The sequence below is a fragment of the Lepus europaeus genome, chromosome 9 (genome assembly GCF_033115175.1).
Source record: "Lepus europaeus isolate LE1 chromosome 9, mLepTim1.pri, whole genome shotgun sequence".
Taxonomy (NCBI): Eukaryota; Metazoa; Chordata; class Mammalia; order Lagomorpha; family Leporidae; genus Lepus; species Lepus europaeus.
Genome location: NC_084835.1, coordinates 95,275,506 through 95,402,409, shown reverse-complemented (window position 1 = coordinate 95,402,409; position 126,904 = coordinate 95,275,506). Strand labels below are relative to the sequence as shown.

General features: G+C 41.6%; 1 protein-coding gene across 10 annotated transcripts; it reads left to right on the top strand.

The window, feature by feature from the left end:
• The first annotated feature begins 18,349 nt into the window (after window positions 1–18,349).
• Window positions 18,350–125,262, top strand: PIAS2 (protein inhibitor of activated STAT 2). 10 transcript variants are annotated; one of them, XM_062201617.1, is made up of 15 exons: window positions 18,350–18,494; window positions 40,249–40,357; window positions 54,394–54,868; window positions 64,238–64,322; window positions 71,899–71,949; window positions 72,098–72,188; window positions 81,130–81,264; window positions 83,353–83,458; window positions 84,067–84,140; window positions 93,651–93,811; window positions 100,051–100,184; window positions 102,272–102,443; window positions 109,318–109,454; window positions 114,090–114,127; window positions 116,874–119,043. In XM_062201617.1, the coding sequence occupies exons 3-15, from the start codon at window positions 54,397–54,399 to the stop codon at window positions 117,054–117,056; spliced, it is 1,839 nt and encodes a 612-aa protein (XP_062057601.1). In that variant the 5' UTR covers window positions 18,350–18,494; window positions 40,249–40,357; window positions 54,394–54,396; the 3' UTR covers window positions 117,057–119,043. The 10 variants fall into 10 exon arrangements, 9 of the variants coding, with proteins under 9 accessions (XP_062057601.1, XP_062057599.1, XP_062057606.1 ...); XR_009866823.1 differs by lacking the exon at window positions 40,249–40,357 and adding an exon at window positions 111,307–111,480 and having other exon boundaries at window positions 18,352–18,494; window positions 116,877–116,907; XM_062201619.1 differs by lacking the exon at window positions 18,350–18,494 and adding an exon at window positions 19,050–19,352.
• The last annotated feature ends 1,642 nt before the right edge of the window (window positions 125,263–126,904 follow it).

Genomic DNA, 126,904 nt, shown 5'->3' with positions numbered 1-126,904 from the left:
GTTCTTGATTTCGGTGCTGTTCAGGTCATTGTGACCCAGTGCCTGTGTTCCCAAGACTGTGTTGTTACATCTCATGCCCGCCGCCCCTCCATTAGGGTTAGGACTTGGAAGTTCCCGCCTGCCTTTGTCTCCGCGTGTTTCAGACTGGAAGAATCTGCTGCGGACATTCGACTTTCAGGGGCTTTCTGGGATGCAAAGCACGATCACGCTTTCCCTCGCCCTCCGAGAGCCTTCACGCTACACCTACTCTCACGAGACGTGGACAAACAGGGACCTCAGGTTTTCCTCTGCTCCCTTTTCCTCGAGTCTTAACCAGTCTATGCCTTCAGCGACTTTCCCTCCCGTCCCTCTTGCTGTGTGAATCCTATTCGAGACCACCCCCTCATCTTCATTTGCCTTCTCATTCTCCCCACTGGGATACAAAAATATGGAAGACTCTGCTATCTAAACAAAAAGGTTCTCCCGATCGTCTGGAGTGAACCACCCCTCTCCCGTTCACTGCAGGCTTTCTAAAAGGACCAGTTATCCTCTTCACTTCCCACGCCCTTACCCCCTTGTGTTCTTGCCACAGTTGTCAATAACTTCCTATTTAGGAAATCCAACGATAGATTACTTTCCACTCCTTTTTTTAAAGATTTATTTATTGAAAGGTAGAGTTACAGAGAGACCTAGTAAGAGAGGGAGAGAGAGAGAGAGAGAGAGAGAGAGAGAGAGAGAGAGACGGAGAGACAGAGAGAGAAGAGAGGTCTTCCATCTACTGGTTCACTCTCCAGATGGCCGCAATGGCCAGAGCTGTGCCAATCCAAAGCCAAGAGCCAGGAGCTTCTTCTGGGTCTTCCACATGGGTGCAGAGATCCAAGGACTTGGGCCATCTTCTACTGCTTTCCCAGGCTATAGCAGAGAGCTGGATGGGAAGTGGAGCAGGCAGGACTCGAACCAGCATCCAAATGGGATACCGGCACTGGCACTACAGGCAGCCACTTTACCTGCTATGCCACAGCGCCAGCCCCTCCACTCTATCTTATACAAACTTAGCATTATTTGGAATTGTTTACCACTTTTGTTCAAAATGATAGCTGTAGTTTATCAAATATCTAAGCACCAGAAAATGGACTATGTGATTTACAAGCATATGAAATGACATTAAGCTTCACTTAACTGTACCTTACAGATAAAGTTTTTTACAAATTGAAGGTTTGTAGCAGCCTTGTGTCCACTTAGTCTACTAGCACCATTTTTCCAACAACTTGTGTTCAGTTCAGTTCTCTGGGTCACATGTTGGCAATACTCTCAGTGCTATTTCATTGTTATTAAAATTATTATGATTATTATGATCACTGATCTTCGATGTTATCATTGTAATTGGGACACCTTGAGCTGCACCCATATAAGATGGTGAACTTAATTTTTAAATGTGTGGTCACATCCTGTCTCTCTCCCTGTTCTCAGGCTTCCCTAGTCCCTGAGACACAAAAATATTGAAATTATTACAATTGATAGCCGCTAAGTGTCCAAGTGAAAGAGTCCCATGTCTCTCACTTTAAATCAAAATCTAGAAATGATTCATGTTGGTGAGGAAGGCATGTCAAAAGGCAAGGCAGGCCAAACTCTTGGCCTCTTGCACCAGTTGGCCAAGTTGTGCATGGAAAGGAAAAGTTCCTGAAGGGAATTAAAGTGCTATTCCTGGGAACATACAAATGTTAAGAACATGAAACAGCACTATTTCTGATACAGAGAAAGCTTTATTAGTCTGAGCTACGATATTGCCTTAAGCCAAAACCTAATACAGAACAAAGCCCTAACCCTCTTCAATTCTATGTGAAGGAGAGAGAGGTGAGGAAGCTGGAAAAGAGAAATTCGAGACAGAGAGAAAGGTCTTCCTTTTTGCCATTGGTTCACCCTCCAATGGCCGCTGCAGCTGGCACATTGTGCTGATCCGAAGCCAGGAGCCAGGTGCTTCTCCTGGTCTCCCATGAGGGTGCAGGGCCCAAGCACTTGGGCCATCCTGCACTGCCTTCCCGGGCCATAGCAGAGAGCTGGCCTGGAAGAGGGGCAACCAGGACAGAATCCGGCGCCCCAACCGGGACTAGAACCCGGTGTGCCGGCGCCGCAAGGTGGAGGATTAGCCTGTTAAGCCACAGCGCCAGCCAGGAGCTGTCTCTTTAACATAACGTAAAGTGCGAGGTGAAGTGCTGATGTAGACGCTGCAGCGTTACTCAGAAGATGTAGCTAAGATAATTGAGGAAGGTGGCTCCTGGCTCCGCTAAACAACAGATTGTCAGTGTAGATAAAGCCACCCTACCTTGGAAGAGGATGCCAGTGCGGCCTTTCATACCGAGAGTGGGGAAGTCAACTTCTGGCATCAAAGCCAGAGAGGACAGGCTGATTGTTTCGTTAGGGGTCAATGCAGAGGTGACTGAATTGAAGCCAATGCTCCTCTACCACTGTGAAAACCCTGGGGCCCACATCTACTCTGCCTGTGTTCTGTAAGTGGAACAACACAGCTCGGATGGCACATCTGCTTACAGCACGGTTTCCAGAATATTCTAAGCACACCGTGGGGACCCACTGCTCAGAAAAAGATTCCTTTCAAAATATTACTGCTCACGGACAGTGCATCTGGTCACCCAAGAGATGTACAAGCTTAATGCTGTTTTCCTGCCTGCAAACATAAGATCTGTTCGGAGACCTGGGTCGAGGAATAATGTTGACTTTCCAGTCTTGTTATTTAAAAGATCTATTTCAGGGGCTGATGCTGTGGCGTAGTAGGTTAAACCTCCACCTGTGGCCCTGGCATCCCATATGGGCTCCAATTCATGTCTTGGCTGCTCCTTTTTGTTCCAGCTCTTTGTTAATGGCCTGGGAAAGCAGTGGAAGATGGCCTGAGTGCTTGGGACCCTGCTCCCACATGGGAGACCTGGAAAAAGCTCCTGGCTCCTGGTTTCTGGCTTCGAATCTGCCCAGTTCCGGCTGTTGTGGACATTTGGGGATTGAAGCAGTAGATGGAAGACCCTTCTCTCTGTCTCTCCCCCTCTCTGTAACTCTGCCTCTCAGATAAATAAATAACTAAATGTTAAAAAATAAGAAAAACCAAATCTATTTCCTAATCTATAGCTTCCACAGATAATAATTTCTCTGATGGTTCTGGGCAAAGTAAATTGAAAACCTTCTTGGGGCCAGTGCTGTGGCACAGCGGGTTAATGCCCTGACCTGAAGTACTGGCATCCCATATGGGTGCTGGTTTGAGACCAGCAGCTCCACTTCCAATCCAGCTCTCTGCTATGGCCTGGGAAAGCAGTAGAAGATGGCCCAAGTCCTTGGGCCCCTGCACCCTAGTTGGAGACCTGGAAGAAGCTCCTGGCTCCTGGCTTTGGATTGGTGCAGTTCCAGCCATTACCGCCAGTTGGGGAGTGAGTCATCAGATGGAAGACCCCTCTCTCTCTGCCTCACCTCTCTCTGTGTAACTCTGACTTTCAAATAAATAAATAATAAATTTATATATAAAAAAGGAAATCTGGAAAGGAATCACCATTCTAGGTGCCAGTAAATGTATTTGTGATTCTTAGCAGGGAGATCAAATTACCAACTGGAAGATGTATTTGGAAGAAGTTGACTGCAACCCTCATGGATGAATTTGAGGGGCTCAGGACCTCAGTGGAGGAGGGACTGCACATGTTGTGGAAGTAGCAAGAGAAACAGAAGTGGAGCCTGAAGATGTGACCGAATTGCTGCAACCCCATGAGAAACTTTAATGGATGAGCAGTTGCTACTTATGGATGAGTAAAGTGGTTTCTCAAGATGGTATCTACTCCTGGTGAAGATGCTGCAAATGTTGAAGTGACAACAAAGGATTCTGTTACATAGGTTCAGTGGATAAGCATCAGCGGGGCTGAGAGGATCGACTCCACTTTTGAAAGAAGTTCTTTGACAAACAACATCACCTGCTACAGAGAAATCTTTCGTGAAAGGAGGATTCACTCAATGTGGCATGCTTCACTGTTGTCTTCTTTTAAGAATTGTCCCAGCCACGTGAACCTTCCACCAGCAAACAGATTACAGCTCACCAAAGGCTCAGATGATCATTAGCATTTATAGCAATAAAGCATATTAAACTTAGAATTTAGGAGCCAGCGCTTTGAGCTGTCATCTGCAATGCTGGTATTCCATGTTGGAGTGCCAGTTCAAGTCCTGGCTGTTTTGCTTCCAGTCCAGCTCCCTGTTGATGTGCCTGGGAGGGCAGCAGAGTGTTGAGTCCCTGCCTGCCATTCACATGGGAGATACAGATAGAGTTCCTGGCTCCTGGCTTTAACCTGACCTAGCTCTGGTCATTGAAACCATTTGGGAAGTGAACTAGCAAATGGAAGATTCTTTCTCCTTCTCTTTCTGTGTCACTCTACCTTTCAAATAAATAAGTAAAAATTTTTTTAAAAAATTGTTATATAGACTGGTTTCTTAGACATAATGCCATTGTATACTTAATACAGTAGTATTAGTCTAGCCTATTAAAGCATAAGGAACAGGCATCTGGCCTAGCATTTAAGCTACTGGTTGGGAAACTACTGCCTCCCATGTCAGACTACTGATTCAAGTCCTGGCTCTGCTCGAGATTCCAGCTTCCTGCCAAGGTGCACCCTGGAAGGCAGTAGGTGACTTAAGTAGTTGGATCCTTGTCACCCACACAAGAGACATGGATTGTACTGCTGGTTCCTGGCTTTGGCCTGGCCCAGCCCTGGCCAATGCGGGCATTTGGGGAGTGAACCAGCAGATGGGAGCTCTTGTCGTCTGTTTCTTTCTGTGTCTCTCTGCCTCTCAAAAAGAAACAAGAGGTTAACATAACCTTTATAGGTATTAGGAAACCTCCCCCAAAATGCATGTGAATAGCATTATTACAGTATTATTCTTATTACTCTGTTCTGGAATTGAATTTGCAGTATCTCAGGGTTGCCTGGGCATCTTTAAAGTGCTGAAAGAAAAAAATATCAAGTTGGAATTCTACATCCAGTGAAAATACACATAAAGAATTAAGGGGATTTTGAGAGGATGACTGCTGGAAGCTGGTGTCAGGAGACCCTAGAAGAAGTTTTGTCCCAAAGGGAGGGACTCTCAGAAGCACTCACTTGGTCCTGGAGTTGCTCCCAGAATTCCTCTCCTTGGAGTAGAAATCAGAGCACACGGCTACCTACAAAATCCTTCTGTGGAGTCCCAGAGACCCCAAACGCCTCATCGAAATGTGCAAGTCCCCTCTCACCCTCACGTGGCCCTGACTTTAGAGAAAGCGAAAGCAGATGCGTGTGTTCTTTGCTGAAAGACAGCAACTTGGTTGTCTCACTGAACATCGCTTAGGCTAGGAGAGGGTTTTTTAGCTTCGTGACTTGTCATTTGGGTTCAGATAATTCTGTTGTGTATCTGCAGGGCTGCCCTGTGCATTATAGGATGTTTCCCTGGCTAGATGCCAGTAGCACCCCCAAACTGTAACAACCAAGAATATCTCCAGGTATTGCCAAATAACTGGGGCACTAACTTGCTCCTGCATTAGAACCTTAGATGTTGGGGGGTCTAAAATAATGTGTGTGTGTGTGTTTTGTTTTGTTTGTTTTTTTTTTTTTTTTGACAGAGTTAGAGAGAGAGAACAGAGAGAAAGGTCTTCCTTTTCTGTTGGGTCATCCCCCAAATGGCCGCCACGGCCGGCACGCTATGGCTGGCACTGCACCAATCTGAAGCCCGGAGCCAGGTGCCTCCTCTTGGTCTCCCATGCGGGTGCAGGGCCCAAGCACTTGGGCTATCCTCCACTGCCTTCCCGGGCCATAGCAGAGAGCTGGACTGGAAGAGGAGCAACTGGGACAGAATCTGGTGCCCCAACCGGGACTAGAACCCAGGGTGCCGGCACCGCAGGCGGAGGATTAGCCAAATGAGCAGCGGCGCTGGCCTAAAATATTGGTTTTAATATATCAATTTGTTGCTTTTAAACTATTAATATCCAAAGGGAAAATAAGAATTCCCGGCTTTCTTTTCTCCCCTTTTATAAAGCACTCATTAAAATCTCTTTTTTTAATCTAAATAATAACCAAAGTAACAAAACTAGGTCTGATAAGCACATTGATGCTATGTGTTTCTCAGTGCACATTGTTATTTTTTTAAAGTATTGAAAAACACAGTCCAACTTCAGTTAGAGAAAATGAGTTCTGCACTTGCCCTCTCAGGTATCACAAGGATATTTTACAAGGTGAATTCTGAGGATTTTTGAATCATAGCTTTTTGTTCTCCTATGTTTCTCTGCTCTATTGCCTCCCCCAGGAAGCCACCTTGGAATTCCAAATTCGAAACCTCATTTATGTCCAACTACCTTCAGCAGAGCTTGTCTAGGCATGGAAGAATGAGAGGGCGTTTTCAGGAATGACAAACTTTGTGACACTCAACTTTAGGCCATCTCTGAATATATGTTATTAAAGCTTCATTTTTAAAAAGTGTGGAGCTGGCACTGTGGTGCAGTGGGTTAATGCCCTAGCCTGAAGCGCTGGCATCCCATATGGGCACCAGTTTGAGACCCAGCTGCTCCACTTCCTGTCCAGCTCTCTGCTATGGCCTGGGAAAGCAGTGGAAGATGGCCCAAGTCCTTGGGCCCCTGTACCCTCATAGGAGACCCAGAGGAAGCTCCTGGCTCCTGGCTTCAGATTGGCACATCTCCAGCCATTGCGGCTGTCTGGAGAGTGAACCATCAGATGGAGGACCTTTCTCTCTCTCTGCCTCTCCTCTCTCTGTGTAACTCTGACTTTCAAATAAATAAATAAATAAATGTTTAAAATTAATTAATTAATTAATTAAAAGTGCTTAAAAATTTAGCCTGTTCTTTACAAACTGCCAACTGTGTCAATGGGAGGAGAGAATATTTTAATCATACTGACATTCTGTGTTTGATCTATCTTTCTGCCACTAATTATTGAAATGTAAAAATAAAATGTTTCTCCGGATCTTATCCACAGATCGAAATCTGGATTTTTTTTTCCTTCACATCACCGTCACTCTCTTTTTCCATTGTGCTTTTTTTTTTTTTTTTTGAGGGTTTATTTTATTTATTTGAAAGTCAGTTACAGAGGAGTGGGGAAAGGTCTTCCATTCGTGGCTTCACTCCCCAAATTGCCACAACGGCAAGGACTGGGCCAGGCTGAAGCCGGGAATCAGGAGCTGCTTCTGTGTCTCCCATGTAAGTACAGGGGCCCAAGGACTGAGCCATCTTCCACTCACTGCTTTCCTGCATGCATTAGCAGGACGCTAGATCAGAAGCAAGCAGAGCAGCCAGCATCCGGGACTCCAACCTGTGTCCATATGGGAGGCCGGCTCTGCAGGCAGTGGCTGTACTCACTATGCCACAACCCCAGCCCCCACTGTGCCATTTTCTAATTTACCCTGTCTTCCCAATTTCCTCTCCCCCCTAGTCCCCATGTTGCCTTTTCAGCAGCCACATGGAGTGATCCAAGCTGCTCTCGAGAATCACACAGGCCAGGGTTGAAATCTTGCCCCATCACTTACTGTTCTGTGATTCTAGGAGAGGTGTTGTACCTGTCCAAGCCTTGTTTCTTCATCTGTGAAATGGGAGCAGTAAAGCCCTGCCATCATGTTGCAAGGATGACACGAGACAGTGAGTGGGAGGGATGCCTTAGTCAGGTGCCCTTGATTAAGATAATGCTTGCATTTTGTTTCTAGAATGAACTTAAAAAAAAAAAAAAGAAACCCAACTATATGAATTTTAAAACTGAAGGGGATATAATTTGCTGGAAGAATAGTGTGGTATCTGCTGTCAGTAAGCCTAGGAAACAGCAACAAGATTCAGAAAGGGCAGTGACCAGAGCAGCCTCAGGGACCTCAGCAGCTGCTCCCGTCACTCAGAAGTGCCCTACTATTAGCATGACTCATCTTCGAACTTCTTTAGCTTGCACATCACTGGGCTCAAACTTGCTGAAAAAGAATGTTTGCTCCCGCTGACTAACAGATGGATTTTTCTGTCCGTGTTGTTTCCAAATGGCCTCAGCTGGGGATAGGGTGTAAGATCTCATGATACAAACAGTTTTGCAGGGCCTCTGAGGAGAGCGAGGCTGGCCTGAACCCCAGAGTGGATGTAGTTGTAACGCTTGCATATGCCTGGCACGCAGTTAGTCACTGCTGTGGATAGAGGACCCTGTTAATTGTCAGCCTTCACATTTGGTTACACTGCCTTTAGCACTGAAATGGCACCTCCCCTTTTTGGAATCAGAATAAAGGCTTCATCTATTCATTAATTTAGAACATATTTATTTCATCCTTGATATGAGTCAAAGTTCTTGGCGGTGGAAATGCAGTAGATAACAAAGTCCTTGCCCTCGTGGAATGAATATTCTAGTGGGGTCTGCAGATAGTAGGAATCACTGGACTCATAATCTGTGAATTAATATCATTTGAGGTTGTGAGAAGTTCCATAAAGAAAATAAACAGGGTTGGCCAGAGCCATGGCTTAACAGGCTAATCCTCCGCCTTGCGGCGCCGGCACACCGGGTTCTAGTCCTGGTTGGGGTGCCGGATTCTATCCCGGTTGCCCCTCTTCCAGGCCAGCTCTCTGCCACGGCCCAGGAGTGCAGTGGAGGATGGCCCAAGTGCTTGGGCCCTGCACCCGCATGGGAGACCAGGAGAAGCACCTGGCTCCTGGCTTCGGATCAGCGAGATGTGCCGGCCGCAGCGGCCATTTGAGGGTGAACCAATGGCAAAAAGGAAGACCTTTCTCTCTGTCTCTCTCTCTCTCTCACTATCCACTCTGCCTCTCAAAAAAAATAAATAAATAAATAAATAAAAATAAAAAAATAAACAAAAAAAGAAAAGAAAACAGGGCCTGGCAATGTGGCATATGGGTAAAGCCGCTGCCTGCAGTGCCAGCATCCCATATGGGCACTGGTTCAAGTCCCAGCTGCCCCACTTCCAATCCAGCTCTCTGCTACTGCTTGGGAAAGCAGTAGAAGATGGCCCAAGTCCTTGGTCCCCTGCACCCATGTGGGAGATCCCGAAGAAGCTCCTGGCTCCTGGCTTCAGATCAGCTCAGCTCCAGCCGCTGTGGCCCTTTGAGCAATGAACCAGCAAATGGAAGACCTTTCTCTCTGTCTTTCCCTTTCTCTGTCTGTGGCTCTACCTCTGAAATAAATAAATAACATCTTCTAAAAAATAAAACAGTTTGAGCCTGTAAATAGTGATCACAAAGGAAGAAGGATGGTGAAACTAAGTGAACAATAGCTAAAGGCAGGAGATAAAACCAGGTCCCGTGAACAGTGATAAGGATCTTGATAATTATTTTTAGAGTGATGTAAACCCACGGAAAGGTTGTGAGTCAGGGGACAGTGAGATCTGCTCTATATTAACAAAGGATAATGCTGGCTGCTATACTGAGAACGATTGTAGTGGAACAAGATGGAAAGGAAGGAGATTAAGGTAGTCCTCCAGGGTCAAAGATGGCTGTAGCATGAAAATACTGAATAATGATGAGATTTAGGATATATATTATGAAATGTTTTAAGCATAGAAGGGCACAGAATAATGTCTGTCAAATCCAAATATTTGTTCATATTTGCTTTAGTTTTTTTTTTTTAAGAAAGACAACTTTTAAAAAATATTTATTTATTTATTGAAAGGCAGAGTTACAAAGAGGCAGAGGCAGAGAGAGAAAGGGGGGGTCTTCTATCTATAGGTTTACTCCCCAGATGGCCACAATGGCCAGAGGTGGGCCGGTCCGAAGCCAGGAGCCAGGAGCTTCTTCTGGGTCTCCCACATGGGTGCAGGGGCCCAAGGACCTGGGCCATCTTGTACAGCTTTCCCAGGCCACAGCAGAGAGCTGGATCAGAAGTGGAGCCTCCAGGACTCGAACCGGTGCCCATATGGGATGCTGGCACTGCAGGCGGTGGCTTTGCTGGTTTTGCCACAGCACCAGTCCTGAAAGACAACTTTTTAAAATCTAGTGGAAGGTCCCAGACTAGCCCTTACAGATCCTATTCTCTGCCCCTCAGATGTACCTGTGGTCCTGGTTTTGATATTCATTCATTCACTTGAATTTAAAAATATATCTATTTATTTATTAACTTGAGAGGCAGAGTTACAGAGAGAGGAAAATAGAAAGAGAGGTCTTCCATCCAGTGGTTCACTCCCAAATGACCGCAATGGCCAGAGCTGGGTCAATCTGAAGCCAGGAGCCAGGAGCTTCTGGGTCTTTTATGTGGGTGCAGGGGCCCAAGGAGTTGTGCTATTTTCTACTGCTTCCACAAGCTATAGTATAGCAGAGTTGGATCGGAAGAGGAGCACCCGGGACTAGAACCGGAGCCCCTATGGAATGCTGGTGCTGCAGGAGGAGGATTAACCTACTGCACCACAGCGCCAGCCCCCCGTTTCCATTATTTTTGAGATTGTCTTTTTATTATATGTAGCTTCAGCTTATTCACTTTTTTCTGATTCTGCTTGTGGCTTCAGCCTGGCCCAGCCCAGGCAGTTGCAGCCATTTGGAGACTGAACCAGCAGAAGGAAGATCTCTCTATATATCTCCCTCTCTGTAACTCTGCCTTTCCAATAAATAATAAATAAATAAATCATTTAAAAAAGTTTCTCTGGGTTAATACTTCCTAACCTTTTTCCTAACATACATACAGATAAATAAAATCTCTGTGGCACATTAGTAAATTGGAGGGAATTTAGGAATATCTACATGAGGATTGTTGAAAAAAAGATAGTTACTTTTCCCTTAGCATAATTATGATAAGAAAAATGAAATACTAAAGTATTGAGGAAAATATAAAATAATAAGTTTGCATAAAAATGCCAAACAAAACAAGTCAGAAATTGTAATGAAAAGCTTGAGTTGTTCTATGAATAGATTTAACACTTGAAATGTCTGTGCTTCCTGATCAAATCATTTTAATAGTAGTGTCTTCAAATTCTTGACAGAAATAATTGACAAGAAATTTTGTTTCAACCAATATTTAAAACTTATAAAACCATTTTTATAACTGTTCAATAGTTGAAACTATATTTAAACAATCTAACATTCCTTTTCAATCATTGGCAAACATAACTCTGAAATTTTTTTTATTGAAGATTTATTTATTTATTTGAAAAAGTTACACAGAGAGAGCAGGAAAGGCAGAGAGAGAGAGAGAGAGAGAGAGAGAGAGAGAGAGGTCTTCATCCTCTGCCAGTTCACTCCCCAATTGGCTGCAGTGGCCAGAGCTGTGCCGATCCAAAGCCAGGAACTAGGAGCTTCCTCCAGGTCTTCCACGTGGGTGCAGGGGTCCAAGGACTTGGGCCATCTTTTACTGCTTTCCCAGGCCATCAGCAGGGAGCTGGATTGGAAGGGGAGAAGCCAGGACAGGCCACCCATAAGGGATGCTGGCACTGCAGGCAGAAGCTTAACCTTCTATGCCACAATGCCGGTTCCTATAATATACTATTAAAAAAAAAAAAAAAGATTTATCTGGAAGATAGAGTGACAGAGAGATAGAGACAGAAAAAAGAGTGATCTTCCATCCACGGTTGATTCCCCAAATGCCTGCTCCACACTGAAGTCAGGCTGCCAGGAACTCCATTTGGATCTCTATGTGGGTGGCAAGAACTCAAGTGCTTGGGCCATCACCCACTGCTTTGTAAGAGCATTTGCAGGAAGGAAGATCAGGAGTGTGGTGTAGCCATAACTTGAACTCGGCATTCCGATGTAGGGTAGAGGCATCCCAAGTAGTAGCTTAATACACTGTACCATAATGCCCACTCATTAAACCTATATATTGAGTTCTTAAACCTATGAATTCTAGAGTTATTCTTTTTTTTTTTTTTTTTTCCCCAAGCTTCTGTGAGCATGCTTTCAATTGCAGGTTTGTTTGGCTCTGATTGTTCTGGTCTGTTTCGATTATTTCTCAGTCATAGTGTTTATTGTCATGGTTGATCTGGTAATTTTTGACTATGTACTGGTCATTAGTTGAAAAAAGTATTTCTAGGATATTTTGAGATTTTGGCCGGTATCTTCCTCTGGAGAGGATTTTTGTTTGTTTCTGCATGGTGCTTATGGAATGTCATTCTAAGACCCGTTTATTCAACAGTCAAGGTCTGAGATATGTTTACTGTAAAACTAGATTGCAATTTGTGGAAGTGCAATTTGTAGAAGTGAGACCTTATGAGGTCTCATATTAAATATATTGTGGTTTTGTTAGACCTTCAACTTCTGTAGGCTCTAAAAGTAGACTTCTTTTTCTCTTACTGTGTAGTCTTCCAAAATTCACAGTCGACTTTTTATTTTGCTTTTGCATTGCAAACTCTTTCAGGAAAAATGCTGGCTTACTTCCCTAGAATATTGTTATTTAAGTTTGGCTGGATAATTCCTTACATTAGGTACTGCTTCTGTTTAAAAAAAAAAAAAAGTTTTGAGTTGTCCTCCTGTGGTGAGTAGAATCAAATTGCTATATTGTAAAATACATATTCTACTATGAAATCTCCCTTGTATTTTTGGGGTTAAATTTTGTTTTATAAGTGAGGTAAGAAAATGGAACTTTGTCTGGCTTAGGCATCAAGGCTACCATAGCCTTGCAAAATAACCAGAAAATGTTCTGCTTTTCCACATTCTCTTCAGAGAAGTTGTTCCTATTTCTTGTATGTCCTCATATTTGTTAGAGTGAAACTATTTATTCTTTTCTATAAAATTTCCCCAGTAGCTATATAATTTTGACAGTCTCCTAAATGTTTTTATTTTGCCTTTTTCCTTGAAAAAAACTTGCTACACATGTATTCAGTTTTTTCTAAGGGAAATATTTTAACTTTGTTAGTATCTATTGTATTGATTTTCCATTTTATTACTTCCCTTTTGCTATCTTTTTTTCATTCTGTTTTTCTGTGTGTGTTTTTCTTATTCACTGCAATGTGTTTCCCTCTAAAAGTAGATTTACATTCATCCTATCAAAGCAGTTTATGAAAACTGAAACTACGTCCTAAATGGATCCTGAAAATTTCTAGGTTCCAGAATCTAGGTCATTAACTCAGAGTAAATCAATACATTTTAGCACTGGTAAATTAAATTATGGGAATAGAAGAGATTTGCAAATGGCTGCTTTAGAGATTTTTTTTTTTTTTTTAAGATTTATCTACTCATTTGAAAGGCAAAGTTAGAGAGAGGCAGAGGTAGAGAGAGAGAGAGAGATCTTTCATCTGCTGGTTCGTTCCCCAAAAGGCCACAACGGCCAGAGCTGGGCGGATCTGAAGCTAGAAGCCTGGAGCTTCCTCTGGATCCCCCACCTGGGTGCAGGAGCCCAAGTACTTGGATTTTCTTCTGTTGCTTTCCCAGGCACATTAGCAGGGAGCGCGATCAGAAGTGGAGTGGCTAGGACTTGAACTACTGCACACATGGGATGCTGGCAGGCACTGCAGTGGTGACTCCACCTATTATGCCAAGCACTGACCCCCTAGAGGTTTGTCAGGCCGGGTCTTTGGGAACATTTGGGGAGTGAATCAGAGGATGGAAGATATCTGTCTCTCCTCACTTCTCTGTGTGACTCTGACTTTAAAATATATAAATACATTTAAGGAAGGAAGGAGGGAATGAAGGAAGGAAGTTATACACCACATTGCTAGTCAGAGTCTGGTAAGTTGGATGACTATTCAGTGGTTTTGTGAAAAGATAAACATATTATTAGGGCCAGTGTTGTGGCATAGCAGGTAAAGTGGCCACCTGCAGTGCTGGCATCCCATATGGGCACCGGTTTGACTCCTGACTGCTCCACTTCTGATCCAGCTCTCTGCTATGGCCTGGGAAAGCAGAAGATGGCCAGAGTCCTTGGAGCCCTGCATCCATGTGGGAGAGCCAGAAGAAGCTCCTGGCTCCTGGCTTCCGATCGGCTTAGCTCAGGCCAATGTGGCCAACTGGGGAGTGAACCAGTAGACATTAGACCTCTCTCTATCTCTGTGTGTAACTCTGACTTTCAAGTAAATAAATAAATCTTAAAAAAAAAAAAGAAATAAAATCATATGCCTATCAAATGCCTTATTTATTTACAATAATCAAAATTCAGTTGTCACTCAACAAAAGGATAAATTGGGGTTCTATTCATACAATGGAATATTTCCCATCAATAAAAAGGGATGAACTGATACTTGCAACATGTCAACCACAAATATATTATGTTGAATGAAAAAAATCAATGCACACTGTATGCTCCCACTTACCTGAAATATTTAAATATGAAAAACTAACCTGGGTCAACAGTTTTCCACTGCTTTCAAAATGACACGCTTTGGCCAGTGCCTCGGCTCAATAGGCTAATCCTCCGCCTTGTGGCGCCGGCACACCGGGTTCTAGTCCTGATCGGGGCGCCGGATTCTGTCCCAGTTGCCCCTCTTCCAGGCCAGCTCTCTGCTGTGGCCCGGGAAGGCAGTGGAGGATGGCCCAAGTGCTTGGGCCCTGCACCCACATGGGAGACCAGGAGAAGCACCTGGCTCCTGGCTTCGGATCGGCGTAGCTCTGGCCGTAGTGGCCATTTGGGGGGTGAACCAATGGAAGGAAGACCTTTCTCTCTGCCTCTCTCTCTGTCTATATGTCAAATAAATAAATAAAAATAAATGAAATAAACATATGGCTCAGGAGCTGGTACGTTGATGTAGCAGGTTAAGCCACCGCCTGCAGCGCTGAGTATCCCACATGGGCACCGGTTCAGGTCCTGGCTGCTCCACTTCAAATCCAGCTCCCTGCAGATGAGCCTGGGAAAGCAGCAGCAGAGGGCCCAAAGTGCTTGGGTCCCTGCACCCGCATGGGAGACCCGGAAGAAACTCCTGGTTCCTGGCTTTGGATGCGACCAGCTCCAGCTGATTTGGCCATTTGGGGAGTGAACCAGTGGATGGACAATCTCTCTCTGTAACTCATCTTTCAAATAAATAAATAAATTTTTTTTAAAAAAAGAAAAATATCTGGGAAGTTTGCACTTGGTACTAGGAAGAGAAGTAGGCAGTGGAAAGGAAAAGAAGATGTTAAAATAACATTAAGGTTTGATAGACTCAGGATGGGAACTATTAAGACAGGTGATTATAATTAAACTCAATATTCAATGCACAGTTCATCTAAGTTGAATATTCCTTTCTAAAGTTTCTAGGATATATCAAATGGCTCTTGCTAGTTGTTTTTTTTTTTTTAAGATTTTATTTATTTAAAAGGCGGAGTTACAGAGAGGCAGAGAGAAGTCTTCCATCTGCTGATTCACTCCCCAGATGGCCACAATGGCCAGAGCTAGGCCCCTCCGAAGCCAGGAGCCAGGAGCCTCTTCCAGGTCTCCCATGTGGGTGCAGGGGCCCAAGGACTTGGGCCACCTTTTGCTGCTTTCCTAGGCCATAAAAGAGAGCTGGATCAGAGGTGGATCAGCCGGGACTTGAACCGGTGGCTGGATGGGATGCCAGCACTTCAGGTGGAGGCTCTACCCACTATGCTGCAGTGCCGATCCCCTTAGTACTTCTTAAATGAATGCTTATTAGTATTATTTTTTAGTGTATGTTCATCAGCTCTTTAGGCACAAAGAGTTTACCATCTTTCACTCTGTAAGTGCATAAAGTACACCCATATATCTCATTTCCTTTGATTCTCAACACCCTGAGAGTAGGTATAATCATTTGTCTTATAGGTTAGAAAAACTAGATTGTGGCATAGCAGGTTAAGCTGCCATTTGTTTCCAGCATCCCATGTGGGCACTGGTTGGTGTCCTGGTAGTTCCATCTCTGATCCAGCTCCTTGCTAATGCTCCTGGGAAAGCAGTGGAAGATGGCTTAAGTCCTTGGGCCCCTGAACTCACGTGGGAGACCCCAGAAGAGGCTCCAGGATCCTGACTGGCCCAGCTCCAGCCATTGTGGTCATTTGAGGAGAGAACCAGTGGAGGAAGATTTCTCTCTCTCTGCCTCTGCCTCTCTGTAACGCTGCCTTTCTTTTCTTTTTCAAAAAGATTTTATTTATTTGAAAGGCAGCGTTACAGAGAGGTAGAAACAGAGAGGTCTTCCATCTGCTGGTTCACTCCCTAGATGGCCGCAACGGCTGGAGCTACGCCAATCCAGGTGCCAAAGCCAGGAGCCAGGATCTTCTTCTGGGTCTCCCATGTGGGTACAGGGGCCCAAGGACTTGGGCCATCTTCTACTGTTATCCCAGGCCACAGCAGAGAGCTAGATCAGAAGAGGAGTAGCCGGGACAAGAACCGGTGCCCATATGAGATGCCGTTACTTCAGGCCAGGGCTTTAACCTGCTGCACCACAGCACCGGCCCCAATGCTGCCTTTCAAATAAAATAATAATAAAAAACCTTGACAAGTACATAGGTAGGGTGAATGTCAAGGCCAATTCTGGTTTTGCCATTTTACAAACAGCCAGCACTAATTGGATTCACTTGTCTGGTTTTGAGTTAACTGCTGCCTAGGAGGACATAATAGTTCTCTTTGGCTTAAGCCATTCTGGGACAGCACCTAGAACTCAGCAGTCAAACCTCCCCAACTCAGCCAGTAGCTGCTACACATTGAGAAAGGGGCAGAAAGGATGCTGAAGTCACTACAATGAACACTGCAACAGAGCCTTGTGCTTAACAGTTTTGTTCACGTTGGTCCCTCTTAATTTCCTTGGCAGCAGGGCTATGTTTGTTTTCTTTGCATCTTTCTATTCCTCTAAAGCTCCTAGCCTAGTGGCATTAATTTAATGTCTGTTAAACAATGATAAAACTGTAGATGTAAGTCAAAGCTTAAGGAGAATAAACTAAGAGCAAGAATAAGGCAAGCTAAGGTAACAAAGTTAAAGTAGAATTCCAATTGCCTTTACACACCTTCATTCAGTCCTTCATTCATTAAACAATGATTTGTCAGACGTTTACCAATCATTACAGCCTAACGGGTTTAGATTTTAAGATACAGATTTTGAGCAATACTTTTATTATGTATAATAATCACATAAACACCTACATAATTAACATGAAGGCATGAAGGAAAAGTTCAGAGTCCTGTGAGCACTCATAACAGGTGTCAATAGGCAAAATTACAAGTTAAGATATCTTAATTAGCTTTTCTTCAGGATTTTCAGGCAGAGTTTCTCTGGTGGGTTCAACAACTGTGGATTGCAACTGGGTCAGACACCACCCCTGGGCAAAAAAACACAAGTGTTATAGAGAGACATCCTAACTCAGTTTGTGACCTGTGATTCACTGCAGCTCGGAAGACCCAGCTAGTTTATGCAAACATAAACTAAGCAAAGACTCAAAGTAAGGAGGCCCTCCGGCATACACGTAGCTTAACACAGGATCGGAGCCCAAATGGGGGATGTGGGTGAAATCAAGTTTTTAGAAAGAAGTGACAATCGGATGTAGAAGATGAACAGGAGTTAGAGAAGCTAAGAAAAAGAGTGGGAATTACTCTCGGCCGCAGGACCGACTTTTAGCTGCCTGAAAACTTGGTGGGAGGTGGAGGGGAGGTTTACTGGATGCAGGCCCTGGAAGATGTGCAGCCAGCGGGCTCCGAGGGGGGTGTGGGTGGAGGCAGCAGGTAGGAGCGGATGAGACAGGGCCTTGTACATCACACGGTCTTAAAAGTCCTTTCGTGGGCGAGTGCGCGGCCTCTTCAAGGAATCGGAGCCGGGGGCCAGCTGGACTCAGCATCTTCTCTCATCCTTCATCAGCACATTAGGGTGCCACTCTGCCTTGGCATCTCCTTCTTCGCCGGGTCTCACATTTCCCTGACCCCTCCACTTTTTATCAAGGCCCTTCTTCACTTCTTCCCCAGCGCCACCAACCCCCTGCCCGCAAGGCTGCAGTCCCTGACATTCCGGCGCCCTTCAACGTCCTCAGCAATCAGCCAGGTGAGCCCTCGGACATTAGCAACTGCGAGGTCTCACCCAGGCCGCGCCAACGCCCATATTTAAACTGCTCCGCCACAACTAGCCTGGGGGACGGTTTATTTGCAGCCGCTGCTCCGTCCCCAGCCACCGTGTGCAGGGCGCCGCGTGAGTCTTCCCGAAGGTTCCCGTCACGAGTGGCGGCCACCTCCTCAGGTCGGGCCCTCCGCCAGGTCCGCCGGGAACGCTGCGACCTCCACGGCGCTTCGGGCAGCGGGCACGGACCCCCGCGAGGGGCGGGGAAGGGGCGATGCGGCGCCGAGCAGGCCCGGGACCGGACGCCGGAAGCGTGCGGGGAGCCGGCTGGCGCGGGAGCCGGCGGGCGGAAGGCGCGGGCGGAAGGCGGCCTCGCGGGTGGGCAGGGGGCGCCGCGAGGGGCGGGGCGGCGGCGCGCCGGGGGCGGGGCTCCCGCGCCGGTCACGTGAGGGGCCCGGCGGTAGCGGCGGCGGCGGCCGCGGCGTCTTCAGCGGCGCCCAGTGCAGGATGGTGCTGGAGGCGGCGGCGGCCGTGGTGGCTGCGGCGTCGTTGGCGGTAGCGGGAGGGGGTGCGGTGGCGGCAGTGGCGGCGGAGCCCGCGGGTGGTATAAAATGGCGGATTTCGAGGAGTTGAGGGTAAGCAGGGCCGCGGGAGTGGAGAGTGGAGGCCGCGGGGGAGGGGTTGGGGAGGGAGGCGGGGAAGCCGCGGCGTCGCCGGCCGCCGCCTTCTTGTTTCGCCGGGGCCGGTTGGCGGCGCCCCGAGCCCGGCCCGCGTGAGGGCGGGCGCCGAGTGCGCGCGGGAGGGGAGCGAGCCGGCGGCGGACGCGGGGGCGGCGGCCTGGGCCGCGGGCGGGCGGGCGGGTGGTCGCTCGAGGGCCGGCCGCTGCGGGCCGGCTCTCCGCACACCTGGCGCGGGGGCGCGTGGGGTTCGACTTGCCCGCCCCGCCTGAGGGCCGAGGTGGTGAGCGGCGTGTGATTTTCCACCCTGGCCTGGGGCGGGCTGGGGGGTGGGGGGTGCGTGTGCGTGGCGATCCCGAAGTCTACTTGGCGGACGCCTGTTTGGCGAGACGTGAAGTTGCGTTTCGGGAATTTTTCTCTTCCTTCCCTGATGGCTGATGCTACCGTGTGGTCAGGTGTGCCAGGGGACGGGGCCCCTTCCTCCCTCCGCTGCTTCCCCCCGTCGTCGGGAGAAGCGAGGGCCGTTGGCCACCCTGCCTTCAGCAACCGGCCTCGAACCTTGGTGTTTCCTTAGTGCCGTGGAAAGAAAACTGCAAAGTCCGAGGTGTCATGAGGTTTTTCCGTGCACTCTTTCTGCTCTTGAAGAGAAAAAAAAATCTTGTCGTCTTAGCCTTGGAACAAGGTCATAACTTTACTGTTGCTACCGTGATTGAATAGAAGAGATTTAAGTTGAGGTGCCATGGGGGAGAACGGACAAGACCCCCACCCCCGCCGAGACTGATCACCTTCGGAGACTCCGCACCTGAAACAGACCAGGTGTGATCCATGAGCCCGCTTTATTTTGTATGGATCACTGAATTACTAGCGACATAAATAGGAAATTTAGAGTCAGAAATGCCGATTTTTAAAAAAAAAAATTTCAAAGTAAGAGAGAGTGGTGAACGTGGAACTAGCGGCAAGCAGTTTGTGTAACAGACGAATGTGCTAGGTTGGTTTGGTCAGATAAGGAGGAGCAGGGATCCTGTAGAAGATTGAGTTGGAGGTAGGGTAAGGTTGTTGGTTGGTTGGTAGCTGATGGAGAGGACCAGAGGGAAAGAGGTGTGTTTTCCACTAAAGGAGCTTGTTGCAGGTTGCACAGTGTAACTGCTGTTTTCTGCTTTTAAAAGAATTGTTTATTTTCCAGGAAGAGAAAGGTATGCTTATACATGTTACACCCCATACTAATTTATACAGAGAGCCATGGTAGACAGGGTAAAGGTGTTGATGTTTAAGGCTAAGGGCTTTAGTAGCTCAGGTCCAGCTGTAGAGCTGTTAACACCTGTGGAGCTTTTGAAACAACCAGGCCAGACACCTTGTGCCTTGGGTTTAGGATGGGTTGAGAAGACTGAACGTTGAAGTTCAATTTGTTTTTACCTGCAGCATAGTCTTAATTTTTGTTGCGGTAAAAGATGTAACTCTTCCGGGTCTTTTGTTGAGGAAAACTTTTCCAAATGTGTTTTAGGCTTTTCTAACTGTTGTCAGTCAAAACTGAACATGAAGTGAAGAACTAACTTACTGGTACATATCTGGCAGAAGGGGCAGTCGGTGCTGAGGTTCAAGTGGGACCAGAAACTGCAAAGTAGTGCAAACCAGAGAAATGGTTTTTTGTTTTGTTGTTGTTGTTGTTGTTTTCTCTTTCTGCCTCCCTCTTCCATTTTGGTTTGTGGATTACCTTCATCGAATGTTTGTAAATCAGCTGTGTTTGCTTCTCCTTGAACTTGATAGAAGACACACGACTCCCCTACAGTTCACATTAGGTGACCTGCCTAATTGAGAAGTTTTCAGAGGAGATGCTAGAAGGGTTATCTACTCCTTGCCTTAGTTGCTCAGTGCAGGCCTATGTTACTTGCATTTTTTAAAATATGAGCTGTACCCTGCTCCCCCAATACAAATGGTGGTGGTGATGATGATATATGTCCATTATAATACAGTGCTTATTACATGCCTAATTTGGTTTGAGCACATCATACATACGTTCTTACAATTCTATGAAGAAATTGAGGCACTGAGATATTATGGATTGAGCAGAATTTAACTTCCCAACTCACCAATATATTTACTCCCCAAAGTCTTAACGCTTATGTTTAATGGGTTAATGTTAATGGTTGAACTTGATGTGTAGAATGTGGACCCAGTAGGGGGTCTTTAGGTCTCTTGAAGGTTGCTTTTTTTTTTTGACAGGCAGAGTTAGGCAGTGAGAGACAGAAAGGTCTTCCTTCCGTTGGTTCACCCCCCCAAAATGGCTGCTATGGCCTGTGCACTGCGCCAATCCAAAGCAAGGAGCCAGATGCCCCCTCTTGGTCTCCCATGCAGGTGCAGGGCCGAAGCACTTGGACCATCCTCCACTGCCTTCCCAGGCCACAGCAGAGAGCTGGACTGGAAGAGGAGCAACCGGGACTAGAACCCGGAGTACCAGCATCACAGGTGGAGGATTAGCCTAGTGAGCTGCGGCGCTGGCCTGAAGGTTGATTTTTTTTTTTTTTTTTTTTTTTTTTTTTTTACAGGCAGAGTGGATAGTGAGAGAGAGAGAGAAAGGTCTTCCTTTTTGCCGTTGGTTCACCCTCCAGTGGCTGCTGAGGCCGGCGCATCTCGCTGATGCGAAGCCAGGAGCCAGGTGCTTCTCCTGGTCTCCCATGTGGGTGCAGGGCCCAAGCACTTGGGCCTTCCTCCACTGCCTTCCTGGGCCATAGCAGAGAGCTGGCCTGGAAGAGGGGCAACCGGGCGCCCCAACTGGAACTAGAACCTGGTGTGCTGGTGCCGCAAGGCAGAGGATTAGCCTGTTAAGCCACGGCGCCGGCCCTGAAGGTTGATTTCTATAAGCCAAGTTCTGCCTAGCCTTTTCTTTGCTTCCTGACTACCCTGGGAACCTCCCTCTGCGTGTGTTCTTTGTTGCCATCCTCCAGTCTCACCAGATGCCTAAACTAACACTGCTGCCTGATCTTGAACTGGGAACCTCCAAAACTGTAAGCTGAACTTAACCTTCTTTCCTAAGTAGCTTCTCAGTTATTTTAGTTTAAGTTAGGAAGAGCAGACTGCTACAGAGGATTAAGTAACCTTATTTAGACCATACAATTTTTTTTAAAAGATTTATTTATTTATTTGAAAGGCAGAGTTTGGCAGAGAGAGAGAGAGAGAGAGAGAGAGAGAGAGAGAGAGAGGTCTTCCATCCTCTGGTTCACTCCGCAGAGAGCCGCAACAGCCGGAGCTGTGCCAATCAGGAGCCAGGAGCCTCTTCCGGGTCTCGCACAGAGGTGCAGGGGCCAAGGGCTTGGGCCATCTTCTGCTTTCCCAGGCCATAGCAGAGCGCTGGATTGGAAGAAGAGCAGCCAGGACTAGAACCGGTGCCCATTTGGGATGCTGGCACTTCAGGCCAGGGCGTTAACTCACTGTGCCACAGCACCGGCCAGACCATACAATTTGAGACTGAAAAAAAACCTGGGATTTTTAACTTCAGACTGGTAACTTTAGAGTCTGCTTTTCAGAGCCCAAGCTGTGTTGTTTTGTTTGGATACTTTCAGGTCTAGCTCTGGCCTTTAGCCTAAAATTTGTAGACTTAGTTAAATGATAACACTTTTTTTTTTTTTTTTAAGATTTATGTATTGTATTTGAAAGTCAGAGTTATACAGAAAGAAAAGAGAGAGAGAGAGAGTGTGAGTGTCAGTCTTCCATCTGCTGGTTCACTCCCCAATTGGCTGCAACGGCCAGAGCTGTGCTCATCCGAAGCCAGGAGCTTCTTCCCGGTCTCCCACGAGGGTGCAGGGGCCCAAGGACTTGGGCCATCTTTTGCTGCTTTCCCAGGCCAAAAAAAGCAGAGAGCTGGATCTGAAGTGGAGCAGCCAGGACAGGAACTGGCACCCTTATAGGATGCTGGCACTATAGGCAGCGGTTTTACCCACTATGCCACCGCGCTGGCCCCGATAACACCCTTCTTAGGTGACTAATAGTGGAAGGGAAATGGAGAAACTCACTAAAGATTGATTAGAAAGGAAGAAGATGGGAAGAAACATCCAGGACTCAAATGATGGTCCTTGGTTAAGGATATATTCTGATGGTCAGAGTGGTAGTTGAGTTACTGGACCACGGTGTTTCTTGGGTAACTTTTTGGCAGTGGAGGAAATGGGCAGCCGACCTGGATGCCACACTTGTTGCTGCTGATAATGCCACTGGGAGGCTTTCCCTCACCCTCTAGAGCCCTTCTTTTGAGCAGGTCACATCTGGCTGGTGCTGACTCTGTGCCCAAGATCAGAAATTTGGGCAGAGGTCATCCTCTTTGGTATAGTGCCTTTTGCTTTTTATGCTCTTTTTTTATGGACAGGCAGAATGGATAGTGAGAGAGAAAGGTCTTCCTTTGCCATTGGTTCACCCTCCAACGGCCGCCGAGGCTGGCGCGCTGTGGCCGGCGCACCGCGCTGATCCGAAGGCAGGAGCCAGGTACAGGCGAAGGATTAGCCTATTGAGCCACGGCGCCAGCCTTTTATGCTCTTAATAAGAGAATTCCTATAAAACCTTAGGGGGTTGCCTCACAGTTTCAGTCGTGGAGACTGCCTTGTGAGCTAGCATCAGAGATTTTGTCCGGTCATAGCAGAATACACCAGCTATTTCTTTGCTGCCTTTTGGTCCAAGTGACTAGAATACGGGCCCACCTCTCTTCTGCTTCTGGGAGACAGAATCTGGCTGTCAGAGCTGAACACTTTTGTTCTACTCGTCCGCAGCCTGGGGGTTAGAATCACATCACATAAACCTGACTCAGAAGATGATTCTGATAGTGTGAGAGAAAGGAAGACGAAGTTCTCTGAGAACGGAAAATGTGGTCTGTGTAGTCCATTATAATAATGTATTCCTGGACCTGCGTTGTGGCTTAGCAGGTAAAGCTGCCGCCTGCAGTGCTGACATCCCATATGGGTGTCGGTTCGAGTCCCTAATGCTCCACTTCAGATCCAACTCTGCTGTGGCCTGGGAAAGCGGTACAAGATGGCCCAGCTCCTTAGGCTCCCTCACCCACGTGGGAGACCAGGAAGAAGCTCCTGGCCCCTGGCTTCGGATCTGCGCAGCTCAGGCCATTGCGGCCATTTGTGAAGTACACTAGAGGATGGAAGACTTTCTGCCTCTCTGTAACTCTGCCTTTCAACTTAAAATTAAATAAATAAATAAATCTTTAAAAAAAATAATGGATCATGCTAGAAGCTCCCAGGTGCCAGAGAAAGTATTGGTTTTACTAATTGCTTGTTTATAGCATCTAGGTTGTTGGGAGTTGAAGGAATGATTAACTAGTTTGTGAATTGACAGGTTTGTGGATTAACTAGTTGTGGATTAAGGTAGTACAGGATCATAAGATCTGATGGCCTGGACTTCTGTCACTGCTGCTTTGCTTCTTGCTCCAAAAATAGTCTCCAGAGGAGCCAACACGGGTGGAGAAGAGGCCTAACAGTTGAGTTTCTGGAGTCACTTACCTCTTCTTCAGCCAGAGCAGCTTTTTTTTTTTTTCCTCCTTTTTCCTCCAGTTGCATAATTCTCATTTGTGGGCTGCTAGGTGGCAATCATTCTTTAAAGGGCCCTTGTTACAGTTTAATCTGCCCCCTACTTCACTCTATGGATTTTCCTGTTCTAAACATTGCAAGTTAATGGAATCATACAACTTGTGGCCTTTTGTGTCTGACTTTTATCAAGGCTCATTTTTGTTGTAGCATATCCAAATACTTCATTACATTTTATGCCTAAATAATATTCCACTGTGGACATACAGCACATTTCATATATGAAACTGGTAGGACATTGGACTGTTTTCCACTGGGGCTAGTATGAACATTCATCTACATGTGTACAGGCTTTGTGTGGGCATATGTTTTCAATGCTGTTGGGTAGATAAATGCAAGGGAAATTATTGGATCAGGTGGGAACACTTTTTGAGGAGCTGTTAAAACTGCTTTGTAAGGTACTGTACCATTTTACTTTCCCACCAGCAGTGTTGAAGGATTCTGGTATCTCCGCTTGCTGCTAGCACTTCGTTATCTTTTTAATTACAGTCATCCTGGTGGCTGTAAAGTGTTATCTCATTATGGTTTTTATTGTGCTTTTCCCCGATGTCTCATGATGTTGAGCATCTTTTCATTTGCTTATTGGCCATTTGTATATCTTTGGAGAAATGTCTATTCAGGTCTTTTGCCCATTTTAAATTGAGTTATTTGTTTATATTATAAAGTTACAAGTTTTTTCTATGCTATAGAGATAAGTTGTTTATCAGAAATATGATTGGTAAATAATTTTCTTCCATTGTGTAGACTATCTTCATTTCCTTGATAGCATCATTTGAAGCACAGAAGTTTGATTTTCGTGCAGTATACTTTACCTATTTTTTTCTTTTTGTGCTTGTGCTTTTTTTCTTTTTTTAAAAAAGATTTTATTTATTTATTGTAGAGGCAGAGTTACAGACAGAGATTGAGAGAGAGAAAGGTCTACCATTTGCTGGTTCACTCCCCAAGGAGCCAAGAGCTTATGCTGGATCTCCCACACAGGTGCAGGGGCCCAAGCACTTAGGCCATCTTCCACTGCTTTTCCAGGCCAAAGCAGAGAGCTGGATTGAAGAGGGGTGCCTGTATGGGATGCTGGCGCTGCAGGTGGAGGCTTAGGCTGTTTCCCACAGCACCAGCCCTTGTACTTTTTTTTGTTTTTAAAGATTGATTGATTTATTTGAAAGAGTTATATAGAGAAAGGGAGAGACAGAGGGAGGTATCTTCTATCCGCTGGTTCATTCCCCAGTTAGCTGCAGCAGCCAGCTGAAGTCAGGAGCTTTTTTGAGGTCTTCCATGTGGGTGACCAGGGTTGTATGCGCTTGGGCCATCTTCTGCTACTTTCCCAGGCACAGTAACCGGGAGCTGGATTGGAAGTGGAACTGGAGCCCTTATGGTATGCTGGCGTTGCAGGTGGTAGCTTAACCCGATTTGCCACTATGCTGGCCCCCTTTTGCTTGTGCTTTTGGTTTTTAGTTTTAAGAAATCGTTGGGGCCAGCACTGTGGTACAGTGGGTTAATGCCCTGGCCTGAAGTGCCGGCATCCCACATGGGCGCCGGTTCAAGACCTGGCTGCTCCACTTCCGATCCAGCTCTCTGGTGTGGCCTGGGAAAGCAGTAGAAGATGGCCCAAGTGTTTGGGCCCCTGCACCCGCATGGGAGACCCGGAAGAAGCTCCTGGCTTTGAATTGGCTCAGCGCGGGCCGTTGCAGACAACTGGGGAGTGAACCATCGGATGGAAGACCTCTCTCTCTCTGCCTATCCTCTCTCTGTGTAACTCTTTCAAATAAATAAATAAATAAATAAATAAATCTTTAAAAAAAGAAAGAAATTGTTGCCCAGTCCAGTGCTGTGATGATTTCTGTGTATTTCATTTAGGGAGAGTTTGTTTGTTTTCGTAATTTGAGAAGCAGAGACAGGGTTGGGGTAAGGGGGACCCTCATCCTCTAGTTCATTACCTAAATGCTTGGAATGATTTGGACTGGGTTGGGGGCTGGAACCAAGAACTGGGAACACAATCCATGTCTTCTGGGTGGCCAATTACTTGAACTACCACCTCTGCTTTCCAGGGTCTGTGTTAGTAAGAATTTGGAGCCAGGTATCCAGTCTAGGCACTTTGATATGGGACATAAGCATCTTTTAACTACTAGGCTCAATGCCTACTCCAGGAGTTTTATATGGAGATCATTTTAGCTTTTACATTTAGGTTGTTGTTCAGTGTTGAGTAAGTTTTTTATGTGATATACAGTGGGGTCCAGTTTATTTTGCATATGGAAATCCAGTTTTCTTTGTACTATTAGAAAGCTTCCTTTCTCCATTGCATGCATGCATTGCCTTGATAATTTGTTTTCAGGTACCTAGTTTAAAGAATTAAGGTTAAAATATGTGGAATTAATGTGTATCATAGTTCAGACTGTCATATATTAATACTCATTTTGATCCATTAGTAACATCTTTCTCCTAGACTTTTTGGAAATATGGTTTGAAATACAGACTTTCCATGGGTGAGCTTTTTGTGAGAATAATGTAAAACTACTATATACATTTAGAGCTCTTCATTTGGTTATTCACACAGGTCAGATTATGTCACAGAAGGTACTTTAAAAAATGCATTAGCACTGGGATTAATGGTTATCTACTGTTTTTTGTTTTTAGTTTTTGTCAATTCCAAAAGTCATTTTTTTCTATATCTCAACTCTAATATGTCTCAACTCTGTTATAGATAAGAAATTAGATTGTTTTCCACCTGTCCTAGCACTTTAGTTTCTACTACTTAAAACAATTTTTTTTTCTAACTTTGCTCTTGGTTATTCTTGACTTCTGTAATAGTTAAAGTATAAAACTCCGAAAAGGCTTTCTGTACTTCTACAAGAAAATTTTTGGAAATTGAGTCCTAATAGCCAACTTTTAAATGTTTGTTTTAAGTATTAATCACTGTAGAACCAATGGTGTGGGATTTAGAGAAACTTTACTTCTATGAAATTAGTCCTTAGAAGGAGAAATATAACAGTGGGAAGAATCCGTTGAAATTCATTTTAAAATTTAATATTACAACGTGTTCTTATTTTGTTACCATTCAGCTTTCCTTGGTAGACTTTCTGGGTTGGTTTCCCTTTTCTAATTTTGGAAGCTTGTTATCTGGCTATCATCCACGGCTTAGTTTACATTGTACTCCTAGGTTAGTTCTGTTGTTGTTTGGATCCTATTTTTTCTTCTTTTTAGATGCTGCTTAAATTTTTCTGGAATGTGGCTTGAGTAGTTGTATCAGGAAGGATATGCTGGTGATGAACTTGGTGAAGTTCTTAAATACTTGAAAATGGCTTGCCTTTTTCCTGATTGAAAATTTAGATAAAGAATTAGTCATGCATGGCTTAACAATAGGGTGTGTTCTAAGAAATGTGTTAGGTGATTTCATCATTTTTAAACATCAAGTAGAATATACTTACATGTAGATGTTACAACCTGCTCTAACCTAGACTATGTGGTAGATACGTGAAGGGTCTTCAGAAAGTCAATGAAAAATGCATACTATGAGAAAACCATGAATGGACTGCAAATACTTTTAATTATGTTTCTATGAACTTTTTGAAGTTCCTTGTATGTAAATCCATATATTTGCTTTTGTACATTACGTGTGTGTGTGTGTGTGTGTGTGAGCGTGCGAGCGAGCGCGTTTCACTGCTAGAGGGGTGATGAATAAATCGCAGCACAAGGGAAATGATGCCGTCTAGAGATGTAGTAGTGGCTGGTCTCCTGGCACATCTGGTTAAGCTGTGCTTGGGATGCCTGCATCGCATATTGGAGTGCCTAGTGAAAGCTGCTCTGTGCTTTCAGTCCAACTTCCTGCTAATGTGCCTGGGAACCAGTGGTTGGTGGCCCAAGTATTTGAGTTCCTGCCACCCTTGTGGGATACCTGGGTAGAGCTCCTAGCTTTGGGCTGGCCTAACCCTGATTGTTGTGGGCATTTGCGTGTGAACCAGTAGATGGAAGATCTCTCTCTCCCTCCTCTGTTACTCTTTCAAATAAATATTTTTTAAAAGACATGATAGGCCGGCGCCGCGGCTCACTAGGCTAATCCTCCGCTTGTGGCGCCGGCACACCGGGTTCTAGTCCCGGTTGGGGCACCGGATTCTGTCCCGGTTGCCCCTCTTCCAGGCCAGCTCTCTGCTGTGGCCTGGGAGTGCAGTGGAGGATGGCCCAAGTGCTTGGGCCCTGCACCCCATGGGAGACCAGGAGAAGCACCTGGCTCCTGCCATCGGATCAGCGCGGTGCGCCGGTCGCAGCGCGCCAACCGCAGTGGCCTTTGGAGGGTGAACCAATGGCAAAGGAAGACCTTTCTCTCTGTCTCTCTCTCACTGTCCACTCTGCCTGTAAAAAAAAAAAAAAAAAAAAAAAAAACATGATAAATGTATGAGGCTGCCACTGGCATAGCACAGCATACTGTTTGACAGTAATCTTTTATTTATTTTTTTAGGCCCCCCCCCCCATTTTTTTAAAGATTTGTTTATTTTACTTGAAAAAGTTACACAGATAGAGAAGGAGAGGCAGAGAGAGAGAGGTCTTCCATCCGTTGGTTCACTCCCCAGTTGGCCGCAATGGCCGGAGCTGCGCCGATCTGAAGCCAGGAGCCAGGAACTTCCTCCAGATCTCCCACATGGGTGCAGGAGCCCCCAAGGGTTTGGGCCATCTTCTACTGCCTTCCCAAGCCATAGCAGAGAGCTGGCTGAGAAGAGGAGCAGCCGGGACTAGAACCGGCGCCCATATGGGATGCTGGCACTGCAGGTGGCAGTCTTACCCACTATGCCACAGCGCCGGCCCCAGTAATCTCTTTTTTGAGTAAGTAGGAGTACACTCTAAAATCTAAGAAGTATGGTAGGTACATGGATCAGTAACATAACCAGTTATTGGTATTATGTACCGTGTACATAGGTTTATGTACTATGCTTTATGTGGCTGGCAGTTTGATAGGTTTGTTTGTACCTACATCACTGCAGACATGTAATGTGTTGCTCTTTAACCTTAGCATGGTTGTGCTAGTTGTGACATCACTAGATTATAGGCATTTTCTACACCATTATGATTTCATGAGACCACCATCATACATACAGTCCACTGATGACTAAAATGTCATACATGGTGCATGATTGTGTAGATTCATAATTTTTCTTGTAACTTTGATAGCTTTGTTCCAGGAATTTAAAAATACCCAGTGTTGCTAATGAGAGGTCTATTGTAGATTTAAATAGATTCATTGGTTTTCCTTTTGTAGTAACCTTTCTTGATCTGTATCTTTGGTGCTGTGAGATGTGTCTAGCAGTGGGCCCGTTTTCATTCCTTCTGGTGGGTACCATTTCAGGGTTGAGGAATTGCCGCCGCCTTTGATAATTTTTCTCCCTCCTTTTCTCTGTTTTGAGACTCTTTTTTTTTTTTTTTAAAGATTATTTATTTATTTGAAAAGTTAGAGAGAGAGAGAGATCAATCTTTAGTTTACTGGCTCACTCCCTAGATAGCTGCAATGACTTGAGCTGGGCCAGGCTGAAGCCAGGAGCTTCTTTTGGATCTCCTGTGTGGGTGGCAAGGGCCCAAGGAGTTGGGCCATTTTTTGCTGCTTTCCTCAGGCCATTAGCTGGGAGCTGGTTCAGAAGTGGAGTAACTGGGACTCAAACTGCTGCCCATATGGGATGCTGGCATTGCAGGTGGTGGCTTTACCCGCTATGCCAATTTCTGGCCCCTCTTTTCTTTAAGAAGCCTGTTAAATAAAAAAAAAAAAATACATATATTTATTTGCAAGGCAGAATGAGAGAGAGAGAGGGAGATTCACTATCCAGATACCTGTCACCGTCTGGCTATGCAGGGCCAAGCCTAAGCCAGGACCCCAGAACTCCATCCCTGTCTCCAACACTGGGTGGCAGGAACTTGAGTATTTGGGCCATTATCTGCCGGCTCCCTAGCACATTACCAAGGAGCTTGTATGAGAAACAGGAGCCACGGCAAACCAGCACTCTGGTATGGGTTGCAGGCATCCCAAGCAGTGGCTTAATCTGTTGTGCCACAACTCCCACCCCTCTCTGAGAACTTTTGATACGTGAATATTGAATTGGTCAGTATTGGAATATTGACATTTTGTTTATATTTTTGAAGATTTCTGTTACTTTGAATTCTATAGAATTTATTTCAGTAATAATATTTATAATTTATAAGAGCTTTATCCTCTTATGTGCTTTTCTTTTTAAAAATATAAGTAAGCTGGGGCTGGCATTATGGTATAGCGGGTTGTGCTGCTACCTGCAATGTCCACATCCCATATGGGCGCCAATTCAAGTCCTGGCTGCTCCACTTCCAATCGAGTTCCCTGATGGTGCACCTGAGAAGGCAGTGGATGGCCCAGGTGCTTGGGCCTCTGCTACCCATGTGGGAGACTATGAAGAAGCTCCTGGTTCCTGGCTTTGGCCTGGCCAGCCCTGGCCATTGTGGCCATTTGGGGAATGAATCAGCAAATGGAAGATGTCTATCTCTACCTCGCTCTTGCTCTAAATATATATATATATATATATATATATACACACACACATATATATATATATATATATAATATGTTAAATACCCCTCAGGGTGCTTATTAGCAGGAAACTGGAATAGGAAGCAGAGCAAAGACTTCTATCTGGTACCCTGACGTGGGATTCATAAGCACTGGATATTTTTTTTTTTAACTATTGCAGACCCCCAATCATCTCCACATTTCTGAAATCCAACAGCTCTATTAATAAATTTTCGGCAGATTTATCCTGTGGACAAACCTTGATCCATGCTGATAGGTGGCTATTTGTAATCTTTATATTGATTTTATTTAGTGTAAATATTTGTATATTTCATTGCAGCTCTTCTAGGAATGGGATTGTTGGTGTTAAGATTATGTGCATGCTCAACAGTAGTAGACAATGCCAAGTTATTTTCTAAAGAAAATTGTGTCACTTTATGATCTGTCCAGCAATCAAGTTTTTTATTGCTCAACTTTCTTGCTCACACTTGATTTTGTCAGCCTTTAAATGTTTTTGCCATGGGGCCAGTGTTGTGTTGTAGCCAGTAAAGCTACCCCCTTCAACTTCAGATACAGGAGCTGGTTCAAGTCCCTGCTGCTCCATTTCTGATCCATCTCCCTGCTAATGTGCCTGGGGAAGCAGCAGAAGATGGCCCAAGTGTTTGGGCCCCTGCACCCACATGGGAGACCTTGATGAAATTTCTGGCTTTGGGCTGGTGCTGCGGCTCACTTGGCTAATCCTCCGCCTGTGGTGCCAGCACCCTGGGTTCTAGTCCCGGTTGGGGTGCCGGTTCTGTCCCAGTTGCTCCTCTTCCAGGCCAGCTCTCCTGTGGCCTGGGAGAGCAGTGGAGGATGGTCCAAGTGCTTGGGCCCTGCACCCCATGGGCGACCAGGAGGAAGCACCTGGCTCCTGGCTTCGGATTGGCGCAGTGCGCCGGCCATAGTGGCCATTTGGGGGGTGAACCAACGGAATGAAGACCTTTCTCTCTGTCTCTCTCTCACTGTCTAACTCTGCCTGTCAAAGAAGGAAGGAAGAAAAGAAAGAAATTAAGGAAGAAAGAAATTAAGAAATTTCTGGCTTTGTTCTGGCCCAGGCCTGACTGTTGCAGCCATTTGAGGAGTGAACTGGCAAATAAAAGATCTTTCTCTCTCTCTCCCTCTCTCTTTGTAACTTGGTTTTCTCAAATAAGTAAGTCTTTAAAAAAAAAAAAAGTTTTTACCAGTGCATATAAAATACTATCCTTTGGTCCTCACTTTGCCCCTTTTGCTAGTGAGTTTCAGCATCTTTTACTGTGCTGACTGTTCTTCTCTCCTCTGATAATTCACTTCATGTCTATTGCCATGTGTGTACTGGACTTTAAAAAATTATTTCTTATGGATTTGTGATAGTTCTACAGTTTCAGTGTATGTAGTATACATTTTTTAGTTGACTTTAAAAAAGGTCTTCCTTCTATTGGTTCACTCCCCTAATGGCTTCTACGGCCGCCGCTGCGCTGATCCGAAGCCAGGAGCCAGGTGCTTCTTCCTGGTCTCCCATGCGGGTGCAGGGGCCCAAGCACTTGGGCCATGCTTCACTGCCCTCCCGGGCCACAGCAGAGAGCTGGCCTGGAAGAGCAACCAGGACTAGAACCTGGCGCCCATATGGGATGACGGCGCCAGCCCGATTTTATCAATTTTTATGGATAGTGCTATTGAGTCTTTGAAATTTTTCAAAAGGGTACTGGAAGATATTTTCTCATTATTATCAAAGTTGTGTAGTTTTTTTTTAAACCTTTCTCATCTTATGTTGTAACTCACCTGGAATTGATTTTGTATGTTGTATAAAATGGTTATCCAGATGCATATTATCTTTTTCAAAGAATAAGAAACTGTTCCGTCACTTTTCATACTTTTAGATTTCACTCCCCCCACCCCCCATTGATCTGAATGGCATCATTTACTTTTCTTGTCTGGTTGGGCACATAGCCAGCCAGTCCATCAGTCTGTCATTCTCTCTGCATCCATCTATCCTTCTGCTGGTTCTAAACTGTAGTCTTTTAGTCTGTCTCTACTAACAGCATCACAGTGTTCTAGTAACTATTAACTGGTAACAACTTCTGTAAGAATAAATTTCTGTTGATACATGGCATGCTCATAGAAAGTGTGCAGATCCTGGCAGCTCAGCTGCACATCTGAATGAGTTTTGTACATATAGCTTTGCAGGTCAAGAGAAAGAACATCATTAGCGCCCTAGAGATCGTCCTTGAGTTCTCTCTCAGTAGCTAACCTCATTCTGAAAAGGTACCTGCTGGTTAACTGTAAAATGTTAGATTAGTTTTGTCTGTTTTTGAACGTTCTGTAAATGGAACTGTATGGTATATATGGTATCTGTTTCTGTATATGTGTAGTCAGCCCTCTGTATCAGCAGGTTCTACATCCATAATTCAACCAACTGCAGATTGAAAATATTTGGTGTGAGGCCGGCACCGTGGCTCACTAGGCTAATCCTCCACCTGTGGCGCCGGTACCCTGGGTTCTAGTCCTGGTTGGGGCACCGGTTCTGTCCCAGTTGCTCCTCTTCCAGTCCAGCTCTCTGCTGTGGTCCAGGAGGGCAGTGGAGGATGGTCCAAGTGCTTGGGCCCTGCACCCGCATGGGAGACAAGCAGGGGCATCTGGCTCCTGGCTTTGGATCCGCGCAGCACGCCAGCCATAGCAGCCATTTGGGATTTGGGGGGTGAACCAACGGAAGGAAGACCTCTCTCTGTGTTTCTCTCTCTCTCACTGTCTAACTCTGCCTGTCCAAAAAAAAAAAATATTTGGTGCGAAAAAAATGTTTTCTATATTGAACATGTACAGTTATTTTTCTTGTTATTTTCTAGCAATGCAGTGTAGCAACTATTTACATAGCATTTACATTGTATTAGCTTATAAATAATCTACAGATAATTGAAGTATACAGGAGAATTGTTATGCAAATATTATGCTGTTTTATATATGTTACTTTGGTATTTGCAGTAATCTCATATACTGAGGGACAACTGCATTCAATAGTATGAGTATATCTTCTGTTGTTTCTTGCTTTTTTCCCTTGTTTATGAGATTTATTCCTATTGCTTAAGTACAGATGTTCTTTGAGTTTTGATGGGGCTTTGATAAACTCATCATAAATTGAATATATATTTTTTAAAAGATGTATTTATTCATGGAGAGACAGAGATCTTCCATCCACTAGTTCACTCCCCAGATGGCCTCAGAAGCCAGCTTTGGGCCAGGCTGAAGCCAGGAGCTTCATCTAGGTCTCCCACAATGGTGGCAGGGGCCCAAAAACTCGGGTCATCCTCTCTGCTGCTTTTCCAGGCCATTAGCAGGGAGTTAGATAGAAATGGAGCAGCTGGGACACAAACCAAACTGGCACCCCTGTGGTTTGCTGGCATTACAGGTGGTAGCTTGACCCTCCGTGTTACAGCACAGGCCCCCACAATATTTTTAAGTACAAAGTGCATGTGATACACCTAACCTGTGTGGTGTCCTTGCTTAGCAGCACAGTGTAGAGTGTTGATTTTCTTTTGTGGTTGCATGGCAGGTTGGGAGCTGTAGCTTGCTGCCACACTGCCCAGCATCAGGAGAGTGTAGCTCATTGTATGCTAGCTCAGGAAAAGATGAAAGCTCAGAATTTGAACTGTAGTTTCTACTGTAGGCTGCATTGCTTTCATACATCAAAAAGTAAAAAAGAGTATTAAACTATTAAACATTCTCTAGGGGCTGGTGTTGTGGCAGGTTAAGCCACCTGCTGCAGCACCAGCATCCCATATGGGTATTGGTTCAAGTCCCGGCTCTTCCATTTCTGATCCAGCTCTCTGCTGATGGCCTGGGAAATGCAGCAGAATATGGCCCAAGTACTAGAGCCCCTGCACACACATGGGAGAACCAGAAGAAGCTCCCAGCTGTTGAGGCCACTGGGTAGTGAACCAGTGGATGGAAGCACACACTGGCGCGCTCTCTCTATCCTTCTCTCTGTCTCCCCCACACCCCTCTCTAACTGCCTTTCAATTTTTTTTTTTTTTTTTGGACAGGCAGAGTGGACAGTAGAGGGAGACAGAGAGAAAGGTCTTCCTTTTGCCGTTGGTTCACCCTCCAATGGCCGCCGCGGTTGGTGCGCTGCTGCCGGTGCACCGCGCTGTTCCGATGGCAGGAGCCAGGTGCTTCTCCTGGTCTCCCATGGGGTGCAGGGCCCAAGCACTTGGGCCATCCTCCACTGCACTCCCGGGCCACAGCAGAGAGCTGGCCTGGAAGAGGGGCAACCGGGACAGGATCGGTGCCCTGACCGGGACTAGAACCCAGTGTGCCGGCGCCGCAAGGCGGAGGATTAGCCTACTGAGCCGCGGCGCTGGCCTCAATTTTTTTTTTTAAGAAAGATTTTGAAAGGCAGAGTTGTAGAGAGAGATAGCTTCCATCTACTGATTCACTCTCTAAATGGCCACGGTGGCCAGGGCTGAGCCAGGCCAAAGCCAGGAGCTTCATCCAAGTCTCCCACGTGGCTGTAGGGACCCAAGCACTTGGGCTATCTTCTGCTGACTTCCAAGTTCATTAGCAGGGAGCTGAATTGGAAGTGGAGCATCTGGGACTAGAACCACTGCCAATATGGGATGCTGGTGCTGTAAGTGGCATCTTAACCTGCTATGCCACACCGCCGTACCCAGTAAAATAAACCTTAAAAAATCTAAAACCAAAACTCAAACCAGTCTATAGTTGTATTTTGTTCATTCCCTTTCACTAATGATATAATAGAGCTCGAGTTGTTCCACATCCCTTGTCTACCTTTTTACTTGTAGACATCTGGTCGATGTGTAGTGGTTTTTATCTTCATTCCCCTAATGTCTAAGTCCCTTTAAATATGCTTATTGCTTATTTGAATACATTGTGCTCATTTTTATATTGTGTTGTCCATCTTTTTCATGCTAATTTGTAGGGCATACTAGCTCTTCCTGATTGTGTTTTTTCCTAAACTTTTATTTAATAAGTATAAATTTTGAAAGTACAACTTTTGGATCCTGATTGTGTTATACAAATAGCTTGTTTCCCTAGCCCTATCCATGTGTCTATTCTGTTTGTTTCCCTTTTTCCATTGGCTGATGTTTCCAGGGCAAAAGAGGCATCAAGAGACTTTTTCTTAAGATTTGTTTGAGAGGTAGAGTTACAGACAGAGGGAGAGACAGTTGGAAAGGTCTTCCATTCGCTGGTTCACTCCCCAAATGGCCGCCACAGCTGGGGAGTTGGGCTGATCTGAAGGCTGGAGCTTCTGGGTCTCCCAGGAGGGTAGAGGGGCCCAAGCACTGGGGCCATCTTCCAGTGCTTTCCCAGGCGGTAAACAGGGAACTGGATCAGAAGAGGAGCAGCCGGGTCGTGAATTGCCACTATGAGATGTGGGTGCTGCAGGCAAAGTCTTAGCTTGCTATGCCACAGCGCTGGCCCTGAGACTCAACTTTCTAGGCTGTGTTTTCAAAATCTGGGCAGATCAGATTCTTGTTGGCTTCGTAGTGTTTTATACCTTCAAACATTATATATATATATATATATATATATTTTTTTTTTTTTTTTTTGACAGGCAGAGTGGACAGTGAGAGAGAGACAGAGAGAAAGGTCTTTTTGCCGTTGGTTCATCCTCCAATGACCGCCGCGGTAGGCACGCTGCGGCCGGCGCACCGCGCTGATCCGATGGCAGGAGCCAGGTGCTTCCCCTGGTCTCCCATGGGGTGCAGGGCCCAAGCACTTGGGCCATCCTCCACTGCATTCCCTGGCCACAGCAGAGAGCTGGCTTGGAAGAGGGGCAACCGGGATAGAATCCGGCGCCCCGACCGGGACTAGAACCTGGTGTGCCGGCGCCGCAAGGTGGAGGATTAGCCTAGTGAGCCGCGGCGCCGGCCTTTTTTTATATTATTAAGTTCAGTTAAATTCTCACAGGGAAGGTTGCCCTGAAACTGTCTAGTCAGTCCTTGAGGAACATGAAGGAGCTAAGTCTTCCTACCTTGGAGTAGGAGTAGTTCCTCAGTGAAATTCTTGGCTGTTTACTCCTCCATATAGTTTTAAAATCTTTTCAAGTTATATAAGCAAATACCCATATCCTATTGGGATTGTGATGGGAAATGCATTGAATCTGTAAACTTGTTTGGAGAGATGTATATTTTGTTACTATGTGTTCTTCAACATAAATATTGTAAGCTCCATTTTCTATAATTAAATTTTTCAATGAAGTTTTATAATTTTCAATTAATGTTACAAATATTTTGTTCTGTTTATTTTTAGGCATCTTATTTTTGTAGCAAATCGTAAATGTTATCTTTTTGTAATTGTGCTTTCTACCTTGCTCGTGTATAGAAGTAGAGTTGGACTTTGTATAATGACCTTGCTGTATTCCTAATTGTGATAAATTATCCGTAGATTTCTTTTGGATTTTTCTGTGCAGACCGTCCTATCTGAATAATGACACCTTTGTTTCCTCCTTTCCAATTCTTATGCTTTTTTCTCTTTCTTTTTCTTGTCTTAATGTGCTGGCTAGGATCTCCAGTACAATGTTGAATAGAAGCTGATGGGGGCATCCTGATCTTGTTCCTGATTTTAAAGGGAATGCTTTCAGAGTTTCACAGTTAAGTATGTATGATGCTTGCTGTAGGTTTATTGTAGATTATCTTTTCAGATTAAGGATGTTCCTCTTCTAGCTTACTAATTAAAAAAAATGAATTCTGTATCTTTTGAGACCATCACATTTTTCTTCTCTAATCTGTTGTGAATTACATTGATTTTCTAATATTTAAACTAACCTTGTGTTCCAAGTATAGATTCAGCTGCAAGCTATCCTTTTTTTTTTTTTTTAATGATTGGATTCAATTTGAAGATATTTTATTTAGGATATTTGTCTCTAATGAGTAATTAGAGTTTTTAAAGAACGTACTTTTTTCTTCTGGAAGAGTTTATATATAAGATTAAAATGTTTGGTAGAACTTTTGATAGCTTAAAAATTGCCAGTTTTCTTTTGGGGGGGATGCTTTTTCATTATTCAGTTTCTTTGTTTCTAGAACTATGTTCGTATTTCTATTTTCAAACCTGTTTCAGTAGGTTGTACTTTTGTAGAAAGTTGTTCATTCCATCCAGTTTCTTGAATTTATAGCATTATGTTGTTAATCTCTAATGCTTTTTTAGCTAAAAGTTACCAATTTTAAGGCTTTGCAGAGAATCAGATTTTTAATTTTGTTTATGGTTTTTTAATGTATTCTCTCAATTTCTGCTTTTCATTTCTTATATTTCCTGTGGATTTTTCTGTTTTTCTTTCACTGGATGCCTGTCATTAAGTTTGAGCATTTTGCTACACAAAGATAATTTCAAAAGTCAGTGGAAAAATGGAATTAAAAGATGTTTATCTTGGTGCAGAAAATTTTGAAATTTATGTATAGTTTTCACAATACGCATTTTGGTGAACTTTCTAACAACCCATTGTGTCATTCAAGATGAAAATGTCTTTGTATTTTTTCTCTGGGTCATACAAGGTTGATAATTAATATTTTTTTTTCCTCTGGTGAATATTTTTCTGTTTCCATTGTGGATTCTTTGAGTTATTTAAAAATTTAATTTGAAAACATGAGAGTTTCCCTAACGTAGTTACTGATTTCTGATTGCATTTTGGTTAGATGGCGTGGTCTGTGTGATACCAGTTCTTTGAAATCTGTTGAGACTATCTGGTAATCATTTATAATTTTTGTTTGTACCTGTTGAATTTTTTGTTTTTTAAGGATTTATTTATTTGTTTGAGTCTGAATTACAGAGAGAGGGAGGGATAAGAGATCTCCCATCCACTGGTTCATTCCCCATATGGCTGCAAAGGCCTGGTCCTGGAACCAGGAACTTCATCTGGGTCTCCCACATAGGTGGAACAGGAGCCCAAACACTTGGACCAATTTCTGCTGCTTTTCCCAAGACATTATCAGGGAGCTGGATCAGAAGTGGAGTTGCTGAGAATTTTTGTTTTTCCATTGTTGGTGTAAAGTTTTGTGTAAGATTGTTGGGCTTGTTAATGATGTTCAGATCTTATATCTTTTTTCTTTAAGAAAGTGGAAGTTGGGGGTGGATGTTCATCTTTTATGAATTTTTTTTGTTCATTTGTATTTCTATGGACTTTTTAAAAACTTTTTAAAATTGTTACTGGTTCACAAAGTTTGAATTTATTATGTTATATTTATGGCTTAACTTTTATTCTGTATAGTGAGTTTATATCTAGGAATTCTTTTTGTATTAGTATTAAATACTACCGTTTGATGTTAAAGAAGCTAGATTACCTAATCTTTAATTTGCCCCTACACCTACAATTTTGTGTTCTTTTAATTTTTTTTTATCTCTTGTGAATATCATGCTGTTGAATTAAATTTTTAAAAAATCTGGTCTGATGGTCTTCATCTTTTACATTTTTTAAAAGATTTATTTATTTATTTATTTATTTATTTATTGCAAGGCAGAACTACGAGGTAGAGAGAGAGAGAGAGGTCTTCCATCCACTGGTTCATTCACCAAATGGCTGCAATGGCTAGAGCTGTGCCGATCCAAAGCCAGGAGCATCTTCTGGGTCTCCTACATGGGTGCCGGGGCCCAAGCACTTGGACCATCCTCTGCTGCTTTCCCAGGTGCATTATTAAGGAGCTGGATCGGAAGTAGAGCAGTCAGGACTCAAACTGGCATCCATATGGGATGCCAGCACTGCAGCCAGCGGTTTCACTTGCTCTGCCACAGCCCCTGTCTTTTACATTTTAAGTTTATTTATTTATTTGAGTAGTAGATCCAGTGACTGGATGTAGGCTGGACCAGAACCAGGAGCCAAGAACACAATGAAGATCTCTTGAGGGTGGCTGGAACCCAGTTACTTGAGCCATCACTGCTGCCTCCCAGGATTTGCATTGGCAGAAAGGTAGAGCCAGGAGCCAGAGCTGATGTAGGTGCGTGTATCTTAATCACTGAACACCTGCTCCCCTAAATTAAACGTTTAATGAAAATAGTCGTCAACTCACGTACAGTTGTTTAAAAAAATAGAAACCTCTTATGTATTCTTTATCTGGTTTCCCTATAGTAATATCTTACAAGAATATAGGATAATATCACAACCGGGAGTGACGTTGACAGGGTAGAGATGCAGACTATATTTTACCAAAAAGATCCCTCATGGTGTCATTTTGTAGCCAGATTCACTTCCCCCATCCAACCCGTAACCCAAATCTCTTGGACCCACTAATTTTTATTTCTGTGACTTTTATCATTTAAGAATGTTAGCATAAAGAGAATCATAGCATGTAACCACTTGGATTTGACCTTTTACATTCATCATAACTCTCTGGAAATTCAGCCGGTTTGCCATGTGTTGAAATAGTTCATTCGCTTTTTTGCTGAGTAGTATTCCAAGGTTTTGACTTACTAGTTTGTGTAACTATTCACCTGTTGAAGGATATCTTGGTTGTTTACAGTTTTTCACTGTTATGAATAAAAGTATTATAAAGATTGGTTGTACAGGCTTTTTGTGAACCTAAGTTTTCATTTCTGTCCAGGAGTACAATCGCTGGTTATATGGTTGTTGTGTGTATAGTTTTTAAGAACTTGCTAAACTGTTTTCCAGAGTGGCTGTGCCCTATTACATCCCTACCAGCAATGTATGGAGTGATCCAGTTTCTCTGCGTCCTCGCCAGCATTTGGTGTTATCACTGTTTTTCATTTTAGCCATTCTGGTAGGTATCTAGTGATGTCTTTCGTGAGGTTTTCATTTGTATTTCCCTAACAGCTACTGGTGCTTAATACTGTATTTTCATGTGTTCTTTTGGCATCTGTATATTCCTGTTGGTTTTTTCATGCCTTTTGTCTTTTTTCTAATTGAATTTTTTTTCCTGTTGATGTTTAACAGTTCTAGATATATTCTGGAAACTAGTCTATTGTCAGATGTGTAGTTTGCACATATTTTCTCTGAGCCTGTTCATTGTTCATCCTTTTTAAAAATAAGTCTTTCGTAGATCACAGGTTTTAATTTTGATTAAGTCCAGTATATCATTTTTCTTTTTATGGATCTTGCTTGTAGTGTTGAATCTGAGAACTCTTTGCCTAGGCCTAGACCCTAAAGATTACCCTTTTTTGTTTTATTTTTATATTTAAGTCTGTGATACACTTGGAGTTAATTTTTGTGTAAGGTGTGAGATGTAGGTGGAAGTTCACTTTTTTGGCCTATTGCTTGAGCATAATTTGTTATAAGGCTTTCTTCCATCGAGTTACTTTTACACTTTGTCCAAGTTGTTTTGAATGTATTTGTATAGGTCTATTTCTGAAATTCCTATTATGTTCCATTGATCTATGTGTCTGTGCTACCACACAGTCCTGATTACAGTAGCTAAGTTGTGAATTGGGATAAAATGGATTCCTTTACCTTTATTTTTTTTTTTAAGATTTATTTTATTTATTTGAGTTACAGAAAGAGGTAGAGCCAGAGACAGGTCTTTCATCCACTGGTTCACTCCCCAAATGACCGCGATGGCCAGAGCTGACTCGAAACCAGGAGCTTCTTTGGGTGTCCCCCGAGGGTGCGGGGGCCCAAGGACTTGGGGTCATTTTCTACTGCTTTCCCAGGCCATAGCGGAGAGTAAGATTGGAAGTGGAGTAGCTGAGATAAGAACTGGCGCCCGTATGGCATGGAGGCTGCAGCTTTACCCGCTACACCACAGCACTGGCCCCACCTCTGTTCTTTTGAAAATTTGTTTTAGCTCTTCTTCCTTTGCCTTTCCATATACATTTTGGAATAATCTCATAACTATAAAAAGTCTTGCTGGGGATTATGTAAAATCTTTATATTAGTTTGGAGAAAATTGACATCTTGGCTATGTTGAGTCTTCTGATCTGTGATGAGTCCATTTACTTAGATGTTCTTAGTCCTGCCCATGTTCGTTAGATCTTTATGTGTGTATTTTAATTTTGGGGGGAGTGATTATAAATGATGTTATGTTTAACTGGTTTCCACATGTTCATTTTAGTATATACAGATGTAATGATGTCATGTTTTGTATGTTGTTTTTGTGTACTGTAACTTTGCTGAACTCTGCAGTTCTAGTTTTTTTGTAGATTTGTTGGGATTTTCTGTGCAGACATAGTGCCATCTGTAAATATAGATGGCTCTTCTTTCTAACCTGTTATGCCTTTTACTTCCTTTTCTTTCATTCTTCCAGCTAGAACTTTTAGCATTAAGAGGAGGCATCCTTGCTACATTCTTGATATTGGGAGAAGAAAGGTATTCTATCTTTCACCATGAATAGAGTTAACTTTACATTTTTTTCAGGATTTATTTATTTGAAAGGCAGAGTGACAGAGGAGGAGAGACAGAGGGATCTTCTATCCACTGGTCTGCTCCATAAATAACTGTAACAGCCAGGTCTGGCAAGGCTAGAAAATCCATTCTGATCTCCCACATGGGTGGCAGGGCCCAAGTTTTGGGCCAGTTTCTGCCTTCTCTGGCACAGTAACAGGAAGCTACATCAGAAGTGAGCATCCTGGAACCAGCTCTGTGGCACAGCAGCAGGTAATGCCGTTACCTGCAGGGCCGGCATCCCATGGGTGCTGGTTTGAGTCCTGGCTGCTCCACTTCGGATCTAGCTATCTACTATGGCCTGAGAAAGTAGTAAAAGATGTCCCAAGCCCTTGGTCTCCTGCACCCATGTGAGAGACCTGGAAGAAGCTCATGGCTTCAGATCGGCTCAGCTCCATTGCAGCCATTTGGGGAGTGAACTAGCTGAAGGAAGAGCACTCTCTGGCTCTCTTTTTCTGCCTCTCTCTAACTCTGCCTTTCAAGTAAATAAATAAATCTTTAAAAAAAAACCTTGAGCTGGCACTATATGGAATGCCAGCCTCTCAAACAGAGGTTTAACCTGTTCTTCCACAACTCCAGCCCCAGCTTTACATTTTCTTGTAGTTGTTGTGCTGTTTATCGAGTTGAGGAAGCTCTTCTCTATTCCAATTTTTCTAAGTATTTTTATCTAAGTATTTTTTAGTCATGAGTAGATGTTGAATATGCCAAATGGTTAATTGGCTTGATTGTGCAATTTTTCTTGTTTGGTTATTAATATGGTATGTTTCATTGATTTAAACATTGAACTATTCTTGCATCTTTCAACTAAACTCCATTTGGTCATGGTGTATAATTCTTTTATATATTGCTAAATTATATTTAATAATTATATATCATGAGAGATATTGTAGTTTTATTTTGTACTGTCTTGTTTTGGTATCACAGTAATACTAGGTTTATAAAATGATTTGGAAATATTCTCTCTTGTTTTCTGGAAGAAATTATAAGAATTGGTGTTAAATCTTTTTTAAATGTTTGGCAGAATTCTCCAGTAAAATGATCTGCATCTAGGAATTTCTCTTTTGGAGTTAAGAAATTGGGAATTACATTCCTTAATAGTTAGAAGGCTGTTCAGATTATCTGTTTAATATTGAGTGAGTTTTGGTTTATTAAGGAATTGATAATTTCATCTAAATTCCAAATTTATGTGTGTAGAGTTTTCTTAGTATTGTGTTGAGGGCACTTCAAAATGTTTGTGGAAAAAAATGAAATTAAAAGATAGATTTAGGCAGCCAGCTCTGAAGCATAGCAGGTAGAGCCGCTGGCATCCCATATGGGCACCTATTCTAGTCCCAGCTGTTCCATTTCCAATCCAGCTCCCTCTAATGGCCTGGGAAAGCAGCGGAAAGTGGCCCAGATGCTTGGGAGATCCGAAAGAAGCTCCTGGCTCCTACCTTTGGATCATCTCAGCTCCTGGCATTGTGGCCATTTGGGGAGTAACCCATTGGATGGAAGATCTCTCTCTCTCTCTAACTCTTTCAAATAAATAAATAAATCATTTTTTAAAAAGATAAATTTATTTCATTGCAAAGTTTTTTTTTTTTTTAAATCTACACATAGTTTTCTCATATGCTTTTTTTTTTCCATAAACTTTCTGAGAACCCCCCTCATGCACGGATCCCAAGATATTTTTATCCCTAGATAAACTTACCTTTTAATTATGCTTTTCCACAAACTTTTTGAGGTATTCTTGTGTTATCTTTCTGATGTCTGCAATGTAATGATGTAGCCTAATCTTATTCTCTAATGGAGAGTTGATTTCATTTTTCTTTTGAGGGGTTTTAATATATTTGCATTTCTTTTCAACTTTTCATTTAATTTTGTGCTACCTTGCTTTTTTGTGCTTTCTCTTTGTTTTCTTTCCTTCAGTGGGCTAATTGTTTTCTTCCCTATTTCTCATTTTTTCCCCACTAGACTAGTTGTGAAATTTACACTTTTTACTGTCTCACAGACTTGTTAATTGTCTTGAAAAATTTTCTTTTGAAATTGCCATCTTTTTCTTTCTTGCCCATAGAACATTTTAGACTGTTGACCAGATTAACGATTTATATGTCATCGTTGCCCAGCATTTTCATTGCTTCACAGGCTTGGTGTCATTATTTTACACATTAAATGTTTGTTTAGGCTGAACTCCTCCCTAGGTTTATCATTCTCCTGGCTGCTCATTCTGGTGTCTTCATACTCCTGTAGCTTGCTCTGGTCAGCAGGGGTGGCACTGTACTTTTCATCCAATGTGTTGGACCTGTTTTCCTCAGGACTTTTACATTTGCTGTGTCCTATGCCTTGGAATGCTTTCTCCAGATACTTGCTTACTCCTTCAGGTAATTACCCAGTTAGTTTTTCAGTGAGACCTTCCTCCTTTCAGATTACAAATCCTGGGGCAGGCATTTGGCCTAGTGGTTAAAGTGCCTCTGTCTTTTTTTTTTTTTTTTTTTTAAGATTTATTTATTTTTTTGAAAGGTAGAGTTACAGAGAGGCAGCAGCAGAGAGAGAGCGAGAGAGATCTTCCATCTGCTGGTTCACTCTGCAGATGGCCTCAACAGCTAGAGCTGGGCCAGTCCGGAGCCAGGAGCTTTTCTTCCAGTCTCCCACACGGGTGCAGGGGCCCAAGGACTTGGGCCATCTTCTACTGCTTTCCCAGGTCATAGCAGAGAGCTGGATCAAAAGTGGAGCACCCAGGACTTGAACCAGCAACTATATTGGATGCCAGCACTGCAGGTGGCGGCTTTATCCAGTTTGCCACAGCACCATCCCCTGAAAATATTTTTAAATTATTATTTTCGTCTACTTGAAAGGCAGAATGATGGTAGGGAGGTGAGGAAATGAGAGAGCGCAAGCAAGCTGTCTTCCGTCTGCTGATTCACTGTACAGGTGCTCCCAAAAGCCAGGACTGGCCAGACTGAAATTCTGTCCCTGTTTTCCACATGGGTGGCAGGTGCCAAACATCAAGTATTGCCTCCTAAGGTAGATTGGAAGCAGGCAGTAGCTGGGACTCAAACTGATATTCTGATATTGGATGCAAGTGTCCTAAGCTGCAGCTTAAAGGGAGAAGTTAATTGTTGATGGTCTGATTTTTTTCAGTGAATTCTCTTACATTTTCAATAATGAGTCTGTCATCTATATAAATAATAAATGTTGCTTTAAACAATTGGATTATCTAGAGTATTTGGAATAATGTTGAAAAACAAAATTTAGTGTGCATTTTATTGGCCTTGACCTTATGATCTGATATTTCATCTTTAGTATATTTGCTTTTTTTTTTTTTTTTTTTTTTTTTTTTAAGATTTTATTTATTTGAGAGAGTTACAGACAGAGGGAGAGAGAGAAAGGTCTACCATCTGCTGGTTCACTCCCCAAATGGCTGCAGCAGCTGGAGCTGTGCCAGTCTGAAGCCAGGAGCTTCCTCCAGGTCTCCCACATAGGTGCAGGGGCCCAAGGACTTGGGCCATCTTCCACTGCTTTCCCAGGCCATAGCAGAGAGCTGGATGGGAAGAGGAGCAGCCAGGACTAGAACCAGTGCCCATTTGGGATGCTGGTGCCGAAGGTGGAGGATTAACCCACTGTGCCACGGCGCTGGCCCCTTTGAATTCTGATAATACCATTTATCCTGTTAATAGTTTGCTTCTGTTCCTGTTTATTAAGAGGTTTTACCAGGAATGAAAGAATTTTAGCAAATGTCCTTCAAGCATTTATTCAGATAATTATGGCTTTTCTCCTTGAATCAATGCATTTTTTGCATTGTTTACCTTTATAAATTTTTATATTCGTGAGCTGTTTTCTTTAAAATCCTCTGAAGGGGTCATTATGAATAAATGTACGAAAAGAACATAAAGAATATTCTTTTTGACACTCAAAGTGTTTCATCTTTGCCCCTCTAGGAACCCATTCTAGCTGTGGTTTTTGATAACTTCTTGTATGATAAAATGTTCTAGGCTCATCTAGCATATTTTCTACTCCAGACCTGCATGTCTGCCTTTCCCCTGAGAACCCTGGGTTCCTTTTATGGGAAATGTTATTTAAACCACAACCTCTCCTCTCCCCTCCCTTCCAACAGTTCTTTAAAAATTTAATTAAATCTAGAACACTTTCAGCTTTACAGAAAATGTTTGGAAGATAGTACAGAGTAGTCTCCATGTATCCTGTACCCAATTTCTTCTTTTTAAACTTTCAATTGTGGAAACATTAGATTTGCAAAACTTTTTATGTATTCCCCATCTATTTCTACCAAATTACCAGAAAGAAAATCCCATGTATTACACAATTTTATATATGAATTTTCAGTGCTCTGTAGCTTTAGAGGCAGAGATCATAACCAAGTCATTTACTAAGTAAGCCATTCTTATATTCCTGGATTAAACTGTATTGAGGACTTATGCCTATACTCACAGGAAACATGTGTTAATACTGATTTATAAATTATATTACATGAAGACTCCTTGTGGTCTGTCTTGGGAAATGAGGAAGAATAGATGGTATATCAGACTGTTCATCAGACTTGCCTAAAAATTTATGATGTGGATCCCCTACTGAAATTTTCAAACTGCAAATTCACTTTTTTTTTTCAAGTTTTTTTTTTTTAATTTATTTTTTCAATGTTTTCTAACATGTACTTGAATCTTGTTTTCTTGAGCAGTTTAGGGAACAAAATTCCACCTTTTCTTTCAAGGTTTGGTAGAATTTGTTCATTAAACTGTCTTGTCTGGGTAGATGTTTTGCATGGGGATGGGGTAAGATGTACCTCTTCTTGGATCATGGAGTAATTGTTTTTCTAGGAAATCTTTTGTGTCTATATTTTTAAGGTACTAGGATATAGTTGCGTGTGCTGTTCTCTTAGCGTAAAGATAATTGCTTCCTGTTTGTGGTCTTTGAAGTTCTCTCATTTTTAAGATGGATTTGTTTACTTTCCCTTTTGTGAGTCTGACTTTACAGGCTGTATTTTGATTTCTAATCAGTGTGTGGGTTTTTCTTTTCTTTTACCCTTTCATTCTCCCCCTCTTTTTTGGTTCTCTCTTGTTATGTTAGTCTTTTGTTTGTTTGAATTGATTACTATATTTTAAATAGTTTCAATATTAGAAGCATTTAGGGAGATACCTGCTCAGCCTTTAGTTTGTTTTACAGACTTTGAATTATATTTTCTTTGTTTCTTTTAATGGTTGACTTTCAGTTTTGATGTCTTTAACTCTGGAAGTTACAGTAGTCAATGCATTTTTAATTTTTTAATTTTTAAAAAATATTTATTTATTTGAAAGGCAGAGTTAGAACTGTCTTCCATTTACTTGTTCACTCCCCAGATGGCTGCAACAGCCAGAGCTGGGCCGAAGCCAGGAGCTGGGAGTTTAATTTGGGTCCACCATGAGGGTGCGGAGGCCCAAGCAATGCTTTGCTAGGTGCATTATCGGGGAGCTGGATCGGAAGTAGAGCAGCCGGGACTCCAACTGGTCCCCTTGTGGGATTCTGGTGTCACAGGCAGCAGCTTAACTTGTTACACCACAATGCCAGCCCCAATCATTGCATTTTAGGAAAGAGATCCATTTAAGGTTCTTCAAGTGAAAGGGGATTTAATTATAGGCAATACATGTTTTCACCGGGAACTTGGGCTTCCTGTCATCTCTGAAACAGGTAGTAGGTAGAAATTAGTGTATCGTTCTTACTTGTCACATAGCTTCTCTTATGACATTCATTTGATCAGTCTTTTAAGGTATTGCTTATGCTAATCTGGGGGTTTTTCTTTGTTCCTTTTCATAAACAAAATATAGATTATTAAAGTATTACAGCTGGGACAGGAAGCATTAATAATGTTATTTGTCAGTTTCTCAAAGCAGCTCCCCAGCTTCTGCCCCTGTTTTATATCATAGCAGATGGGGATCTATAGAGTTTATATTGACCCTTACCACTAATTGGAGCATCATCAGATTTTGAACGGGTTTTGCAGTTTTCACATCAGAGTTAAGAGTTGAAGAGCAGTCTCAGGAAAATATTCTTATGCATTGATGATTACATGTAGCTATCACATTTTACCTGTTTGATGAAGTTTTTTGTAAATGTTGCGCCTTCAGCTTATTTGATCTTACATGTAATATTTAAATTACATAGTGTTCCAGCTTTAAAAACTTTTATACTTGTGTGTTTACTTAAACTTGATAAAAGAAACAGGTTGACTTAAAGTCTCAGTCTCAATTTATGTTCACCCTTCTTTAGGATTTGGGTTGTTTATATATTATGTTAAAATTAAATTGTGGCCACATATTTCTGTGTGGAGAAATCCCTCTGTGTAGAGCACATTGTAATCACAGCAGACATGTTGGAAGGCAGCCTGGCAGTCTTGGGGAGGCAGTAAGGTAGGGGAGAAACACTGCGTTAAAAAAAAATTAGACCAAAGATAGAGATGCCAGAGGTTGGTGAAGCAGCTGAAATCCATTTTGGTAGTATTCATAGCAGGCTGACCCTGAGGGCTCTGATACCCTCCTCACCATACCTGCTCACTGGTGAAAGGACTCAAAATTGATTTTCAGACTAAATTTTAAAAAAAGTACGGCCGACGCCACAGCTCACTAGGCTAATCCTCCGCCTTGCGGCGCCGGCACACCGGGTTCTAGACCCGGTCGGGGCACCGGATTCTGTCCCGGTTGCCCCTCTTCCAGGCCAGCTCTCTGCTGTGGCCAGGGAGTGCAGTAGAGGATGGCCCAAGTCCTTGGGCCCTGCACCCCATGGGAGACCAGGAGAAGCACCTGGCTCCTGGCTTTGGATCAGCGCAGTGCGCCATTGGAGGGTGAACCAACGGCAAAAGGAAGACCTTTCTCTCTGTCTCTTTCTCACTGTCCACTCTGCCTGTAAAAAAAAAAAAAAAAAAAAAAAAGTAGGTACTGGTTTAAGAAGAAATGAGATCCAGTAAGATATGTCAGAAGCATGTGTTCATACAATTTTATTTCTTAAGCTTCCTAGAGAGTTTTTCTTTTAAATTTATTTTATTTACTTGAAAGAGTTAGAGAGATAAAGACGGAGAGAGTGAGCGACAGCTTCTGTCCGCTGATTCACTCCCCAAATGGCCACAATGGCCAGAGCTGAGCTGATCAGGAGCCAGGAGCTGCTTCTGGGTCTCCCACGTGGGTTTAGGGGCCCAAGGACTTGGGCCATCTTCCACTGCTTTCCCAGGCCTTAGAGAGCTGGATTGGAAGTGGTGCAGCCAGGACTTGAACCGGCACCCATATAGGATGCTGGCGCTGAAGGCTGGGGCTTTTAACCACCTGCTGCGCCACAGTGCCGGCCCCCCTAGAGATTCTTATCTTGACAGTAAATGCTAAATAAAAAGAGTGTGTGTTGTTTGTGTGTGTTTGGTTTTGTTACTGTTTGTAAGCAGAAATTGATGACTAGAAGGTTGCAGTGACTTTCTCAGGGTCTTAGTCTCGGTGCCAGGGTGAAACTACTGATTGCTGGCCTGAAGTTTTCCGCAGGGCCCCTTTGACGCCCAAAACCATTATCTTTGACTCTCTGGGAGTTATTTATCTTTGCAGTATTTTGCAATGGGTTGTCCCACCTATTGTTCATCATCCTGTGACTCTACATTCATAGTTCTAAGACTTTATCCCTTTCTTCCCTTTTATTGGTATATAGTAGTTCATCCTTATTGGAGGGAGATAGGTTCCAAAATCCCCAGTCAAATGCCTAATGAAATGAAGTACTGAGCACTGTATGAGGGACCTTTAAAAAGTTCATGGGAAATTTGTATTTTAATTGCAGTTTTTCACAAACTTTTTGAAACTCCTTTGTTTTACTGTGTTTTTTCCTATGTATATATATATCTCTCTGATAAAGTTTAATTTATAAATTAAGAAGCAAGAGAGAAAATAGGAAAGTTAAAAGTTATTTCCATACACTAATAAAAGTTATTCTAATATATTTCTTAAAATACTTTATTATATTGTCAATTTTAGCAATCTCAGCATATGATATTTTTTTTCTTCCCTTAGTAGGTCAAGAACATTCATCTTTTCATTTAAGGAAAATACTGTATGCCTTCTGTTTGGCATATCTGAATTTCTAGTATCATCTAGTGCTTAATGCCATTATTAAGTCAAATAAGGATTACTTGAACACAAGCACTGTGATACTGTGCTATTCGGGGACTGATGGATGGGTAGTGTATACAGTGTGGATACACTGAACAAAGGAGTGATTTACATCTTTGGTCCAACAGAGCTGGACAGCACAAGAAGTATTCTGCTGCTCAGAGCAGTGTGCAATTTAAAGCTTATGAATTATTTCTGATATTTCTGGACTATCACTGCTGGCAAGTAGCTGAAACAGAAAACAGATTAAGGATTGGCTAGTGTATTTACAACAGCTTATAGAGCTAGTTGCATTAGCATTCTTTGCCAAGCAATGATTCTACTGGGGATATGTGATATGAGACCTTCCAGAAATCCCCCCCCCCCCTTTTTTTGTGAAGATTTATTTTATTTATTTGAAAGAGTTACAGAGAGAGGTAGAGAGAGAGAATATGAGAAAGAGGTCTTTCATTCGCTGGTTCACTCCCTAAATTGCCACAACGGCCGGAGCTGAGCCAGTCTTTTTTTAAGATTTTTTTTATTTGTTTATTTGACAGGTAGAGTTACAGACAGTGACAGAGACAGAGAGAAAGGTCTTCCTTCCGTTGGTTCACTCTCCAAGTGGCCGCAACGGCTGGAGCTACGCCGATTCGAAGCCAAGAGCCAGCTGCTTCCTCCTGGTCTCCTATGCGGGTGCAGGGGCCCAAGGACTTGGGCCATCCTCCACTGCCTTCCCGGGCCACTGCAGAGAGCTGGACTGGAAGAGGAGCAGCTGGGACTAGAACCCGGTGCCTGTATGGGATGCCGGCGCAGCAGGCGGAGGATTAACCTAGTGTGCCACAGCACCAGCCCCAGCTGAACCAATCTTAAGCCTGGAGCCAGGGGCTTCTTCCGGGTCTCTCACATGGGTGCAAGGGCCCAAGGAGTTGAGCGGACCTCCACTGCTTTCCCAGGTGCATTAGCAGGGAGCTGGATCAGAAGTGCAGCAGCCAGGACTCAAATTGGCACCCATGTGTAGGCTGAAGCTTTAACCCATTGAACCACTGAGCCAGCCCCCAGAAATTTTTTTTATAAACAAGGTGTTTTTTCAGCTTTATTGAGGTATAATTGATATTTATATATATTCGGGATAACAGTGTGATGTTTTGATATATGTATACATTGCAAATTGCTGACTACAATCAAACTAATTAATATATCCATCACTTCACATAGTTGCCTGTTTTTGTGGTGAGAATACTTAGGATAAGGTACATTCTCCATATCCATGGGTTCTGCATGGATTAAAAATATTTGGAAAAACTGTTGTGTCTGTATTGAACATTTACAAACTTTTTCCCTTGTCATTATTCTCCAGCCAATATTATAAACAATCTAGAGATGATTTAAAGTATACAGGAGGCTGTGCCTAGGTTATGTGCAAGTATTAAGTCATTTTATATAAGGCATTTTTGAGCATCCATGGATTTTTTTTTTTTTTTTTTTTTTTTTTTTTACAGGCAGAGTGGATAGTGAGAGAGAGAGAGAGAGAGAAAGGTCTTCCTTTTTGCCATTGGTTCACCCTCCAATGGCCACTGCGGCTGGCGCATCACGCTGATCCGAAGCCAGGAGCCAGGTGCTTCTCCTGGTCTCCCAAGCAGGTGCAGGGCCCAAGGACTTGGGCCATCCTCCACTGCCTTCCCGGGCCACAGCAGAGAGCTGGCCTGGAAGAGGGGCAACCGGGATAGAATCCGGCGCCCCAACCGGGACTAGAACCCGGTGTGCCGGCGCCGCAAGGCGGAGGATTAGCCTGTTAAGCCACGGCGCCGGCCGCATCCATGGATTTTAGTAACCTCAGAGGGTCCTGGAACCAGTACCCCAAGGATGCCAAGGGACATCTATATACATCATTAACCATAGTCACCATGCTATGGTCTCCAGAATCTATTTACCTCAGAAATTCCTTTTTGAGAGCCATCCTTAGGGTGACTTTGTGCTGTAAAATTTTGTCATTTCTGTAAGAAAGATTCCCTTAAAATGAAGAATATCTGAAAACATAAGCAGTGAAACAAAGTAATGAAGTTTGAGCTGATCTGATCTCTTTAGAAGGAATCACAGGTATCTTGTGTCCATGTGAGTGCCATTGTTGATAGCCAACACTCCTTTGAAGAATTAAAGAGAATTTGTGTGAAATGCATCACATTTCTTTTCTAGCAGAGCACTTCCAAATTGAGATATATTAGTGTAGAGTACACACTGGACATTGAAGACTTAGTATGAAAAAAAAACTTATTGACACTTTTAAAAATTGTATTTTTAAATCACAAAAACTGATTGCCTGTTGAAATAAAAATATTTTTGGTGTATTAGGTTAAATAACTATTACTTTTTAAAAAATATTTATTTATTTACTTGAAAGAGAGGCAGAGAGAGAGATCTTCCATTCACTGGTTCACGCCCCTAAATGGCTACAATGGCTGGAGCTGGGCTGATCCAAAGCCAGGAGCCAGAATCTTCTTCCTGATCTTCCATGTGGGTACAGGGACCCAAGCAATGGGCCATCTACTTCTTCTGCTTTCCCAGGCCATAGCAGAAAGCTGGATTGGAAGTGGAACAACCGGGTCTCGAACTGGCGCCTACATGGGATGCCAGCACTTTACTCACTATGCCACAGCGCCAGCCCCTAAATAACTATTATTAAAGGTACCTTAAATTTATTACTGCAAAATGGCTACAAGACAGTTGAGAATTATGTAAATGGGTTTTGTTATATTTCTTTTGGACACCACTGTAAGTATATAAAATGGCTGCTAAGATTGTAACAATGTTTTCTGACTGTTACAATATGAAACATGGAGACAGAGTACGTAAACTACAGTTATGATACAGAAGGAACAGAATAGATTATTTTGGTGTTTCTGAATTTGTCCTCATTTTTAAAAACTTGCGAGTATTGTTCCCATCAGTTACCTAAAAGCCATACAGGTTTTTTTTTTTTTTTTTTTTTTTTTTTAAAGGAGAGAGAGAGCTTCCCACCCACTGGTTCACTCCCCAAATGGCTGCAATGGCCAGAGCTGGGCTGATCCAAAGTCAGGAGCCAGGAGCTTCTTCTGGGTTTCCCATGTGGGTGCAGGGGCCCATGCACTTGGGCCAACGTCCACTTCTTTCCCAGACCATTAACAGAGAGCTGGATCCAAAGTGTAGTAGCAGGCAGAGGCTTAACCTAGTGCCACAACTGGCCCCCATACAGGATTTTAAAACAACTGCTTCTGAGCCATCATTGAAACTTAAGTGCAGACGGAGCAGTTCTGACTCAGGGCCAGCTGTAGGTGCTGCCCTGATGGGAAGAGCAGGTTGGAAAGGATGCAGCACTGTGCAGGAGGGGAGGGGTGGGGGACCCAAGCCCTAGTAATGGAGAGGTCTCCTGAGAGGGCCTGGCTTAGCTGTGGAGTTTCCCCCTCTGTCTTGCTAGATGGTGCACATGTACTGTGTAAGGCAAATCTGACACAAGTGTGGTTGGTTTACTTGTGAATTTAGACTTGACTGGAAGTGACTGGATTCATGAGGCAGCAGGGGGTTTTGGTGAATAAACAGAAGTTGAAGTGTGAAGCAGGAGCTGCTTAGGAGCTTTGTTTTATACCCAAGAAAAATCACTGGAGTGGTGTGGAGGGATTCTTGCCCTTTGTAAGATTTGTGGCTACTCATTTCCTTGTTCTTCAGAGGTCATTTTCTCATTTGAATATACCCAGCTGAGAATGCAGCTGTTTCAGAAGTTTTCTGAAGGTGTATGCAGTATTTAGCTGTAATGTTTTAAAATACCTTTGTTTCTGTTCCGTCATGTTTGTGTTGGGTGAAAAGCTCGCTGAATTTTGGCTCACAATTCTTTCCTGATTTTGTAGGATTATTATTTGGCAACAGAAGTTACACATACAATGTAGAAATTAATTTTTTAGATGTTTAGCAAAAACTTGGGAAATTTTTGGTAAATTGGTGATAATTTTGCAGTGTGTATATTGGGAAGGCTTGGATTGAAAAGGAACATTTTCATTGGTTGTAGATTTCATAATCATAAAGCAATTTTGGGTTTACATTTGAGCATAATCAGGTAATGAAGTGGTCAATAGAAACTAATAGGATGTGCATGGTCAAAATCAAGAGTACAACAGAATACACTTGAACAACATAACCTGAATGTAAATTGTATGGGGAACAGCTTTATCAGTAGTAATAGTTCTTAGTAGTATGTGAAGTTGCTAGTTACTAGCGTGTGCAGGAAAAAATCTGTTTTATAGTATATATTGGGATTTTTATGCTTGTGGGTGACTGTTGGCTTATTTTCTTCCCCCTTTCCTTTTAGAATATGGTTTCTAGTTTTAGGGTTTCTGAACTACAAGTGTTATTAGGCTTTGCTGGACGGAATAAAAGTGGGCGCAAGCATGACCTCCTGATGAGGGCGCTGCATTTATTGAAGAGTGGCTGCAGCCCTGCGGTTCAGATTAAAATCCGAGAATTGTACAGACGCCGATATCCACGGACTCTTGAAGGACTTTCTGATTTATCCGCAATCAAATCCTCGGTTTTCAATTTGGATGGTGGCTCCTCGCCTGCGGAGCCTGACTTGGCTGCGGCTGGAATCCACGCGTTGCCTTCCACTTCAGTTACTTCTCACTCACCGTCCTCTCCTGTTGGTTCTGTGCTGCTGCCAGACACTAAGCCTGCGTTTGAGATGCAGCAGCCATCTCCCCCAATTCCTCCTGTCCATCCTGATGTGCAGCTAAAAAACCTGCCCTTTTATGATGTCCTTGATGTTCTCATCAAGCCCACAAGTTTAGGTAAGTGTTGGAAAAATCAGTTGCTTCTGGATAAATGAGCAAATAAAGCAAGAAGCCTTCAATTATGGATTTATGACTTGCTGTGAATATTAAAAAGTGGAAGTGTTAATGTCATATGTTTAAATGTACACATAAAAATACTGGCAGCTATGACTGCAACTGTTACAGTTTGAATTCTTTTTCTGAATTTTTTTATTGTGGTAAAATACACATAAAATCTACCTCAATCAAGTTAAAATTCATCAGTAGTAACTACATTCATAGTGTTGTACGGCCGATTCCGGCATCCATCGCCAGAATCCTTTGGTCTTATGAAACAAGAGTCTGTACCCATTGAACAATAACTCCCCATTTCCCCTTCCTCTCAGCTCCGGCAACTACCATTCTACTTTCTGTTGCTGTGATTTTGACTTTTAGGTGCTTCATCTATTTCACTTAGCATAATATCCTCAGACTTCTTCTATGATGTAGGTTATGTCAATTTCCTCCCTTTTATTATTATTTTTTTAAGATTTATTTGTTTGAAAGGCAGAGTTACAAAGAGGCAGAGGGTGGGAGATCTTCCATCTGCTGGTCCACTCCCCAAATGGCCACAGTGGCCGGAGCTGTGCCAATCCAAAGCCAGGAGCCAGGAACCTCCTCCGGGTCTCCCACCTGGGTGCAGGGACCCAAGCACTTGGGCCATCCTCCACTGTTTTCCCAGGTCACAGCAGAGAGCTGGATTGGAAGTGGAGCAGCCGGGACTCAAACCAGTGCCCATATGAGATGTTGGTGCCAGAAGCGGAGGCTTAGCCCACTAAGCCACAGCACCAGTCCCTATTTTTATTTTTTTAAGGGTTTTATTATTTTTTCGGAAGCAAAGTTAGAGGCGGGGGCGGGGAGGGTAGGGGAAGTGATCTTCCATCCACAGGTTCACTTCCCAAATGGCCATAATGGCCGGAGCTAGGATGATTAGGAGCCAGGAGCTTCTTCTGGGTCTCCCATGTAGGTGCTGGGGCCTAAGTATTTGGGCCATTTTCTGATGTTTTCCCAGGCATGTTAGCAGGAAGCTGGATTGGAAGAAGAGGAGCAGCCAGGACTCGAACTAGCGCCCATATAGGATGCTGGTGCTCCCTACGACTTAACACACCACCCCACAGTGCTGGTCCCAGAATTTCCATTCTTTTAAGGCTGAATAACACAGTTCTCTGTGCTGAAGTTTCACAGGAACAAATGGTAAATCCCCTAATCTAAAAACAAATAAAACTCTCATCTCTATTATTCTTCCCTAATTAGTTCTCATTTGTCCTCACAATCTTTCTTCGTTTTTTTCTTTAAGATAATTTTTTTTTTTTTTTGACAGGCTGAGTTAGAGACAGAGAGAAGGGTCTTCCTTTTTCCGTTGGTTCACCCCCAAAGCGGCCGCTACGGCTGGCGTGTTGCAGCCAGTGTGCTGTGCCTATCTGAAGCCAGGAGCCAGGTGCTTCCTCCTGGTCTCCCATGCAGGCGTAGGGCCCAAGGACTTGGGCCATCCTCCACTGCCTTCCCAGGCCACAGCAGAGAGCTGGACTGGAAGAGGAGCAACTGGGACAGAATCCGATGCAAGATAATTTCTTTTAAATGTCAACTACTTTGGAATTTTCTGTTTTAAAACTTCACCTGCATCTCTACAAAAGAATGTGTGTGTGTATATATATAAATCACATTTTAGTTAGTTTCAAGGGAATGAACACCTGTGCAACTAGGTTCCACATTTAGAAAAAGGAACATTGGGGCTGGCGCTGTGGCATGGCAGGTAAAACCACCATCCTGCAGTGCCAGCATCTTGTATGGGTGCTGGTTCGAGTCCTGACTGCTCCACTTCTCATCCAGTTCCCTGGTAATGTCCCTGGGAAAGCTGTGGAAGATGGCCTGAGTCCTTGGGTCCCTGCAACCACATGGGAGACCCAGAAGAAGCTCCAGGTTCCTGTTGGATCAGTCCTGCTCCAGCAGCGGGGGCTTTTTGGGGGGTGAACCAGCAGATGAAAGACCTCTCTCTTTCTCTGCCTCTATCTCTTTATAACTCTGCTTTTCGTAATAAATAAATCTTTAAAAATAAATAAATCTTCTAAAAAAGAAACAAGGAACATTGTCTTTAAAGCCCTCTCCTAGACTTTTTTTTACCTGAGCTAAATCACTACCATTAATTTTGTGTTCCTTCCTTTGCTTGCTTTACTGTGTAGGTATATATGTGAAAAAGGGGTAGGTTTGGTCAGCTTGCTTTTGGAATTTATATAATGGGATTCTCTATAAATCCTTCAGTAGCTGGCTGTCTCTGTTCACTGTGTATGCATCATAACGTGCTGATAGGTCTAGCTGTTTAATGTTCTATGAATCCTTCTGAGTTTTGTGTATGAATGTTTGATTCCTTAGAATTTCTTCATTCTTTTTAGATTACAAAAGTAACTAATGTTTGTAATTGAAAAACTAAACATTGCAGAACTATAACAGGGAAAGTCCCTAGGAATCTCTCTTTTTTTTTTTTTTTTGGACAGGCAGAATGGATAGTGAGAGAGAGAGAGACAGAGAGAAAGGTCTTCTTTTTGCCGTTGGTTCACCCTCCAATGGCTGCTGCGGCCAGTGCATCGTGCTGATCCGAAGCCAGGAGCCAGGTGCTTCTCCTGGTCTCCCACGCGGGTGCAGGGCCCAAGCACTTGGGCCATCCTCCACTGCCTTCCCGGGCCATAGCAGAGAGCTGGCCTGGAAGAGGGGCAACTGGGATAGAATCCGGCGCCCCAACCGGGACTAGAACCCGGTGTGCTGGCGCCGCAAGGAAGACACTTTTTTTTTTTGACAGGCAGAGTTAGACAGTGAGAGACAGAGAGAAAGGTCTTCCTTCCATTGGTTCACCCCCCAAATGGCCGCTACAGCTGGCGCAATGCGCCAATCTGAAGCCAGGAGACAGGTGCTTCCTCCTGGTCTCCCATGTGGGTGCACTTGGGCCATCCTCCACTGCCCTCCCGGGCCACAGCAGAGAGCTGGCCTGGAAGAGGAGCAACTGGGACAAACCCTTGCCACAACCGGAACTGGAACCCAGGGTGCTGGTGCCGCAGGCGGAGGATTAGCCAAGTGAGCCATGGTGCCAGCCTCAAGAGACATTTTTGACATGTAGAGTTTCTGTGCCACCTTGTAGCCACTGAGGGTAACAAACCCCCCCCTCCCCGAGTTTTGTGGTGTGATAGTCTTTCCTAATGTTATTTCTTGGACATATATTTGCAGATCATTTTAGCAGGCCTTGTCAGTTAGTAGTCATTATAAATGAATCTGAATGTAATGTAATTTAACATTTATAAGGTTATGCTAAAATTACTAAATGAAATTGTGTCACTGTTTTACTCTTGCTGTGTGATACTATTTCAAAGCATAGTGGTATAAAACAGGTGTTTTATTGTGCTCATGGATTCTCTGGATCAGGAATTTGGAAGGCAGAATGTGAATGGCTTCTCTGTCCCAAGAAGTCTGGGGTCTTAGCTGGTAAGACTTAAATGCTGGGGATGGGTTGATGGGTCAAAGCTCGGATCACTGGGAGACATCTTTACTGACAGATCTAGTGGCTGTGCTACCTACTGGATGGCTTGAGCTCAGTTTCTCTATTGGCTGGAATTCATTCCTACACGTGGTCTAGTTTGGTTTTCTTTCTAGCATGAGAAGTAAGTGTTCTGACAGTAAGGAAGCAACACATGACACTTTTATGATCCGTGCTTGCATGTTGTGTAGCAGCCCCTTACACCATACGTTGTTGGTTAAGCAGTCTCAAAGCACCATTTGGATTGAAAGGGAGGGTGATGTGGACCCCACTACACAACTGGAAGAATGACATGATGGGCAAGGTATTGTAGCTGTATTTGAAATTCAGAATGTACATTATGCAGCATTGTTGAAAAAGGAAAGAGTTTGAATAAACCCGTATGTATTGTCATTGATTTGTGTTAAATTTTCTCTTTCAGTCACTCTTAACATGAAAGCATTCATGAGATTATGCAGAATTGATCTTTTGATCCCAAAGTGTAGACATTAATGAGGAGAAAATACTTGGCAAAACTTGCATGCTTTTACTTAACATCCTGCCGTTATTTTTCATGATCCATACCAAAATGACAGTTTAGCCAATGGACTTACCTTATGGTGAATTTACTGTGCATGTGGCTGCTGTTCTAAAACTGACAACCTAGAAACCATCAGTAAAAATCAAAACAAATTGGGTTTTCTTAGCATTTGCACAGTCTTCCGCTGCAAGTTTCCTGAAGGCCAGTTTGGTAAAGCATGATGAAACAGATCTGTCCCACAGGAACAGGCTGGTTATTTGAGATTTTAGTCTGGGTTGAAAATTTGGCAGCAAATAAATGATAGGTAAAGCCAAAAATATTCCAGAAAGATCTATTATGATATAAACTGCTGATACTAAACTACAATTTCTTCATGTTATACATGGATGCTTCATATGCTGATGATGCAGGCACTCCAGCTTCAAATGTAAAATTTATGGTTTATGGTAACTTTTCTGGCTAGGTTGACTACAGTTATCTAAGTCAGGGCCTCTAAAACTGCTCTTTATTGTGGTCAGTTCACTGAGGGTGTTTTGCCCAACTTTGCAGTTGTAGATTCTTGCTGTTTTTTGACACACTTAAAAGTGAGCCTGTCTTTGAGGAGATTTATGTTAATCAGGCTTAGAAGAATGAGGCAAGAAACACAGTTGGTGGGCAGGTAATTTCATTTATCTACCCCCTCCTTTTTTGCTGTTGTCATACTTTTACATCTACCTACGTTATAAATTCTGTCTTTGATTACCATTACTTTTTCTTTAAAGTTATCTTTTTAAGGAAATCATTAAAATTTTTTTAAAAAATTTTCTTTATTATTTGACAGAGTTAGACAGTGAGAGAGAGAGAAGACAGAAATATCTTCCTTCCGTTGGTTCACCCCCAAAATGGCCACTATGGCCGGAACTACGCTGATCTGAAACCAGGAGCCAGGTGCTTCCTCCTGGTCTCCCATGCGGGTACAGGGGCCCAAGCACTTGGGCCATCTTCCACTGCCTTCCCGGGCCAAAGCAGAGAGCTGGATGGGAAGAGGAGCAACTGGGACTAGAACCTGGTGCCCATATAGGATGCCGGCGCCGCAGGTGGAGGATTAGCCGAGTGAGCCACGGCTCCGACCCCAAGAAGAAAAAAAATTTTTTTTTACATTTGCCACTTGACTGTTTGTAATGTACAGAGGGGGCACTTTGCCCTCCTGTGGGTATTGCAATACCTGTTAGGAAGCAGAAGATTTTATATTAGCTTGTTTTGTTTTTGTTTTAATGGACACTAGAACATCATTGACTAATTCATCAGCATTAATATAGTTATTTGTGACTTAAGTGCATTTTAGTTTAATGACTTTGAGGGGTAGTCTTTTGTCTTTTTTTTTTTTTTTTTTTTTTTTTAAGATTTATGTGTTTATGTATTTGAAAGTTAGAGTTAGAGAGGCAGAGGCAGAGAGAAAGATCTTCCATCTGCTGGTTCACTCTCCAGATGGCCGCAGCGGCTGGAGCTGGGCTGATCAGGAGCCAGGAGCCAGGAGCTTCTTTTGGGGAACCCATACAAGTGCAGGGGCCCAAGCACCTGGGCTCTCTTCTGCTTTCCTAGGCCATAGCAGAGACCTGGTTCGGAAGTGGAGCAGCTTGGACTCAAACCGGATCTTATATGGGATGCCAACACTGCAGGTAGTGGCTTTACCTGCTATGCCACAGCGCTGGCCCCTGAGTAGTCTTTTTTAATTAGGTAACCTTTTATATGAAAATAATTGCTCTCTACTAAATTGTTTCATTTGAAAGGCAGAGCAACAGAGGTATAGGTAGAGGTAGAAGTCTTCCATCTGCTAGTTCACACCTGAAATTCCCGCAATAGCCAGGGCTGAGCCAGTCTGAAACCAGGAGCCAGGAACTATCCTGGTTTCCCACATGGGTGGTAGGAACCATGTAAGTACCTGAGCCATCATGTGCTGTCTCCCAGGTGTGCATTAGCACGAAGCTGCAACAGAAATGGAAGCAGGACGTGATCCTAGCTTCTCTGATATGGGATATAGATTTCCCAAACAGCTGCTTAACCTGCTGTGCCACAATGCCTGACTTAGTATGATTCTTTTAAAAAAAAAAAAAATTATTTTGTTTGAAAGGCAAAGTGACAGAAAGAAAGATTTTCTGTCTGCTGGTTCACTCCTTTGATGGAATGGCTGCAACAGCCAAGGCAGGGCCAAGAGCCAGGAACTCCATCCAGGTCATCCACATGGGTGGCGGGGACCCAAGTATTTGAGCTATCTTCTGCCGATTTCCTAGGCACATTACTAGGGAGCTGGATTGGAAGTGGAGAAGCTGGGACTTGAACTGGCGCTCATCTGGTACCAGTGTTGCAGGTGGCAGCTTAACCTACTGCATCACAGTGCTAACCCCAGCAGTTATATATCTTTATAACTCTAGCTACATAACAGGTTTTGAAATTTAAAATTTTCTCTTACATGTTCTGAATAAATATAAAGCAGTAAAAACAAAACCATGGCAAAGAAACAAAGACTTTGTCCTGGGAACTTGTACCTGACTTGCTCAGATCTTTAGATGAGGCTTTAATTGAGGATGAAATGTGATATTGAAATGAAATTTAAAAATTTATGAAATGAAATTTATTATAATTTGGCCAAATGAGAAAAGTTCATGGAAAAATTGAATTAAAAGATGTAAATTTTACTTTTTTTTAAAAATTTATTCATTTATTTGAAAGAGTTACACAGAGAGAGGAGAGGCAGAGAGAGAGAGAGAGGGAGAGGGGTCTTCCATCCAATGGTTCACTTCCCAATTGGCTGCAGCAGCTGGAGCTGTGCCAATCCAAAGACAGGAGCCAGGATCTTCTTCCGGGTCTCCCACATGGGTGAAGGGACCCAAGGACTTGGGCCATCTTCTACTACTTTCTGAGACCACAGCAGAGAGCTGCATTGGAAGTGGAGCAGTTGGGTCTCGAACTGGTACCCACATGGGATGCCAGCGCTTCAGGTCAGGGCATTAACCTGCTGCGCCACAGCGCCAGCCCCTAAATTTTACTTTTCAACATATACTGTGTCAACTATAAGACACTTTGGTAAACAACTAAGGGTCCTGGGAATTTAACCACTTCAATGCAATCTGAAGAAAACTGAGTATTCTTTGAAGTTTTTTTTTTTTGTTGTTGTTGTTGTTTTTTTAAATAGATGTCAGAGGGAGCCAGATCAGGACTGTAAGGTGGATGCCTGATGACTTCTCGTTGAACTTGTAAATATTTGCCCTTGTTTGGTGAGAGGAATGAACAGGAGGAAGAGTCTGTAGTAAAACTTCCTTGGGTGTTTTTCTGCCTAAGCTTTGGCTGACTTGCTCAAAAACCCTCTCATAGTAATCAGAAGTTGTCATTAGTTGGCCCTCCAGAAAGTTAAACAAAAAACAGGCCTGGACATCTGAAACAACTATTGCCATGCCCTTTGCTCTTGACCAGTCAGTCCACTTTTACTTTGACTGAATCACTTCCAACTCTTGGTAGACATTGCTTTGACATCAGGATCATTCTCATAAAGCTGCATTTCTAGTTCTTCAAGGAAATGTTTTGGGATCTTGATCCTGCTTGTTTAAAATTTCCATTGGTGGGCTTGCGTTGTGGCTTAAGGGGTTGAGCCGCTGCCTATGTTGCCTGCATGCCATATGGGCTGCTATTTGAGTCCCAGCTGCTCCACTTCCAATCCAGCTCTCTGCTAATGCACCTGGGAAAGCAGTGGAGGATGGTTCAAGTGCTGGGCCCCTGCACCCATGTGGGAGACCAAGAGGAGGCTCCTGTCCTGGCCCAACCCAGGTTGTTGTGACTGTTTCGGGAATGACCAGTAGAAGCAAGATCTCTATCTCCCCCTCTCTGTCTGTAACTCTGCTTTTCAAATAAATCTTTTTTTTTTTTTTTTATGGACAGGCTGAGTGGAGAGTGAGAGACAGAGAGAAAGGTCTTCCTTTTCTGTTGGTTCAATCCCCAATGGCTGCTGCGGCTGGCGCACCGCGCTGATCCAAAGCCAGGAGCCAGGTGCTTCTCCTGGTCTCTCATGTGGGTGCAGGGCCCAAGAACTTGGGCCATCCTCCACTGTACTCCCGGGCCACAGCAGAGAGCTGGCCTGGAAGAGGAGCAACCGGGACAGAATCCGGTGGTGGATTAGCCTATTGAGCCGCGGCGCCGGCCTCAAATAAATCTTAAAATTTTTTTTTCATGAAAGCCTACTCTTGTTTGTAACTGATCTGGCTGCGACAGTTTTGCTACCTATTGAGTAGAATGTTGGTTCAGCTCTGAAAGTTTCAGTCAGAAGTGTGTAAGCTAACCTAACTCAGATGTCTATGGTGTTGGCTGCTGTTTGTGCTGTTAAGAGTCCTCTCCATTTACGGCACAAAGACTTTTCTCTCTCTCACAAATTAATGTGGGTGGGCTGCTGCTGCAAGTTTCACCTTCCCTACTTAAAACAGTAGATTAACTGCGGATTTCAATTTTTTTAGAACATTTGCAAAAATTATTTTAATATTTATTTGAAAGAGCCACAGAGAGAGAGTGAGAGAGTTCTTCCATCTGCTGGTTCAAACCCCAAATGTCCCCAGTGGCTAGAGCTGGGCCCATCTGAAGCCAGGAGCTTATTCCGGGTCTCCCACATGGATGCAGGGTCCCAAGGACTTGAGTTCTCTGCTGCTTTCCCATGCTAGGTGCTGGATTGGAAGTGGAGCAGCCGGGACTCAAACCGGCACCCGTTTGGGATGTTGGCACTGCAAATAATGGCTTTACCTGGTATACCATAGCACCGGCCCCTAAACTGCTGATTTCTTTGGGGCCTATTTACATGAACTTTGCATAAAACATCAATGATTTCTCCAGTCTTATACCCAAGCTTCTTTGTAAATTTGTTTCATTTTGCTCTAGTTTTGGCACAGTTCATGAATGTTCTGATAGTAACTCTTTCACACTGATGTCTTGTCCTTCTTGTGGCTTAAACTAGATCCTCTTGTCAGCCATCAGTACAAGTTTCTTTTGGTACAAAACAATTTGAAATCCAAACATAGTTTTTTCATAGTAAGTATTTCCATGAAATTTTGCATGCTCTTGTATATTATAAATGGTGTTTTAGAATAAATAATGATTATATGCTTAAAACTAAAGATTGCTTTTGGAGTGAGTTTACTCATGAGTTCATGATGAATGCAGTTCACGGCTTGATTTTAGAGTGTTTAAGACTTAAACATTTTAGAATTTGGCAGATACTTCTTATCAGAAGTACCTTCTTATTTCCTTATTTTTGTTATTGAAATTATCTTTCTTTTTTCCTCCTCAGTTCAAAGCAGTATTCAACGATTTCAAGAGAAGTTTTTTATTTTTGCTTTGACACCTCAACAAGTTAGAGAGATCTGCATATCCAGGTAAGAGGAATGTTGGGAATGTATTTCTACTTGAATATCACAGCTTTAGTCTTCTGGTGCTGCCAGAACAAAATCTTGACTGGCTGGCTTCAACATGGAAACTGTTTCTCAGAATTCCGGAGGCGCCGGTCCAAAATCAAGTTGTTGGCAGACTTGGTTTCTTCTCAGGTCTTTGTTTTTGACTTGCACAGCTTGCTCTTTCTTCGCATGGCTTTTCCTTGGTCTCAGTGCATCCCAGGTGTCTTTTCCTCTTCTTGGAAGGACATCACTCATGTTGGATTAGGAACCCATCCTTCTGGGCCTTATTTAACCTTCGTTGACTCTTTCAAGGTGCTGTTTCGAAACATAGTCACATTGGAAATTAAGGCTTCAACATACAGATGTTGAAGTCAGTGTATGTTCAGCCCCTAACAGACTGTTTTTTAAAATTTTATTTATTTGAAAAGTAGAGTCACCGACAGTGAGAGGTAGAGACAGATGAAAATGAAAAAAAAATTTTTTTTAAAGAATTTATTTGCAGGGCAGAATTACAGAGAGAGATGGAGTAAGATCTTCCGTCCACTGGTTTACTCCCTAAATGGCTGCAATGGCCAGAGTGGGGCCAATCTAAGCCAGAAGCCTCTTCTGGATGTCCCGTGTGGGTGCAGGGACCCAAGCACTTGGGCCATCCTCTGCTGCTTTCGCAGGCATTAGCAGGGAGCTGGATTGGAAGTGGAGCAGATGGGACTTGAACCACCTCCTATATGGGATGCTTGTGAAGCAAATAGTGGCTTTACCTATGCAACAGCACTGCCTCTATTAGAAAATCATTTAACTTTTGCATGAAACCTCAATCTTTTAAGTTACTGTTTGTCATATTTGGAACTAATTTTTAAATTGTTAATATTTATTTGAAAGGCAGAAAGAGATCTTCCATCCACTGGTTCGCTCCCTGAATGCCTGCAATAACTGGGGCTGAGCCAGGTCTAAGGCAGGAGTCAAAAACTCAGTCATGGTCTCCCCTGTGGGTGTGAGGGACCCAAGTACTTGAGCCATCACCTGATGTCTCCCAGTGTACACATTAATGGGAATTTGGAATCGGAAGTGGGACTGGGCCTCTAACTCAGGCATTCCAACGTGGATGTAAGTGTCCCAAGCAGCATCTAAACTCTGTGTCAACCACCTGCTGCTGGAAATAAGTTTTTAAATGAAAACTTTATTTCAAATATAGCAGATAAAAAGGAATTTGTGATAACTACCTGAAGATGGGTTGGCCATAAACTTAATCATTTTAACCTGAGACATTTTTGAAAATGTAACATCAGAGTAGTTACATTTGTAAATGGCAGATGAACTAAGATGTAAGAGCAAAGAAAAGGAAACCTGTAATGTATACTTCATAATTTAAAATATAGCTGTTGGTTGAATAATTGTTTGGGTATACCCCAGAGGCCCATCTGTTGAAGGCTTGGTCCCCAGAGTCATATGTAAATGGTTAATGGATTAAAGATTGATATTTGATACAGGTAAGGGGTCTAGGAAGTAGGCCCAGTGGGAGGTCTTTAGGTTGTTGTGGACTTCTCTGAGAACTTGGTTCCTGTGAGACCAAGTAGGGCCCGGCTGTGCCCTCGGCTTCCTGGCTCACTGTGATTCTTTTCCACACATGAGCCACCACCATTGCCAGCCTCTACCCTTGAGGATGGAGGATTGATGAGGCTGCCCAATCTTGGACTATGGACTCCAAAAGCAATCGAAGTAAACCTCTCTCCTTAATAAGTAGCCTCCATCAGACATTTTGGTTGTAGTAGTGAGAAGCTGACTAACAGTCATTGTTGGTGGTAATGTTATTTATATGACTCTTTTAAAATTGCATTCTTACAAGATTGTGCTTAAGAAAACTGAGATTCTTGGAGATGTAATGATTTTTTTGGAACTGAAGAGTTCAGCAAATGAGTGCTCTTTGCCTCCTTTCACCTATTCATTGGAACACTAGAGATGTTAGAGATTTTCAGAAATAAGGGCACTGTAACTTTGGGCAATTCTGTATTGAACAGTTATGTAAGTTCTTTGTAACAGGACTTTTCAGAATCTGTTAACGTTCATGTGTGTGGTGGTGCTCCCAAGGTGGTTGATCCAGGTTTCTGGAACATGCAGCTTTTTTAAACAACTAACATATTGAAGAGTCAGTGTTACTATATGGAATACAGCTTAGATTCTTTGGCTAATCACATTTTGTTAAAATTATTTATCAGCAAAAATCTGAACATTATTTTATAATCAGATTCTGTGACGTTTGAGGTTCCAAAGAGTGGTGCACATGTAAATAGAATGACTTCTGGCAATCTTATGGATAATAATAAAATGACAAAACCAATTAGATGTTATATTTTATATCCCTAAACCATGTCATGGGTCTTTAGTTTTTGTTATTCTTGGATCCATTGCTTGGGATCAGCATTTACTAGGTGTTCATGAGGTACAAGGCACTGTGTTCCGTGACATCCTTTTCTACGGCTTGTTTGCATTGCAGTCTTGCTAGTGAATCAGCTCATGTACATAAAATGTTTGTTGGATTGCACAGTATCTTAGAGCCAGTTGAGTAAGGACAAATAAGAGCTGATTTAGAGGAGGGAGGGGTCACAATAAAGCCTTAGAGATATGGGAAAGCTTCATTTCAGGATTATGTAGGCTTTTGAAGTAAGTAAGTGTAAAGATACATATTTCAAGTTACCTGTTTAAGTGAGCCAAGCAAGGGACAGAATTGTGAATAGTGTGCTGCCAGTTGTCTTTAAAAGATTGTATGTGTAGAATTGGCTTAACATGCCTAAATAAATACATATTTATATGAAATATAAAGAGTAGCCACTGGTGGAGAGGGGACGTGGCGGCTGGGGACAGAATTAAGGGAAGTCTTCACTTTATATCCTTTCTTATATCTTTCTAAAATTCAAACCATCTTTTTGAAGTTCAAATAGATCTAGTGAATGTATTAGTTGGTCAAGAAATAAGTGGCCAAAACTTAATTATTTTCATTGAAAAATTTTAATTGTGTTCCAGAGATAGATGTTTGTGATAGTTGCACAACAGTATGAATGTCCTTAATGCCACGGAACTGTAGACTTAAAAATGGTTGTAATAGGGCTGGTGCTGTGGCATGTGGGTAAAGCCGCCGCCTGCAGTGCCGGCATCCCATATGGGCGACAGTTCAAGTCCCGGCTGCTTCGCTTACAATCCAGCTCTCTGCTATGGCTTGGGAAAGCAGTAGAAGATGGCCCAAGCCCTTGGGCCCCTGCACCCATGTGGGGTTTAGCGGTTGGGAGTTCCTTCAGATTCAGTCCTGTGTGCTTTTGGGATGCCCCTCCCTACCATGTCTGTTGCACATGCCTTTCCTTTCTGCCACTCCAGATGCTCCAGGCTGATCTTGTATCCCTTCTTTCCCAACCCTAGAACTGAACGCTTATCTAGGGAACCCTGGTTCCTGTCATTAAGACTTTTATTTTATGACACTTTGTACTTAGAAAAATAAAAGTGATTCATTTGACTCTAGCATGTAATACATTCTGGATTTGGATAATTTTTGTGATATCTTTCAACAATTTCTATCCCTATGGTTCTTAAACTTTTGCTCTTATTTTTCACTGGAGAACTTTTAAAAATTTACTCGAGTTTCATCCCATATCAATTAAATTAGAATTTCTGAGGATGGAATCCAAATAACAATGATTTTTAAAGCTCCTTGTGTGTTTTTCCAGTGTATAGCAAATTTAAGAAACACTGCTATGTATCTGGCCTCCCCTTTGCCTTTAGTGGTAGCGAGGTCTTAGCTAGAGGCTTCAATACATGCAAGTTTAAGAAAAGATTTATTTGTTTATTTGAAAGGTAGAGTCACAAAGAGGCAAGCAAAGAGAGAAGTTTTCCATCTGCCAGTGCACTCCCCAAGTGGCCACAGCAGCCGGACATGAGCCAATCAGAAACGAGGAGCCTGGAGCTTCTTCCAGGTCTCCCACGAGGGTACAGGGGCCCAAGGACTTGGGCCATCCTTCACTAGTTTTCCAGGCACAATGGCAGGAAGCTGGATCAGAAGTGGAACAGCCGGGACTTGAACCGGCACCCATATAGGATACTGACACTGCATGTGGCGGCTTTACCCGCTACACCACAGTGGCAGCCCAGGTTCAGAGTATTTTATTTTTGTTCTTTCTGTGGCATCTTGAAGATTGATAAGTAGGTTCAGCTCTGTTCTTGGCTTTAGCACTACTGCTTCTCCTTGGTACTGTGTTTCTAAAAATGCCCTCTTAGTCCTTCACGCTGATTTTTCTTACACATTCTCAGGAATGAATCTGATTCTCTTCTTACTACTCTGTGATGGGATTCATGAATTTGTTTTGTTATTTTTACATTGGTGGCTGCAGAATCACCAACATCTTGTCTTTGATGAAAGGCCTTCCCCATTGCCTCTGCTTTGGTGACTTACAGGTACATGAAGCATAGCACATGTTGAACTTGCCTTCCTCCCAAACCTGCTTATTTGTCTTTTGTCCTTTATTTACTCATTCATTTAGCACATAGTTTCTGGTGTCTGCTGTGGTCCAGACAGTATTTCAGGCACTAAGTGTGCGAAGTTGAAAAATAAACTATCCTTAAGGAGATTTTTCTGGTCTGTTTCTTCCTGAGATACCCTTTCCAATATTGGCATTGGATTCTGCCTGGTCAGAGAGGCTTCCTTGTATTACCCCAGTTTTCACTAACCACATCCCATCATTTTGCTGCACTTTGTTGATTCTTTGTCACTTTTGAAATTCAGGATTTGATCATGCAGCTGATCTTTTAAGGAAACTAGTATGGTCTTCTAAGTATTACCAAGTAGAAAGTAAATTCTGGCTCAATCACTTAGATCTGCATGCCCTGGGCAAGTGACTAAACCCTGTTGAAACTGAAGTACCTAGTATGTGAAGCTGGAATAGCAGTCATCACCCCGGGGGGTGGATGAGATTAACGCCACAAGCTGCTCCTCCTCCTCCTTACTCGGTGAGTAGCATCACCGTTTCCAGCTGTACCATTTGGAAACCTGGGCATGGTCCTAGAAGCTCCCCTTCTCTTCTCCTGCCTTCTTGTATCTAGTCAGTCCCTGAGTCCTGCCAGGTTTTATGCCTAAGTACCGCTCATTGATGGTCATGTCTAAATAGCTTCCAAGCCCTCATGTCTTGCCTTTGTGATTGTGATGGTTTCACAGCTTTACATCTCTGAGCTGACCATGTGATCATTGCAAAATTCATTCTCCTTTGAGTTTAGAAACCCTGTGATGGTACTTCATGAAGCCCATACTTGCTTGGCAGCTCTCTTCAGTGTCTTGCTCTGCCCATCTACAGTGTCGTCCTTTCTTTAAAAATCATAAAATCTCTGGTTACTCTTCTCTAGCAACCAACAGACCTGCTAGGCTTTCCTGTTTGCCTTTCCTTAGTTACCATCTGCTTCCTATCACAGTACCTTTGCATATCCTCTTTCTCCTAACTGTGCCTGGCAAACTCTGAGTCATGTTTCAAGGTTTAGTTCAACTGTTAACTTCTCTCTGATGCCTTTCCAGATTTTTCCAAACATATTCTTTGTGTCTCACTGTGCTGTGCACTTATTTCCTATTAAAGTATCACTGTATTTATTTGACTAATTATGTTTGTAAACTTCTTGATGATAGTGATCTCTTCTTTATATAGTCTCAAATCCTAAGGAAATAATTATAGCAACCAGCTGCTCAACCTCATGAGCATGTCTTATACTTAGGTACCTTACATATATTATTAACATGTTTAATTGTCACAACAGCTCAGTGAGGTAGATGCAATAATTTGCCATCTTTAACAGTTGTAAAAATCAAAGAAAGGTTAAGTGACTGTCCAAGATTGTACAGGTTGGGATGCTAAAGCTGGTTATTACTGAGCTTTACTGCCTGCCAATGAACAGAGGATTGGAAACAAACTGGTCTAGTTAGAGCCAGATGAGTATATTAGTCAGCTTTTTGGTACTATGATATAATACCTAGGGAGCTGCTTAGGAGGTGATTAGGTTAATTTTGGCTCATGATTTTGGAGTTGCAGTTGAAGATCAGCAGGGTCTTTGGGTTCTGACTCTGGTGAAGGCTTTCCTACTGACAGAATCAATCCTGAGGTGACGTAGCTCAGCACACGGCAAGAGGAGACAGCTATCTGTCTCCCCTTATTAAGTCTCTGATTTCAGCATGAGCTCCGCCCTAAACGTAATCCAATCTAAACCTTTTCTAAAGGCCTCATAACTGAATCAAAATTGGATTAAGTTTCTGCCCTTTTAGCATTAACGTAAATATTTGGTGACCAAGCCTTTAACATAGGGGTCTTTCGGGGACATTCAATATTCAAACTAAGGTCCAAACCATAAGCAATGAGGCTTACGTGTACTTCTCTAGATTTCTCAAGAAAGGACCACCCTAATGATGCCCTCTGGCAGAGTTCAAGATTTAGGATGGGGGCTGGCACTGTGGCGTAGGGAGTAAAGCTACCGCCTGCAGTGCCGGCATCCCATAGGGGCACCAGTTTGAGTCTGGGCTGCTCTACTTCCAATCCAGCTGGCCTGGGAAAGCAGTAGAAGGTGGCCGAAGTCCTTGGGCCCCTGCACCCACTTGGGAAACCCAGAAGTTCCTGGCTTCGGAATGGCATAGCTCTGGCTGTGTGGCCAATGGGGGGGTGAACCAGTGGATGGAAGACCTCTCTCTTTCTCTCTCTGCTGCTTCTGTGTGTAACTCTGGGTTTCAAATAAATAAATACTTTAAAAAAAAAAAGACTTAAGATTTTTTAGCTGTAATGTATGTCCTTGTAACCTGGGGGACTTGTTCAAAAATCAAGACTGATTTTTAGATCTGGAGTGGAGTCTGAGATTCTGCGTTCCTGATAAGCTGGTGAGGAGTAACAATGCTGCTTCATTGTGGACTCCATCTTAAGTGGTCAAGATGTAGAAGGTTCAGTACTAAAGATATTTTATATGGGGCTCTTAGAATCTAATCTAGCAATGGAAAGAAGTTCTGTGTTTTTAATTGTGTACATAATTGTGAAGTTGCCATGGTATAGAGATGCCGTGACTCTAGGTACTACTGCTTCCTTTATTCTGGTTCTATAGTAGCATCATCTGAATAGCTGTAAAACTAATGCTAAGGCTCTACCTAAGACCCATAAGACTATCTGGTGAACGCGTCTTCATATATTTTTTAAATTTTCATATGATTAGACTGCTGAACCAAGAGTAAAAACCACTAAGCAAATAGATTAATGGGTTAACACTTTGAGAACCTAGAGTGCTCTTTTTCTTGTTAAGCAAATTTATTGTCTATTGCAGAAAAACTGCACCATCAAAGTACCTACGAATGAATATATCCTAACATCTCTGTGATGACATGCCTAAAAATTAAGGAAGTGGGAGTTATCATTCTAGTGTTTTGATTAAGGCCATTGATAGACCAGTATTCATCTTCTAAGGAATAAGAATAAAAACATTAATATCACTTTTTTTCTGATGAGAGTGTTCTTGTTACTGTGCTTTCTTAATCCACTTAAAAGTTTTCTTTTTCCAACAGAGATTTTTTGCCGGGTGGCAGGAGAGATTATACAGTCCAAGTTCAGCTGAGGTGAGTTTGATATTTTCTATTACCTTAATTTCATATTGGCTCATTATGTACATATACATAGTCCTGAATTTGAAAACACATAATCATGTTTGAATACACTGTTGAGGACTAATTTTCTTTCTTTCCTTCTTTTTTTCTTTTAATGTAGACTTTGCCTGGCAGAGACTAGTTGTCCTCAAGAAGATAACTATCCCAATAGTCTGTGTATAAAAGTAAATGGGAAGCTGTTTCCTTTGCCTGTAAGTTGTACTTTGTTTACCTGGTTTTCGTATAAGTTTAGTATAATATGGAAAAGTCTAGAAACAGTGATAACTCAGTACTAATAATCAGTTATAGCATCAAGATTAAATACTATTGTCCACTAGGGGGATCTGTGGCTCCTTGGAGAAATAATGGCTGATTGCAGGTCTTGGGGAAGTGGAAAAGATGAACCTGGACCATCTGGTTTCAGAAACCAAGGAATCTGTGAAAGACTCTTGGAATCATATGAAACAGCACAGCAAGATGGGGCTTGGGTACTTCATATATATAGCGGCATGCTGTGATAGATATTTGGATGAGCTGTGCTTGGCCCACGGATGACATGGTGAAAGTACAGGCAGCTGAGGGCCGCTGGCCACAGAGATGAAGAAGTCCAGGCTTCGGACCAGCCTTTTGGGGTTTAGGCTGCCATTTGCAATACCGTGTATCCTATGTCAAGTGCCAATTCAAGTCTTAGCTGCTTTGCTTCTGTTCCAAATCCCTGGGAAGGCAGCAAAAGATGGCTCATTTCCATGCAGGAGATCAGGATGCAGCTCCTGGCTCCTGGCTCCTGGCTCCGGCCCAGCCCCAGCTGTTGGAGCCATATAGGGAGTGATCCACAAGATGGAAGATCTGTCACTCTACCTTTCAAATAAATAAAACTTAAAAATTTAGGCTTGGACTTTGCTGATACACATTGTGGGAAGGTGCAGTGATATTTGATGCCCTGTTGTTTGAGGCAACATACAAGCCTCAAAACTTAGGAGATATATGTGTGTGTGTGTGTGTGTGTAGTACATGCAGTGTCTGTCTTGCCTAATGGATACCTCTGGACTCTTCAATTTCTGTTTAGACAAGTCCTTTTTTTTTTTTTTTTTTTTTGACAGGCAGAGTGGATAGTGAGAGAGACAGAGAGAAAGGTCTTCCTTTTTGCCGTTGGTTCACCCTCCAATGGCCACTGCGGCCAGCGCATCGTGCTGATCCAAAGCCAGGAGCCAGGTGCTTCTCCTGGTCTCCCATGCAGGTGCAGGGCCCAAGGACTTGGGCCATCCTCCACTGCCTTCCCGGGCCATAGCAGAGAGCTAGCCTGGAAGAGGGGCAACTGGGATAGAATCCGGCGCCCCAACTGGGACTAGAACCCGGTGTGCCGGCGCCACAAGGCGGAGGATTAGCCTTTTAAGCCACAGCGTCGGCCTAGGCAAGTCTTAACTTTTATTTAAGTAGACTGTGTATTGGTTTCCAATGAGAGCCAAGATATGTTAACTATGTTGATACCATTCATAATCGAAACCATAGTAGAATATGGCCTGTCAAGTGGAGGCATATTTCTGTAACTAAAACACTCTGAGAACAGTGAACCTACCAGTAAGGCAGGTTTCCCTTTCAGCATCACAGACACCATAGCAGCTACCACTGAGGAGATGCGGAAGCTACTCAGTGTTCCTGCTGAGCCTGAGCCTTGGCTCTGGAATACGTATGGGAGCAACAGAGACTCTTAGCAGTTGCGTGATCTCCCCCAGAGCCAAATGCTTGTAATTAAACCCCAAAGTGAAGCTAACCCGTGGCCTAGGCTGAGCTTTATAGTCAAAGAGATCTGGCTTGTCTTAGTTGTTAGGAGTCTGATTTGTCTGTACACAAGCTGTGGATCTAGAGACCTGAGAGGCACTTGTTTCATGAATTTTATAGGACTTGAGCACATTACAACACCAGCTGACTCTTTGAAAGATGCCTGTAAGACTAAAGCCAATTGAGACCTTCCTCTGGGGATTAAAGGGGGAAATTGCAGAGTTTGAGTAGATGTGGTAAGGGTGGGTTGCTTACTTAGTCCCATACATGTTCAGAAAACTCCCGTGGGACATTTTGCCTCTCAAGTTCCTGACCACAAGCAACAAGATTCTCAAGAATTGTCTTTTAACGGGATGTGTCTTACAAAGATCTGAACCAAGAGAAGAAGCAGCCCTACTTGGAGCTGAAGGATACCCGTGGGTAGCCACATGTGTAGCAAAAGAAGTGTGGGAAAATTACAGATTTTAGAGTGACTCTGCATACTTTCTGTGGTTTTCTTACCTATTTTTCATTGCCCAAGACGTGCTAAGATTTCTTTGACTCTAATTGCTGTTTACCATTCTCACTGTCCTTGAAGAAAGAGGAATAGAGGCCTTCTTAATGTCTATAGACACTTAAGACCTCATCATGGGACTGGGCCACTGGTAGGGGCTGTGTCTACCCAAACTCTGGCATTTCTGCAGAACATGTGGTTATATATGTGTGGGTACACACAGGTTCACAGAACTTCCAAATGGACTAGTCGGTGTCATGTTGTGGGATCTCTCCGCATGGGAGGTGTGCAGTATCACTGTTCATAGCTCTAAAATGTGTTACTCTTCCAGTCTTTTTGAGAGAGGAAGTTTGGCAACTGAGCACTTCCTCTGGAACGTGGCTGCTCAGAAAGCACGCTCTAACCCTGGAGAATACTTACCTGAGACCATTTGTGAACATACTGGCTACAACACAAAGTCTGATGAGTCTGTTACTCGCCCCTGAAGCCGGAGACCTGCAGTGGTTCCAGGAGCAGTTGTGAAGAAGAAAAAAAATGGAGCATTGGAAGAAAGGCAGAGATACCTTTCAAAAACAAAAGACAATGGGCGGGACTTGACTGACCTGCTGGGCTATCCCAAAGAACATAGAACAACTAGTGTAAAATTCAGAGGCGACCAATGGAAATTTCACTAAACTGCCTCTCGATCCACAGTGGCTGTTGAATGGGTAATGAAATGCAGTCTTCATTAGCATGAAGCAGGATTCTGAGATTTTTGAGAATCACAGGATGAGTGTGCCGCAGCCTCACACAAAGAATGCTACCGTTATCCTGTCAGAGTTCCGTTGAGCTCTTGACTGCCATGGGAACCCCAGGGACTTTGATGCAGAGCACCAGCAGGCCACAAAAAAGTTTGACGTATAGTACTTGCCCATGATCCTGGGTTATTGAACAACACATCCTGGGGAGTTAAGTTTGACACAGCCATGGAATTTCCCACAAAAGCTCTGAGTATTTGAATTTGTGTCCTGGAGCAAGTCCTCATGTGTGTGACCTTTTTGCAATATCCAGTTGTTATGGACCCAGGAGAGCTGGCCAACGTACTTGATGTTCAAAGTAAACTGAACAGGAACTGGTGTTACTTGTCATCCCAGATACCTAAGGATCAGATAGTGATGGAAGCAGCTTAGATGCTGTTTTACCCACATTGAGATGATGAGTTTCATAAAACGCTTTTATGTGATAGTTTTCCGGGTTTCTCTGTTGCAAGGAAGACAGTAAGCTGGTCTTGGCAAGAATTGCAGGATGGTGACATCCGGCAAGGACAGACAGGAAGCTGCCACAGAGTCCCTCCATCTCTTACTCCATGCAGCTACCAGTGTACACACTGATGAGAAAATTCCATGTGTCTTTGGAAAAAAGAAGGAAAAAAAAGCTATCTTTGCTTAGGGAGTTATTTTGAGAGGCTGAATTATTTTTCTTTTTAAACAGACTAAAAAAATTGTAGAGCTATAAGGTTGAAGGGTGATTAAGAGGTGTTCTGAGTTTATGAATTTTCTGTTTCCCACTGCTATGTTGCAGTCACAGCTATGGTTTGCCTTAAGTAAATCTGGCCTGAAGTAAACTTTGCATTTTTGCTTTTAAAATCCATGCATACATCCCAATTTAAAAAGACTGCCCAGCCGGCGCCGTGGCTTAACAGGCTAATCCTCCGCCTTGCGGCGCCGGCACACGGGGTTCTAGTCCCGGTTCGGGCGCCGGATTCTATCCAGGTTGCCCCTCTTCCAGGCCAGCTCTCTGCTGTGGCCCAGGAAGGCAGTGGAGGATGGCCCAAGTCCTTGGGCCCTGCACCCACATGGGAAACCAGGAGAAGCACCTGGCTTCGGATCAGCGAGATGCGCCGGCCGCAGTGGCCATTGGAGGGTGAACCAATGGCAAAAAGGAAGACCTTTCTCTCTGTCTCCCTCTCTCTCACTATCCACTCTGCCTGTCAGGAAAAAAAAAAAAAAAGGCTGCTCCATGACGTAAGTTGGGGGTAATATTGCAGTCTTAAAGAATGACTGCAGTGGACTCAGAACTATCAAATACATAAAAGATTTTATAATTCTATGAAAATAAACTAGGTGGAAGTTGCACTACCTCATTACTTTGAAAATTGATAAAGGCAAGCAAATCATCTATTTTAAGGTAAACAGATTTTTTAAGATTTGTTTTATTTATTTAAAAGAGTTCCAGAAAGAAGTAGACACAGAGAGGTCTTCCATTCACTGATTCACTTCAAATGGCCACAATGGCCAGAGCTGACCCAATCCAGAACCAGGAGCTTCTTCTGGGTCTCCCATGTGGTTGTAGGAGCCCAAGGAATTGGGCCATGCTCAGCTACTTTCCCAGGCGCATCAGCAGGGAGTGCCACAGTGCTGGCCCCCCAAGGTAAACAGATTTTGATGTCATTAAGTTCTTTAAGGAAACATTTCAACTAATACAATAGAATTAAAAAATCTTGCAGTCTGGAATTGTGCAGTGACTCTAGGTAGCCATCCCTATAACCTGTTAGGCCAAAGCTTGATGGGAACTTAACAGTGGAGAGATCCTCATGGCATCACTGAAAATGGGACAGTTAAAATATGTGAGCAAAATCAATCAATCAATAAATAAAAATTAAAGGGGACCAGAGTTGTGACACAGCAGGCTAAGCTGTTGCATTTGTGTGAGGAGTGGTTCAAGTCCTGGCTATGCCACTTCCGATCCAGCTCCCTGCTAATGCACCTAGGAAAGCAGCAGAACGTAGCCCAAGTAATTGGGCCTCTGCCACTCTGGTGGGAGTCTAGGATGGAGTTCCTGTTTAGCAACTCTGGGCTAGTCCCCGCTATTGTGGCCATCTGAGGAGTGAACCAGTGGATGGGAGATCTCTGTCTCTCCCCTCTTCATCATCACTTTGCCTATAGTTAATAAAATAAAAAATTAATGAGTGGTAGAGCAACATAACTTCATACCATGATGAAGCAATCTAATTTAGAATATGAGAACGTCCTTCAGGTCATAATTCCTGATTTCTCTTAACAACATTGGAAAAGAAATGGATATGGGGAGCAGGATATGTCTGTAGATTGAAAGAGACTTTGGAGACCTAACTAAATGCAAATATGAGTTTGCATTCTGGTTCAGACTAAAAGGACATCATAAATACAAAACTGGAAGAAAATACAGATGCCTGGCATCTGGGATTTGCTTTAAAATAATTGGCACGGGTGGGGGGAGATAAAGTGGGTAAAGATAGTTCGTGGGTAAATTATTGAGCTGAGTGGTCAGTATACTGGTTTCTCTATATATGTTTGGAATTATCAGTAATAAAAGTAAATGAAAAGACATCATTGAGGCAGTCAAAAAAATAAAAAGAGGTTATTGATTTTTTTTGTAAGGTTCTAGTGCTGTTTTTCTTAATAGGTCTTACTTGAAATACATATTAAAGTATATGTAGGTCAAGTGGCATGTCTAGAGTTTGTATTTAAGGATGGTAAGAAGTGTATTTGTGCTGTGTGTATGTTACCTGGTAGGACTGGTGGGATCAGAGACAAAGGAAACAAAGTTTGTTAATATGTTGGTGGTTATTGAAGCTATTCTGTCTACTTTTGTGTGTGTTTGAAAATTTCCATATATAGGCTGGCGCCCCGGCTCACTTGGCTAATCCTCTGCCTGTGGCGCTGGCACCCTGGGTTCGAGTCCCGATTGCTCCTCTTCCAGTCCAGCTCTCTGCTGTGGCCCGGGAATGCAGTGGAGGATGGCCCAAGTGCTTGGGCCCTGCACCCTCATGGGAGACTAGGAAGAAGCACGTGGCTCCTGGCTTTGGATCAGCGCAGCATGCCGGCCGTAACCGCCATTTGGGGGGTGAACCAACAGGAGGAAGACCTTTCTCTCTCTCTCTCTCATTGTCTCTGTCTCTCACTGTCTAACTCTGCTGTCAAAAAAAGAAAAGAGAAAATTTCCATATATAAATTACAAAGTCAGTCTGTATTGGTAGTTTGAGGATACTTCACAAAGTTCATGGAAAAGTGAAATTAAAAGTTGTTTATTTTTGTGCATAATTTTTAATACATAATTTTCCATGAACTTTGGAAGATCTCTTATATGCATAGGTTTCAAGAGTTTTTCTACACACTATCTGAAGTACCCTGTATTAAGGAACTAGTGGTAATTTTAAAATTTAGGAGGAACTATAAAGGAACATGATTGCAGACTTTTGTCATAATTGTAAGGAAGGTAGGATGTTGTTACAGCGTGTGTCATAAAACATTTCTTTTACCGAAGTGTTAGACTAACAAGTTTTCTACTGGTGCTTTTTAGCAGTGCTTATTTAGAAAGATTTGTCCCTCCAGTCCACTGTCGGATGAACTTGGTTTTATTTTTCCATTAAAAATTGTTATAAATCTGTGAAGGCTAAACATTTACATGCATATATTTTAAGATTTATTTATTTTTTTATTTGAAAGACCAAGTTAGAGAGAAAGATCTTCCATCCACTGATTCACTTCCAAAATGGCTGCAACAGCTGGGATTGAGCCAGGCCAAAGCCAGAAAGCCAGGAACTCCACCCAGGTCTTCACGTGGGTGACAGGCACTGTTTTCCCAGGCACACTAGCAGGGAGCTGGATCAGGTGTCGAGCAGCCAGGACCCCAGCTGGTGCCCATATGGGAAGTCAGTGTCGCTGGTGGCAGCTTAACCCACTGCACCACAGTTCTGGCCCTCAAACATGTATATTTTACAAAATTCCAACCACACCCTGTTCTTGATAAGCAGGTCATTGATGATGGGGTGGTACTGCTGATGGTTAGGGGAAGGATACAGCTTAACAGATGAATCAGAATTACCATTGAGCCACACTAGTGGTTTAGAGAATAGATTGAAAATACTTCAGAAGATTAGGACTAATAACCACACGTGGTTGTGAGGTTAACACTTTATTCTTACATTTGCTGTTAGCCTGCTTGCTCACATTGCTCACTTCTCCTCTGGCAAAAAAATGTCTTGTGACTCAAATTCCAATATACAGAGTTCATGTTGACCTAGTTCATGAGTTATTTTTATCGTCTTGGCAGATCTTGTGCCATTGTTCTTATTTGGTTGACCTATCAGAGATACCAGCAGACAGAATTCTCTTCCAAGCCAAAAATAGGCAAAATGAAAGTTTCAAACAAAGTTACCTAGGCACTGGTGTTGATATTCCTTCTGCTTGTTGCTCATTAAATCAGCTCATAGAATGATTGTAGGAAGACTTGTTTTTCCTGTTGCATCTCACATGAACAAATTTAGTTGGCTAAAACCCTCCAGACAGACCCAGACACATTATTCCAATTTCCATATTGAGATGTAAGTTAATGGGGATGTGTTTGAATGCTCACATTCCATGTCAGAGGGCCTGTGGCTGAGCCCTGGCTCTACTCCTGATTCCAGCTTCCTGCTAATGCACACCTGGGAGGCAACAGTGATGGCTCAAGTGTTGCATTGAGTTTCTGGGCTACTAACTTGGGCCTGGCCCAGTGCTGCCTGTTAGGGTATTTAAAGAGTGAACCAGCAGTGGGGGCACTAGCACTCTCTCTTCCCTTCATTCTCCTCCTTCTCTTCTTTATCATAGTTAGTTTTGTCTTAACTCCTAATGATTTTCAAAATTTTGTTAAAAGTTGTAGGACTTCCACCTGATTACTGTCTACTGCTTAAGAAACAATGGAGAGTATTCCCAAGTTGTAGGTAGGCAGTTCCTTAGCCCTGCTGTATTAACACCACTGATGATGTATTTCATCATTGCTGAGGTACATATTTCAATATCATTGAAATCCAAGAATATCTGAAAGTTGATGATGACCAGGTAATAGCTGTGATACATTTTCACTGTGTATACTTGTTCAACTTAGATGGTATTCCCATAGCATAATGGTTAGCTACATCCCCTCTTCCAGCAGATAATTTAAGGACATTTTGAGGGAGGAGCCTGAATCCTGGCTGTTGTCTGGAAAACTTTCATTGATATTTCTCATAAAATATAATTTTATCAGTATTAACACAGTTAAGGATGTCAGACTTAGGGAAACCTGAGAGATACCAGTGGAATGAATATGGATTTAAGAAGCGTATTTTATCTCTCCACCTCTCCCTGCATATAGGAGAGTATCATGTTGGACAAACTTGCATTGATGACTAAATGAAAAGTGATTCAGCAGATACTTCTTTGTTCTCAAAAGGAATAACTTAGTTCATTTTGCTTTTATTTCTATGTTGTGTGTAGAGAAATAAGTAATGGATAGACTAAATTGTATCACTAAAGTTCTTCTGAGCATTTTTTTTTTAAATGTATTTGAAAGGCAGAGTTACAGAGAGAGATAGGGAAACAGATCTTTCATCTGCCAGTTCCTTCCCCAAATGGCTGTGACAGTGGGAACAGGGCCAGGCCGAAGCTAAGATCCCAGAACTCCAAAGATGATAATTTCTTGCTCAGAAAATGTAGTGGGTAACAGTTTTGTCAAATGATTTTGGTAATTGCTTTGAAATTTAATAATTCCTTCCTCCTTTTAATTCCCAAAGTTTGCTCTTCCTCACCCTCATCCTCACCGCGCATGCTGCTTACAGTGGGGCCTCCTCAGATGAGTCATGAAGAAGGGTGATGTCGTCTCTAAAGCTTGGTTTCCTATTTTTAAGAGACTCAGACAATGTGGCAAGATGCCACTATCTTTAGTTTAATGATGGAACATGGATTTTTTGTCTTCTAATTTTCTGGACTTAGGTGATTTCCAGGATGAAATAAAAATAACTGAAGAATAGCAGAAATTAAGGACGATCTGTGTCTATTTTCGCTAAGATGATTAATCACCTACAGAGATTTTAAACTAATTTTTCTTTCCTGTGATTGTAGGGTTACGCACCACCACCTAAAAATGGAATTGAGCAGAAGCGCCCTGGGCGGCCCTTGAATATTACGTCTTTAGTTAGGTTATCCTCCGCTGTGCCAAACCAGATTTCCATCTCTTGGGCATCAGAGATTGGAAAGGTAAAAAAATCCTTTTTGAGTAGTAGGAGGGTAACTCCACTGGGAGTTGGTTTTATTTATTTTTCTTCTTAGCCTAGTTCACTCAGCTTTTCATGTGTAAACTCTAAAAAACACTAATATTCAATTTGTGGTAACTGGAGATTCTTAAGGTTAGAACTTTTTTTTTTTTTTTTTAAAGGTTAGAACTTTTAATTGTGAGATTACCCAAATACTGCTTTGAATTTTCCTGATAGTAGTTTCATCATTGTTTGTGTGTGTGTGTGTATTTGTGTGTGTTTAGTATTTTAACAAAGCTTTCAGTGATGAGTGCTTATGAAAAGGTACAAAGACAGCATTGTCTCATCTGTCTTTGGGGAAAATGGTTGAATATGCCCATGTTGTGATTTGGAATACTCTGGTCCAGCCTCTACATAGATAGCATATGTCAGATAGTGTGGGCATCTTGCTTAAAAAAAAAAAAAATATTTCCTTTATACATTCAGGTTGATGAACTTGGCTTTCTGCTGGTTCTTAGCTTCCAAATGAATTATGTATCACTTATGGGATGTTAATCAGGGAATTTACATTTTAGAATTGTTTATTTAATGAAATGGTGGGGAAAGATTTCAGTTAATTTCTGAACATCAACGTTAATGTTCCTATTTCATGGAAATACAGGGAAAATATTCATGTTTTGTATGTGGAGAAATTGAAGCATGCATATGTACATAGCAACACTGGATAAGTAACAGATTTTTAACTAAATGATTGTAGATACTAGAGATAATTTTGCAACATAATGGAATTAATAGTCATTTCTTGTAATTAAAATAATTGACTCAAAATCCATACAACATATTGGATGTTTAGATATTTGAAGACTTTTAAATGTAGTATTTAGGCAATTTGATTTGGCAGCAATTAAAGTATTCTGTTTATTGTAGAATCATTTGTATGGAAAAGCATACACATAGTGCAATGGTAAGAGGTTATTTTTTTCCCCAGCATTTAGGTTAAAATTATATTTAATCTCTCCATAACTCAATAGCTAACAAAGGTTGCTTTATGCCAGATCTAAGAGATATGGGATTGGATGCTGATATTTTCTGGCCTTGCCTTTTTTTTATTTCTTCATGTGCCTTAGAGTGGCTGCCCCTTCCTCATTAAAATGGCTGTTTGGGAACAGGAGTTAATTTGCCAAAGTTTTCTTCAGAGGAAAACTTAAACTGGGTTTGTTTGGGTGATTTGCTCAAGGCCATGAAGCAGGTGGTTTTTTTCTGCTAGAATTAAAACTTTAAAACTATGTCTTCAAAGTGTTAATTCAGACTACTAGACTTTGAATTTTTTCTGCAGTAAAACCTATTTTTAAATGAAATTATGAGCTCTCCATTATATAAAATAGTTGAAAACAGAATGATTCTGGTTAGAAGTAGGCATGGAAGGGTACATTCTTCTTGGTGGCCCCTAAGGTAACCAGTTTTGCTCGGTTAGAAACATGGTTTGTTTTTTTGTTTTTGTTGTTGTTTTGTTTTTTTTTTTGACAGGCAGAGTGGATGGTGAGAGAGAGAGAGAAAGGTGAGAGAGAGAGTGGCCAATGGCCACTGCAGCTGGCGCATCTCGCTGATCTGAAGCCAGGAGCCAGGTGCTTCTCCTGGTCTCCCATGCGGGTGCAGGGCCCAAGGACTTGAGCCATCCTCCACTGCCTTCCCGGGCCATAGCAGAGAGCTGGCCTGGAAGAGGGGCAACCGGGATAGAATCTGGCGCCCCGACTGGGACTAGAACCTGGTGTGCCGGCGCCATAAGGCAGAGGATTAGCCTGTTAAGCCACGGCACTGGCCAGAAACATGGTTTGAAAACCACTGATCTAGGCAGGGTTATCATACCAGTGGATACTTTAAAGTGATACGTGATTGCAAAATAGGTTTAAAATGATTGAGCTTTTTATCTTTCCTGAAGTCATGGAGTCGATTTTGTACCCTTGCCAGACATTGACCATACTGTGGAACTTATTCTGATTTTTATTTTTAGAAACCAAAGTTTCTTATATAAGTTTCTTATGTCAATAGAATATTAATTCTCATCTTTAATACAGGTTATCTTTCTTTGTAGAATTACTCCATGTCCGTATATCTTGTACGACAGCTCACTTCAGCCATGTTATTACAAAGATTAAAAATGAAAGGTATTAGAAACCCTGATCATTCCAGAGCACTAAGTAAGTAATGTTTGTAAGAGCATATGAGGCGCTGAATTGGGGAAAAAAGAAATAACTAAAACCTCATGTACACACCAGTATTTATCATATTGGCATCTATTCATTAGCTTACAAGCTAACACTACCTGGTGAATAAAGTCACAGAAACGTTACTGCGTGTGTAGTTTTCAGCTGTCAGAGACAGTGTAAGAATATTTTTGTCTTTTCTGTTTACAAACTTAACAATTAAAAGAGTAACGAATGTGTGTTAGAGAAGCGGGGACACTCAGCTACTGCTACATCCTAGGTTCCTGTCTTCATTTTGTTCTTAGGTCCTAACCAGTTTCTGTTTTGAAACTCTTCCTTCCTAGCAGTTGTACTGTTAAGGAGAAATTTTTAAAAATTGGTCAAACGTGCCATCTAGAGTTTGTGTGTTCATAATTGTTTAGCTTAATATTGGGAGTTTTAGGATTTGTTTTCAGTACATTATGTAATGATTTCTATTTAGTTGGCCTATTAAGAGTGTTTGAGAAATTTTAAATTTTTAAAATAAGATACTATATATCTGTAATTCTGTTCATATTTCAGTGTTAATTTTTAAAAATTTTGTTGTTTTTCCCTTTTTAAAGTTAAAGAAAAACTTACTGCAGATCCTGATAGTGAAATTGCTACAACTAGCCTTCGGGTATCCTTGATGTGCCCTGTAAGTAAAGCAACAAAGCATTCTGGGGAATTATGCTATTTATAAATGATTAATTTTCTTGTAAAAGTAAGTTTGGGAATTAGCCATAACATTATGATAGAATTCTCAACTCTGTCTTTTTCCCTTTTGGAATTTAATGGTTCAGCATTATAATTTCTATTGTCCACAGAATGACTATGTAAGGAGAGACCCAAAAGGATATTTTTGTAGAAGATAACTTTAGGTTCAGGATAATGTCATCATTAATGCAATAGGTAATGCATAGCTAGCAATAAACATACATTAAGAGCTGACTCCTTTTATCAGTATAAGTGGAACTGAAAGAGGATAAAATGACTGGGGCCCAATAAACACTAATTTAGGGCTTTGGCTTAATGAGTTAGGATGCATAGAATGTCTTTGTAATGCACGTTTCAGTTACAGAGTAATTTGTATTTTATATCTCTTGGATGAAGAATCAGGCAGCAACTCTGATGGAGGCCTCCCATGTACTTGGCATTGAGCTAATTACACGAAACAATTCTGAAGTCTGGTGAAGAAGTCTTTGAAAGTTAATCTAGTTTGAGAGAGAAGACCAACTCCCGAGGAAAGGCAGCAGATGCCCTCAGCACCTGTGCAGAGATGGGAGAGATTAAGAGTAGTGGGTGAAGGCTTCTTTAAAAGGGAAACCTTGCCCTATGAGAAGAATGAGCAAAATCTGTGGAATGAGAAATTTTTAAATGGAGTTTTTGGGGTGTTCACTGAATGCCCATGGGCCATTGTGAGAAATGCTTGTTTTTTTGAGTGGATAAAAAATTGTGTCAGAAAGAAGAGTGAGAAAGGAATGATTTGTGCTTTCGCTATGTCCTGCTTATTTAACTGTCATAGCAAACCCATGTGGAGGGGTGAGACCCGAGTGGTAGATGAGGAGAGAGAGACTGCAGGAAGTTGAATAACTTAGATCACAGCGTTAGTGATAGGACAGGAATACAGATTTTACTCTTCTGATATTCCAGTTCTCTTTCAGAGAACCATGCTGCCCAATTGGGTTGAAATAGAAACATCCTTACTGTAAGGGCACCACCTCTCTACTACCAAGAATTTTTTTTTTTTAAACGAAGCGGGCTTTTTTTTTTTTTTTTTTTAATTATGTTTTTTAATCATCAGTAACCTAAAAAAACACCTTGGCTTTATTGAAAGAATAGAATTTTGTGAAATTGAGATTAGCAGCTGGGAACCCCGTGGTTATCAAACCCGGGAGAAGGCTTTCTCACAGCAGAGGAGGAGTGAGTGCCCTGGGGTGGATTTCGAGGCTGGGGACCTGTGTTCAACCCCCACCTCCTCTGTCCTCAAGCTCCATGCAGGTTTCAGGCACGAGCTCCATGGGGGGGCCTCACATCACTTTTTTCTTCCTTTTTGTGTTAAGATTAAATTTGACTTTAGTTGAAGCAAGTGAAATTGCCACTTTGGTGAAAAAGAGTTGAATCTTGGCAGTTTTTATGATTTAACCCTAATATGTTCAGCAAACGCTAATTACCGACTGTATTCTGATTGTAGTCACTGGGGAGGGAACGCGTCACCTTTATGTCTTAGTATGCCACACTAGTGCATCAGGAAGAAAGTGCCGCTGCACAGTGTACCTGCAGAGTTCTTCAGTTGCCCAGGGCCATTTTCTCTGTCTTATTTCCTTGGAATCTGGTTTTCTTCCTTCTACATGGGAGCAACAACAAAAGGCACAATGACCAAACATAGAAAGGATTCTCAGGTGCTGGCACCGTGGCACAGTATCCTCTGCCTGTGGTGCTGGCATCCCATTTGGGTACCAGTTCTAGTCCTGGCTGCTCCTCTTCCAATCCAGCTCTCTGCTGTGGCCTGGGAAAGCAGTAGAGGATGGCCCAAGTCCTTGGGCCCCTGCACTCGCAAGGGAGACCAGGAAGAACCACCTGGCTGCTGGCTTCAGATCGGCTCAGCTCCAGCCATTGTGGCCATCTGGGGAGTGAACCAGCGGAAGGAAGATCTTTCTCTCTGTCTCTCCCTCTTACTGTCTCTACCTGTCAAATAAATAAATAAAATCTTAAAAAAAAAAAAAAAAGGATTCTTAGATTTTCAATAATAGTGAAAACAGTGTGTTAGAGTGGTTAATATTCTCCCTCAAACAGGAGAGCTTTAAAAAATCAACTTTTTAATGATGTTAAATTAAGAAGAGTGGTACCAGACAGCTTTCTGTTTGTTTGAAGTTCATTCAGTGTTTCTCAGCTTGTGGATGAGACAAGCAGGTCTGTTCCTGAGACTTACCTTTTGTGTTTCCTGAGCACTAAGAGTAGACCAGATAGTATTTCTTTCAGCTGTTTTGATCACATTTGATGGATGGCACAAGTTGATGATAAAAGGTAGTTTGTGAGGAAGAGACAGTCCTAGTATCAGTTGGAAAAAGCAGAATGGAGTTCCTTTCAGCTAACTGGAACTAATACAGGATCTGATGCAGTAACAGGAAATGAGAAAGGAAAGATGGGGCCCAGGCACTTGGAAAGAAAAGAGGTGAACTCTCTGGGTTTACGTGGCAGAAGCAGGAGAAATGCTAGCCTGGAGTGCTGAAGTACTGCATGCTGTATCTCGCAAGATGTTTGTAAGATGATTTACCACAAATGTCTGGGTAGTGGAACCTACAGAGAAGAATTTCACAGTGGTTATTGAAGAAGTACTTGATTGATCATGTGTAATTATATTTCTGAATGTGAATTTTTTGTGGAAATCTACCTTCATGACATCAGCTACTGATTTTCAGTCTGTCCTGCAGAGTTGGGCTAGGTAGCTGGGAAATAGAAAAGGAAAGCCAGGTTTGATTTTTACCTCCTGAGACTCTGATGTCTTTTTTAAAAAATCTGATAAAAATAATTTGAAACCACCATTCTGGGCCATTTTAATTTACAACTCTTAGTAACTAGATTTTTTTTTTTTTAAAGATTTATTTTATTTATTTGAAAGACGGAGTTACAGAGAGAGGTCTTCCATGTGCTGGTTCACTCCCCAGATGCCTGCAAAGGTTGGAGCTCTGCCGATCCAAAGGATCCAAAGCCAGGAGCCAGGAGTCTTTTCCGGGTCTCCCATGAGGGTTCAGGGGCCCAAGGACTTGGGCCATCTTCTACTGCTTTCCCAGGCCATAGCAGAGAGCTGGATCGGAAGAGGAACAGCCGGGACTAAACCGGCGCCCATGTGGGATGCTGGTGCTCAGGCCAGGGCTTTAACCCTCTGCGCCACAGCACCGGCTCCAGTAACTAGTTCTAATTAGTGTAGAGAAGGTGAATATCAGTACAGATACTGCCTGCTTAACATTTTCTAAGAAGAAAGTGTTATACTGCTTCGATACCGTTTCATTTCATAAAAGCACTAAATTTCAAAGTGTCATTAGTTAAATTAGAATTTAGCACATTCAAATCTTTTTAAATAACTTGGCTTAGTCAGTATTAGGAAACCTCCCTGATTTTACTAGTTATTAATAAATGCCTCTTTTTCTTTTCACGTATTTGAAAGGCACACTTAGGAGAGAGAGGTCTTCCATCCGATAGTTCACTCCCTACATGGCCCCAGTGGCTGAATTTGAGCTGGTCTGAAGCCAGGAGCTTCTTCCAGGTCTCCCACATGGGTGGTGGGGCCCCAGTACTTGGGCCATCCACTGCTGCTTTCCCAGGCTTATTAGCAGGGAGCTGGATCCAATGTGGAGCAGCTGGGACTAGAACCGGTGCCCATGTGGGATGCCGGCACTGCATGCAACAGCTTTACCTGCTACACCACAGCGCCAGCCTCAATAAATGCCTTTTTAAGGAGTGCTCCCTAAGTCTTGTAAGACACTACAGTTATATTTAGGGTCAACAACTTCTGCACATTCCTGAGTGTTTTCACTTCTGTATGCTGTGGAGATTTTAAGGGTCTGATAGGTGAGGTGAAAATGGCAAGGGGGAAGAAGGAAAAGAGAACAGTTGGCCCAGGGATCTGTAAGGGTCTCACAAATTCTTAGAAGTTGTCCACAAAGTTGAGCTGTTTTTATAATAATAACACATAATTTTTTTTTAAAGATTTATTTATTTATTTGAAAGAGTTACAGAGAGAGAGAAGGAAAGGCAGAGAGAGAGAGGTCTTCCATCCACTGGTTCACTCCCCAACTGGCCGCAATGGCCATAGCTGTGCTGATCCGAAGCCAGGAGCCAGGAGCTGCTTCTGGGTTTCCCAAGTGGGTGCAGGGGCCCAAGGACCTGGGGTGCCTTCTGCTTTCACAGGCCATAGCAGAGAGCTAGATTGGAAGTGGAGCAGCCGGGACTCGAACCGGCACTCATAGGGGATGCCGCCGGCACTGCAGGCAGTGGCTTTACCCACTATGCCACAGCGCCAGCCCCCCATAATTTTTTTTGTTGGGTTCTATTCTGTTCTGAGTGTATACTTGGAAAGTAATGATGGCATTGCTCTGATGGCTAATGTAGTGGATGTTTGTATACTCTTGTCTTTTTAAAATATCCATTTTAATATGTTAAATTGATAAGTATAGCTCAGATACATTAACCTTTTTTTTTTTTTTTTTAAAGATTTTAATTATTTGAGAGGTAGAGTTACAGACTCTGAGAGGGAGAGACAGAAAGAAAGGTCTTCTTCCCATTGGTTCACTCCCCAGATGGCCACAATAGCTGGAGCTGAACCGCTCTGAAGCCAGGAGCCAGGAGCTTCTTCCTGGTCTCTCATGTGGGTGCAGGGGTCCAAGCACTTGGGCCAACTGCTGCTGCTTTCCCAGGCCATAGCAGAGAGCTGGATCGAAGGGGAGATAGCTGGGTCTCGAACCATATGGGATGCGGGCGCCGCAGGTGGAGAATTAATCTGCTGCACCATGGTGCCAGCCCCCAGATAGATTAACTCTTTAAGGCATGCTCGCTCGCTCTCTGTTTTTTGTTTTCAATTTAAGAGGCAGAGAGAATACTACCATCTGCTGCTTCACTCCTTAAGTATATGCACAAGCCAGGGCTGGACCATGCTAAAGTCAAGACCCAGGAACTCAATGCAGGTCTCATGTGGGTGGCAGAGACCCAGCTGGTCAAGTCATTACCAGCTGGCTCCCTAGGTCTGCTTTAGTAGGAAGCTGGAATTGGGAGCCAAAGTCAAGTATCAAGCCCGTGTACGTACTTCAGCCTGGGGGCCCATCCCTCAGGTTCTTGCTTTTAAGAGGATGAAGGGCGGCCGGCACTGTGGTGTTACAGAAATCCGAGGTGGGAAGACTCCCTATGTTCAAACAAGCACCAGAGACAGTGGAGGACTGAAGTAGTTTATTATGCCAGCAGGCTCAGCTGGAATCATTTCCCGAGAACTGAGCGACAATTCCAAGTTTCTTAGAATATTTATAGGCTCATCAGCATCATACCTTAGCTATGACAGCATTGATGGGTTTAAATTGCAGCCTACGTGACTTCGGACCATGCTTCCAATGGTCGGTGGGCCTGGTATGTTTGTAGAAGAGATACCAGGGGCAGATTTATTAGGACAGATTTGTGACTGGAGTTTACAGAAGCAGAACTTGGGACTTTTTCCCTCCGTAGAAGAGGTAACAGCGGACATTGCTTCACTAGTTAATTGCAAGCAGCCACTTTTCAAGGTCTGTGTTGGAGGAGGGGTCTGCTTCTCTTTCTTTGTCTCTGGTTGTGGCCCTATTTCCTCTACAGTGGCACAGCAGGTAAAGCCGCTGCTTGCAGTGCCAGCATCCCATTCAAGTCCCAGCTGCTCCATTTCCAATCCAGCTCTCTGCTACGGCCTGGGAAAGCAGTGGAAGATGGCCCAAGTCCTTGGGCCCCTGCACCCATGTGGGAGACCTGGAAGAAGCTCCTGGCTTCATATCAACACAGCTCTGGCCCTTGAGGCCCTTTGGGGAATGAACCAGCAGATGGAACATACCTTTCTTTCTTTCTTTTCTTTCTCTCTCTCTCTCTCTAACTCTGCCTTTCAAATAAGTTAATAAATCTTAAAAAAAAAAAAAAAAAACAAAACACTGTATTAGAGCAAAAAAGGATAAAGGACTTCTGAAACAAGACTGAGAACTGGTAGACTATAAAAACCATGGTATGCTTAGTTAGAACATTATTTTTCTTTTTTTTTTTTTAAATATAAATTTATTTGGAAGACAGATCTTCCATCTGCTGATTGGTACCTTGGCGAGTTTGCACTCTGCAGCCAGAGCTGCTTGGCCTTCTTAGCCCTGCCATTTTCTGACTCTGCTAGTCAGATCACTTGGCAAATTTGTGCCTCAGTTTCCACATTTAAAGAACGGGGGAGATAATATCATCCTTCTAGTGTACTTGAGTTCATATGAGTACTTTATATGAAGTACTGTGATACTGACTAGGCTAAATTACTTTCTTATTAAAATCACAAAATAGCCAAATGTTTGTTTTAGAAGACTGAAATTACTCATAAAGGGGGAAAAAAGAATCATCCTAAAACCTCTATTGGCCAGCCAGAGTTTCAAATATAATAATTTTTTTTTAATACTCTTTTTGTGTGTGTGTGAGATCTATTTATTTATTTGAAAGGCGGAGATGGGGAGAAAGTGAGAGAAGGAAGGAGAGAGAGAGATTTTCCATCCGCTGGTTCACTCCCTAAATGGCCTCAATGGCCAGGGCTGGGCCAGGCTGAAGCCAGGCGCTTCTTCCTGGTCTTCCATAGAGGCATAGGGGCCCCAGATACTTGGGCCATCCTCCACTGCTTTTTCAGGTGTGTTAGCTGGGAGCTTGATTGGCGGTGGAGCAGCCAGCACTGCAGGTGGAGACCTAACCTTCTGTACCACAGTGCCAATCCCAAAGTGTAACAGTTTTGCTGTGAGTTCTTCTAGACCTTATAATACATTTAAAGATCCTCCTTCACTACCTTCTTTGCTTCCTTTTCAGTCTGTCTTCATTTGCTGTACCATCTGATCAACAAATACTGAGCTAGTAGTTTGCTAGGACAGTGAGAAACAGCTAGAACCTGTCCTAGTGAAGCTTAAAGCTAGTGGGAAAAGCAAATTTTTAATAAAAATAATAGCTGAGGGCAAACATTTGGCATAATGATTAAGGTGCTTGTTGGGACACCATATCCTAATGTGAGTGGGTTTGTATCCTGACTGCTCACAATTCCAGCTTCCTGCTAATGTGTACCCTAGGAGGCAGTATGTGACAGCTCTGGTTTGGCCCCTTCCGCCCACAACTGAATTGGCTTCCTATCTCCTGGTTTTGGCCTTGTTCAGCCCAGCCCTTGTTGATAGGGGCATTTGGGGAGTGAACACACATGATAGCTCGCTCTCACTCTCTCTCTCTCCCCCACTCCCTCCCTCCCTCTCTCTCTCTCATGTATCTGCCTCTCAAGAAAAACAACAATTTTTTCTTAAAAAATTAACAGCTAATTATAAATGGAGATATTTTCTCTAAAGGAAATAATATGATAGGAGTCATTGAAGTGTTTTTCGGGAAAATTTGGTGTCATCAAGTCTGGATGTTTTGTGTGTCTTGATGTTGATAGTCCTCTATCAGTTGGAATAAAACTGAACAGAGCACTATAGTTATATAGAAATACATTGAAAAATTGACAGCTTTTCTTACATGAAAGGAGAACTTTTTCATGAACATGAGAAATATTTGCAGCTCATGTCACACATGAAGCTGAATTTTCTAAAAAGTTCTTTTTTTTTTGGACAGGCAGAGTGGACAGTGAGAGAGACAGAGAGAAAGGTCTTCCTTTACCGTTGGTTCACCCTCCAATGGCTGCCGTGGCCGATGCACTGCACCGATCCGAAGCCAGGAGCCAGGTGATTCCTCCTGGTCTCCCATGCGGGTACAGGGCCCAAGCACTTGGGCCATCCTCCACTGCCTTCCCGGGCCATAGCAGAGCTGGACTGGAAGAGGGGCAACCAGGACAGAATCCAGTGCCCCAACTGGGACTAGAACCTGGTGTGCTGGCGCCACAGGCAGAGGATAAGCCTAGTGAGCCGCAGCGCCGGCCTAAAAAGTTTCTTTTTTTTTTTTTTTTGGACAGGCAGAGTGGATAGTGAGACAGAGAGAAAGGTGTTCCTTTTGCCGTTGGTTCACCCTCCAATGGCCGCTGTGGCCGGCGCATCGCGCTGATCCGAAGCCAGGAGCCAGGTGCTTCTCCTGGTCTCCCATGCGGGTGCAGGGCCCAAGGACTTGGGCCATCCTCCACTGCCTTCCCGGGCCACAGCAGAGAGCTAGCCTGGAAGAGGGGCAACCGGGATAGAATCCGGCGCCCCAACCGGGACTAGAACCCAGTGTGCTGGCGCCACAAGGCAGAGGATTAGCCTGTTAAGCCACGGCGCCGGCCAAAAAGTTCTTATAAATAGATAATATAACCTAATAATCCTATGAAAATTAGAAAGGTTTATGAATCAACATTTCTTAAAAGCACAGGTGACTCTTAGAATTAAACGAAGAAGCTCAGCATGGATGAGTGTTTGGCATGGTGGTTGAAGCACTGCTTGGAATGCCCAGATCCCATGTTGGAATTCTTGGGCCATGACTCTGCTTCCTGCTGATGCACACACTGAGAGGCAGCAGGTGATGGCTTGAGTGGTTATGTCTGCCACTCACGTGGGAGCAGTGGATTGAGTTCTGGGCTTCTGGCTTCTACATGAACCAGCAGATGGGAGATTTCTGCCTTGACTCTTCCTCTTTCTCTTTACCTCTCAAATAAGTAAAAACCAAGGAAAAAAATTATGGATTGCCGTATCTTCCTTTTTTTAAAAAAAGAGAGTCTTGGGTATGACTTAAAATAAGGGAAGCATAGTTAACAACTCTTGGGGTATTTTTCATGTACCGGATTCACAAAGGTCAAACAGTTCACTAGCAATGTATTGACAAGGGCAAATGGAACTGAGCCCATTGGTATGTATGTGTTGGTAGATCAGTCAAACTGTGGAAGACAGTTTTCCATGTGCTTTACTTTTAACCCAGAAATTTCATGTCTATGAATTCATGGTGTAAATTCTTATTACAGCATTGCTTGTAGTTAAAAAAGGTTGGAAAAGTCAATTGTTTGCCTCTAGTATACTGGCTAAATAAATTACAGTGTCTTTATATAATACATGTTTTTATGTACTAATATGTAGTCACCAGGTTACTTGACAATTAAAAAGAATTGTATTATATGCCAACACTTGCCGGCAGCTTTTTAAAAAATATACGCTTGATTCATGCGTCTAACATCTATGAAAAGACATGCAAGAGGTGGATAACAGTGACTCCCTCTATGCTAGGGAAACTGGGGACCTGGTGAGAAGGAGTCTTGTTTTCATTGTATAAATATCTTTTTCTACCTGTGGGTTTACATGCTACCTATTTTGAAAAAGTGAAAGTTGGGCATATAATAATCTTTGGGAATAAATTCTGGTTTGTAATTTGTCATTTTGATCATTTCTGTGGCTTCTTCGGACATTTAAGAACTGACTGTTATTTTAAGGCTTAGTTCTCTTTCCCCAACTAGTTTTCCATGTTCTGTTTCCTTGTACTGTAGTTAGGGAAAATGCGGCTGACAATCCCATGCCGTGCGGTGACCTGTACACACCTACAGTGTTTTGATGCTGCCCTTTATCTACAAATGAATGAGAAGAAGCCTACTTGGATTTGTCCTGTGTGTGACAAAAAAGCTGCCTATGAAAGTCTAATATTAGATGGGTGAGTATATCCCTTTTAATGGCTGTTGGCTATGTCTTCATTCAGTATGGCTTAATATAAATTCTGCTCTAGAATGAAGTCCAGATGCTTGTTTTCTGTTTTCTACTTATACACAATCTGATTTTTAAACTATGGTCATACAGATCAAGTGTCCCGTGGTAGAAATATTTGGGACCAGATGTGTTCCAGAGTTTGGAGTTTTTAAAAATTTTGCTGTGTTTGACAAACTACTGGTTGAGCATCCCTAATCTGAAAATCCAAAATCCTAAATTTTATTTAACATACTAACACATTAAAATTTTTCTCTTTTAAAAAAAAAAAAAAAAACGATTTATTTATTTGAGAGGTAGAGCTACAGACAGAGGGAAAGGCAGAGAGAAAAATCTACCACCCACTGGTTCACTCCCCAAATGGCTGCAACGGCTGGAGCTGAGTTGATCCTAAGCCAGGAACCAGGGTCTTCTTCCAGGTCTCCCACAAAGGCACAGAGGCCCAAGCACTTGGGCAGTCTTCTGTTTTCCCAAGCCATAGCATAGCAGAGAGCTGGATAGGAAGAGGAGCAGCTGGGATACAAACCAGCTCTCATATGGGATGCTGGCACCGCAAGTGGAAGCCACAGTGCCAGCCCCTATAAAAATGTTAAATGTTTTATGGGATGCCATGTTGTGTTTCAGACACATATACATTATATGTAATATTCACGTCAAGGTGAGAGTATCCATCTCATCAAACATTTGTCATTTATTTGTAATGAAAACATTCAAAATCCTTTCTTGTAGCTTTTTTGAAATATGTAGTACCCAGATCCAAAATTTTGTGAGTACTCTGTTGGTGCCCCCAAAATTTCAGATTTTGGGTTTTCAGATTTGGGGTTCTTGTCCATAATGTGATTTTTGCTGGGGTCAGACAGATGTATACTTTATTTTTGCTTGCAAAGATGCTTTATGAAAGCACATAAGAGGTTATTCTGCTTTGTAGAAAAGAGGAAAGTTTATCTAGAACTTCTTACAGCAGCAGTTATGATCTGTGCAAAAAGCAGAGGAAATGTTAGGGTTGGTAGTTTTTTTTTCAAACTAGTAGGTTCGAAATAGGAATCCATGCCCTGGTTTTATGGCTTCAGAGCCCAAACCTTTAAGCATGTGTCGCACCTATTTGTAAAATGATATTGAACTAATTTTCAATAAGTGAGGTCTCATTTTTTTTTTCTGGATAATACTTTTGTATACCAACACTAAGATTTAAAAAATATAATTATGAAAGATTAAAAATAGTCAATAGAGTCCCATCCTATGGTGTTAACTTATTTATGTGTTACAAAGATTGAAATACCACTTTACATAATGATTTGTATATATGTATGATTTTCAGTCAGTATGCAGTGAAAAATATATTTAAAGATAATTGTAGTGCATTTTCCAAAAGTTTGTTTGAGGATTGGCATTGTGGCTTATCAGGTAAAGCAACCACCAGCAGCACTGGAATCCCATATGGGCGCCAATTTGAGTCGCGTCTGCTCCACTTCCGAACCAGCTCCCTGCTAATGTGCCTGGGAGATCAGCAGAAGATGGCCAAGTGTTTGGGCCCCTGCACCCACGTGGGAGATCAGGATGAAGCTCCTGGCTCCTGCTTCAGTTCATCCCAGCCCTTGCCCTTGCGGCTGTTTGGGGAGTGAACCAGCAGATGGAGGTCTCTCTGTCCCGTCCCCCCCCCTCCCCGTGTGTGTGTGTGTGTGCACATGCGTGCTCGAGAGAGAGAGATGCTACCTTTCAAATAAATAAATCTTTTTTTAAAAAATGTATGTGGAAAGGAACAGAGCATTGAATGAAGGGGACTTTCACCTTTCTAAATTTTTTTCTGGGTTTTTATGTAATATTTTTTAGCTTAACTTGAAATAATTTCAGACTTAGAAGTACAACAGTAGCACAGAAAGCTGTGTAACTGATGTGTCAGTTAACACTCTGCCATAGTTGCTTTAGCATGTTCTCTTACTATAGAGATATATATTTATTTTTAGCATGTGTTTGGAGTGTGTATAGCAAAAAGGAGATTGATTATTACTATTTGTAGAATTCTTTCAAACCATTTGAGAATTGTGTATGTCATGTCTCTTTGCCATTAGTATTTTGAGGATGTATTTCCTAAATTCCTGAAATTCTTTATTACTGATTTCTGTTTTTTCTATTTAAGTTGATTTGTGTTATGAACATCTTTGAAGGTGACGTTTTGTGTGTGGAATTTTCTTTAAGTTCTTAGAAATGCTGAATCAAAAGATATGTATAACTCTAAGACTCAGTTTTATAATTGAAATGCATCACAGAAGGAGTGAATTATTTTACTTTCTCCTGCTTTTGTCCACTTTTCAACTTTTATCAGCCTTATATAACTGTATTAAATATATTTTTAAATGTATGCCTATTTTCTGATTGAAAAAAAAGCTCATTGGTTAATTTCTGCTTGTATTATATGAATTATGGATATTTCTTTATACATTTTTAATTATCTTTTACAAATTGCCTATTAATGTCTATCTTTTTCTCTCACTTTTTCCTGTTTATCTTTTGAGTTGTTCATCTTTTTCTTAGTGATTTATAAATCATCAGCATTATATACTGAGGATATTATGACCACAAGTGCCAAGTGAATTTTTCCAGTTTGCATTTTATTTATATTTATTATGCCTTTTTATTTATAAGCCTTACATTTTTGTTTTATCAAGTTTGTCTTTACTTTTTGGATTCTGCCAGATGTATTTGGAAAGTCCTAGAGTTTATATTTAGACATTCACTTGTTTTTGTCAAATGCATTTTGTGTTTTTTTTTCCTCCTTACTCATTCCCTCATGAATTCGTTGTATACCATGCTTATTGAATACCTTTTTTGAGTCAGATACAGGGTCTGTAATGGTGAACAGAACACTTCTGGTTTGGGAGACAGTAAAAAATTGTATTTTAAGTTCCTAAAGAAAGTAAAGAACAGCTCTCTGTGAAGACAGTTGGGGATGGGCAAGAAACTCAAGGGTGGGGAGCAGATGATTACGTTAAGGTGGAGATCACCCCATTCTACCCTCCAGCTTGCAAGTTAGTAGTCTCATAACGTATCGAGTAATCTCTCCCATGACTTACGATAACTGCCTGTGTCCTGGTATTCTTACATATGTGAGTTTTAATTTCTGAACTGTATTCCATTGATCAGTGTGTTGGGGGCTGTTGCAAAACTGTTTTGATCATTTAGCTCTAAGATATGTCAATTATTTTTATGCCATCATTTTCTCTTGAATAAATGTGTTCTCAAATTACATAAAATATTCCTGTTGGATTTTATTTTGATCGGAGTTATGCTGTGTTTTCAGTATAATTGGAATAAACATCTTCTCATGAAGGAGATATTTATTTCCTTAACTTTATCAGATTTGTTGAGGTTTAAGAATTGTATGTAAGTAATATATTACAATTTCTGTAGATAAGTTTTTCTTAGAATTTTATATGAATGGAATCATAAAGTGTATACTTCCTTTGATTTTCTTTCTTCAGCATAGTTACTTTCTTTTTCTGTATTATGTATGTATCAATATATCAACGTATATATCTGTTTCTGTATGTATGTATCAATATATCAAGTATATATCTGTAGTTCATTTTTATTGTGAGTTGTGCTCCACTGCCTAGATATACTGTAGTTTATCATTCACATATTGATGGGTTGAATCTGGATTGGGGTTGTTAAAAATAGAGCTACTGTGAAATATCCATGCTCAAGTCCAAATGGAATGCCTGGCCACATGCCATGTGTATACTCAACTTTTTAAGAATTTGCAAAAGTGTTTTCCAAAGTAGTTGTCCCATTATCTATTCTCACTAGCAGTATTTGGGAGTTAAGAGTTGCTCCATGTTGTCTTCAACATTCAGTATGGTTAGTCTTTTTACAGTTTGACTTACTGGTGATATTTCTGGTGGATATATTTGTATATCACTTATTATTGATTGTATCTAGCATCTCTTTTTATGTGTGTGTTCTCCGTCTTTTTGGTGTCTTTGTTAAAGTGCCTGTCAGACTTCTGCCAGGTTTTACACTGTGTTGTCTGTTTTTATATGACTGAATTTTGATTTTTTTTTTTTGTATATTCTGGATATAAATCAGGTACATGCTTTGCAAATATTTCCTGCTGTTATATTTTTCAGTCACTTAACAGTGTCTTTCATGTAGCAGAAGTGCTTAATTTGAATGAAGACCAATTTATCAAATTTTTTTAAAATGAATTGTGCCTTAAGACATTTTCCCCTAACTCAAAGTCACAAGGATTTTCTCTTTGCTTTTCTTAAGGGTTTTATAATTTACTTTTTACATTTAGGTCTGTCATTCATATCAAGTTAATTTTTTTTTTTTGACAGAGTTAGAGACAGAAAGGTCTTCCTTCTGTTGGTTCACCCCCCAAATGGCTGCTACGCTGGCACACTGCGCTGATCCAAAGCCAGGAGCCAGGTGCTTCCTCCTGGTCTCCCATGCGGGTACAGGGCCCAAGCACTTGGGCCATCCTCCACTGCCTTCCTGGGCCACAGCAGAGAGCTGGACTGGAAGAGGAGCAACTGGGACAGAATCCAGCACCCCAACTGGGACTAGAACCCGGGGTGCTGGTGCCACAGGCGGAGGATTAGCCTAGTGAGCCGCGTCGCCGGCCCATATCAAGTTAGTTTTTTGCATGATATAAGATAAAGACCAAGGCTTATTATTTCTTTTGCTTTATGGCCTTGAGATTGTTCTGTCATCATTTATTAAGAAGATTGGTTTTTCCTTATTGAATTGCCTTAGCACTGTTTTCAGAAATCAGTTGACCATATAAATGTTAATCTGTCTGTGTATTCTGTTCTGTTTATTTTTTTTCTATTTATTGCAATACTTCACCCTCTGGAAACCAAGTAATCTGAGTCTTACAACTTTATTCTTTTCCTGTATTTCTTTACAAACTTTAGAATCAGTTTGCCAGGGTTGTCTTTTGGCACAGCACTTAAGATGCCTATATCTCATATTGGAGTGCCAGAGTTTGAGTCCCTGCACCACTTCAATACTAGTTTTCTGCTAATGCACACCCTTGGTAGGTAGCACGTGGTGTCTCGAGTACTTAGGTCCCTGCCACTCATGTGAAAGACTTGGAGCTGAAGATTCCAGGCCTCTCAGCCTGACCCAGCCCCAGCTGTTGCGGGCATTTGGGAAGTAAAACAGTGGTTGGAAGATCTCTCCCTGCTTGCCTGTCTGTCTTGTTTCTGCCTGTCTCTCTTCCTTTCAGATAAATAAAATTGGGGGAAAAAATTCAGTTTGTCAGAAAAAGTAATTGCTGGCATTTTGATTTGTATTGTGTTGACTCCGTAGACTCAGTGTTGAGTCTCCTGATCCATGAACATGTTATATTTAATCAAGTCTTGATAATGTTTTATAGTTTTCAGTGTATTTTGTATGTCTTTTGTCAAATTTATCCCTAAGTGTTACATTATTATAGATGTGGGTTTTTTTTTAATGTCTGGTTGTTAGTAAATAGAGCTATAATTGAGTTTTGTACATTGTTCTTATAGAATTTTCTAATCTGATGTCTTTGTCTTGCCTTTTTGCACTTATCCATTATTTTGAGTACTGTGATGATGGAGTTTCAGATATTAAACTAACCTTGCATTCTGAGAATAAATCCCACCTGATTGTGGTGTTATCTTTTTTGTTTTGCAAAGCTTTCTTATAATGTCCTTGTCTGGTTTTAATCTGTAATAATGCTGTCCTTATAAAGTGAGTTGGAAAGTAGTAATATTTCTTCTTGAACATTTGGTAAAGTTCCTTGGTTAAGATATGGGTCATGGAATTTTCTTTATAGTTAGATTTTTTTAACTACAGAAGCAGTATCTTTGATAGACATGGGGCTCTTCAGCTTATCTATTGCTTTTCAAGTGGATTTAAGTAAGTCTGACCATCAGCTTGTCAATTTTATTGATCTGTTCAAAGAAAGAAATAGCTATTTTCTTTTTATTTGTTTCTCTTCGGCTACTAAAATTTTGAGCGATCTCTGTAAGCCACTTAGCACTATACTGCCCTTAGGTGGGAAGCAGGGTTGGGGTATAATACTTGTAAGATGTGAACTACTAAAAAAAAAAAAAAAAAAAAAAGGTGTCATTATTTTTGCCTCCACCATGTATTGCTTTCTTATTTTGCTTTTGAACAAAGATATTGATTGCATGTATGTACATCTTAATTGGTTTATAGGCTTTTTATGGAAATTCTCAATGATTGTTCTGATGTGGATGAAATCAAATTCCAAGAAGATGGCTCTTGGTGTCCAATGAGACCGAAGAAAGAAGCCATGAAAGTATCCAGCCAACCGTGTACAAAAATAGAAAGTATGTGCAGAATGGCAGTGGAAAGCAAAGCAATGAGACTTGGGCAGCATTATGTTTATCATTAACCTTGACCACTAGCACTATCAATAGAGTTCAGTTTGCTTACTTCAGCTTTGGATCATCTGTCAAGTATACGTTGCCGTCCCCCTTAGTGATTTTTATTTTCTCCTTAAGAAATGTCATACAATTTATTTTAATTTCTTTTTATTTAGGAGGCAGAGGAACACATAGCTCCCATCCTGTGGTTCACTCCCCGAAATGATCTCAGTGACTCAGGCTGGGTTGAAACCAGGAACGGGGAACTTAGTTCAGGGGTCCAATTGGGAGACAAAGACCCAACAACTTGAGCCATCCCTTGATGTCTTCCAGAATACACATTAGCAGGAAACGATTTGGGAGCATAATCAAGACCCCAGCGTAGGCACTCTGTCTGATATGGGGTACAGGTGACCCACGCAGTATCTTCAACATTAGGCCAGACACCTTCCCCAGATACATGCTAAGTGTTCTACCGTCCTACAGCCTTTTATAATATACTTGTAATATGTAAAATGAATGAAGCAGTCATCTAAATCATTTACCAAATGAAGTTTATTACAAAATAAAACATTACAAGTGACATTTTCATGAACCATTTTTTAAAATTGTTTTTAGAGTTTATATAGACACAATTCCAGGTGGAGGTGTGGTTAGAGAAGTTGTACGTTTGATTAATGAACAGGGAGGGGCAGTGGTCACAGGTGAACAAATTGTTTTTCTTCCATTTCTTTGTGGAAAGGAATCTGGTCATTGCTTGTTTACCTAGAATATTTATACTTTTTTAAGACTTATTTATTAGAGAGGCAGAGGCAGACAGAAAGAGAGAGAGAGAGGTCTTCCATCTGCTGGTTCACTCCCCAAGTGACCGTAATGGCTGGAGCTGGGCTGATCCAAAGCCAGAAACCAGGAGCTTCTTCCGGGTCTCCCATGCAGGTGCAGGGGCCTAAGGACTTCAGCCATCTTCCACTGCTTTCCCAGGCCATAGCAGAGAGCTGGATTGGAAGTGGAGCAGAACCAGCGCCCATATGGGATGCCGGCACTGCAGGTGACGGCTTTACCAACTATGCTGCAGCGCTGGCCCCCAGAATATTTATATTTAGCCTTCCACTGAGCTCCCTGCACCTGCTTACACTGAGTAGGGAAACTAAATACAGTTTCAGTAGCTGGAACTTGTAGGTATAATTAAAGTTCCTTTTTATCTAATGCAGTCTAATCATTGCATTTGAGTTTTATTCTGACTGTATTTGAAGTTCTAAGAAAAAAAGTAATGATTAAATTTTTCAGAGTAAGGAGAAATGGGAAAAAATAAAGACTTATTCTAATATTAATTACTCCCTAGTAATTGACACTGAACCTGAGTACAATGACCCAGGTTTCTCTAATCTTTGAGAAAAATGGGGAGCAATTTGATTGGTTGCTGCTGGTTTTTCATTATCTGCCAGCATTTATTTTCAACTAAGTAGATTATGGGGAATAATATACCTTTGTATGAAAAGAGTGGACATCTGTTGTGTGAGGCAATCCTGGGAAAAAAATCTAAATGATTTAGTAGATAATTTCAAGAATCTTTAAATGTCTGAATAACCTAAATTGGAAGTTTGAGGGATTTTCAGCTGATCAAGGTAAAATTAATTTTTTATCACATTTTGATGGGTAGTCTAATACAGACTTTAATATTAGCATGATTGCAAGAATGGAAATACCTAATTCTGACTTAATGTCTATGAGGATACACATCTGGTAAATCCACATGCTCTTGTGGGGCAAGTCTCTAACTGCAGGTTTCTGTCTGAAATGACTGCTCTCCTGGGAAGCTGATGGTGCAGCAGGATCTGCGCACGTAGCTTCAGGTGTGCTGTCACGGCGCGGCGCTCACCCTGTCTCCCCAGGGAAGCAGTCCTTATATTGATGTCCCTGGAGTCAGGGACAGAGTATGTGGCTTCACTGCTATACATTGTCCTGGGTGTACTTGACGGTTAAGACTGAGTTAACAGCTGAGTCAGTGTCGCACCTTTAATGTTGTTTTTCCTTCCTTTTACCACGTGCAGGTTCAAGTGTCCTCAGTAAGCCTTGTTCAGTGACTGTAGCCAATGAGGCAAGCAAAAAGAAAGTGGATGTTATTGACCTAACAATAGAAAGTTCTTCTGATGAAGAGGAAGACCCTCCTGCCAAAAGGAAATGCATCTTTATGTCAGAAACACAAAGCAGCCCAACCAAAGGGTTTGTTAATTTATAGTTCTCCATTGTTCATTGCACTTGCAACTAACGGTTCCTGGGATACGTTTGTGCATGTCTCTTAGAGAAGCTGAGTAACTGGAGGAGGCTGTTGTAATTTGCCATTGTTCACTGGTAGTATATTCAAGTAAGCAGATTATTTATATTAAAGCAAATTTTGATGAAGAAAATATTTACATCTTCAAGCAGTGAGATCTTGAGGTTTTATTGCATCTTGATACTTTTTGTTATTTTCTGAAACTGGTTTGTAAGGAAATTTGGTGACTCTGACCACCATAAGAAAGTCTGGAGTAATGGAGTATGGAATTGGAAACCTAACTGTGGATTTCTGATTCTGGCACTGTTATTTACCCGTTCTGTCATACTGAATGAAATGTTTGTTTGTGCCTCCTTTGTTCTATAGAATGTCTACCTCATAGAATTATTGTCAAGTTTCACTGAAATAGAACAACTTAGCTTCAATGTTAGGCGCATGCTAGTTTTTCAGTGAGAATTGATTCCCTTCCCTCCTCACTCTCCAGGATATGGGAAGCGATACATTCCAGCATGTATTCTTTATGAGTCATCTTGGAGCATTCATTCCTATTTAACAACAGGTCCTTCTTACAGGGAGATTTTGGAGCAAGTGAGAAAGGACCAGGGTTTTCATTTGATAGTTCATGAATGCATGTTTTCAGACTTGCTAGTCTCATCTCTTTGGTCTGTCAACCCACTTTTTTTTCCTAATGGCTTTTTTGAGGTACAATTTACATTACAAAATTTACCCATCTTAAGTATATAATGCTTAATTATATTCTCTGATTTGATTAAATTCATGGAGTTGTGCCTGTAACCAATCAGTTCGGTTTTTTTAAATTTTTTTAATTTATTTTTTGACAGGCAGAGTTAGAGAAAGAGACAGGGAAAGGTCTTCCTTCCATTGGTTCACCCCACAATGGCCTACAGCTGGTGTGCTGTGGCCGGCGCACTGCGCCGATCCGGAGCCAGGTGCTTCCTCCTGGTCTCCCATGCGGGTACAGGGCGCAAGGACTTGGGCCATCCTCCACTGCCTTCCGGGGCCACAGCAGAGAGCTGGACTGGAAGAGGAGCAATGGGGACAGAATCTGGCGCCCCAACTGGGCCTAGAATCTGGGGTGCCGGTGCCGCAGGCGGAAGATTAGCCTAGTGAGCCGCAATGCCAGCCGAGTTTTTTTTTTTTTTTTTTTTTAATGATTTACTCATTTAAAAAGCAGAATTACAGAGAGAGGGAGGGAAGGAGAGAGAGAGAGAAATCTTCCATCTACTGATTGGCTTCCCAAGTGGCCGCAACAGCTGGTGCTAGGCTGATCCAGAGCCAGGCGCTTCTTCATGGTCTCCCATGTGGGTGCAGGGGCCCAAGGACCTGGGCCATCTTCTGCTTTTTGAGGCCAAAGCAGAGAGCTGGATCCGAAGTGGAGCAGCAGGGACTCGAAGTGGAGCAGCCAAGACTTGAACCAGCACCCATATGAGATGTAGGTACTGCCAGCAGCAGCTTTACCCACTAGGCCACAATGCTGGCCCCAAGTATTTCAACTCCTGTAATGTTCTTTTGTAGTTTATTCTCATTCACATTGGAAATCTAGGTGACCATTAATATTCTTTGTATTTACAAATTTTCCTATTCTAGGCATTTTTATATATATGGAATTATATTCTCAGTATACGTTTTGTTTTCTTTTTAAATTAGAGCTTCCATATGCTGGTTCACAATCCAAACAGCTGGGGTTGGTCCAGTGCCAAAGCTGGGAGCTGGGAGTCTCCCACGTTGGTGCCAGGCACCCAGTTACTTGAGGTACCACTGCTGCCTCTCAGCATCTGCATTAGCAGGAGGCTAGAGTCAGGAGCCAGAGCTGGGACTTGTGTGTTTTAACTATTAGGGTGAACACTCACTCTCTTGATTTTTGTTTTGTTTTTTTGTTTTTTGTTTGTATTTTTGAGAGGCAGAGTTACAGCGAGGGAGAGAGAGTTATAAACAATTCTTTGTAACTTTTATGTCTCAGCTGCCCTCTTCGCTGTTAAAATACATGTAGTTCCAGAAATTACTTAGATGTCATGGTAGAGGCATGTATTTTCTTTTGCCTACTTACTTAGAATGAGATTTTATTTTTATGGAAGAGAAAATGAGGAAAGTGTTTCAAGTGAGTTTCTTTTCTGGCGTGAATGATGAAAAATGAAAATATGATTTTGAATGTTTACTGGAGTATGGAAAAATCAAAGGAATGAATACTTAGATATGGTGTTTTCTAGGTCTTGCTCTCTAATGAATTTTTCAGAATATATACTAGAAAAATGTGGTTGTAAGTACATTGTTAGATTCACGCCAGTTTGGCAGGTTTGTGCATAATGATGCTTACTGCTGAGTAGTTGTGATCTTGGAGGGTGTCTCTGGTGACCTGCTATAAGGGTCTCCCCTCTGTCCTTTACCACATTTTTATCAATACTTGATGAGAAAATGAAACTAGAGGAATGGCACACATATTGAGTAACAATAGGAAATCACCTCAGTGTGCAAAGAACTAAGGATAGTTTATACCTGTGGTCAGCTGTTCTAGAGCTAAGGCTCTTTATCGAGGTAGAAAAGAAAAACGAGAATAAGTAAATATCAATGGACTTTTGTGACTAAACCACAACATATAAAGGTTGATTTATGGAATCTGTATAAATTGCAGCTACCAGGCTCATTGCATGAAGCCACCATAACCCTTAATATGAACACCCATAAAGAAGAGCACTTAGGAAACAGGTTCACATGGAAAGATAAGTGAAAAGTCTGAATTTAAGCGTAGAAAACTTTAATTGTATAGTAAAATGACATGTACTGTCACCAAATAGTTCATCCTGAGTGCTTTAATATTAGGAGATAAGTTGATAAGATAGAACTTGTCATAAGGACAACTATTTTCACATCTTAATAGATGCTAGCTTTTAATAAGTAGTTTCTGCTTCTGAAAGAAACTCTGAAATGTCAGAATTCACTTACTGATTTGAAGACTTCACCACTTAAGATTTTTTTTTAATGTATGTTGTTGGTTATTTTTTAGACAACATTAATAAAAGAAGCGTAAGATCTGGTCTTCATACTTTACAAGTCTTGTGCCACTTTAATTTATGTGGCTCTGCTTAGGGTATTTTAGTCAGTCCTGATCATCAAGACAAATGAGTGCAGCTAGAGGGGAGGAACAGGAAGGGCAAACTGTGGAAACCTGGAGCATGAGGGATGGGTGGGGCTACGGATCGAAGCTGGTGGACCAGAAGAGATAGCAAGATAGCTTGTCAAAAAGAAAAACTTACTCTAATAAACAGTTTCACCAAGAAGCACCAAGAAGAAAGTAGAAAGCCTCTCACCTTGGGAGAACCACTGTTAACATTTTGATGGAAATTTCAAACCTTTTCTTTGCAAGCTAATGAAGTCTCTTTAAATGTAGTTTGTAGTAACTGTCAGGAGAAACTAGTATGTTAATCTAAGAATATAGAAAACTTCTGATGTTTTTTTAATGTTTTCTAATGATGTTTTAAAATGTAATTTCAAGGATGAGTATTTGGGGTAGTAGTTGAGATGCTACTGCCTGAGGTCAAGTCCTGGCTCTGTTCCTGATTCCAGCTTCCTGCCAATGCATTCCCTGGTAGGCAGCAGGTGATGGCTGAAGTACTTGGGTCCCTGCCACCCAGGTGGGAGACCCAGGTTGAATTCTGGGCTTCTGGCTTTGGCTTGCCCAGCCCTGGCTGGCTGTTGGCATTTGGAAAGTGAAGCAGAGGCAGATGGAAAATAATCTCTCAATCTTGCTCTCTCTCCCTCTCTCTTTTTATCTTTGTGTCTTTCAAATACATTTTAAAAACATATTAATTTTACATAGATCTTTACCCCATTCCCTGGAAATTGAGTGATGGTTTTATCTTTTATAAGGTGGTAAAGACAGGAGACGAATAGGGGTAAATAACATGTGATTCTGGATTAAAGATCATTAAGAATTGATAGCAAAATTGAATTTTGTTTATCTTTTATGACAATGTGGGAGAACACAGTGAGTGAACATCAGGTTTATGAATAAAAATCATCATTCCATTTTCAGTCAACTTAACTTGAACCCTTTATGAGTTCCATGAAGTTTCCTGATCCAATACACAATCTAGAATCCTGATATTTGCTGGATAGCAGCATTCTTGAAATTTGCTGTTATGGATGAAGTTAAAAAAAATCAACATAATGTATACACCTATTTGAGTATGTATTTGCTCATCTTGTAGGGAGGCAACAGCAGATTTTAAAAGCTTTAAAACATTGTTTATTACTTGATATCATTACATTTTTATAACCATAATTCCACCAGACACATCCATTTACATTTTTCCATGGTATCTATACATACACCTGTCCTTTTTCTATAGGTTCTATAATCATTTTATGTTTCTAAATGTGATCCTTGTGAAGATTCTGATAAAAAAAAAAAACAAAACTGCTACCAGTATGTAACTTCGATGACTACTTTCAGCCATTCTATATAAAGTTGGATTTGTATTAGTGATTGCACAGATAAATGGGCGTTAACCAACACTTAGTTTAGCTTTTCAGATACTTGCTTAGGTTTTAGATGTTGATTTAATAATTTGTACCTTCTTTGGATTTTGGTACTGAAGAAATAAGGAATGGGTTGTTATTCAAAGTTTTGTATTATGCAAGCGGGACATGTGACTAGGTGGTACTGAATGAGATAGTGTGTAGGTTCGTTGACCTGTGTGGGTGTAAGTCAGGGAGTCAGAAGGAAAAGGAATGTGTTGGCTGTTTCTTACATTTCTGATCCAAAATGAAGGATCATTTCAGGGTCAATACAAAAAATCTGTCGTGTGAAATATCAAAGGAATAAAAGGGGAAGATTAGAAAGACTGCCATTGTCTTTATCTTGTAAACCTGAAATTCTTAGTTTGTTTCAGTGGTGGTGGAAGAAGAATTGATTAAATGTGCTTCTAAATAAGAACTTTTTAAATTAATAATACCTGATATAAATATATTTTTAGTCTTCAGTATAGTACCTCTGACATTTAAGGAAATACAGATTTAAGACATTAATACTGTGAAGCAGCCAGAGTCATCAGAACCACTTTTCTATTCCTCTCCCCAGCACAGACTTCTCTGTTATCCCAAGTGACCTGTTTTCCCCTCAAGATTCTGTCTTTCTTAACATTGTTCACATCCTGCTTGTGGATTTAGGTCTTCATTTAGCATGGGAGATGAAGAAACCTGGTTCTAACCCAAGCAAGTTGATCTTTAGAAAATGGCTCTTTTTTCTATCTTTGCCTACCTCTGGAAAATGTGTTTTCAAGCACCAGCTTTGTTATTGCCTCAAGCATGTTATATTTCATGGCTCCCTGAATGGATCGAATTTTTAAGATTTCTGAACTCTGACCTCTGTCATTTACTCACTTTTCTGAGACTAATGTAGTTGACAGCACAGCCATATGTGCACTCTGGAGAACCTTGTGTTTTATATTTCTAATAGTATCCATATTTTAATACATAGTACTGAGTGACTGCTGGACAAGGTTCTCACCTCAAAATGCAAACCAGTTTTAGTAGGAATCCAGTGTCTAAATGAATTGTGATTAGTTAAGTGGTTTAACAAGTCTAGGTAATGAAATGGGTTGTCCAGTATTTAGAGTAGAGTGTCCTACAAGTATGTCATGTCATTTCCTGCTGCAGTGCTTGGTCTCTGCAGTGACAGCAAGGGTTTCAGCCCAGGGAAAGCGTGTCTAGAGGTCTTGGTTGTCATTCGTTCTGCTCTGTGACCATGCCCTGCTTCAAGAAAGTCGTATTTGTTTGTCACGGTCTCTTCTAGCTGCAGAATTCTGCTCTGACCATAGTTGAGTAGCAGTTCCCTGGGATGCTGACCTTAACGTTTTACCGGTTGCACCTCATTCCTGTTGACAAGCTGGCCACCTTTAATCCTGAGGTCAGCAGTGTTACTTAGTTTCCTCCTGCATTCAGAGTATTTCTCTTGTGAAGCTCTGATTGTTTCCCTGAACCAAGAGAAAATGCAGATTAAATGTTTAATTATATTAAAATTATATATATTTGATTATATTAAATATTTGATGGTAGATTAGATTTTTAATTATATAGGATGAATATGTTTGCATATAATATTAAATTGTATTATATGTTTTTAGCTTATATTTTTAGTAGCATGAACAGCTTTTTTCAAAGCACAGACCCTCTTAGCAGAGAAGTAAGTATCATTATAGCCAGTGTTTTTACCTCTGGATATTACATTTCAAATCCTGATTTGTCAGTTTACCATAATTTCCTGTTGCGGGCCTCTAGCCATCAGGTTGCCTGGCTTTAGGATTGACTAACTGTTCATAGATGATTCCCAGATAAGATTGAAAATAAATAATTCAAGTAGAATTGAAGAAATTCTGATTGAACTATAGTGAGTAGCTTCACTTCTAGAGGTGCCCTCATTTAAATCAAATGTTGTGTACTCCATTTTAGTTTTAAATTTCTTTGTATATAAAATTTATCCACATACATGTTAGATATATATTAATAAAAGCCCATGTAACATATATTTGTGGATAAAGGATTTATGTCTTACTCCAGCACTGTATGCTATGTTTTAATGTCAGCTTGCTCTTATGTTACAGCTGCTGTTCAGAACCAAGATAGACTCATGTTAAAATGAAGACTCTTTAGAAAGAAGAGAGGAGGGTAGAGTACTAGGTAGTGTGTAACTGTCCTGTGGTTGTGCCGAGACAGTGAACGTACAGCTGGGAATGCCCCGTGGTGCTGCTCTTCTCTCCTGTGGACTAACAGCCAGATTGTAATTTCCCATGCTGTTTAAAACAGGGTTCTCATGTATCAGCCACCTGGAAGGGTGCCCAGTGTGACTTCGGTTGATCCTGCTGCTATTCCGCCTTCATTAACAGACTACTCAGTACCATTCCACCACACGCCAATATCAAGCATGTCATCAGATTTGCCAGGTATGTGGAAAGTGTTTATTTTCTTTGACAGATCTTGTTATTTATTGTTAATCTATGGAGAAAATATAGTTTAAAATTTTTAAATAGAAGTACTGAGGAATGAAGGCTTCATGTATAGGTAGTATCTGCTTTAAAACATTACGTTTTACTTGTCTTAACTAGAGAGCAATGTATAGATTGGTGATGACAGGGAATCTAGTAGGGTGTAGGGGAATTTTATGGAGTTAATCTCCTTGTGGAGAGTTTATACTCAGAGATTTTTTTCTTGGAGTATTTGTCATAGGTTAGGGAGAGTGTTTTCTAATGCTCTTGGTAGCCTATCAACTAGAATATGCTTATGTCATTTGGGGTCACTCTTGCCTACCAGCTGTTTCCCCCAAAAAGTTAGGATCTACCATCTATTTCCCTCAAACAGTGATTTACTGTTCGGATATCTTTATATGTATAATAACTTAACAATTTAAAATGTCAGGGTTTCTTGAATTACCATAGTTACCAAGATTTGTGCAACCGAAAGCCGTATTATAAAATTTTATTCCTCTTCCCTTTCTCCATAACCATTGTTTTTGCACACTTTTTCGTTGATCAAATTTTGAGCAGGTCAGAACAGTGTCACTTATGTTCATGGTTTTCTTTCCCTTCATAGGGCCCTTTTAGTGGAATACAATTCCTTTCCCTCATTATGAGTTTTTCTCTAGATTTAAGAAGTTGATTTTGACCAAAGGTTTATTTTCCTTCCTTCCTTCGTGAGGTCCGTATTTTAAATATATTCTGTTGGACAAATAATTTTTCCACTTGATATTTGCTTAGCTTATTGGAATAAAATTTAGTGAGAGATAATAGCATAGACCAAAAATAGTATCCATTAAAAATTTTTTCACAAATTTTGACTCTTAAATATGGTTATTTCTTATTATTTGGGAATTTGTATTTTTAAAAGTTCTTTGCAGCATCATTTATAAATAATTTTACTTATATAGGCTGATGCTAAGGTATAGGTGAGGTTTCATGGCTCATGATGAAAGATGGAAACTCACATTGTTGATTTCTAACTGTTACGTATTTAACCTTGCCTTGATTGATGAGTGTTCATGTGTAATCTTATTATGCTTTATAAACAAGCACTCCAGAAAGATTTACTTGAATTAAAAATTAACCCTGAATAAAAGACAGTGAACATTTTTCTTTATTTAATGTGATCCTGGCCATTTAGCAATAGCATAGACACAATGTGCAAATCACCTGGTCTGTTAATTTTCAAGTTATGTGAGTCTGGACAAATTTTTAATTTGGGAGAATTTATATTATTTCAAAACTTGAGAATAAAATGAGATTTTGTGTCTTAAACATGTGCAGATTTGAGAAAAATGCAATAAAATATGTCTGAACTGTGTATATGGTAAAATGTACTTCAAGTGGTGTCAAGGAAATAATACTAACATCCAGGGCTGATATTTAACCAACATAAACCAATATGGTAAGACTGGTTGTTAAAGTATTGAAAATTTTTCCTAGCAGTTAATAAACTGTGAATAGAATCTAGCATGCTGTAGCAGATTGCTACTTGTTGTCATTGTGAATTACATAGTAGTATTACAGCATCAAAGTAGTTAATAGCTTTTACTGTGGTTTCATTGTTAATGTGCTCTTTTGTAGTTAGTAATTACTTTGGTCTTATTTTGTATATAATTTTATGCAATAAGTTTGTACTATGCAGAATTTTGGTAGTGATAAATTTAATAATTATAATAAAATATTAAATAGAACATCAGAATGGAGAGATGACAAAGTTTTAATAAATTTCTTAACATTCCTTTTAAACATCATAAATATGAATCTTCTGAATCTGCAGGAGAACAAAGAAGAAATGATATTAATAATGAACTGCAGCTTGGAACATCTTCTGATACTGTGCAACAATGAATACAAAATAAAACAAATAATTTGTATTTATGGAATGGAAAACAGCTTGATTATTTCAAGAAAAAATATGACTGCCTTATTATTGCTAGTGCCATATTGTCAGGTGCGAATGGTGCTCAAAAGTTGTATCATTAAAATTTGAAAGTGCTAAAAATTTACATATTTAATCATGTAGCAGTCCTGGTTTGTTCAGAGTTTATGACTCAAGTCAAATGTATGGTCATCAGTGAGGAAGCAAACTAATGAATCAGTTTCCTGTGGCGAAGCATCTAAAACTATAATTTTATCAGCGTTAATAAAACAGAAGCAATTAGAATGTATCAGAATTTTTAACATTACATTTTTAACATTACTACTTTTGAGTAAAAATAATTGAGCATTTTCAGCCATGAAATACTTAGGAGAGCATAAACATATACCAGCATGACATATTACAACTGAAACTTTTAGTGAAATAAGAACATAGTATTTTGCTAACATTTATTTTAAAAAGGCAGTAAAATTTTAATCACTGTTGCAACTTTCCTATAAAAGTTTAAAAATTGCTTAAAATACAAAAATGAGACTTTGATAGTTTAGTTTTTTATTAAAAGGAATAACATATCAAGTAACCGAAATAACTATCAAACTTCACTGTTAGTATCTGAGAAAAAAATGGTTTCAATGAGAAATATTTACACTAAAACCTTAATAGGATTTTGTGTAGGTGGCGCCTGTGTAATGTTTGGGAAACAATCTGAAACTTCCAACTGAAATTTCAAAACATTTCTAGGTATTTTATTATGGCATTTTGTAGGTCACCATATGCTAGTTATCCTTGGATGAGGCATGTAAGAGTTCATATCTAGTAGTTCTCTTAAGTCCTTTCTAAGTCAATTTTCTGTTTGCTGCACACATGGAGTCATCAATGAGTATTATATTACTTTTGAAAAGCTGTACATTGAGATAATGATGATAAGACTTTGGGGACCTTGATAGGCATTTTTTAGTAACAAGGTGGCAAAAACAGTTTGCGTACCATACCAAGCCTTTCTATCTATGGAGTGAAATTATGAAATAGCAGTGATTGGACGTTATGAAAAAGTTTTTTTGAGAGATTTGACTTTAATACACAGTGTTGCAGCAGAGCTGTCAGTACTTCATAAAATAAGGTGTTGGTTATCAAAATAAATTTTCAGTTAATAAACATTGAAAATTATTGAACATAAAAATTTTGACTAAAAAGTAGGAGCTATTATTAAAATGAAGATAAATGTCATTTAAAGCTGAATAAAATTAAACCAATTAATTAGATTACATTCCAGTAGATTTTCTTGTGACAGTCTGTAGTAGAAACACTGAATTTATAAAACTCCCAATAGGTTTGTAAGAGCTAGACAGATTTTGAATTACTGTTCACAGAAGCAAAGGAAAGCTTTACTGAAAAATATAAAAATTGTGAAGAGAGAAGCTGTCTGTTTACTGAGTTGTGTCACTTAACTGGTCATCAATTTAATGGGGATGTCATTGGAAGATTTCATTGTGATTCCATTGTCCATTGTTGGCTCAAGCTGCTGTATCATTCAACTAGTGACATACATCTGAAACAAGAAATTAGACAACAATTTAACAAATGCTTCAGAAATTGTTTGACTTTCTTTCACATGATTGGTGCTACAGCTTATATCACTTGATAATTGTTTTATAATACTTTCAGAGATTATAATGGGATAAAGGTACTTGACAATTTTTGAGTTAAGATTATTCATACTGAATATTAAATATTTTGGATATCCCCATTGCTACACTATTTTGAGTCACAGTATCAGATGTGCACTCTGTGTGACTGTTTGATTTGGGGGGGGTGACATTGAATTCCAGCTTATAAAATTCATGGGTTCAATAGAAATTGGCCTCTCTTAATGACCTATACCTCACGTGATTTTTTTTTTTTTTTTTTTTTTTTAGTGTTTTGAAATAATTGTGAAGCCACACAGGGAGGTCTGAGGGAACTGGCTTTGAAATTTACTGCTTCAGACTTGAAGTTTTTATTATTACCTGAGAACGATATTACTGGGCAGCCGTTTTGACATTCCTGTTTCTAAAACATAATTGGAAAATTCTTTGATTTAGAAGACTGCATTAGCTTAGAACCTAGTACCCATTCATTGACTTTGGCTGTTAGTGAGCGGCATCTCCTAGCTACTTGCTTTGTGCAGGGCATTGGACTGTGTACTTAAGGTGGGAGCAGGGAGCCAAAGACTATCAGCAACATAGTCATCTATTTAAGAAATGATATTTTAGATCAATTTCAATGTGGTGTATTTCTGAAAAATAAATGCGAAGTATCTTAACAGTCTAAGTATGCTTTTTTTAAAAAAAGAAAAATGGACTGAATTCAGTTCATTATCTCATCATTTTTATTGCCTGTCATTCTATTAAGTGACAAAGGGGAGACATTTGCTTTGACCAGTCTCTGGGAATCTTTGGACTGCTGCCTCTTGAGTTGCTGAGAGGAGGGTTTTTTTTTCAGTTGTCTTATCAGGAATATATTCAGCTTTGGGTTTTATGCACATTAACTATTACTGATTATGATCCAGAACCTTCCCTATGGCGGAGTGGTAAGCAATTACCACAAAGGTTTTGTGACTTATAATAAATACAAATGATTTGGGGAAATAATACTAGTCTCCAAAATATGAGACAACTATTAACAAAGCATTTTTGTTTTAGGTTTGGATTTTCTTTCCCTTATTCCAGTTGATCCCCAGGTATGTATCCTGAATTTAAGCAACTAATTTGTATTTGATTGTTGGTTATGTCATACTAACTAAAAATGACCAGTTGCATAAAATCAGGACAGTCAACACTAAATTATTTACACTGATGGAAAGGAAGTACTATGTAGTAACTATTCAGACTTTTATTTGGAGAAATAAAGTTGCTTTTTTTTTTTTTTTTTCAGTTTATAACATCCTTAATACCTACATTTGTAATTTTATTGGGCTCAATCAAGTTGGCATTCCTTACAAACATTTGAGTGTTTAGAATGAGTGCAGTGCTGGAGAGAAAAGCTGTACAGGGCAGGTTTTCATTTTGTATATAAACATTCTGTACATGGAAAATAATAACTAAAGCTGATCAAACACACATGACTCATTACCTTAATTCTGCATTATTGTGAAAGACAGTCAGATTTGGACTTTGGTGCTGCCCCACTTTAGAGTTGCTGTATCCCAATCCTGCCTGTAGTTTTTGTCAATGATAAAGACTCCAGTATCCCAGAGCCCCAGCCTGAAGACCTTGCAGCGAGCTTGGGTTCTCCTGACAGGCTTAGAGCACATGCCAGACAGAGGTGAGAAAGGGAAGGAGGAAAACAAACTAGGTTTGTTTTCTTTTTTGTTTTGTTTTGTTTTAAAAAAGGAGGCTTTGAGAACTGATGTTGAAAGTAGGGAGGGATACCTGATCCCACAAACAATCCTGGAAATTTAGGACCAAGATAGTGTGTGCAGTTGACTTTGTTAACATCAGTAGATTCTATAGCCAGAGGGACCTGTTTTTCTAAGAAATGGGTTCTTCAGGGTTAAAGTCTTATGTGAGTAATGCTTTTTTGTTGTTAATTTTAGAACCTAGAGATTTTTATTTTATAGCTCTATTTGGGACACTTGGTGTGCTAACTTATTTTATAAGTTAGGAGAAGAAAGGCGAAATTGTACCTTTAGTTGCCATAGGTTTTTCTACTTTATCTCCCTATTATCCCTTAATCCCTTTCATCTTTGTGCAGATAAGTGCCCACTGTATGTATGTATGTATGTAAGGAATCTAGGGATAAAGGTAAATTGCCCCCTGAGTATAAGAATGCAAGGTATAGAATTCATTGGCAGCTGGGCTATTGCATCTTGCAGTCGTTGTGTAAATGAGAAGGAGTATCTTTTTACCCTGGGGCATTCAACTGCCTGAGAGGGAGCATGAATACAGATGTAGGTTTGTGGGCTTTTCAAACCCAGATTCTCCCTTAATTTCCTAAAATTGATTTGAGTTTAGGGAAGGACACCCCGCAATTCAGAAGTCTTTACTGCGTCTTAGAAATTTTTTTTAAGATTGTATATTTATTTGAAAGAGTAACACAGAGGAGAGGCAGAGAGAGAGAGAGAGAGAGGTCTTCCATCCGCTGGTTCACTCCCCAATTGGCCACAACAGCCAGAGCTGCGCCAATCTGAAGCCAGGAGCCGGGAGCTTCTTCCAGGTCTCCCATATGGGTGCAGGGGCCCAAGGGCTTGAGCCATCTTCTACTGCTTTCCCAGGCCATAGAAGCTTTTTATGAACCAGCCTTTTCCCCCATAACTGACGTCTCTTGAATTTGTGTGTGTAGCAAGGCCATTACCCATCTAAAACATTAAATAACAGTTCTTTTCAAAGGCAACCTGAGTTATTTGTTGCTCTTCTTCTGCCTGGCAGCTTAAACATAGGGCTGTTGCCATTTTACTTGTGGCCTTGAAGTCATGTATTCTGGACAACTTCAGTTCCTCTTTGTAATGCAGTGTCTCTAACAATAAGCTAAATCAGATGACAGAATCGGAAATATCAATTAGATATCCTTATTGATCTTTTGTACATTGAACTAGAGACAAATTTAGAACATACCTTCTTAGGATGTGTAATTAGACCTCACTTTCTTGAAGACAGTGTAGTTGTTTCCCACATAAAATGCTCTAGGCTGTTAGCTTTTGCCTTTCTCTGCTCTTGGGCAGCATTAGAACATGACACTCAGATTTGTATTTGTTTTGGAATTGCTAGTCAGAGTGGTCAGAAGGGTTTGAAATCTGAACACTTGGAGAAGGCTGTCAAGCAAGCATCATGGGGAAGATTAGGTTAGGTCTCCTTCACAATTCATTCCCAAGTTTTTGTGATAGCATGAGATCATTCTCTGAGCATCCTGTGGTAGTTAATTACTACAAAGTCTCTGTTTTTGAATGAATGCTGTCATTTTAACTACACAAGTAATTGTATGTACACCTGTATGTACAAAGGAGACTAGCTTAACTCTAAAGGCTCTGTTTGCTAATGAGTCTTAAAGATTGGTTGAAGTTTGCATTAGAATTTTTGCTTAATAACATTGAATAGTAAATGTTAGCCTTTTACAGTGTGATTTAAACTGTCTTAATGCACTTAGTGAAGAAATTATTTTTGAGAGTAAGTATGAGTCACAGTTGGGGTGATATTTGGTGTTTAATGACTTCAGTCATTTTTGGCATCATCACCTGTGCTTTTACCTGTGTAAATGATAAACAAGTTGTACACGTTTTGAATCATTAATATGTTGCTTCACCAAGTCTTATAAAATAGCGAAGTAAATTCATTCACCTTTCACCCAAAGATATGAAGTTTTGAGATATTTTTAAATCCCAGTGGGTGGGATTTAATATGTAACTGTCACTTGCGCATATCTAACAATTTAGTTTCTTTATTTAAAATCAGTGTAGCCTTTTCCTCATCGGCGTCATTGTTTGTTTCAAGCAGTACTGTCCTCCTATGTTTTTGGATAGTCTCACCTCACCCTTAACAGCAAGCAGTACGTCTGTCACCACCAGCAGCCCCCATGAAAGCAGTACTCATGTTAGCTCATCCAGCAGCAGGAGTGAGACAGGGGTCATAACCAGCAGTGGAAGTAACATTCCCGATATCATCTCATTGGACTAAAGGAGAACTCACTTGATTCTGGGAATCATTCATCAAAACTGCTCTTTCTTCCGTGGAAGCTCTTTTTTTTTTTTTTTTTTTTTGGCAATTACTTTGATATTTATTGAAATGTCGAATGGATTCTTTTGCTTTCTAAGAGATGAACACAGATGACCACAGCAAGAACTGAATGACATTCAAGGATTTTTCTTACTCGTGCTGTACTTGTTCTGAGCTTCAGATACGTTCAGCCGTAACTGTATCTTCTTGAGTGGTGGATTTCAATTTCATACATTACTGGATGGATTCTACAAATGAGTTAAAAAAATTTTTGTTATAATAAACAGCAATAAAAATTATGTAAATATTTAAGTAAACTTTTCTAATTATAAAAATATGTAATCACTGATTCTTGAATGACAGCAACTTCTGTTTGATGTGAAGGAAAAAAATTACCTAGAAAGAAGTCATGTCCGCTGAATGAGTCCTTTCCATGGAGATCTGTTCTGTTTTGTTGGAGTGATGAAGTTTCAATAAGTGACTGAAGCTTGAGTTGCACTTTTTTTCTACTTTTCTTCGCCATCTCATCAAAGACAAATGGCCTGTGTGTACGCGGCTTTCCCTGGTGGCTATTCGCGCTTTGACATGGTGTGTTAATGAGTGCACAGGGGCGTTCTGGGATTTGGCTGTTCTCTGTCAGTGGTCATGTTTAGAACACGATGCAGAGTCTGCACTGACATGACATGTTCATCTTGATAACTGTACATTCTCATTCTAAAGTTTTCTCAAGGAATTCTATGCAGCTGTTGAGTGAGATGGTTTTGAGGTAGGTATGGCTGCAGTGGTCATGAGGATTTTGTCCACGCTGTCCAGAAATGTTGATTGATCAGAGGCAGTGGTAGAACACGATGAAGGGAGATAGGAATAACACAGTTCAGTTTCTTCCTAAGAACTTAATTTGCTCATTTACTTTATAAAATCATATACAAATCTTTGTTGAAACTTCATATTTTAGTAATACATTAAAAATTATGTTTTACATCTCATCATGCTTCTCATCAGTATAGTTTCATTCTCACCAATGATTTTGAAACTTAGAGAAAAGATTAGTACCAAGGGAGGGAGGACAGTATCAGATCTCTTTCTCCTTTTGTAAAAGGAAATCTTTCCTCAAGCCACAAAAGACAAAATTAGAAATACTGGAACTGAAGTGAAGACTGGGGAGGAAGACCCCGCTGCACATCTCATGTCATGACCTGTCCCGCCCCCCCAGCCCCCCAACCCCTGGGGTTTTACCGGGTGCGTTTTGCAAACCACTCTCCTATGGTGCGTTTGGTTTTAAATCAGAAAACAAGTCTGCTGGAGGAACATTTCCATTTGTGCTTCGTTTGGCTTCTAAACCAGTTTTGAGTGCTCAAGGATTTAGTCCTGATATTCAGCTTTCTCTCCCTAAGTGTGTGACTACTTTAAAAACAAAACCCTTTGTGAAATGACCGATTAATGAATTGATTTCTCAAACAAAAGTGCTCCAATTTTAGTTAGAATAGGGACACATTACTTCAGAGTTGAAGCAACTCCAGGGAGCTGACTTGCCCCTTCTTCGTGTTTTTACGCCTTCTCAAAATATCCTGACTTTGTGTGCTCTATTTGTACCTAAGTTCTTGTGGTTTTCTACATTATCCTTTCTTTGTGGTATCCCTTCACTTAGTATGCTGTGCATATGAGAAGGCTGTTGTTGCATTAAAGACACGAGGAAAACAAAACTACCGCGAATCTCCCGGAGTAGCTGCACCATAGTTTCCACTCTTACCTCTTTAGCCATTGATTTCCAATCCATGCTGTGTAAAATCTTTATATCTAAATAATGAAATTTCTTCCCATTAAAGTTTTATGTTGCTGCTCGTAATATAGATGCAATTCCTCTTAACTCTGTAATCAGAAAAAGTAACCTGATTTGTGTAGTATAATTTGTTAATAAAGAAATTATGCATATTTGTTATTATTTTGTTACCCTTAAGATTATCATAGATTCCTTGCAATTTACCCAACTGTTTTATAAAGTAAATGAAAATATTAATAGAAATTAGTTTGCCGACTTGATTCTTGTAACTGATACTGCTGTGTTTCTGTACTTGTGATCTGTTTCTTTTTCAATATTTTATGTAAACAGTTTTGGTGTTCATTCATGATACTTTACACCAAAATTATGTATAAAACTTATACAGGTTACTGACACTTTTAAGAACACACTTGTAAGTTTTAATCTTAAAGTTGAGGCTTGTAACATGAATGTAGCTTAAAGGCGGTGGATATTTTAATGCCTTTGGCTTTGTGGCAACATCTTGATCAGGCAGTTATCTTTTGTTTAGGATGTTCACTGTTTTTACCAAGACCTGCCTTTTCAGCAGTGTGTCTTGCTAGCCCAAATTTCTGCTTGACTGAGTATAGTGGAATAAAGGGGTTGTGTTCACTGTTACTGAGATGTCAGCCAGCCAGTAATTGGGACATCTTGTTGAAGGAAAGGAACACAGTTATTACTTTCCTGAAAATTTTTTTTACCAACCATTTTGATCTTTCTTAGAAATATTAAGGGTTTTCTTGCCTTGGTGAATCCTGGCATTATAACTGATGCTGAGTATAATTTACATTTAAGATCTGCGTACACTCATTGACTTTCTGATCCCTAGATGAGCCACTGCAGGGTTTTATTTCCATTTCTGGCCAGAAGTTATAAATACGTGGCATCTGTCCTAGGATAATTGTAAAGGCCAAATGAAACAGAGGGAATTTAGATTATGTGACATCTGAACTGTGTTCCAGTAGAGCTAGAATGAAAACAACAATGCATGTGTAAGGGATAGTGGGGTAATTAAGTAGGTCTGTAACACTTGGTCTCTTGGTGTAAAACAAGTTTCCCTTAGGGTAGTCTTGAGGCATTTAAAGAAATAGCAAGTGTTGGATTTTCAGTGCAGTAGTGTTGAACAGAGCCTACTCTGATTTGGATATTCAGACCCTTCTGCCTCCATATTTAATAAGCAAGTTGTCTGTTTCTTCTGCCAGTAGAGTATTCATCACATTTGTGTTTTTTTAAGTAATCCATTTTTTATTGTACAAAGCCTTTAGTTACCAACTATGCCTTTCATTTCTCTCTAGCTTCCAGTTCTGTTTTTTTTTTTTTCTTATTTTTTTATTCTAATTTTTTTTATTTTTGACAGAGTGGACAGTGAGAGAGAGAGACAGAGAGAAAGGTCTTCCTTTACTGTTGGTTCACCCTTCAATGGCGCATCTCGCTGATCCGAAGCCAGGAGCCAGGTGCTTCTCCTGGTCTCCCATGGGGTGCAGGGCTCAAGCACTTGAGCCATCCTCCACTGTACTCCCTGGCCACAGCAGAGAGCTGGACTGGAAGAGGGGCAACCGGGACAGAATCTGGCGCCCGACTGGGACTAGAACCCGGTGTGCCGGCTCCGCAAGGCGGAGGATTAGCCTATTGAGCCGTAGCGCCGGCCTCCAGTTGGTTTCAACACACACACACACATATACACACTTAACTGTTTTGTTCTGGTTCTGGAGAACACTTTTTTCCCTAGTAAGTTTGTCTCCCTTTCTCTGGAATGTCGTGATGAGTGCCCAGTTCTTTCCATCATAGAAAATGTGAAACATTACACCATTTACCTTTGAGTCAGACATTGCTTTAGTGGTCCTGGGTCCTTGTACTATGGGAGCTTGGAGTGTGAGTCACCATCGTTTTGCTGCAGTTCTACATGCATTTGGTGAGATTTGTGCAAAAGCACTCAGAAATTTCCTTGTTTTTTAAGAGTTTGATGCTACGGTCTAATAATGATTGGCTTAATTGCCCACCACCACCTTTTTATTTTCTTGGTTAGGAACCACACTACAGGTAAAGCCATATAAAAATGCCTATTCATCTTGAATGCTTGCCTGGTTAAGTAATGGTTTTGTTTCTTTTGTTTGCCAGTTGTGTGTGCTCATTATGGAAAATTAGGCAGTACAGAAAAGTATAAAGAGAAATAAGAATTGCCTGTAATTTTAACAACAGAGGAGGAGAAAATGCTTTGCTTCTCACATTTTTGTGTATCTCTTGCCAGTCTCTTTGCTATTTGTGTATGTTTTTATAGTTTCATTTATTCTTAGGATAACTTGTATGTTGATTTTTTCCCTCAATCTATAGGCATTATTCCGTGTCACTAAAAACTCAACCATGATTAATTACATGCTATTCCATTGTATGGATATGCTGTGATTTGTGGGACATTTCCTCATGAGGCATTACAGATCGCATCTCATAATACTACAGCGAATATATTGGTCATAAGTTACTTCTTTAAAGATAAATTCGTAGAAACAGACCCTCTGGGTCTAGGGTGTGAATGATTTTGTAGTTTTTGGTTCATACTACCTTCCCAGTGTGTTTTGCTAATTTATGCTCCAGTGAATTGAAATGAGAAAGAGTGTTCAGTGTCTAGTTAGTTTCCAAGAATATGCGTTTTATCTCCATGCCAGCATCTGCACTGAGACCCTTTGCTCTCTGACCCTGATGAACTGGAAGAACCGATTTGAAGGTATTGGGTAGAGATTTCCCCAGGCTTTATCAGCTTTCAGTATATCTATGTGGCATGTTCCAGAAACACCTGCAGGTGGCTATTCAACTGATTTTTCACATGGGTTTATTTGCACTGTGAAGTAGCACAAATTTTCTGTCAGACTACATTTTCCAATTTTAGCTCAAAAGTGATGTCACCATTTCTTAAAAATGTTTTGTGCCTAGGGCCAGCTCTTAGTAGCCAGCTCTTTTTCCTCTTGTAGGCTCCATTTTGGCCTGAGCTCCCCAAAAGACAGTAAGATCTACTGAGCCAAAGGCAGCCCACCCCAAACTGGAAAAGTGGTAAGGTTCAAAGAAAAAGCAGGGCTTGTTTCACTTTGTATTTTATTTTATGTTGCCAATCAAGTCTCACTCTTCACTGTTCTAAGGGCAGCTGTGGGGAAAGGACAATCATTGCCCTCTTCAGATGGCCAAGACACCATGTTTTCTCGGTTGACATGGCACGTTCATTACCCAAGCCTCCCCCCCCCCCCCCCCCCCCCGCCTTCTGAGTAGCATTTAAAGCTGCTTTTACTTCATATTCTGGAAACTTAAGTCTTCACTTCAGTGAAGAATGTTGTAGTGTTATAAAACAGGTTGGGCCTCTTACTTGGCCTTCTTCGAAATACTCAGCAAATGGTTGTTTAGTATGTGAGATGCAGTCATATAAAAGACCTAATTTCAGACTTAAAGGGTTGTAATGAGGTTTTCAAAAACTAAGAATTCTTTTGTAGTATCAGGTACTCTTGAAAATGTCCCAAGAATATTTCATTCTTTGCAACAGCTAATTAAAGGAAAGTGGTGTTTACAAATGAAGACACATTTAGGTAAGTCTCCCAAAGTCCCCGTGAATGAATGGTGGGAATCTGACTTCAGTGGATCCATAAAGCCCTCTGACTAGACTGAAGTGGTGTTAGTTAGCTTTGCTGTTTGGGAGATGGATATAGGAATCTTGACAAAAAATTAGGAGAACTGGATTCAACTCATGGCTGTGTAATAAGAATGGGATGGGTACTGGGGCCTTTGCAAAGGAAGATTCAAGATTCAGTGACTAAATGGACATAGGAATAAGGGCTAAATACATTTCTCAAGCCTGGGAGATGATGGTGCTATTCTCTTCCTATCTTTTTATAACTTGGAGGATTATGGTGCTATTTCCTAAGACAAGAGACAGGATGGAAATGAGTCATTTAGAGGAGACAGTGATGAGTTTGATACTAAGTGTGAGAAGCATCCATGAGATTCGTGCCTGGTTTTTCTGTGATGTTTTTCAACAAGTGCAAATCTCCTTTGCCACCCACTTTCACCGTCGCTTCATTCCATGCCTATTTTAGTTACCCCCAGTTGCCTATCTGCTCCTTCCTTTGTGGACCATGCTTAGTTGCGTCAACCTTTCGTTTGCATTTTCTCTTCACTTTCTTGCTCTCACAAATTTGGCTGAATCCTTAGGTCTTCCATCTCTGCACCCTGTTGTAATGCTTCCAAATTCTCTGCTTTCAAAGCCCATGCTGTGAAGTTATCCTGTTAGCTCCCCTGTTCACGGGGAGCCACCTTGTCATTCACTTTGCATTGCTGAAGGCTTCGCTTCCTAGATCACAGTGTTCTTAGCCGCCTCTAATCCTGTCATTTTGTCTCCAGCATTCTTTTGGATTACTAACCAACAATCTAGAGCTTGTAAGGTTTTTGGTGGTTTGACCTCTAACATTTTTTCCACCGAGCCTGTAGAGTTTCCCTGCTGCTTGTTTACCCTTACTGTGTTCTCTCTTCACTGCTCGACCAGCTTGGACTGCTCCACTCTCAGTAGTGTCAGTCCTCCCCACTTCCTTCAGAGTCACCCGTCAGTCCTTTGACTTGACGCGGCCCTGCCGTGTGCCTGTTCTCATCAGTCGTAACAAACGTCAACACTGGCCTTTTCCAACCAGACGCTTCTCAGGAGATGACCTTGCTGTGTCGTTCAGTCGCACCATTTCACCCCACCAAGCCACAGAGTAGGAGGTGGGCCTTTAAGGCCAGTTTAACTCCACAGGCCCTTGACTTTTGTCTTCTGTCATTTTCAGGATCTTCTTTTCATCAAACTTTCCCTTCTTCCTCCATGTCTTTCATCTTTTTGCTTTTTTTTTTTTTTTTTTACCTTGGCTTGCAATTGTGGTAGGCGTTATGGCAGATACCTGGAACGCAAGACAGGTACCTACTCTCACCAGAGTTGTATGTACAGAGGAGTGAAATGGGAAAATTACAATTTTAATGGTAAAGAGTGAAATGCAGAGTGCTATTAGAGTACATAGATAAGGCAATTGATTTGATGGAAGTAACATACAAATAGAAACAGGAAGGTTGATTAAAAATGGCAAAAGTAATGAAAATGTTTCTGAAGGGCTATTGAGAGAAATACGCAGAAATAGATTGCAAGGACCATATAAAACAAAGCATCAGAGTTCTCATGATCATTAACAGTAGTGACCAGTTGCTCAGTTTGCTATGATTGGTTCCATTTTACTGAGAGGATAGGGATTTGCTTGAGAGTTTGCACTTTGTAATTAGCAAGTCAGGCTTCAAACCCAGAGTGGCCCTCCCTGATCGTTCTATTGATAGTGGGTGTTCCCAGCCTCCATTATATTAACCCTATTTACATCCCATATGGCATCTTTCACAACCTTAATATTTTATGTATTGGTTTACTGTATTGTGTGTGCTCCCTACTAGATTGTAAGCTCCATGAGGGCAGGGCTAATATGTGACCTTTACTTGCATCCCAGATCCTAATAGGTGTGTGGTGCATAGTAGGTGCTCAATAAATATTTGAACAAATGAGGCAGTGATGGATAACTGCTTGTGTTTGATTTTTGTTGACTGGAAATGTAATATCCATGGAAAATGTAGCACCTAAGCAGCAGGCATTCACCAAGAGAGGAAAGCATGTTTGGGGTAGTTGGTAGAAGTGATGGGTGCCAGGAAATTAGGAGGAAGGCATACACTGACCTTCTAGACTCCCAGCAGCCTATAAGGCAAAGATCATGCAGGCAGTGCATGTGTTGTGTTAAACCTGGAAGTCTTAAGTGACCCCTTGTAGGCCCGGCCTGCTGTATGTGTGTGTAAAGCTGGGGAAGTTATGTGTGTAACCTCTAGATTATGTACTGAGAACCACTTCATCTGGATCAGGTGTACCACACCACGTTATGCAGCATAATTGTAGTTGTAAGCATAATTTAGCATTGCCAGTCTCTTAAGGCCAGCCAACTGACCCAAAATCGTTGTTGGACTCAGTGCTTTTGAACAGAAAGCAAGAATCGGTTTCTGCTATCTCTCTAAGTTGTGCCCATGTATTGTTACATGAGCTAAGGGCATATCCTCCAGCATGTGAGTGGCAGTACTGAGGCCGTGAAAGGGTATGAATTCATCCACAGGCACTGGCGAGTGGAAAAAGAAGATTGGAAGAGAAGCACACCAAGGAGATGGGGAGGAAGCAGCCGAGATAGAAGGGAAAGGATGTGGAGTATTTCAAGAAGAGAGCGATCCCTGGAGTTGAAAGCTGATACAGCACAAACATTTCATTTTTAAAACCTCAATTTCAGAAGCATCCTATTTGAAGCTAAGTTACCTGGTTATATAATATTATGTAAACAAAGGGAAATTAAACTCGATTCAACTATGACTCACTGCTTTTAATCCTTGATTGTAAGATGTATCCCATTAAAATGCAGGGAAGGAGTGAATATACATTTTAGGATAATTTGTCTTCCTTTGGCTTTCTCAACTGGGCTCTATCTAGTCATTTCATCAAGAGCAATTTTAGTGGAATGAAGAAAGTAAATTAAGGTTGCGGCAGGGTGAGGGGTTTTTAAATACAGTAAAGTGTATGTGGTTGAGGGCATTGTGTGCTTTTTGTTAAGGTGTAGGAGCCACGAGTCTCATGGAATCAGCAGAGAGAGAAGGGGTGACCAAGATCCTTGGTACACCAGATTTCCTGCCCATGGTTTGGCTGTGATGTAGTCAGCCAGGTTCATGGATTGGATGCTTGTGTTCCTGTGTGGTAATGTGAGAACATGGGACCCTTAGAGGTGCGGTGCAGTGGGAAGTAATTGGGTCATCGATGTCATCCTCAGAAGGGATTAATGACTACTCAGAGGACTTGGTTAGTTCTCGGGACAGTGTGTTCTTAAAGAGCGAGCGCAGCCCCTCTGTAGGCTGCCCAAGACCTCTTCTGCCTGTGCTCCCACCGTGAGGCTTTCACCAGAGGCTGAATCAAGGGGGCTGCCTGTTGAAAACGCCAACATTGTGAACCAGGTAAGCCCAGCCTCAGGTCTTCCGTTAAAAGTAATGGAAAACAGACTCCAAGTTCCTCATCAGGAGGAGGAACTTTGGGTCCAGATCAGAGGATGGGCAGAGATACAGCCATGTGTGTATTTTTTGAATGGCAAAGAGTTGAGATTTCATTTGATGGTTTCCTGTCTTTGAGAACCGAGTGATGTAGCTGCTTCCAGAAGTGGAAAGGAGTAGGGATAGAGGTACAGAACAGCTTAACATTGTGGTCCTAAAGAATTGAAGAATGGACAAACAGTGAGTGAGTTGGATACCATAGTAAGAGTGGCACCAGCATATTTGATGGCATTTTCCTGTACTGTCAAGGTCATAGTTGTGGGAGAGGTCAGTCGCTGGATTTATTCAGGGTTGAGATTTTTTTCATGTTGATGAAACAGATGGGTGACAGTGATGATAATATCTTGAAGATTCTGGCAGTAGCTGACATGATGGAATCTCAGCTGCTATCACTCCTGAAATTTTTGCTGAATTCAAAATGTGCTCATAATTGCAAAGTCTCAGACTTGATTTTTATTAGCTTCAACATGTGCTGCATGTGACATGGATGATTCTCTCTGGTTATTGTGAAAACGTACTTTCTCTGTCCACTTTAACTCTCTTTTCTGGAAATGTAATCATAGGGGTGTGTAATCCTGCTTGGTCAGTGGCATTTCTAGCCAATTGACCCACTCTGTGCTCTACATTACAAAAAGGCGAGAGTCTTTTAAAATGAGAAGAAAAGAATTGAACAACACGATTTAATGAACATATAGACCCCTGTGACAACTCAGTATGTGATTATTGTTGAGTACAAGTGGGACATTTCACAATACTAGGCTATAAATTTCAAAAGGTACAGAAATATGTTTTCTGACCACAATGCGGTTAATCTAAAATTCAGTGATAACAGCATTTGAGAAATCCCACATGTGGAACTTCCGAAACCTATTTCTAGATCATGAGTTCAAGA

Bases quoted from the DNA above. Each gene is read 5' to 3' on its own strand.
- PIAS2 (XM_062201615.1), top strand. From the start codon at position 18,471: ATGGCGGATTTCGAGGAGTTGAGG. The intron at 84,141-93,650 runs GTAAGTAAAGCA...CTTGTACTGTAG, and splicing joins GGGTATCCTTGATGTGCCCT to TTAGGGAAAATGCGGCTGAC. The intron at 109,455-114,089 runs GTATGTGGAAAG...TTTTTGTTTTAG, and splicing joins CATGTCATCAGATTTGCCAG to GTTTGGATTTTCTTTCCCTT.